At 43.3% G+C, this 144,179-nt stretch overlaps 1 protein-coding gene across 18 annotated transcripts; it reads left to right on the forward strand.

Annotated features, from left to right (window-relative positions):
- Positions 1–15,115: 15,115 nt before the first annotated feature.
- PRR5 (proline rich 5) lies at positions 15,116–108,796 on the forward strand. Of its 18 annotated transcripts, none has more exons than XM_072876045.1 (12): positions 15,154–15,299; positions 15,767–15,849; positions 38,798–38,935; positions 54,606–54,719; positions 65,371–65,451; positions 72,018–72,066; positions 72,744–72,801; positions 77,189–77,280; positions 79,505–79,645; positions 97,140–97,283; positions 104,651–104,789; positions 107,647–108,796. In XM_072876045.1, the coding sequence occupies exons 4-12, from the start codon at positions 54,616–54,618 to the stop codon at positions 108,195–108,197; spliced, it is 1,359 nt and encodes a 452-aa protein (XP_072732146.1). In that variant the 5' UTR covers positions 15,154–15,299; positions 15,767–15,849; positions 38,798–38,935; positions 54,606–54,615; the 3' UTR covers positions 108,198–108,796. The 18 variants fall into 18 exon arrangements, with proteins under 18 accessions (XP_072732257.1, XP_072732267.1, XP_072732146.1 ...); XM_072876052.1 differs by having other exon boundaries at positions 15,767–15,785; XM_072876085.1 differs by lacking the exon at positions 97,140–97,283 and having other exon boundaries at positions 54,454–54,719.
- Positions 108,797–144,179: the final 35,383 nt, after the last annotated feature.

Below are 144,179 nucleotides of genomic sequence, written 5' to 3' on the forward strand. Positions count from 1 at the left end.
GGAGAAAAGGAGGCTGAGGGGAGACCTTATCGCTCTCTACAGCTACCTGAAAGGAGGTTGTAGTGAGGTGGGGGTCGGTCTCTTCTCCCAGGTAACAAGTGATAGGACAAGAGGAAATGGCCTCAAGTTGTGCCAGGGGAGGTTTAGGTTGGATATTAGGAAAAATGTTTTCACTGAAAGGGTTGTCAAGCATTGGAACAGGCTGCCCAGGGAAGTGGTTGAGTCCCCATCCCTGGAAGTATTTAAAAGATGTTTGGATGAGGTGCTTAGGGACATGGTATAGTGGTGGTCTTGGTAGTGTTAGGTTAACGGTTGGACTTCGTGATCTTAAAGGTCTTTTCCAACCTATATGATTCTGTGAAACCTCAGTGCTTTGAATCATCCCTTCCCCCCCACCAGGAAAGGCAGCCTCTGTTATTCACTACGCACACAGGCAGCATGAGCATTACTCCAAATATGAAAGGAGCTCAAGCTAAATGCCTGAAGAAGCTGGTGTGAATTTTCCCTTCTGGATACATCTGCATGGCATGGTGCAGTGCTGTCTAAAGATATTCTTATTTCCATGCGGAGTCCCACTGAAGTCAGTAGTTCTGTATTTACAGACTGTTTGGAGCATCAGGTCCTCAGCTTTGGTTGTTAAAATGTATAGATACTTCACTGTAGCCTAGGCTGAAGCAAGATTGATATTCCTGATATGTGCATAATGATGCAGCTAGAATTCATTCTTCTGAATTCTTCTACATTTACACTTTTCTCTGTTTGACAGTATGACCTAAAACAAACACACTGAAGTGACTGCAGAGCATGAAAATATTACAGAAGTATATCAAATAATACATTTCTATCATAAAGCTTTAACACATTATGTGGTGTGTATTTGGAAAAAAAAGGTATTGTGATTTAAGGCCTATTCCATTTAAGTTGCTGGGGGAAAGAAGAAAGGAATTGAGAATGCAGAATTAAAATTGGCTTTTCTGGAGCTCTTCTGAGCTGGAATGCGTATCAGCAATATGATACTTGTAGCACAGAATTGCTATCATCTTCCTTATTGAAGGAGAGGACCTTCATCCAAAATCTCTCTCATGAATGTCACAGAAGTCGCATTTACTATTCTGGTATATTGTCATGAATGTGTCCTAGATGCAAAAATAATATTTGATCTCTCCACTTTCTCTGCAGATTCACTGTAGTGGGAGTAGGATCAGGCATTCGTTAGATATTTTGTTCTGCACTCTATCTGTCTGCACCTCCCTCTCTTGCGCTCTCTTTACTCTTTCTGAGCAATTTTCTCTCTTCCTGCAGGGGTGATTGAAATGATCCTTTGAAGCAACCAGCTTTGACATTTGGAAAAAAAAAATTCAAAAATGAAAGAATGCTCTAATTAAGCAAAACATCAGTTAAAGCTCAAGCAAAAATACAAGATTCTGATCGGTTCTTTCATGTACGCTTGAAAACCGCATTGCGTTAGCAGAGGGGCTCATTAGAGGGTGCTTACAGAAAGTCCAGATTATCAAGCAGTGACACCCGTGAGTGATATCCCAGATTGTATGTAGGAAAATTAAATATTCACCACCCTTCACGTAACACATGTTGTGACCTACTGCCCAAGCAGTTCAGGAAAAGAGAAAACTTTTGTTTACACTAGGGCTATTAAACACTGTTCCAGAAGTGAAAAGCAGCTCAAAAGGGTGTGTATATTCTCCACTGTTGGTTTCACTGCAAACTGAGCCCTCTGGGTCCAGGCACTCGCACACGTGTGTGCTTAATCATACCTGTGTGATGTATCAAAAATATGGCAAGATTTTTTAAGAAAAAGATCTTTTCAAGACCATGGTCTTCTGTTCTTCCATGGTGTTGTCCCCATCTTAGGTGTTCGGTAGGTTGAGGAAGTTCTGAAATTACAAGCTTCACCTTGAATCCCCATGTCTTCTTATGGCCACCTGATATAAAAAGCTGAATTTGAATGTTGAGAGCCAAGGCTGGCATTTCTACACACAAAATGCCCACAGCTCACTGTTTCAGCTGTAATGCCATTGCTGGTAAGATGGCAATTATTTTTACTGTGAAAATGACACACACGATGTAATGAGGAGATGTTCTGAGTTTAACCTCAGAGAGGCTCTCTGTGAGGCTGGGCTGGGGAGGATGCCACGGGCCAGCAGGTTCAGCCCCACGGTGCCTCAGCCAGTTCGCAGAATCCACTTCATAACAGTAGTAAGATACAGCTTAAAAATGAATAATTGTGGCATGCCCACACACCGCCTTTTGAAAAGCTGTTTAAGTGGAATGATGTAAATCGTTCGCATTGTTTTACTCACTTTCCTTTTCTTTTTTGCTGAGCGAGGAATATTTTTCTGCAGTAAGGTTGTGCACTGCTGAGTTTTTTCTGAAGCTTTCTCAACTCATTTAGTGTTGTTGGGCAAAAATGCGAGAGGACCAAGATGGGTGGAACTCTCAAAAGCCCCTGGTTTCAGCCTCCCTGAGTTTCACGTGTGCCCAATTCCTGGCACGGATGGTTTTCATTTAGTCATAGGGATTTTTGCTCTGGGCCTGCAGACAGCTACATGCATCCTTAAAAGCACTCCCACCAGCCCTCCCGTTGGAAAGCTGCACAACCACAGGAGGCAAAATGAATGAAACGGGCACAGAGGCAGGAGGAAGGTCACAGCACTTTGGCAGGGCTGGGTGTTGGTTGCCTGTGTTAATAATGTGCTAGTACAGGAGAAATAAATTTTGAGAACCGATAAATAAAATAAATAAAAACCGATAAATAAATTTTGAGAACCGATTGCACGTGGGGGTGGTACTGTGGTATGAAGACTTTTCCCTGCAAGAATCCACAGCCTTTATCTTGCAGTGGCCACTTGTTGCCAAACACTGTCCTAGGGGACTGGGCACTTTAGTTTGGCTGCTTCAGGTGGTTCTCTCCAGATTTTGCTGGCCTTGTCTGGCTTTACAGCATGGGTATAATGCTCTGTCCCAAAGGACTGCAGAAGGAGCCTACTGAGGTAGCTTAGAGGGACACCCAGGCGTTAGGGGGGCAGTCCACGCGTGCACGCGAACAGGTTCTTGTGTCTTGTTGCTCTTTCAAGGGCACCTTGCAGAAGTCTCACTGCTGGGGCTGAGCAAGAACCTCTTCCCTCGGGCAACAAGAACTGTTTACAAACACGGTTTACTGATGGACAGGGGTGGCTTTCTGGGGACAACAGACTGGAGAATTCCTGATTACTCTGGTCAGTCTCAGTTTCAACGTGAGACAGCATGGCACATGTGTATGTGGAACAGCTTCTACCCACTTTGCAGTTATCATGGTGGTGCTCCAGACATCTTCATAGTGTAGTTAAGAGTTGGGAAAGATGTGGCTGCCTGGGTGGGAATTATTTCCTCATGCACAAGTACATTATGGGTTAAAAAAATAAAGTGCTTTTTGGAAAAAATGGGCTCTGAAATACTAAAATATTGAACTGTTGGCAGAACAAGGAAGAGCTTGTTCTTTACTCCTTCAGTCATCAGGCTTTTGTTGACAATTATTTTGGCATGCATAACACACACACACTATGATTGCCCATACATTTATGCAACCTCCTGAAAAAAATGAGGATTGTGCTGGTGTTTGATTCTGCAGCCTTCTCTGATGCCCAACGTGACAGAAAATAAGATCTAATAGAGTAAGTCTTGTGTTCCTTTACTTTTAAATACATGTATCTTAGTTTTGTATCACTCTCAGAACACTTACTGGCAGCAGATATGGCGATACCATTTTAAAGATGACTCCTTTGATAGCTTCAATCAGATCTGACAAGGAGTCTGTTCCCAACAGATATCTGTTGGGGCTTTTTGGCTAAAGCATCTTCCCAATCTTTTGACAAATTCAGTGTCTCAACACTGTGAATCTCACACCCACCACCTCCAAAATACTGTCAGAGCAAGTGGCTTTCTTTAGAAATGTCCTCTTTCCAAGTTTCGCACACTGAAAGTTCCTCTTCAGATTTACTAAAGTCTAGCTTGTGGGAGGATCTGATGACATCTCTTTTTATCTTCATCTGCAGCATACCAGTTGTTCCTGCCCTGCAGACTTGATGGCTGATCCCTCACCGCACGCACCCCTCTAGCCTGCCTGTGAGTACTAATGGGGCTGGAAAGCAAGTCACTCGGTGCTGGTCCTGTGAGCAGGACCTTGTACTGGGGCACCTGCGTCTCTACCACAAGCAAAGGCTGGAAGTCAAGTCATGTCACCGGATCACCTAGCACAGTTCAGAGAGTAACAAACATTAATTGCCATCTGCTGACTAACAGTTACGGCTACCCGTGACCCACAGTATCTCTTTTGCTTGTTCTCGCTTCGTAGATTATCTCCCTGTAAGAAGAGAGTAGCTGGGCGAAGAGGCCTCTGGAAGGAGAACAGGTGCTCCTTCCTTTGGGGAGCAATTGAATCTGCCCAAGGGAGAGAGGTATCTGGATTACGGGGTGGATCAGAGGAAGCAGCAGCAAGGCTTTAGCAAGGCAGCAATTTGCAGCACAGCGAGGAAGCGAGAGATGACTAAGAGAAGCAGCGAGCATGCTTCAAGCTCTGTGCTGATGTAAGAGAAAACTTCTTAGAGAGTTGAGGGGACTCTGCAGATAGTTGCAACCCACCAAAAAAACTCCAAAATATAGCTTGAGAGCAATGGCTTGCCTTTCTAGGATGCAATGGGCAGGGGGAGATTTGTTTATAAGTCTTTTAAACTACTCCTCTGTCTTACCTAGTCACTTGGCATCTTCTGAACTAAAAAGTCAACGAATCAGGTTTTTGGTCTAATAAAGACTGGCTTTTTCTAAATTTGAAAACCTTCTAGGCTGTCTTTGAGGAGCTCCCTGTGAAAGAAAAGGTTTTGACAGATTCATTATCAACGCTTTGGCTAGTCTGGGATCCCATCACACAATCTAGGGGTTTTCATAAAATTAGTTAGCAATCTGACCTGATTTGAATTGAATCATCATAGTAGTAAATGACACTTTGTTCTCATGTTACCAGACTTAACAGAAAATCCTGAGACTGAATCATCAGATCACGATGAAGATAAGGTGCTTTTCCATCCTCTCTGCCTGGTCTCTGCAGATCTTCTCTGAGGTACGTGGTTGGGCTGCCTCTGCCTGGGTGGAGGAACTTCATCTTTGCAGAGCGGTGGACACTTCAATTCTCTCCTTCATCAGGGTATTGTACATCTCTAACACTGAGAAACTGCCTCCCCAAAATGCATCTTCAAGTTTTGCTATGTTTTGGGGTGGGTTATGCTTTCCTGTGCCCTGGGGAGTAGAGGGCACTGGCAGGGGCCTGGACTAGTGGTCAGATGAAGTGTGTGATGGAAAGAATAACACTTCCTTGTGTGGCTTTTTTTTCTGCCTGTCTCTGTTCAGCTGGCACCCCTTGGGGCAGAAACTGTCTTGCACTTCGTGACTGTACAATGCATATTGATGGTCTTGCTCTGGGTTGAGGCTGCTGGAAGACGCTCTGAAGAGGAAAAAGGAGCATTTCTTGTCTCTGACCTTGGCAGACCAGGTGTACTGCTGTTCTGCTGCCCCAGGTAGGCCAGGTGGATGCATTAGCCATATTTCCTCTCTCAGATGCTTGCCAGCAAATCAAACCCCATGAGGCAGGAGTGCATGTGCAACCTCTCCAAAGGCTGGTTCAGTAGCTCTGTTCTCCCTTTCCTTCTTCACAGCTCCGTAAAGACTGAACCTGCCCTGAGCCTCGGCAGAAGCACATCCTGCCCTGCTTCTTTGAGTCAGCAGAGCTACAAGATTTGCCTCTGGTGCTCCATACCCTCCACCCCCCTCTCTGGGCTTAGACTTATCACTGGCCTTAACCTTTGGCAAAGGCAGAGGAAAACTTCTTGGGGAGAAGGAGGAAGCTCTTTTCTGCCCAGTATTCACAAACATGCTGGTGTGTATTAAGTCCATACTGTCCATGTGAGAAAGAAGCACAGTGAAAGGAAAATAGGTACCTCCCACAGAAAAAAAAAAAGCGTCATCAGTGCGCAGCTGAACTTGAAAAATGTTATACAATATCACTCTGAAACTCTTCAGTGGGTTTGTAGCTGGTCTAACCAGTCTTTTACATCATGGAATCTTCCCCTACATATTATTCATTAAACAAAGGTATTTATTAGAGCAGAAACTGCAGCATGTGGCATAGATAACATCTCTAGTGCCGGGGAAAAAAGCTCTAACCACTCTTTGGAACACACCTTGCTTTTGTGTGAATGGCAGGTAATGTTCCTTCAGTGGCTGGGACAACACGTTCCTGAGGAGTACACAGAGGATTTCCACTGTCGGAGCAGTTAGGAGCCAGCAAACACCCAAATGCTGCTGCTTCCCCCCTTGTTCATCCATTGCTGTTGCTCTTACTTGGCTTTTCTACCTTTTTTTTCCACGTGTTCCATGCAGTAGCCTTCCAGCTGCTTCTGAGGGGCAGCCTTTTAAATCAGTGCCTTTCACTTTTTAAAATTTTTTTTGTGAGCTCCTAAATGTCTCTAATTTTAAGGGGTCCACCCAAAGGTACAAACAAAAAAGCCGTCCTGCTGGCAAGTGGGCTTACATTTGGCACGTAGGAGGCTGTAAAGTCACTTGGAAGGCTTTACAATTGCACAGCTAAAAAGAGATTGAAAACCCCAGTTTAGATGAAAGCAGAAAGGATTATTATACTTGTACCTGTGTATGTTTTGTCTGCCTGATAATGGCCTTATCAAAGCAAAGGCATTCTCCAAAGGACGTGAGTTACATAGGCAGTGTTTGCCATTCTGGTGGCACACAAGCCTTTCTTCCAGTTATTTGCACAGTTTGTTCATCTTTCGATATTGATAAATGTCTTCTCTTTTAAATTTCCTTTGAATTGTCTCTCTTCAAGGTATCAACAAGAAAAACTCCTTAATGACTGTACATTGCTCCATGAACAAGGGTATTTCTTGGTACAGCTCTCTTCCACAGAGCTGTTCTTTGGAAATGTCATGAGGTTTTGACCAAGGAGCTGAGTTTCTCATGATAGAAAAGATGCCCCTTAAGCAGGAACGCTACATACCTATGCATGTACCTATCCACATGGATATAACACTCGACCTTTTGAAAATACAAAACTTGCAGACTTTGGATCTTGACTGAGTAGCAAACTACCTACTGACATTTTGTTTTGTACAACTCCCAAAGTCTTCAGCCATTCCCAACAAGAGAGAATGCTCAAGAATAGACTGAGAAAATTCCAGCTACCTCTATTGCTCCTCTCTCCCAAAGTGAGCTGTATAAAGGTGTCTGTAATGATGCCCCGCTTCCTTATGTAGCTAGTAGAGGCCAGCAGTCTAAACTCAAGAAACTCCTAACCCACAAATACATAAGACTTGAGTTAACTTGTATTTGCTGTTGGAGAAAGGTCAGCTATGGGTGCTGCTGCAAACAAGTGTTAGCCAAAGTATAAATGAAATGGAGTGGATCTAAACAGTCCTGAGCAGCCAGTCATTATGCAAGCAAGGTATCTGGATACATCAAAAGAGATCAAATGTTTTTTTTTTTATTTGGAAGCAGCAGTGGCTGTGCAAAGACAAATAGGATATGCTGTTGGAGTCTGACAGAAATTTCAGATCTTTTTATGGTAATGGTAATGTTTTTGAAAGAACTGTTGCCACAGTGGGTATAAGGGAGCAAATATGCATGAATTATAATTTTATTACTTTTAGTCTAGCATCAGATTCATAATGTTATTTATTAAAGTCATTTTGGTGTATGGATTTTAAAGAAGATATTATTACTCCCTACAGCATTACTAGTGCGCTGCTATTAATATTTAAAATCTGTTACATAGGACTACTGTGAGTTTGATCTTCAGGGTATTAAAAACAGTACTTAAAAAAGAAAACAGACTCTTTTGAGGAAGAGCCTCAGCAGTGTAATAATAAACATTGTTTAAAAAAAATGAGAAAATATAAAGTGAAAAATATTAAAATGAAAATATTTTTGTAAGAACGTGAAATCATTGTAAATAATACACGTGAGTTCTTTAGCCAAACATTTTTCCTTGAAGTCTCTGTGTCATTTCACCCTCGCTTCTGAGGGTCTCATTGTCCTGAGAAATTTAATCGTGATAGTTATGCACTATCTCTTCTTCAACAAAAGACCCTTAGCACTTAAACTTGTAATGATATTATGAGGTATAGGAATCACTTTTGCAATCAGGGAAATGCAGCCAGCACCAGCATGGAGTGTGGCGACCGCTTAGTAGCAAGGCAAATGCACTACATGGCGTCATGGTCGTGGAAGGAATTGTTGAATTGGATCCACTGGTGAATAAACACTGGTCCCAATTTATTTATCACCTGAAATCTTAGTAAGGATGGCCAGAGAACTCCTATAACCTAGTTCCCTGGACCAGAGTGAGTTACTGATTCAGAAGGGCAAGAACATGACATCAAGAAACCACTTGCATCATTCCCTGCAGTACCTGCAGCAGTGCAGAAACAGTTTTTTACTTCCTGCAACGCTTTTCAAGATTAAAAGTATTTCTTTTTCTTTATTATTAGAGCTGTTCTGCTTTGAGGAAGTCATCAGATACTCCACATGGCTGGGAGAGTCCCAGTACCTGCTGACCAGTGAGAGGCAGGGGCAATCTAGACCGATGTGGAGCACAAGGAAGGTTTGAGAAATGGAGGGACGGAGGGGACAGCAGTGTCTGCAGTCCTCTTACACAGCAAGGGAGAGCGAGTCTCTCCACAGCCCTTGCCAATAGGGGTGGGAATAGGGTGAGAGGGCAGCAATAGCTTCTTTGATAGATTGCTTTTGCTGGTGGATCTCATGTGCTAGGGATGGAAGCACTGCCATGATTCATGTCATCACTATGCAGTTCCCTGATGTCCAACAGGAAGGTCTCTGGGCAAGAGCCTGTTTCTTCGCCCAGTTCACACTGAACAATTCACACCAAATTAAATAGTTCCAAAGACAAGACAGAGACAGGTCCTCCCTCGAGCAGCCAAAGTCACAGTTGTAGTTTCGCTGCTACAGGAGCTGTGGGAGACCCGCCTGCAAATTCAATATTTGAATTAAAGTAGGAACTTGGGTCCCTGGCATCCTGGGCAAGCCTTTTCAGTCCTCAGGTGCATCACATATTCTCATGGCAGCCTCACTGATTTGAATCAAAAGTTTCAGCCTGGATTTGAGAGACTGTTCCTAATGAAAGCTTCATTTGAAAATTACCCAATCTTGGTTAGTTTACAAGATGAGATAAAAACAGGAGGAAGGATAGTGATTCTCTCACCTCTGTGGTTCATAACCATCTTGTCTCTGGGAGGGTGGGTTTGGGACTATGGGCTCCTGACAGACTTCACCTGAGTGTGCTTAAGCAATGCTAAGTGGAAAAAGAGCAGAGATCCCAGCAGGCATCTCTGCAGAGTACTGCGGTACTGCTACCAGTAACTGTGCTCAGGGCTGACATTGTACTGAATTGTGTCATCAAAGATGCTGGGTTTTGAAATGTCAGCTAAGCCACAATTCCTTTTCCTTCTCTGCTGACTGTCAAGTTGAAACCTCTGGTTTATTTCATATATCCTCCAATGCTGGCTAAAACAACTCGAAAATTAAAAAAAATCGTGTTCTGGTGTTCAACCTGTTTGTGTATGCTGAATGCTTGGTGGCAGCCATCTACTGCTGTACTTACATTTAACTTAGCAGAACACTTGGAGATATCTTGAGGTTGGGAAGTTCCTGGACCACCAGGAAGCAGTATGAGATGGGATATAGGATGTTTAAGACATATCAGTGATACATTGCTGATTTGCTACATGCCCTTCAGCAACTCATACCTGCTTTTATTTGTCTTTTGGTGTAAGTACTCTTACAAGTATTTTGGTATTTTACCTATTGCAGCGATTTTGCAAAGTAACTGTCAGTGTCTCAACTGGATGCTTTGAGAGAGCTAATTAATTAATGTTAGTGAAGCATTTGGTATTCTTGGATAAAAGACACTACAGAAAGACAAATTATTATCCCTTATGTTGTAAATCAGATTCCCCTCCATTCCTAAATGCTCACTTTATCTAAGGCTGATAGCAAAAACCAACAAGCTCATAAAAAAAGGTAAGATACAGTTGCCTGAGGGCTCATAAAAAAAGGTAAGATACAGTTGCCTGAGGGCATCCTTAATCAAAGATCTTTCCTTTTCAGATGAAAAAGACATCTACAGTGAACAATTTCACTAGCCAAGAAACAATAAAGAAAAGGCTTCCCATGCTAAGTTAAATAGGTGGTAATTACTTTGTGGCTAGAGAAGGGGTGTGGGAAGATGAAGGCTGAGACATGCATCCCACTTCTGAGCTACTTAAGCTATGAAGGAAGCCAAAGTCCTATGGCTCCATTAAGAATCAGAAGTTAGAGGTCTTTATCCCAGCTATCCCATAGCTGAGAGTTTTTTAATCATCTACTTGTGCCTTGGTTGCCTAGGTAGGTTTCCTTTTCCACTGTCTGCAACTGTACCTTTGTACTATAACCCCTATTTAAAATGTCGTGGTTATGGTTAATCTTCACTTCCCCTGAGCTTCCCATCCTCAGCTCTTCTGACAACACTCCCTTGTGTAATTTGAGGAGATGCAACAGCAGGGACATGTAAAACAAGTGCGCACACAAACCCCATAACTGTGTGCAATAAAGTAAATCCGGCCTCGTATTAATTTTAACCAGCTGGTGAAAACTGAGCTTTCTCTGTGCGCTCACTTCATTGTTTAGAAAAATGACTGGTTGGCGAGGTATTGTTCTCACAGATGGAGGGAAATTTCTGCCTCCAGTAATATCTGTGGAATGAAGTTGCCTGGAGTGGGCATGCTACAGCTTAACTGAGGACACTCTCTGGCAGTCATGCTCTTCAACAGTGTGAGCTGGTAGTTTTCCACAGCCTTTACCCGGTATCAGGACATCAACCTTTTTCCATTAACTCATCCTTTCTGCAGCTCTGTGGTTTCCTGTGCTTGTTCTAGTGTGAATTTCCTTCCATCCACAACTTTGTTGTGCAGCTTTTACTTGAGGAGGCAAGAGGTTTGCCCTTGTTTTGATAATTGTGAACTGCTGAGAGCACCAAAAAAAAGTGCTAACAGGTAATGCCCTACATTTCCAAAAGCCCTACATATTCTTTCTGTTGCCATAGCTGAGACATCTAAAAAACGTGCCACCTCAGCGTATCTAGGCACCAGGAAATGCTGGCTTAAAATTAACTGTACCAATCTCCTGTCTCTTTGGCAGACTGAGAATATGAGCACTAGCATCTCCAACAATGCATGGATGACCGCGTTTCTTGCAGAGCTGTCTCTGAGCTTGGCAGCCCAGCTCAGCGCGGCTTATGCAGGCTGCTCTTGCTGCTCGTCTCAGCCTTTGCTGCTGCTGCTCAGCCTGCCCTGGTGATTAACATTGCTGGTGGGGGTCACACTGCTCCTTGCAAATATTCCAGTTGATTTTTGCCATCTGAGCAAGTCTCCTCGGTGACATCGCCTGTGGGAGGGAAACAGAGCTCATAAACCTGGTGATCTAACTTAAAAGCTGCTGCTCTCTAACCACATCTCAGTCTATTTGTGTGTGATGCTGCTGCTCCCTTCAGTCACCTAGTACAGGAAAACAAAGCGAGATAGAAGTTAGATGAGGTCCTGTCAGTAAGATAGCCCCCAAGACCTGGCCCCTCCTGCAAGGCATACTTACCTTGCTGCTTAGCACAGACCCTCTGCTAGACAAGCTCCCTCAGGTAGAGACACCTCCTACTCCGGCCGTGCAGACTTCTGCCTCCCTCAAGAGCCGACCAAGAGCGTACTTGCATGTGCAAGGCAGCAGTTTGGGCTTTTGCAGTGCGAGGGTGCCCTGCCAGCGCTCGCACGTGGCCTGCTAGCAAAGCCATCTTTGCGAGGAGGTGAAGAGCAGTGAGGGGATCCTCCTCCATCACCACCCCAGCCAGCTGGCTCCACGCACCTCCTGTTTTGCTGGAAGCACATTTTTGGACAGGAATCTAAAAGTGGCTCTGGGAAGGCAGGAACTGAAACACAGAGAATGGGGCTGAGCCACCTGTTGATTTGGCTTCCGCTGCCTTCCTGGGCATGCTTTGGTTGATCATTTCTAGTTTTATACAAATACTGAAGAGGGCTTGCCTTCTCTCTGCCTGTGTCCTTTAAGACAGGGAAAATAAATGACAACTGGTTCCTATGTACAGATAACCCCACACCAGACTGTTTTGCTGCCCTGGGCACCTGGGCTGACTACAGTTATAACACTCCTAGTCTGCTTCTTGATGCACTTATATTGGTATTGAACTGATGGGGAGCAATAAAATCAGTTGACACTTTCTCTGAACTGTTGCTGTCTCCATGTTAGAACTGTTCCCAGTGTAGCTATGCTGTAGTAAACTCTGCCCATCATCTCTTGTACTTATACTAGTAAAAAGTGTAAGTATACAGAGTAGACCTTAGTAGGAAGTTGTTGCTAGTGATGTGGGGTTTTTTTCTGAAGCATCTGGATGCATTTGGCTGTTAGCAAAGGATTTGAGCATATTCTGACTGATGTTATTCCATCTGGCACTGAGATTAATTTGAATCCTTTGGTATTTTTTCCTGTTGTGAAAACCAAGCATAACTAAATGTTTCTCACACCAAGATACCACATCAGGGTGGTATTCCACCTACCCGGAGTAATCACAAATTAATACTGCAAAATGAAGCTCTGATCCGGTAAGAGGTTCCTAACAGAAGGAATTTTGTGCCCATGCTAGTTTTGATGGAAGTCAGCTGGGCTGCAGAGGGGTGCAGAGAGGTTGCTCATTCGGCAGTAGCTATGATCCTGGTAGTCATTATTAAAATCAATTGTAAGTACCAAATATCTCATTTTTGTGCTTGCTAGGGAGTATGTAGTTTTTAAAGCAAAGCTATTGGAGAACTTCCAGAGAGAATGTAACCTGTACATTTTTGCTTTGTTAAATAAACAAATGAATGTATTTGAGGCTTCTGATGACAAATTCAGATACCAGTTGCTACCAAAAAAGCATCGTTTGATAGTGATTCTGTAACACTTATGGATCAAAGACCCAACTCAGATTCCTTTGCATGTTAATTAATTGTGTTTTAATCATTCGGTTTAGATTTTCTAAAACGGAGCCAACTTAAAAGAAAACACACTGATGAAAATGTCTCTTCCAAGAGCTTTAATTTGTTCTAGAGACCTACTGTTTGAAAAAATGCCAGATCTGGAGAAGAAACTGCTCCCTGATCCTCAGATTAACTCTTCTTTGCATTCAGGGACAAGGGCAATCAGGGACATTCCTTTCATTCCTCCACCACAGGTTTAGAAGGGCAAAGTTGTCTTCCCCGGATTGCTGGGTCAGTTAAGCTGATGAGAAATCATGGCTTTCTTCTATGCAAGGAGTATAGTTTTATAGGTTACATGGCTCTTGGATTAATTAGTCATGAACTTGATTGTTTCACTGTTTAATTGCAAAAGACACCATGAATTCTGCAGGTATAAATACCCCATGACAACTCATGCACTGCTGCCGTTGTCTTTGCAGTCAGAAAATAGGCAGCGGTGTACTTTATTAATTGCTTTTAAAGTGTAATAATTTGCCCCGAACATTGCAAAGGAGGACTCCTTTGTACGATCCTTACTTCTTCTCTATTAGATTCCTTCATCTAGCGTTACCATTCAAAGTAGTTGTAGTCTGAACACACACTGGATCAAATCAATATAAGTAAGTCAATAGTCAAATCAATCAATGGTAAGTCACTGATGTCCAGCTTCCACTGAAATGAGAAGAAAGTGAAGCATGAGCAGCCCCACCTGAGATGAGGAGACCACGTATTTTGAAGCCTACGGTGCTGTGACATGCTGTTGTGGCGTTGGCACCCAACCGCAGCCATCCTTCGACTCTGCTTCTTGGCATCGTCATTCCCGCAGGCGGGACAGCTGAAGCAGGTAGGAAACCAAAGCAGCGTGCCTGCCAGATACCCCAAATGAGCTCCGATTTGATGTGGCTGAAACTTGTGGTGGAATCGATTTGTATAAAACTTCCTTTGGTTTTAATCCCTGCAGGGTGTACTTTAAATCCCATAACTCAGATCAAAACTACCAACTACAGACCAGGCAAAACCGCAAGTTTTGATTGATACACAGCCATAAAGCAAACTTCAGACAGCCGGCGGTACGCTGTCCCCGCGCAGGATTTCATGCTCCAGCGAAACCCTCGGCCGGGACCTCTGCACACGCGAGTTCTTGTGCCCATGCCGGGCACAAGGCGCGATGTGGCCCCGTGGGCTTCCAGCTCCTCCGGCACCGGCGCGCCTGGAGCAGCGTCGGCTCTCCTCGCGAAATGACACCTTCGCTTGACACCCGTGGCCGGGCTCGCTTGTACTCCTGCCTCCATCTGCAGCTTTCTCGTAGGAATTAAGCGGTTGATTTGCTGCCTGCGTACTACTCCCTTTCCTTCCCCTGCAGCAGCCGCAATCCAGCAGCTCGCCGGAGCAGAGAGGGGGCTCATCAGCCGGGCTTCGCCTCGGCGGGTGTTCCGCAAAACAACTCGGAGGCTGCACGGAGCTCAGCGCTGAGCTACCCCGAGCCGCCCGCCGCTCAGCTATCCATCAGCCGGCGCCGGCACCCGCCGTTACCCGCCGCCAAGCCCCGCTCCCGGGCGGCGGGGCCCGGGGGGACCCTGCCCACCGAGCAGCAGCGGGCGCGGAGGGAAGGGGTGCCGATAAATACACTGGGGCCCCGCCGGGGTCCGGCTTGGCGAGAGGCCGCGGGGGCCGAGCCCGACCCGGCGCCGAGGGACCCCGCCGCGGAAGGGGCTTCCGTCTGTCCGTCCGTCCGTCCGTCCGTCCATCCCCGGGCGGGGAGGGGGCTGCGGAGCCGGGCCGGGGACAGAGACACAGAGGCGGAGCCGCAGCGGGGACGAGGGCTCGGGGCTCCCCGCCGATCCGCGGCCGGGGTGGGGCTTGGTGGATTTGGGGTTTTTGAGGTTTTGTTTTCCTCTCGACTCCCCCCCCCCCGGCGGCGAGGCGCGCGCCGCGCCCCCCCGCCCCCGCCCCGGCTCCCTCCGCCCCCCCCCGCCCCGCCCCGCCCCGCCCCGCCCCCGCCCTGCCGGCGCGGCTCCCTCGGCCGCGCATTGTGCATCGCGCCGCGGCCCGGGCGGCGTCGCCGGCACCGGCCGCTCTCCGCTGCGGGGCCGCCGGACCTCCCCCCCCCCCACACACCCCACGGACCGGGCCGGGCCGGGCCGGGCCTCCGGGTCCTTCCCCCGGCGGCGCCGGTTGGGGTCGCGCACGGTGAGTGGGGGGCGGCGGAGCCGGCACCTCCGGCGGCGCGGTCTGGGGGGGACCGGGCGCTGCCGCCGCCGGGTCTGTGCCCAGCCCGGAAAATTGGGGAAGGGAAAGTGGGTCTGTCCTCGTCCCGCCGCCCCGCGGGGGACACGGCGCCTGCGGGGGGGTGCGGCGTGTCCGCTGGCAGCTGGCGGCTTGGGGAGCAGCTCCGGGGCCCCTCTTGCCACCCAGGGGCCGTGCGGCCGTGGGAGGTCGGGGGTCTCTAGTGAGATAGCCCAGCCTGCGGAGGAGCGGTCTCCGTGGCCTGAGGGGGACTCCCGGCTTTGTTTATTCCTGTGAAGTGCGATAAAATACAGCCCTCGTAGCCGTTTAGTTGATTTCTGCTCATTCTAGACCTCGGGCTCGCAGTTTTTGCACACTACGTGAATGTTAAATTAGTATTTGTGCAGACACTCATCTCCTTTCTTTTACAGTCTGAAATAGCTCTCTCAGGTAACTGGAGTTGACTCTAAATGTGATTCCTGTGGGTTGACTGCTGTAAGCCTTATTCACGCAAGTAAGATCTATATGCATGAGAGATTTTTTTTTTCAGAATGATTTTGCATGTTTCCACCCTGAAGTGTATAATCTCTGATAGCTTTTGCAGAAGATGGGCTTGTCCCTTTCAATTTTTGTGTGTGTGCAGTCGCTGTTAATTTTGGCAGCTGAAAAGTGATCGTTGGTAAAGGTCCGGTGTCTTCGTTTTCTTCAAGAATACATTAAGTTGGATGTATGCCGATGTTTTAATATTGTAGAAGCAACAAGAGAGACAGCCTTAGAAAAAGAATCGAGGAAATGATTTAGCTTTTCTAATGTTCATCATTTCCAGCCAGCATACTTTTAAGCATTTCGTTTTAAATTGCAGGAGACAATCTGTTTTTGCATTTACGAGCATGTTGATTAATAATGGAAAGATAGGTCTAAACCTAAATTTTGGTGCTTCATTGAAAATAAATGCTTTTCATTTCTTCCGTCTCACATACCTATTTGCTTTTAGGAAAGAGTAATAGTAGGTGGTGATTAGGCAGCTTTCTTATAGTTCGAATAAAAGGAATAGTTCAGTATAGGCCGCCTATAGAATCATGGGCACGCTTGGCATTTGGTGCGTAGCTGGATGTGGAGCTGTGGTGCTGCCTAGCAAAACTCTTCTTTGTTCAAAACTTCTCCTGTAGCCAAAGAATAGCATATCTAAAACTTAGTTCTGGGAGTCAGATGAATAAATACTGCATGTAACTCTAGTTTTTCTATGGTAGTCTATTAATATGTGACTTACTATGAAGCATGTATTCGTATTTATAATATACACCATTGATTGAATGACTTAATGCTTCATCTTTCTTTTTCTTATTAGTAGTCTAATTAGGGGAAGACTCTGGAAGGAGTATGGAATTAAGACATTTTCCCAGTGGATATGCAGTAAAAAAGACACTGCAAAGCAGACGGTGTAAGAGGAATTTCCAGAAGTACTCATCATCCAAGACAGAGCCAGATTTTGAACACTTCTAGGCTTGTGTTTAGGCTCCAGAGTAAATTTCTAGATTTTCAGTTTGTTCTTGTTAGTTCTCAGACTTTTGTATCCAAAGTTCTTTGGGGGACCGTGAGGGAAATGTATCTGTGCAAGCCAAGTTCTGAGTCGTTCAACACTTAAGAAAATCAAGTCCTGACCACTTCAAAAAATCTGATCCCTGGGTTACAGTCATACCTTCCCCCATTTCCATTCTAGAGGCGTTTCCTTTTAATTTTTATGGCACATAGAATTATAGTTGTAAAATGTAGCCACAATAAAGCAAGCCAGTAAAATTACTTCAATTTTTTTTTTTAATGTACAAGCCAGGGGGGATTAATGAACAGCTCCGTAAATACACATGATAAAATGCAAGATCGGTAATAGACCTGTAAGTGACACTTAATCTTTGAACAAAAATAATAGGTAATGGCTAAAAATAGTATTTCCCGTCTCAACAATAGAGTTAAATATTGTAATGGATATTAACTGCAACAAGGTAGATTGGTCCAGGGCTGGAGGCTCTGACCATTCGTACCGGCTGACCTTCTGGTCTCCTTCTTTGTTTTCCTTTAAAGTATCGCTCTTGCGTGTGTGTTATAAACCACAAAAGCAAATCAAAAAGCTGTTCTTTAAAGGGAAAATGAGAGCTTTTTTGCCGCACAATAGTGGCACTATAATTTCTGGAATGTATTCTGATCTCGCGTAGCTCATCGCAAACTGCTGAGCTATGTTGAGGTTGTGCCTAGATTTACACAAGTGGTTGGTCCCACACATGGGCAAGATTGTCCTTGCGCCAGAAAGAAAGTGCTTAGGTCAGGTTCTGACCAGTGTTTGAAGTGTTTCAACATCACTGCTAGAAAAATGCCTTTGTATTAAGGTCAATGAAAAATTTGCCTTTCCAATAGCCCCGGCTGCAGCCTCTCAAGGAACTGTTGAATTATGATAGCTGGTAATTATCTGCCCACATCTGTGGCCTGGGACTCATTGACACTGAGCACAAAGAAGAGAAGAAAATGACAAATGCTTGTCCAGAAGCACGTCCTCTCAGTGGCATTTGCTTTCCCCCTGGTTTCTTAGGATAAGACTGGCGAGTTTGGGGTGTGGAGAAAACAGTGATTAATTAGCTAGTGCATATCTCACCCTTGGAAGATGGAAAATACTGTATGGGGATGATTTGAGTTAAGTACTGTTATTCTCTGCTATTAAAGAAATTGCTTTCTTGCTCTACATCTCAAGTTGGAGTCGCAGGTAATTTTAAAGCATTGTTTAAACTGTGGTTTAGGTCTGTTGAAGCAGAAAGGCCAGGGAAAGTCTTTCAACAGGAAAAATAATAGGTAAAGATTTTGTTGTTTAAGCCTTTTTCTTAGTAGCTGCAAAAGCTGCGTATATGGCACGGAGGAAAAGGGAGTGAAATGGAGCCAAGCGTGGAGCTGTGGTGTGAGGTAAAATTCTGATATTGTTCTCTCATGCCAGCCCACAAATACATTTGCATTTAAAATTTCTAGGCAAGCCACACTGTAGGACCGGTGCAGAATGCTAAATGAAACCTGACAGCTAACTTGGAAAACACCACATAACGATGTCGGGCATTCCCTCGCTCGGACAATTGAGTTGAAGATTGTTTCTTGTAATGATTATGGATCCGAAACAAAGACAGGTGCAGGAAAAAAAAGGGGACATCAGTTTTATTCTGAGCTATTTTCACTTGAAAGATACTTACTTTCTGTCACATTACCCTGTGACTGCTGGAAGACTCAGAGGAACTGTAGACCCCAAGTCCCTTTCTGCCCATCAGATAGCCACAATATACACCTTTGTGTTGCTCGGGCTGAAATTCTTTCTGCTTGGGAGGCTGAGGAGTGGTTCAGGATGCAGTTGTGATCTGAAAGATATTGGGTATCACCAGGGAGGTACCCTTTATGCCACTTGTGCGAGTAGACAAAGCAGCAGCTCTTTCGGGGAACTCGGTGATGCATCTCCTGTACAAGAATAAAACGTATTTCTGCTCAGTGGTGGTGTGATGTAGATGCCAGGACGATGACAACTGAGGAAGGAACATGAAAGGCATCAGAGCTCGGTGGGTTTTACCTTTTCACGTGTAAAACGTGCGTGTCTGCAGTTATTGGCCATGAACGGGCCCTCTGCAGACAGACTGACGGCGCGGAACAATTTGAGGAGACTAAGGGATGGAAACAGGAATATAAAAGGAATGATAGGTTAACGTGTGTATAGGGTGTGAAAGAGCACACGCAAAGTCACAGGGCTGGAAGAAATCAAGGGCCTGTGGTCAGGGATGGCTCCTGCAGTGAAGCAGTAATACAAGGCAGCTCGGTTGTCTGTGATGTTCCAGTTATGAACGGAAGAATAACAGGCTTTACGTGTGCAGTGTGGATGCATCTGCCTCCCTGGCTTAAATATAGAACACCTGCCCTTTGAAAGTTTGAGAGGAAAGGGAAAGAGCTGATGAGGAGAGCAAAGGGACTGATTTCTGAGGAATGATTAAAAATGCTTACTATAGATAGATTATCTGAGAAGCAAAGATGCCAGCAATTTCAGGTGTGCGTGCTCAAGAGATAATCACTTAGCCTTTGCAAGAGGGTGCAACTAGACTTAGTGGGCTGCAAAAGAAGTAACTTAAACATCGAGAAAAGCTTTGTGATGGGATGAAACTAAATAATCTTCCATGAAAAATGCTGGCAGCGTTGTTGGTTGGGGTTTTTTAAAGCTCATAGAGAGCCCTGGAAAATGTTCTGCAGGGCTGGCAGCTCAGGGTCACATCTCTCCTGGCTGAACTGTGCCTGGGGATTAGGATGGAGGTTTTAGAAATGAGGCTCTTTAATTAGCAGGCCAACTCCAAGCAGAGGAGTCAACTTCTCAGCTCCCCTGTGTGGTCTGCTGGAAGGGACAGTCATTCTCTGCTAGCTTGGATTATATCCCTGTAGGGAGGGAGATGGACTGGATGAATTAATAGATCTTATTCTGTCTTTAGCTTATAGGAGCCCGTGATCCAGGAAATATATGAACGCTTATCTTGCTGGCGGCTGAAATGCATGCCGTTATTCTGTAAAAACAAATGCTATAGCATCTCATATGCCTTTCTGGTCACATGGCGAGGGAGGATGGGAGGAGGGATGTGATGGAAAACACTTTCATGTGGTGAGCACAGCAGGCCAGGCTAGAAATATTGCTCGGTTTACACTGACTCTGTTATTTTGTGTCCTTGGATCTATGTTGAATTCTCCTCTTGAGGAAAAGCTAGAAAGCAACAGGCTCAAAAGCTAGAAAGCAACAGGCTCGGGGTGTTTTCCTGCTTTAAGTTCCAACTGTTATCAGCAAAAAAAAAATCGGTATTCTTGGACAGTAGTTACCTCTTCCTTTGCTGGGTCCTGTAATAGACACAACATTGCGTACTTGCCGAAATGTGAAGAGCAATTTCAAAGGGGTGTGCAGCTCTGCTGAAGTCGTAGGCAATGCACAAAGAGATTAGAGGGGCTGAAGGACATGATCCAAAACGCACTGCAGTCAGGGGAGAGACTGCTGCTTTGGATCAGCTCCAGCAGTTCTTCAGTCCAAGATCTCATGTTTGCTTATGTTTGGATTTAATCAGTTTCTTTGGGATTAAGGTATTTTTTAGAATGTGGTTCCAAGAATATAAAGAGGTTGCAATTTTGAACTTCATTGGTTTTATGGCATTACTGTATACTAGTGATTATTGTCTTGTTCCTCTCTTCAGATATGAGGTGGGTCAGTTCATGAAAAGTCTGATTAAAGAGACCACTGAATAGTATGGTATATGATAGTACAATGATGGAACTCCCACGGGTGGTTTGATGTCTTAATATGTAATCTTTCCTCCACTGGATTTCTCGTTGTATCTCGGAATAAACCAGCGTTTATATAAATTAGACATGCTTTTACTGCAGAACAGGTGGAGTTATAAGTGCTCCAAGATGGTATGTTTTTACTAGATAAGGAGGAATATTTTTATTCTGATTCATAGTGGCTGCTTTAAATATTGGAGACAGTTTGACTGTCATCAGCATGAATGGTTTATTGGAGGGCAGGCAGGGAAAACATTGACAAACATTTACAACACTGGCTTAAGGATGACCCTCCTTTAATTAACTGTAACTTGAGTCCCAAAATTTCCTCATCTGATAACTTGGTACCAGGTTTTTACTTCCTGCATTGTCCATTTGAAGTGGAAAGTCAGGAGAAAAGAAACTATGAAATTTTGTTGTCTAGATTGCAGAGGAAATCAGAACGCTGAGAGAAGTTAAGCATTCTTCCAGAAAGTGCATTAACCCAGCTTGGATGTGCTCATCCAGCCCCTCTGTAAGCCAGTACCGCTGGTTTTCTTTTCACCACTATATTAATTTTGCTTTCTGTAAAATACTCTTCCAGGGCTCTCTCTGGGAAGAATGCAGGCCACTTCTCCTCCTTCAATTAACTACTTGTATCCTGATCTAGAGAAATACCAGCAAACTGGTTGAATGTGGTGATTTTCATTGATTCCAATGAGTAAATCAATTTCACATCCAATTGTCCCTGTAAGAGGAACATCCACTGCTGTGTGCATTAGTTCATAGGTATGACTTGAGTTTATAGTATCAATTACTTTTTTTAAGTACAGGCACAGAGAGTCTTGATTCACTCCTGGCTGCTCCACTGGTGGTTACCACGACTTTGTGGTCATGGTTTTGCTTGTTTGCTTTGCTGTTTTTTGTGGTGGTTTTTGTTGTTGTTTGGTTTGGTGGTTGTTTTTTTTTAATTTCTTTTAATTTTTGCTCTGGAGGACTAGGCAAAGGCCGCTGTCAGCAGGTTATCAGACTAAACAGATGATTGGGTTGGCTTGGCGTAACAAAACCTCTACTCCTAAATAAAGCATTGTTCTTGGTATAAATTATCCTGTAGTGTATCCTATCAGTGAGGTCTGAATCAGTCCAATTTAAAATGCCAGGAAAAAGACATTCTTGTGGTAATTCTGGCATCCCTGAAGATAGAAAGTATTGGAAAATTTGAGAGGGAGCTTGTTCCCATAAAATATCCAAGACAGTTTTGTATGACTGAGAAGCAGCTTGGAAAGTTCACATAAGAAGCCAGATGTTGGCCCAAATTTGTGAGATTTGCTTGCATGGATCAAATTTGGCATTACGGCATGCTTCCCAAATTAATTCTGTAATGTTTAATTCCAGCATGAGTCGATTTTCCATTTTATTCTGCATGACTTCTGTTCATTTATCATTATTAAACAATTTCCTGGGGATGCTCAGGCTTAAGTATGTGTTTGTATGACTACCAGAATTGCCTGTGGTTATATAGACAGGACAGAAAACCTTAATGGAGGTTAGAAGATAAATTTTTCCCATCTACAGCACTGTTAATACCTTGCTACAGTGATCAAGGATTTCTTAAAGTTTACCAGAAGATTTAATTTGAAGAATGGTTCCAGCCAGGAACAAGATGCAAGGTTTATGCTTAGCATACTCATGTACAGTAAATTCCTCTTTCTTTTGCTGTTTTTAGGATCAAGTTTTTTACATTGATAATACACCACAGGCATCATCCCTTTTTACTCTTTTGCTGGGAAAAGAGTATCCAAAAGAATATTTATTAGCTGATTTAAATTCAATTAACTTCATTTCCCTTTTGTGGAGTTTTTAGCAATGTTTAATGAGAGATGCAACTGAATTGCAGAACTGATACCTCCCCCTGAATACATTGAGGTCTTTCTTAAATTCTTGTGAAGGTTTATCGATCATTCAGATTTTAATCCTGGCCCTCATAATTATTTTTTAGCATATGGGAAGTCCTGTAGATGCTAATTCTGGTGGCCTTAGTCATGCTTATTTAACAAATAGTTCCAGTCCCCCATTTATCTGCCTTAGTATCTATTGTTTATTGGTGATTTTTTTTTTTCCCTGCCTTTAAATCCTTAGGTTGGGGAACTAAGACCACTCTGTGCTAGGCAGAAAGCAAACACAAAACAAAGTGCAGTCTCAGCCCTGTACATTAACACTTTATTTTTATGACTAAATGAGGGAGGTTCTTCTTAACTGATCTGCACTCAGACCTCTCCAGACTCTCAGTTGCCACTTTGCAGCATTTTGATATCGTAGAAAGCAGATCTCCAGCTTAGGGAAAACAAAAACTGAGCACCACTGTTGCAAAAACAAGCCTTGTGCTTGTTGGAAGCTGTAAAAATTTAAGTTTATGAAGCCTATCATCCGTGTGCTTAGGCAAAAATGTGATGCTCTTTCCTCTCTTCTTTGCCTTGCTTTTCCTCTCGTTCAAGCAAATGGGCTGATGAATGCTTAGGCAAAATGTGCCCCTCCTATTGTCTGTCTCGTTTGCTTGCATTCTTTCAACAGCTTCTCTATTCAGTGTTAAACAACAGGAGAAGAAAACCATTACTAAAAATGAAGATACTCTATTATCACATTATCTTGTGAAGAAGGATGTTCTGCTTCCCCCACAAATGGTCAAACTAGAGAGGTTCCTTGCAGGTCCTGAAATCTGTGATGACAAGAAGAACGATAAAAGCACACTGGAATTAAAAATCATTGCATTGCTGAGCACAAACTACTGTATGTGGAGCACTCTGTAACCTTTGAAGACTACAGTCTGGAGCATGATTTTGTAGGCAGCAGAGGTTCGGGGCAGAGCTTGGGGATGTCAGAGGGCAGTTAACTGAACTAGGCTCTTTTCTAAGCATTCCTTGTTTTTCCTTTAGTTTTCCATACAGGCGCTTATACATACACAGACGTATATAGATACACGTGCAGATGCATGATGTTTAACAGACCGAGCATAAAGGCTGACCCGCTGCTCTTAAAACAGAAGCCACTGCTCTGCACATTTTGCAATGTGTCGTGCCTAGTGCCCCGTGTAACCTTGTATGAGGCGTTACCTAGAATGCGACTCCTGGGAAGATACGCTGGGTAGCTACGTGATGCCTTTCTTGTATTGGTGCAGCTGGTGGAAAAAGCGTATGGGGCTCGCCATTCTTCTGATCCAGGAGAAGGCATGTCCAGACAGACTCCAGACGCCTTCTGTGTGGTGATCCCATCACCAGCAGGTGCTAGGAAGGATGGACGTGGTTTTACGCTGCTAGGACATACCCTTTTAAGGCTCCTTGCTTCATGCTTTCATAGGGAATGTGAGGAATGCTACGTAGCCATGAAGAATAATGAAACAGCTGATACATCCATTGGGATTCCTACTCTTTCAACCTGAGCTTTCCAAAGCTTGGTGAGATATATCTGGCAAAGTCCCGAAGAGCTCAGAATGGCTTTTTATCCACGAGTCCTACTGAGCAATATTTATTAACATGGAGCAGGATTCCCTGTGGTTTGATCTTTGGGTAGGACCCAACTCTCTACCACTGTATGATCCCATACAAAGTCTAGAGGCGTGTTGTGGTTTGGGATGGCCACAGTGATTAGGAGAACCCCTCCTGGAGGGGCATGGGGAGCTTAGGCAGCCATTGCTACTGATTTGGCTGGCCCCAGCACCTCTGTGCACACGTTCAGAGATCCCAGATATAAGCAAATAAAAGCCATTTGCTTAGGTTCCCCCCTGACTGCCTTTTCTTTTTTTAAAAAAAAAAATACAACTCCTGCATCTGCTGTGTTGCACAGTCTCCTGCCTGCCTCTACAAATGAGACAGTAATGGAGCAGATTTATTAAACTGATAGATTAAAGAACAGGAAGTAACAGTGGATTTAGTGGAATTTGAAGGCAGTTCTGACCTCTGAGGAACACAGCATGGCGTGCTGGAATAAAGCTGAAAGATGGTGCTGCCCTTGGTCAGGGTGCCCAAAGTCATGGGGAATTTGAGAGAGACTCACTTTGCTTATGTTTTAAAAACACTTTGTTGTTTTGCTTACTCCACAGCAAAGCCCCTATCTTCCTACCTTGGAAACAAAGTACAAAACCTTTAGCGTGCTAGTGATGCAGGTCCCTCTCAGACCAGATCTGAGTTTAGTTCTTAATTTGGTACATTTTTTGCTTACTGGGAGGAAGTCAAATGGGTTGTGGTGCTTTGGGTGGTGGCAGGAGGTGTCTGGGAATGGTGAGTCCGGCACTGTTGCAAACAAATCTCAGTGCTCGTGGCTTGCTTTGTAGCTGTCAAGCAGAGTGTGATGAGCCAGGGCTTATGCCGTTGTGTTACAGAGTTGGGCTCTGGGAGAGCGCTCGAGTAAGAAATCTAAGTGCAGGGTTTATGTGAACAAATGCAGAGAAGTCGAGTAATGCCAATGCCTTTAGAGTAATTAAAGGTATGGATTCATTTTGCATTGAGTTTTTAGGTATGAATCTGGTCTATAAGCAGCACCATGTGCCCTTTTCCTTGCAGCTTTCCCATGCAAACAGTACGATCTCATGCTGTAGCTGATGCCTGCAGCACTGACAGCCAAGTCTTGTGTGCTGTCCTATTTCCCATCCCTCCCTCTTCCCCACCCCTTCTGATTACTTTTCAGTTTCTTCTATTTAAGAACTGTAAATTACTACAGTAAAACTATTACTTTCTGGGGTTATGTTTATCTGTTGCTGATTTTACTGAACGGAGCTGTGCAACAGCCTAAAAGATAAGACCATGTGAGTTAGGATACAAGGTCATGTTGGGGGCTTTTAGTTTCTAGTAAGTGGAAGAGCAAATATTGCAAAGTTGAAGAAATACAGATTTACTGCAGCCTCTATGCACGGAATAACCTCAAGGGAGGATGCAGATTTGCCAGTTCTGCTGTACCTCAGTACACCTAAGTGAAAGGCAGTGCAGCTCCCTGGTACCTAAGTGGAAGATGGATGTTTGGCACAGCACTGCTTGATGCAGCTACGACCTTGTGCCTTGACCCAGCAAGGCTGTGCAGTGGGGGACAGTGGCAGCAGGGAACAAGGACAGAAGGGAAGTGACCTTCCAGTTTTCTCTCCTCCCTCCCAGGAAGACCTGGGCTATGTGAAGTCACCCTGAAGCTAAAGCAGTTTAAAAACGTGACCGAGCCAAGCCACCACCCTTGCCGGAGAGCAGAAATCTGGTCTTCATTTCAGTTAATTCTGGTTCAGCCACCAAAACCCCTTTGTATTTGTCCCTTAGGGTGATATTCCAGCTGTTTATCTTAAAGAGCCAGTCTGGCTAACGCCTTCTTGGGGGAAGAGCCTTCCTTTTATGGGGGATACCAAGCTTGGAGAGTCCTCTGGCTCCACAGAGGACATTTATGTTCAAATAGAAATAAGCAGAGCTTTTTCCTGAATCGAAAATCCCCATTTCTGCTGTGTTCGCCGGCTGACTGCTGCAGCGTCTTCTTTGCTGTGCTCTCGTGGCTCCCTGGCAGTGCTCTCTGCTGTTGCGTTGCATTGTATGTTTTCTGTTAACACAAAGGCATCTGTGTTAATCTCTCATTTTCCAGGCAATTTGGTGTTCTCTTCCAGCCTCTGGCCGCCTCCTTTTTCTCAGCTTTTTCCCAAGGTGGAAGGCAAATTTGGTAAAAATATGTGTAAGCGGGGATTGACCCAAGTTTTCAAGGCATTAAGACTACTGCAAAAGGAAACCAAATGGGCTTATGCCTGCCTTTATTTCTGTTTGATTTTTTTTTTTAATAATAGAAAGTCAGATTCAGCCCAGCCTCCATGACCATTAAGTCAGGCAAGGCAAGAGGGGCTCTTGCATTTCTTTCTTTAGCAAAACCTGTAGCCTTCTGGCCAAATCACACAACCTTAGAAAGGCAGCAAAGTATTTCAGCTCTTGAAGGCCTGCCTGCAGACTCCTCCATCATTGAAGAAAATGCACTTGTGGGGCTGTGGGGGAGGGAGTGTTCCCTTGTCTTTGATTTTGGTTTTCACTTTTGAGGGTTATTTTTGTTCATGTATTTTTTTTCACTTCCTTGAGCGTCACTATCATATCAGAAACTAACTTTTTAGAGTATCTTTCTTCTCCTGCCCTTCAGTTAACAGATGAGAGCTACCAAACATCATCCCATGAATATTTCAGCAAAACCAAGACATTCCTGGTCTATATATAAGGTAAACAAACGGAAGGAAGAAGCAGGATTTTATAGCAATCATATAATATCAATAGTAGGCTTTCAACTTCTTCCGAGGCTTCGGAATTAATTTGGAGGCAGGGAAGTAATTTTTAAATTACCTTTAAATAGAGTGCTGAGGAGTAAAAAAAGCTGCGTTGACTCTGCACAGGGAATGGAGCAGCAACAACCTGGACCATCTTTCCTTGGGGACTGCTGCGTTAATAGTCGTCTCGGCGAACTCTTCAGTATTCAGAGTCGGATACCGGCTCAGTGTGAAACAAATGGAGTCCGCCAGCCTTTTGTGGCATCTTGTAAAGCCTTTTTCTCCCTCATCATTTGAAAATGAAGGGAAATAGGGAGGAATTTTTGGGTTTGTTTTTGAGTCATCTGGCTTGCTGCTATGAGATTATGTGGAAACGCTTTCGCTACTCTTTAGTTACCCATGAATGATTGTGACTAGAACATATCCCAAGAGAACATATGCTTCTGTTTTCGCTTATGCTTAATTATCTTTTTTTGTGCTGCCTTCCCACAGCACCTACCTCAGTCAGATTTTGGTCTGTGAGTCTATGACCAAGGCTCCACAGTTCGAGAATAATGCAGAAAAACCCAACAAATAATAATTCAAAATCCTTAAATACAGCTACTTTATGCTATTTTGTAGATGCTTAGAAGCCTGATCGATAAAGCTTGGAGGAAAAATCATCCAACTTGTAGTTAATTTTTATTGAGGTGCGATTGCCCTTGAAGCTTGGAGAGAGTTTTCCCGAATAAAAAGTCTGAGAAGCGATGCTTAGGCTTGTGCAGTCTCTCAGGCAGCTTTCAGGTTTGGGGTTTGCTTCTTGGGGGTTTCCCCATCTTCCTTCTCTTTGCATCTGAACCCTTGGCAGCTTTCCAGCATTGTTCTACGACCTGCTGTGAACGAGTGGAGGAGCGGTGCTCTCGCCGCTAATTCAGCAGAGATGGAGTGATAGCATTTGGTAAAGGTTAGAGACGCCGGCTGAGGATAGGTTCAGAGTCACCCACCAGGCCACGTGCCTTAGCTTGTGGTTCCTCCCTGTTGTACGTGCCTGTTTCTTGCTCAGAGAAGGTAAGCGTTACCAAAGCTGGCCATCAGTCTTCAGGATCTCTCTTCTGATTCACTTTTTTTTTTGGCGTATTTTTTTCTTTTTTTTTTGTTGCATAAGTGGAGTAACTGATGCTCCAGTGTAAATAGTGTGGCCCTGGCAAAAGCCTCTCTCTCTCCCTTCATTATAAATGCTATACAGATATTGTGTCTCTGTATAATGCAGAACAGGGACAAACAAGGCTCCAGGGAAATTCATCATCAAAGCTCTTACCAACCAGTATTGTCCACCAGCACAGATTCAACAAGCTCCAGAGTATGCCTTGATATCCAGATCCTTCCTTCTCTTTGGTTATCACCTAACTTTTGCTATTGTAATTTCATAAGATTTCCCAAAGTTTGGTTTCACGTGTAGCAAGATCTTCTGGTTGGGTTGTGCTGCTGGATCCGAAATCTAAACCATGTTGCCCTTCAACTACTTGTGATAGTGGATCTCCAGTGTTTCCTCTGTTTTCTTGGAAGCTTGAAAAGTCTCCAACTATATCATCTTTTGTTGAAGAAGCAGTTTTGTTCAGGTTTTAAATGCCTCCTCCTACTTGCATAGGGTTGTTACCTGCTTGTAAAAGGGTTGTGGAAATAGTGTTAAAGTTTGTGGGTTTGCGTTCTCCTTGCACCAGCAGAAAATGGCATTGAGGCTTTTGCTGGATGACTCAGATGAAGCACAGCGAAGACGCTGCGCTGCCATCCACTTTGCAAACGGCTGTTTCCAGTTAAAATACGGAGAGGCCCCCTTTGCCCCCTCTGATGCCCCCTGCCCCTCTGCCAGCAGTTAGTCTTGCATGTGTCTGCTTAGGAGAACAGGCTGTGTGAGCACTCCCTAACCCACTTCAGGCAAAATCAGAAACCTCAGGTTAAATTGCAAATGGGAGATGCTTAAATGAGGATGGCTGCCTTAGGGCTGGTGTGGCTGCTCCCTCTCTGCCCCAGGCAGGAGGGATCCCTGGACTGGTGACTGCTTTAACGCTCCCACTTGCATCCGCAAAGGGATCTGTTTGCACAGTGTGACAGTATCTAAGCAGAAGCTTAGGCTGATTTAAATAAATCCATTTAATACTAGTGCAGCAATTGTGTTTTGGCAGAACTAGAGTGTTCCTGTGAGCCTGGATAACATGTTAGTTTGCAAAATGTTCACCTTTAAATTGCCCAGTATTGTTTTTCTAGCAGCTCTTTTCCTCTCCTCTGCCCAGTGAGAGGCTAACACTTGGGGCTTTCATTTATGAATGGGTTTTTTGTCCGCATGTCTTGGTACATCCTCCCAAAGCTCACAGTGTGCTGTGCAGGTAGCAGGCTGCCTGTGGTCTCTCAGCAGGCGGTAACTCTTCCTTTGCTGGAAACAAACTCATCCATCCGTTCACACGTGAAAATCTCAACAGTCATGGAAATTTGAGTAGGAATGAGGACATGACAATGAAAGTCTCTCAGGACAACCTGGGAAATTAAAATGGGGAAGAGAAAGACACCACCACCCAGACTGAAAAGGGTCTTATTTTAAAAAGTTTAAAGTTATGTGGAACTTCAGCCAAGTTGGGAACCAGTTGCGTAGTCCAGGGTTACTCCTTGGTTTTACCAAGTGGAGGAGAATGGGGAAGAAGTGTTAGGTTTTTCTCTTTCTTGGTGAATCAGGGTTCCTTTTTTTTCTTTCTTGTTTTTGTAATAAGTATGTTTCTTTTCAGCTCAGGTGACACCAGTTTAGCACTCAAGATGGTCTTGAGGCTTTCATGGTTGTATGCTCACAACAGTGGCAGGTTGGGACAAAGCAGTGCCGTGATGGATGACAAAGTGACGTTGTACTCTGGCTGTAGAGTGACTGAAGGGAGACTCTTAGTGATACTGCTTCTGTTGCAGTTATTTGATCATGATTGTAATTCAGCAACTTACTAGCAGAACCATTGTATTAGACTTTACATAGTACATGGAAATAGACACTTAAAATGCATATATACACGCATGTATATGTACACACATTCTAAGTTAATAAAAAATAAGAGGTCTGGGTAGAACTCCTTGGAGTGAGAACATAGCTAGAGCTAGCACCAGTGAGGCTGCTACAGCCTCCTTCAGTCACCCGATAAACGCCCAGTGTCAACTGGCATGGTCCAAGTCTTAATGAACAAGTATATATTAGATTTTTCTCCGATTAAACTGCCAGCCATCCTGCAGCAATGCTTCCAAATCATGTTCTCAGCTGATAGGCTGGGTTTTCTTCCTTGATTTCTTTGCAGCTGGTGAGCCAAACCAGCATCACACCTGCCTGCCGTTCATCCGCCGGCTTTGCTGGTGCCAGACCAGCTGTGCAGCAGCAGTTACCATCTGTCTGGGGTGAGGACAGATTGCTAGTACAGAAGCTCAGGAAGTAATTAGAAGGCGAATTTAATTTGTTCTTCAAGCATGTTGGGGTCCAAGTAGCTCTCCCTCCCCCTGCTGAAAGAATTGGGGAGGGGGGGGGAGAAAATTATAGGAGGGAGATACAGGGAGGGAAGAATCAAGCTGCGTCCTCGCCATCTGTCCGCTGCGACTCGCGCAGCTGCTCTGCCATTGACAGGTTGCTGTCTCTCCATCCAGCGCAGACAGCCAAATGACTTGCATCGTGAACACAAACCACTGAAGATTAATACTAGTAAATAGCCTGGTCAGAATAAACTGTAACTGGAGGCAGAGCCTTTAACTGCTTGGAAACCTGCAGTATCCTCTTCCTTCTTCTCTCGTTTCTCCCTTCTCTCCACCCAAGATTTTTGCAGAATTTGCGAGCCAAATATAATTTCAGTACGTGTGCTTTTTCTGGATCAAATGCTGTACCTCTGAATGCAGCATGATCAGTTTTGGAACATTAAAAGGTTATCTAGAAGCAAAGGGGAATGGCCAGTTAGAGCTACAGTGGGACTACTTCTGTCCTTAAAATTAATTAAGGATGTGCTTAAATGCTTTGTTATCTCAGGGCCTCCATCTGCTACCTGGGGTTGCACAGTTTCTGACAGTCCCAGCTCCAGGGGCATATGGAAGATGCCCTCCTCTCATTTGTGAAGAATGTGTATTTTGCATCTATTGCCGTGGAAATGGGGCAAACATGGACTTCAAGGTAACAAATACTAGAAACTAAACAAAAATACCAAGGTGTATTGTGCTTTTGTGAATGGCTTTAGATATCTTTCTTGATAGAGAAAGGTGTGTGAAGTCCGCCTCTTCTCCTGGAGGCTTGGGTGGGTGGGGGGGAATGTCTCATAATACCCTGGGTCCTGATCCAGTATCTGTTGACATCAATACAAAAATAACTTGTGTACCCAATATAAAAAAAATCGAGCACAACACTATTTTGGGTTTTCCTCTCCTGGTATTACTAATTATTATAGAGATTTTCCAGAGATTAGTCACTGGCAAGTGTCCCTTCCTGAGCCTGAAGGACCATTCGGGCAGGTGTTAATCCCCAAGAACAGCTCTGCGCTTTAGTCATTACTGAAAAATTGAATATTGTTTAGAGTCTCAATGTGCATCTCAGCTGTTCAGAGAGGTGATGATGGGGTGACGTTACAGCTCCCGAATGTTTGCACTGTAGGACTTTAAATTTGTAGTGGCAGGAGCACAAAATGATAGCTGAGTATTCAATTCAGGTGCTTTTTGTGATAGCCCTGTAATTGCTGCTACTTCTGTTTACCTCTTCTTTTTTGAAGTCAGTTTATTTCCCACAAAACCCTTCCCTCCGTACTGCCTCCAGCACACCAAGTCCTGACATTGCTGCACATCTAGCCTCTGGCTGGTTTTGGTGATGGAGGATTGATGGAGCCAAGAATCTGCTGATTTCTGTATGATAAATCCAAGCCCAACATTCACATCTCCCCAGACTGGCAACTGAGAGATTAGACCCAGTCTGTCTCCTCCCACCAGTACTTTACTCTCTGCTATCCAGGCATATCATCCTCACTAGAGAGGAGTCAAAAACTTCTTTTATATCCTTTTATTCTCAAGGGGTTCAGGCAGCAGTACCTGCTTTGAGAATGGCAGCAGATGCAGGCTGTGGAGCTCTAGTCTCATGTTACTAGGCTTCATTGGGAAGCTTTTGACTAAGCAGCTGCCGTCTCATGCGTAGTCAGAAGCTGAGTCTGAGAGTGGAGTAGAAATGTCAGAGGAAATTTAAGAAGTCGCTGCCTCCAGCTATTTGCTACCTTTCTTCAAAATCCTCAAGGGTGGTAGAGAAGAAAGTATCTCAGTATTGCATCTGGCAGCTTCACCAGAACCTCACCTTCTTTGGCAGCATAGCTGACACCATTGGATTTTGCACAGAAACGGTATAACACATCCCCTCTGCCACCTTTGCTTTGGTAGAGCAGGGGAAGAGGCAGAAGGGGTAGTAGTGTCATCCTTTCTTAAATTTCTCTTTCCAGACTTGGAAAACCGCTGTAATGAGCTTAGCATGAACTACCTACTTATCGTTCTTTTTTTTCTTTTTCTTTTCCCTTTTCACTCACATTATTAAATGCAAGTGGCAATTAACTTCTGCTTTCAGGATGCATGACTGTAGAGTACTACCCATGCAAGGACAGGACACTCTCTTTTCTTTTTTTCCCCCCCTTTTTTCCCCCCCTGCAGTCATAGTGATCCTGGAAATGGAGAGTTACGATGTTTCACATTCCTTTTGCCCAATCCATGCCACCCAACCAAAATTTTCTTTTGCAGCCAGTGCCTTGTGAGCATCTCTTTTCTTGTAAAACTCTGCTACATGTCCTGCATACGTGTCTAATCTGGTGCCAATGCTGGCATCGTCAGGCTTGGTTATCACGACTGTGGCCATCAGTAACCCCACCTCAGCTCAAAAAAATAGAGAAATGTGAGTGGCTTTTGCTCTGGTGTATGCCTGAAAGGTGCTGAGCCAGAAGCTTGATGATTTGAGCAGAGAAGGCTGCGTTAATGTTGGTGGGGCTTAGAACACGTTCAGGAAAGTTTACGGATTTGTGAAAAGACACAGATAAAGTTGTCAAGGGGGTTTGTGGGTCGTGACCTTGTCATTCCTTTTTGCTATGCAGACTTCAAATTCTTGCTGCATTGGAAGTCACTTTTGGTTCTGCTCTGCTGTCAGATGCCTCTGTCTTCCCCCTGCTTTGCTTCTTCCAAAGCTTGCTTATCGCTGGCAGTGCCAGGAGCGATGGATCAGCTGAGAAGGGTGTGATTTGTTTCTTTAAGCTGGGTATGAGTCTCAGTTGCCCAGGATCCATCAGTCTCTTAACTTCTCCATAGAGGGTTGCTGTTGTTCTTAATAGGAAGCTACTCTTCACAGTGGATGTTTTTCACGTAGGCTTCAGAAGCAGCTGCCTTAAATGTGGTCTGGTACCTCTGCAGACAGAGGCTGAGCACTGGGCTCGGAGATGGGCCACGGTGAGGATGGCTGCGGGCAGGACCTCCCCGCAGTGCAGGAATTGCTTATAAATAGGAAGACAAATTGAAATGTTCCCTTTCTGTTTTTTCACCTCCTGCCATTCTTGGGAAGAGGAAGAAGGCCAATAAGAAATGTTGGTATTTTAGTCAAAAGCAAAGGCAGCTGATGGGAAATGCCTCTTTTTTTTTTTTTTTCTTTTTTTTAAGAAATGTTGCTGCAGAGATAGTGGCAGGCTGCTGTGCAAAAAATCCTGCCTGGATTTGCTTGGTTTTCCAATCCAGGGGCAGAGCAATTGACAGTCCCTGTCCATGAGATTGCCTAAAGTGACTGAGCCAGTAAAGGAGACCCAGCAGGTGCTCAAATGAAATTCTTCCAAAATGCCCTCCTTTACACTCACTGCATCCTTTCCCAGTAAAACCCTTCAAATGCTTCTTCAAAAATTCATGAGTTTGAGTACTTTAATGGAAGCAAAGGAGAGACCTTTCCTTTTCATCCTGAAAGAGCCCATGGAAAGTTCAAAGGGAACTTTCAGTGTTTAGTTATGCTGCGTTCACTCATCAAAGAACTCTTCTCCCTGAGTTACGTGAAGCTTTAATGTTTTATTGAAATCACTGTGGGATGTTGACTTTCATGTGAGACCTGCAAAACCAAGGCACCCATATATCCACTATGAATTTAGCTTAAAATGATGCGTGTTATGAATAGGATTTTCCGGTCTTTTCCTACTGAAATTGTTGAATATTTTGCTATAATTTTCATTAAAGCAGAGCCAGAGCAGTGCAGAAAGATTTTTAAATCTCAGTCTGTGAAGACATTTATGAATTTGAGGAGCACTGTCATCGGGGTTTTTTTTTTTTTGTCTGGTTTGTTAAGTTGTAGTCACCCCTTGAAAAATGTGTTACTTTTCTATCTCCACAATTAAATTGACAGCCTGCTTGCAGTGTGAAAATGCTGGCAGTGATGCAGTTGCATTTGCAAGCTTTGCTTGTGAGATGTTTTCACTTAGCTGAATATGAATGAAACTTGGGGTGCTGTGAAATCCAGTTCACAAGGTGCTCTCTGCAAAACGGAGCATCACCACCTATGTCCGTGCAAGCACGCTCGCAGTAATCTGTGCCGCCACTTGTCTGTGCCATCAATTAGTCCTTACGTTTAAGATTCAGTCTATGGGAAATGAAGAATGAGAGAGGTTTTAAATATGAACTATTGGAGTTTTGAGTATGGAGAGAGGTTTTAAGTAGGAGTTTTGAGTGTGGAGAAAGTCATAATCTGAGATAAGAGGGAAGATCTTTTGGTGCTTTTAGACTACATTAATCCTGTAATTAGGCCCTTAAAGTTTCATTTTTGGTGTTGTTACATTCTAGCTTTGTCTTTGTCTCCATGGAGTTAAATTTGACACTATGCAGAGCTTTCTATAACTTTTTTCATCCGACGTCTTTTAAGAGTAACACCAAGGATTTTCAGGACAAATTACCGCCTTTAGGTTTCTATCTTCATAAGTGTATGTCCTCAGAGGTATAAAGGCAGATTAAGTGTCACTATTGCAGCAGACAAGAAACTCAGCACTACATGCAACAGAAACAGACTGTCAGCAAAAAAAATTCAGCTATAGAGAAGTCAGCATTAAAAACCATCTTATTTGTCTGAGGTACAATGTTGCCCCTGGGAAAGTCAACAGGGGCTTTCCTATCCATTTCTGTAGCCAGAATTCATCAGAATTCATCCTTTAGTTATAATTTGAATTTATAGTATGAGCTTTAATTCCATTAAAGTGAAATATTTTTTTTAAAGGAGGAAGATCAGGGAAGTAAAGCCCAGAAGACACATTGACATCTTTTTATTTCTAGCAAAAAAAAGAAAAAAATATTTTATACCTGCAAATCTTTCACAGATCTGAAAGAAGAGTGAACCAAGGTGCTTGGGAAGCCAGGTATAGCATAGGCTGAACCCCGTGGTCTTGCTTGTTGGGACCAGTTGTAAACAGGCTTGTTAAATGGCTGGGGAGGGGAAGGCCAAGAGCAGAAAAGGCCTTCTTGCTTCATAGACTGTAACTTGAGGAATAAAGCCAAGAGTACAGATGGTATGTTTTACATCGATGTCTTTTCACTTCATTCTTCCCATGCACTTTTTTCCACACTTCTGGTTGATGGAGCTGAGCTTGCAAAACTCTGAAAGTAGTGACCAAGCCTTTGCAGTTTCCAGCCTTCCTGGTCATTGCAGCCCCAAATTAAAATCTTCCAGTAGGAAAAGGTCTGTAACGGTGCTGCTGTGGGTTTTCACGCGACAGACCTTGATCACGTCAGCCTGCCAGGCTGATTGTAGTTTAATTGCAATCACCATTTCCAGCCAGTGTGTTGATTCTTGGCTGGCACCTTTGTCGACTGCAGTCACTGAAATGATAGAGCTTAATTGCTGGCCACTCACGGCTGAATTGAAAGACGTATGCAGTAATACCCAAAATTAGAGTCCGTGTGACTTGATTTCTCTGGCCGTAGCTGGCTGAGCAGTAGGTGTAAGGGGGGCAACTGTGTCAGCTCCACTGAAATACTGATGTCCAGCAGCTCTTGTTGTGAGTCCTGAGGAGGAACTGACAGTCCCTTCGCTGAGCAAGTTCATGCTGTATGAAAAATTAATTTCACCCACACTCACAACTAAGTTAAAATACAGTCACTTAGAAAAGGAGGGCAGTTATATTAATGTGTTATTTATAATGTGCCTGTGATGCATGATCCTGTGTTTTACCTTGTATTTTTGAATACTCACTAGTATTTGGACAACTAGCCTCTCTGCCCAAAGTAGCATTTTGGATTTGAGCAAATTCCAAAATAGCTGTTCTTTCAAGCAGCATCACCAGCCATGCTACACCTTTTCCTCCTCTGCCTCACACATGCAGAATATCCCTGGAAATTACACTGCCCTGTGGCTTAGAGCAGTTTGATCTGGATTTGTGGCAGCTTTGGGGTCCAAAAACCTCTAGAGTCGTGTTTCTTTCCATGCTGGTCAGGAGGTCTCTAAAGCTACAACGTTACGGTTATATCTGCGAAAGTATTTTGGGTCATTCAGCATGGTTCCCCTCAGAGACTTGTATTGCTGCTTTCCCTATAGCAAGGTGGAGGGACGGGTAAGTAATATGGCCCTGAGAAAACTGTAAAGCAGTTCTGAAATTCTGCCTCTGGGAAATGCCTGGTGTAAGGCATGGTATCAATACTTGATTAGAAAAGGCTATATGAATGCTTAATTTGCTTTACCTGCCAAAATAACATACTGATTGCTCAGCTGGTGTGAGGAATATGCTTAATTACAGTCTCCTGGAACTTCTGTACAACAGCATCATGGGTTGGTTTTTTTCAGGCATTCTCTTTTTCCCTTTCCCCTGAACCTATAAATAGTTTAAGGTGTACAGGATATTAGATGAAAGCAAGACAAATGTAATTCACAAGTTTAAAAAAATAATAATTTATACTTCATGCATGCATTGACAGAATAGCTGAGCTTTGATCATCAAAGTTAGGTCGATTTAAATGAAAAAGGCAGTGGAGTTTTATTCTGAAATAACCCCCTGAAATCCTGAAGAATAGCACTGTGATGTTGGTTTATTATCCCGGCTAATCAAATTATCACAGGTAATAGGCAAAATGGGGGATTTTTTTTTTTTTTAATCTGCTAGCATAGAAATGTCAAAGCAGGATCTCCAAGCAAAACACTGTTTTCATACCCATAAGCATCTAATCTTTTGAGAACCAAATAGCTATTATTACACTTTCTGTCCATAATATCTGTCTAAAATCAGTGGGATTTCTCATATTCTTTAAATTAGAAGATTAAGAATCTTCTTCAATTTGCCTTTTAAGCAAGGAGGGGAAAAAGGCCAAAATTCCTGACAAGACCTATTATTTTAGATGCGTACTTTTGATAGTAGCCACTTCCAGCTGAGAGCAGTTGGCCATAGCTTTTGGAAGACCTCAATGTCATGACCACTCCAGCAGTTTTGGCAGACACTCCTAATATAAACCCAGCTGTATCAGGAAAGCTCTACTCTGATACAGCTTGCTTTGCTGAGAGCAGTTTTTTGTATACTAGTACAACATATAGCTGTGTCCACAGGAGTTTTTGTTGGTATAGCGTGTTTGTAGCCAGTGTACTGTGCAGTGTACGATCTTGTGTTTTTGCTATACATCCCTCACTTCAAATTTGTTCATGTGCCATCTCCCAGATGCACGCGTGCCGCTGAAAAGCTTGCTTCCCCTACCTTGCCCCCAGGTACTAAAAATACCATTTCATGGCTCTGTAGCCTACAAGCTGCGGATAATTTCTCCCATTCTGCAGGCTGTCTGCTGAGCTGCTTATGTGTGCGCTCCTTAACGCATTGCAGTCAAAATGCACTGACTTTGCACAACACTGTTATTTAAACTAACACCTCTTGATTTTGACTAAAGTAAGTGGTAACAGAATGAAGCTCACACCCATGGAGCAGACAAAAGGTGGGAGTGTAAGGGGATTACTTGGTTCTCTCAAATGCAGGAAAGATTAACCAGAAAATACATATTTTTAAACACATGCAGCTATTTACATCCTTGCAAAGTGGGTATGAAATGCCACAAAACAAAAGCAAGAGCGGTTTGTACCCCGGATAAACTGAGTCAAAAAGATGATCTGTATATTCCTAGTTAGATTTAGCAGTGTGTTAGAGCTGGTACTAATGACTATACAAGTGCCAGGCATGAAAAACCCTACTCAGAATGTGGATGCAGATGTGTGTGAATACCGCGGAGTGTCTGTGTTTATGTATATATTTTTTTCCCTAATAGTGTTTTATACTTATTGATCAGGGATTTAAAAAAAAAAATCTTTGAATTGTGAAGATGTTTGTATTGGGGTTAGAAGTCACATAATGATAAATGCTGTGCTGCACCAAGATATCCACTCTGGGGTTGTTTACTGTGTTAATAGTCATCTCGGAGAGGCACTTCAAGACCAGCTCAGGACAGGGAGTGATATTACGACCATCATTTGAAGCCCTAAAGAAAGAATTTCCAGTATTTCTAAATGATGCATTTAAGACTTTTTCTGGGCCTTATAGGACAGCTGCTCTCCAAAGGTGATCACCGCAGATCATGCAGCATATTTCAAACCTTTTTCTGTCACCTCTTTAGTGCTGGAGCACAGAACTACTTACACTGTGTGTGCTCATGGAAACTCTCTTATCCTCTTTAGTGATAGGTGTAGCTCCTAGCATTGGTGTCAATGAGTTGCTCCCTGTGAAGAAAACAAAACAGAGAAGGGAGAAGTGCAGGAAGAAATGTTTATTTCTGTCAGCGATGAGATGGAACAGCACTTGTTTCACTTCTGCGTGTGTCATGTATGAGCTTATTAGTGCACTCTTGAGAAACAATTCCTAGAATAGCAATATGTGCAATACTGCTTTTTGTTCATCTTTTGTTGCAGAGCTGCCTTTTTTGCAAGGGGCTGACTTTTTTCAACCAAATTGTATCGCCTATCAAGAATTTCCATGTGACTCTTGGAAACCTGCTGCAGAGTCTTCCCTATTTGCTATTCAGTCCTGTTTTCTTCTCCCTTTAGCAGGTAAGCACGTGTTTCTGCAACACTATTTGCAACTGGAAAATGTTCCCGATTTCAGACACCTGGAGAGTTCATTTTGTTTGAGTCACTAGGGTTAACAGCTCTCTCCGAAAATTTCCCACAGAACTGACTGTATTTTTTGCCATAGAAAAATATCTGAATAATAATGCAGGACTTCGGGATTTTTAACATCAGCTTATGTCAGTCTACGTCCCTCTAGCTTTAGTGCAGCTTAAAAAATGGTATGCATGGACTTTCAGCTGTGAATCTATTTACAGCTGAATCAGGGTTGTGAGTAAGCAATACAGAAAATTGCTTGAATTTCTGCTCTCTGAGAGGAGCCTCTAAATAACTTTATGTCCTTGGGGGAAAAAAAGCCCTGAAGTAGAGAGCCAGAATGGGGGATGCAAAATCTCGGGTGTTATCTACCACAGCGACCTCGAGCTGAATGAGAGGGTTCAGATACTGTTCACCAAGATCATAGTCAGACAACCGTTGCAGAAACAGATTAAGCTGCCCCGGCTGACCGTGCACTGAAGCGTATGAGGAATTCTCAAATGACCTATATATGATTGATGTATACGTGGGTGTGGCAAGAAGCGGCACCGAACAGCTGAGTGGTAGTAATATCTTACACAGCTGCAGCTATTTCTGCAGAGGTGCTTGGCACAGCCCTCTAGAGTGCCTTAATATTCATTGCTAGAATTGGATCCGCATTTGAGATTCAAGGTTTTTAGGAAGGAGGAAATTTTACAGATTTCTTGAAATCACTTTCAGTAAACGCTAGTCATTAATGGAGAGTGTGTATGGGGGTGTGTGTGCATTTATGTGAAAGGAAAGTAAATGTGCTTAATCTGCCTTTGATGTTGTTCTGCTTTTAACATTATCATCGCATGTAGTAGCTCTTATTTTTTTCAAAGCAATTTAGAAATTTTCTCAGAAAACAATTGCCAGTTTCCTCCTCCAAAATAATTTTCTTTCTGAACATATTGAGAGACTTATTTTCTCTTAAAGAATTATTTACTTTATCACTAAGCTGCAGAATCTAACCTCTGCCATGGCTTCAACTTTTTTTTAATCAAAGAGGTCTTTTCTAAAGGGTTCGCTCTTGAAAAGTTCTGGTTTGATTTAGTTGGTGGTAATGCATGCTTTCTCCCCAGTTTGTATCCAGTGGTAAATGATGGGAATGCCTATTCCATGCCACTTCATTGCAGTGATAGCTGGATTTTGCTACAGCAGTTACTTGGTCTCATCTCAAACTGCAGGTGTAAATGGTCCCTTATAATCTGCAGCTCCCACTGGGGCCTTGCACCATAATCCAGTGCAAGGCTGTGACCTACAGCAGAATTTAGCTTGGCCTTCAAACTGGGCACAGATGTTTAAAAGTGAGATAAATAATTTTCACTTGTGCTGCACTTTTTTCCCCAAGGATTTCCAGGCTGTTGTTACCTACTGCTAGTCTGGATTCCCTCAGAAGTGAGTTAGCAGCACTAGTAGCAGCGAAGGGGGTATTTGACAACTATGCATTGTACAATGGGAACTTGATAGCCCCAGGTCATGAAGAGTATGGGTATGGGCATCACTCTTCTCCTTATAAGTGATTTCTCTGGAAAAGTTGAGGGAAGAATCTGACTGTAACTCAAGTCAGGAAATCCCTGCTACCTCTGTCCATGTTATTTCAAGCACACCCAGAAAATTTCTGCTCCTGAACTTTACAACCTTCTCTAAAACAAATACCCACATCTGCTGTTAACTAAGTTAGCAGTCTACCAACTAATCTGTTACCAAACATGAGTTCTGTCAGCAGCAACTCCAAATACTGCTGTTCAGAGGGTTCAGCCATTGCCAGCAGAACTAAAAGCTGCTCTAATGCTTCACTGAAATAGTTTGAGAAGTTCACTGTGAACACTCCATCTTTGTTTTGTTCATTGTTAAACTTTTTATTCTTGGTATTGTAAATACCTACCCCTCAGAGTAAACAGACAGACATGTGCATGCCTTCTGTTTTCAGTGGAGCATTTGCAAACTATCCCACTGTAAACTGTTTATACATTACTATGTAATCTGTAACCTTACTACGATGGACAGTCAGATCAGAGTTCCCACCACATGAGGAGGCATTATTAGACATTATGCCTTGAGCAACTTACCACCACCCTGACAGAGTGTTTGCTGACTGGAAGTAGCAATGCCTTATGAAAAAACACTGCCTGCCTGCTGCAAACCCAGCATTTTATAACCACTTGGGTTTTTTTCATAGCAAAAGCCGTAACTTCTCACTTGCTGGTGATATGATAGACTTTAAGTGATGCTTATGGTTTTAAGTGCAGCACTGTCTTCAAATTTTATTTTCCAACAGTGTGCATATTTTCACAGTTATATTTATTATTTGCTCTTCGTTGTTGTATGATGTAATTTAAAGGTCTTAGGAGTCTGGTCCTACAGTAACAGGGACGATAGAAAACACGTACTGAAGGTTTCAGGCCCCCGTTACTTTACACCTGCAGGCCATGGCCTTTTAAAACAGTTGTACATAGGTTTTACTTTCTGGATGTGTAGAGTCCCATATTATTCCATGGAAATGTCAAAGGTTTCAAATCCAGCACATACAGAAGCCTTGGCATGGCAAGAGCCTGATCAGAAACAGCAAAGTAACGTTTACTGTGCTCACAAGGAGACAGAAGTCAGTAGAATAGTGTTGAGATAATGAAGGAGGTTAGCAATGTTTGCTGTGTTACCGCTGATAAGCACTCAATCTCTTTTTGTAATTATTATGAAAAGTTCCTGGCAAAGTTGTAACTCTTTGTTTGCTCCCTTTTTTCTCCTCCTCCAATACAAAGAGGAGAACCTAACAGTATCTTTATTTATTGCTTAATTCTCCTTGTCCACTGTTGGAGTGGGTGTTACTCTCAGCTCAACTCTTCCCTAAAATCTTGGCTGATTCTCTTGCCAGAAGATGCTCTTAACCAGCAAATCCTATTTGCTTTTCTGGTGAGGCTGTTCCACGAAGGCTGCAAACTTTGCCCTGTTCTCTCAATCCCGCAATGCCTTTGGTCAGCAGTAGACTCTCCTAGAAATACTCCTAATTTAGTATCTCCCTACTTGAAATACCAACTGAGCTTGTAAACCAAAGACATCTCCCAAAGGTCTCTTCATCTAGGGTCAGAGCATGTACTTGAGGAAGTGAAGCATTCATTAGTGCGATGCCAGATTATTTACATTTGTATCATGATCCACCAGGCAGTAAGAGACTGGGGGTGACATTCATCTAATTTTAGGTATTTACAGTTTGGAATACCATATCCATATCTGAACTACTCACATTACGTTCTCTTTATAGTTGGTGGAGAGAACCCGCCTGTCCTGAGCATGACTTACCTGACCAGTTTTAAATATCCTTTATAGGATGCGATGTAGCGCACCCTGGGTGTGCTCCGTTTTCTCTAGCAACTACAGAATAAGGCCCAGATTTTTCCTGTACATCTTGCACATCCCGCTCCCAATGTCCATTACCCCATTTCCTAGTAGCTAGTGCTGAATGAGCGTAAAAAATGGAAAGGCCAAGTTCAAGTGACTGAAGTTTATCACAAGAGTGTCTTAATTGCACTTTCCAGTTCTGACCTCCCAGGTTACTACGCTGCTGTCACTGCAGTCACAAGTGTTTCCTCTCTCTTCACAGCTCTCACAGAGAATTTAATCAAAAGGAAGGAATTATTTCAAATGTTATTCCCAGTTTTCTTCCTGTTACTTACCTACATTCTCAGTAAAATACAGACACTAGTAAAGTGTAGATAAAAGCATAAATGTTCTATCTGTAGATCTACCTAACTGTATGTAAAATAACAATATCTTCCATAGAACAGCTGAAGTCTTATGTTGATTACATTGAATTCTGCTGTAAGTAAAGGAAGAATAAAATACTATCTTTCATTCCTCTTTCATTCCTCTTTTTTCCCCAACTCCACACAAATGCAACCCAAACAACTTTCATAGAGCTGAGCAAAGGAGGACGGGTCACCTCCTGGGAGGTCTGAATAATCTTCCAAAAGTTAAATAATGAGGATTACCAAAATAAGGCCTTAAAAAGTCATGTGCCTGGCACAAAAAATCATAACATGGGCTCAAAAATGGATTTTTTTAAAATTTATTTAGAACTTGTGTTCTGCGTTTGAACTGAAATGGGACTTCTAACTGTTTTAGCACCCAATGTTGATGACTAGATAGAATTTCTTGATAAAGGTGTAAGAAAAGTATGAAATGCAAGTGGGTCCTGGTCATATTTTCATTAAACCTCTTAACTAGAACTTAACAAATTATATAGTAATTTTGGATGCCTTTGGTTTTGGCTACAAAAGTTTAGTCCCTCTCATAGGAAAAGACAGTTATACAATATTAAGGATTCAGCCTTTAAAAATTAAGGCTCCTGTACTTTTTTTTTAACACTACTGGGTACCAACAATAGATTTGGAAAGCCTTTTGCCTTTTAAAAAAAAAATGCTTCAAAACATTTGAACCAAGAAGATTTTCTGTTGAAAGCATTACACTACAGTAAATAAACACTGAAACTTTCTATTTTATTCCAGCAGAGTAAGTTTAGATGCATTTATGTTTCATATGACACACTAAATTATTGTACTAAACAAACCAAGGAAACCCAAATGGAGTCAATGAACCAAAAACCTGGATTCAAAAAGCCATTTATCATTATGCCAGTCTGAGTCAAAAGTTCAATTCTGGATATTCTCCTTCCTCAGAGTGTTCAAATCTAGATCCAAAACTTCCTGTTGGAGCCAATCTCTAAAACAGATGACTAATAAAACTAACATCATGACACGCACATATATCCTTTTTAACATGCGGAGTATTAGCTGAGGGCCAGGATTGTTTTAGATTTATTTTATGTGTGAAGTGATTAAATTCTCCCTTCCCTGTCCTCCTCCCTTCTCCTAGTCTGGCCAAATCTTTGTGCTGGCTCCCACTGCTGCATAGCCAAATATTGCAGAAAGGAAAACAGTGGTTGGTTTGGTTTGGTTTTTTACCAAAAAGGTTAAAAGTTTTGTTTTACTTTTTTTCCTCTGTGTTCATTAATCAACTTAAACACACGGCTTAAAAACTGATGCAAGCAAATGGCATCAAAAGTGCCCTTGTACATTTTATAATTGTACACAGCTGTGATTACAGTCCCACAGAATATATTTTTTGCATTTTCTTTTGTTTTGGTACACTTCACTGGTGATTCACTTCCTAGAAGGGATTCACCCCTTTTAGGAGAGAGAGAATTCACTGGTTTCATGACCTTTTATTTCTGCAGTAGAAATGGGTGAACTCACTTGGAATAAATACGAACTAAGCCAAAACATTACACAGGACAAAATTAATTCCAAATCTGACCTTTCTGAGTCTTAGGGGGGAAAAAAAAAAAAACAAAAGGAAAAAAAAAAAGTTTGCTTCCCTCTGTCTTTTGACCGCTGCCCTACAATTTGCAAGCACCAAAATATCACAGCAGGGACTAAAGCTTTATGGATGTGTGTCCTGGTGAAAAGCAGATGAACGGCAAAACTGGAAGACTCGCGGTGCTATGGCCACTTTTCAGGTACACGCCAGGAGTGTGGTGGGGGAGCCCCTGCAGCCGCCTGGAAATGCCCAGATGCCCTGGCTGGTTTGAAGCTGCCGGTACGCCTTGCTGCACAAACCCACCTCACCACCACCGCTTGTGGTGGCTGTGGCTCAAAAGACCGGGAATGAGAAAAGCAGCGCTTAAAAATGTAATGCTGATTTGCCTCCTCTTCAGTGCCAGGCTGTGGAGAACAGAGCAAAAGTGTGAGACAAGGGAGTTTTTATTTGCTTGCCCTGGGACGTGAGTGTCCCGCGGGAAGCATCTCCCACCAGGGAGGGGTACAGGGACCCCTCAGGAGCTGGCCTCAGATTTTTGTCCCCCTCTAAACAGGGAGTGACAGGCCACTGCTCCTGGGAGCTGCCTTGAGGGAGCAGGGCATCAGGGGCAGGCCCTGCCTGTTGCGTTTGCTTTGCTGCCGCTGCCCCTTTCATACCATCTGGAAAACCAAAAGACGGGCCATCTTTTATAAAAAAGCCACACATGATGGAACAGCGGTCGGTTTATAAATGCTTGCGGGGGTTAAGCTGCTTCAGTCACGGGGCCGCCGGCCTAGCCGTCAGGCGGCAGGGCCTCGGCGGGCCGCCCTGGCTGCCATTTTGTGTCGCCTACCCCGAGGCCGGCGCGGCCGCCCGGCCGGCAGGGGGCGCGACGGCGACCGGCATTCCCCGCCCTGCCCTGCCGCCGGTGTCGGGGCGAGCGGGGCAGGGCCCGCGGGGGGCGATCGATCGCCTCTGGCGAGCAGTAATAAAGCCGCTTACTTGGCAGTGTCTCCTCAGGTCGGGCAGTGGTAACATGCATCTTGTCCGAAGGAGGCCATAACAAGTCGTGAGGGGCTCTGTCAAAAAGTTAAAATCTGGTTAAAAGCAACGTGCCTGGAAGCACGCCTTCACAGACGTTATGGTGCCTTTTTAATTGGTTTTCTGTGTGTTTTATGTGGCTGTTTTCAGGGCTTCCTCCCCACACACCCGGTGGGTGGGGGTGCTCAGTGCCACTGCAGCAGCCCCTGCGCCGCTGAGGGGGACACACAGGGCCGGCCTGTCTGCCCACCCTGGCGTCCTCATCACCTCAGGTCTTTGTCCCTTCAGGTATCATCAGGTTGAAACCTGGCATGTGGCTCAGATGGGCTTGAAATTAAAAAAAAAAAAAAAAAAGGCAGCCTGACACAAATGGGTTTCTGAGGTTTTAAGAGTCAGGGTGAGGAAAGGCTGCAGTTTCTCCATGAGGCCAAGCTTTGTCTGTCCTTCTGTGATCCTCCCTTCAGTGATCACTGTGTCTTACCATGAAAATGTCAAGTTGGTGAAGTTTGGTACCAACCTATTTATAAAGACCAAAGTATCTTAAAAGGACTGGAGACAGAGCTTTGAGCATGGAGCTGACTGCAGTCCAGGCTTGCCTGCTCATGAGAGATACTCAATTTATTTATTTTTTCCAATGATGTTCCCAAAATGAAGTGTGCTCTGCAGGAAGTGATTCAAGTAAGTGCTGGCTGCAAGCCTGGGACTACCTGGCCTTCTGTATGAAGGAGCTGTGCATCCTAGAAACATGGCCCAGGGCTTTCAGTACCAGGATCACAGCAGTCCAGCAGAGCATCTGGGAGCCTTGCTCGAGATAAGTCCTTCAACCTTTCTGTTTCACAGTGGGGGAGCTCAGTCTGCATGGGCTTTCAAACTGCTGGCCCTAGAGCCTGAAAAGACCCTGGATGGCTCACAGCTCCAGACGCCATGAAGCCTAAAACCTTTATGGTCCCAGCAGTTTTCTGAGGGGGGAAGAAAAAAAAAATAATAATTTTAGTTTTCCATACATTTAGAAAACTTGAACTATTTTGCAATGAAAAGTTAATATGGCCTGAGTTTGGATAATGGATCATTTGAAATGACTAAAGGAAGCCTGGTGAACAAGAAAGCTGGAGCAGCAGGACTCATCAGGAAAGAGAGACAGGAAAGATACCACAAAGCTGCTGAAGACACACAAACCTGAATGACACCTGTGTTCTTCCACTGCATCCTTCAGTAGCTTGAGGAGGCTTGTGTTTATGCTGACTTTAGGGAGGGAGGAGTAGCTTGACTAGTTATCTAGTTGTTGCTACCTTGTGGGGGAAAAAAAATGTTTTCTGGAAGGAAATGTAATGGGATTTGCCTTACCTCCTCGACAATGAGGCATTCCTTCCGGGTGATAACTCAAATGGCGGTCGTGTTGATGTCTGATTGAAGACTGAGCCTGGCTAATGAGCTGGAGTGAGAGTGAAAGGAGTTTTTCCAAACCTTGCCTAAAAAATTCCAGCAGTCTGCCTTTTGAGATAAGTTATTTCCCAGAGCATCCTGAGAGAACACTGATGTGATACATACTGGGAGATGATAGTGCTGGACCTACAGACCTGGTGAAATGAAGATTTAAAGGTACAACTGTAAAATAATTTGTGTGTTGAAGGCCTTTTTTACCCTTGTTGTTTCGACTGCCTGGTATCTCAGTCTGCAGGGACTGTCTTAGCATGTGTGTATGAAAAGATGGCAAAAGGTCCCCATTTTTAAGTTCCTAATGAATGCTCTACCATGCTGAACGCTACAGCGTCCAATTACACAGCTAGATGTTGCAATTTTGGATTATCTAAAGATAATTCAGAAAAATTATTCAGAAAATATCTGAATATTTTTCGATTCAGAAAAATATCCTTGTGATGTAAAGAGAGAATAATAAATTTTCTGGACGTATCCATTTGTATTGACGGCCAGGCTTTTGTGACTTTTACAGGACTACAAGATTTGTTTCAGAGAGCTATAGTACCATTTGAGTAACAGCAGCGTAGTACCACCAGAGTCAAATATCCCCCAAAATTTGCAGAGCTGTCTATTGCATTGCTCAGTACTGAAGTGACCTCCCTGACTTATGCACAGGAGGTGGCAGTAATCTCAAGGTATGGTTCATGTTTCCAGCCATGCTCACATTCTCATAGAGGGAGAATATCACAGAAGCGTTATCCTGGCTTTCAGAGTAAAGCCAGGATATTACCTGTAACTAACAGCTGGCCACCAGTGCAGTTTATTAGAAACTCAGCTAGTTACTGAAGTGGGTTCTTTATCTTGGTGACCTTCCAAGGCAATCAGAGCCTTCTTGGAAGACCTTGAATCAGAAATGTTTGGATATAAGAAAAATAGCACTGCACAGCACACAATTCTGATCTCCCAGGGTTCACAGATTTGGAAGGCGCTGTACCATATATAACTGTAGAAGACAGTACTGAGATACTGTAGCTGCTGCATCAAGGTCATGGTGTTCTGGGATCCAATTAAAATTATGCAAGATAGGCAATTTAGGAAAGAATTCACATAGAGCTCGGAGAGGAAAAAAAGTCATATGCGTTATGAGCTCAGTTACTTTATAAGATTAATTTTCCACTATCTCATGATCTTGTAATAAGAGCACAAAGTATTTTAAACGTTTGATTTGCTTATTGATCAGAACTCTGAGACCTTACTTTCTAAATCACAGATATAGGTTTGACTTCCATTTAGCAGCAAAGTTGTGGACTTGCCTTGGAGTATACGCTGGTTGCAATAGGTTGTGAATTTGGTGAGTGGGCAACAGCAAAACCTGGAACAGCCATGTCTGATGCTCGGAAACCCACCTCCTTCCCTGGCGGTGATGTGAATAGGAAAGGTGGTAATGCCTCAGGTCCTGTAATCCAGAGCAGTGATTCTCACCTCCTGCAACATAACCATCATGCTCACTCAGATCACTAAGCTGGTTTTAATTCCCAGAACCTATAAAGAGATAATGAGGAATGATACTGCGAGCTAGGGGAATTGCCATTTGATGGAAAGCTTGATATTTTGGCTGGGGGTGTAACAGGCCTATTCCTATCCTAATTCTCTCCTATTTCCTATCTCCTGAAGGACAAGGTTAAAAGATTTAGCTGTCTACTGTATTTTAAGAACTGCTTATATTGTTATGCTCTGTAAACCAAAAACTGCTGCTGGCAAAGGGGATGGGATTGCATGGATGCTCTGAGCAAAGTTTTCCTTACAGGTATTGCTAGATTCATGACCTGTGTTAGATTAGGCTGGGGCCCTATGCTGAGCTCAGGGCCCTGTTTTGCTAGCTGGAGTACAAACACCAAGTGAAAGGGTAAAAAACAGCTAAAGAGCTCACAGTCTAAACAGGCAAGACAAAGACTTGATTCCCTTAGAGCCAGCTGAAGAGTGGTTTGCAAACACTGTGTTAGTACCAGCTTTTTGGTCTCCTTTTTCTTTTTCCTTTCCCTTTCCTTTATATTTAAAAATTTTGCCTGAGGAAGAATTAGCTAACCAAGAAAGACAAAAAATGAGGAGGGAGCACAAGAGCAAAGGGTGATGGGGAAGCAGGAAGGGAGCAGGGTGGGGAGACTGAGAGGCTCAAACAGTCAGTGAACAGATAAGAAATGTCATCCAGCAGAAAACTGTGAAAAGAAACTAGACACGGATGGTTGCTGCAGTCCGGATGGTCGTTTGCTCAGAAGCAGGTCTCTTTCTGCTGAGAAAGTCTCCTAGGCACATTCATGCTGCTCTGCCTCACACCGAACAAAACTGGGAAGGTCCAAGAAATTAGCCCTGATCCTCTGCAAGTTGCAATGATTACAGGTGTCCGTGTTTGGTGCAAGCCAGTGTATCTACAGGGCAGGCAGTGGAAGTGCAGCAGCTGTGGCTGCCTGTGGGTTGGCTCTGAAGCTACATAGGACAGACTGCGCTTGCAGGTGTTACTGCAAAAATGGTGAGGGGGCAGAGCATCCCCTTCTAGCGGTAGTCAAAGGACTTTTCTTAGGTATCACCTTCTCCTTGCTTAGGAAGGAGATACTTCCTAAGTCTTGAGTATTTCTTCTTTTTCACAGCATAAAAGACAAAGAAGCCCCATGTGTGAGTCCTACATGCAGTTGAAGGAGCAGAAACCCCAGCTCTATCTAAAGGGGGCAACTGTGGTTATGTGGGCACTATTGGTCACGGGATGAAGAAGTACGGGAATACACAGGAGGTGTTTCAGAGGCTGGGGAGATGGCCCAGTAAGCCCAGGTCCCCTCCTATAAATCAGAGCTTGGCTGTGATGAGGGCAGAAATAAAGGACTAGCAAAAACAAGGCTGTCCTCTGATGAGGCTCAATAAGTGACAGGCAGAAACTGTCCTTGAAAGTGCCTTTATCTCCAGAGGTTGCAGAGAGTCAGTGGGATGGAGGGGGAAGGGTGCAAATGGTGCCCATTTGATTTCATACTTTCTTTATTCTCTTTATTCTTTGTTTTCTGACAATAAAAGCGCTTTATGTGGATATTGTAGCAAAGGAATTGATGAGTCATAAGGTTTGCAACTTCATTTCCCCCGCCACTCCTTTTATTTTTTTCCTGATAACTCACATCTCTCTCTTCCCTCCCGCCTTGCCCCTCCTCTGCTGGCGCAGCAGGACGTGCTGTGCCTTTAAGAAGTGTGGTTTTTCAGAAGACTAATTCCTGAGCTTTGGCATGTGTTGAGGCATGCCCTAAGTTTTGTGGTGTGGTTTATGAAAAACTAAAGTGCATTTGTCTAGGGAGGTTTTTAACTCCTTTCTGCCATAGATACACTTTACCTCTTTGTTCTTCGCTTGCAGAGCATACACCGTTCAGCATTTCCATAGGGATTTCTGCTCTCTTCTCCAAAAGAGGAGGGGAGATAAAGTGAAGTAGCGGGCTTTTTTTTTTTTTTTTCAGTTAAAATTTATATTTATTGAGTTGTTTTTTACATGGCAAAGCTCTGGTGAATAAAGCTGAGATAGCAAATTCTCTTGCTGATTATATCCTCCCACTGGCACCAATATTGCTGCAGTGTTAACCTGTCATTGCAGTAGCAGAACGGTGTAGCCGAAGACATGCTGACCCGTAGCAGTCACAGCATTGGCAGCTTTATTATGAATTTCATATATTGTGAATTTCTTAATGTTCCCGTTCATCAACATTACTATTTGCTTCCTTTCCCCTCTCATCATGGTCAAAAAGAAACTTGTAAGAAGACAACACAGTTGTACTGTAAAAATTAGCATAGCATTATGTAAATAAAATGGGGGGGGGGGGTGTTGTTTGTTTGTTTTTTAGCAAATCTCATTATTGTAAACCAAGTGTATGCTTAGGGGGGTCTGCCTGGAATTTTTTTAACTTCTTCTAGGGGCAGCAATGCAATCTTTAAACCACAGCTCCCAGCGAGAACGTTGCAGGCTTTACAGGCATACCAGTAGGTAACTACAGAGTTACCCTTGGTGATTATTTTAAAAGCCGTGTTTGCTACGGGGTCCTGGATCTGCATGCTAACGTTGTCTTGTAATAACAGCATAAAACCTCTTGGGCTGTCAGCCTATATTCATGTACCTGTATGTTGTTTTAGGCCTCAAAATAGCAAGCAAGTCCAGGTGAGCAGAATTCCCCTATGTCTCTGGCACCGTGGCGGCTCCGGGACTTGCCGTGCAGTCACCCGCAGGATGTGGGCCCCACAGATGAAAGAACGGTTTCTAGTAGAGACAGGCCTGTTTTTATGAGGAGAAATGTTGGAGGGGAAGGGAGGGAGCAGGAGCAGGAGCTAGGACTGGATGTGCCTTCCACACTGAGGTGGTTGTGTGGCTTTGATTAAATCACTTAACCTTTGAGCTGCAGGTTTCTTGTGAGTGAAATAGTGGTATTAGCACCGTGTACGGCATGCTGGGATTAAATGAATTAACGTAACAGTACTTTACAGTCTCGGCTCTGTAAATGTGCTGAGTGCAGTTGTTCTATTTAAGAAGCTTGTAGTGCTCGTTATTGAGCCTATGGGAGGGCCCCCACCAATCCCGTCCTCCCCTCCCTCCCAATTAGTCTGGTCAGTGCTCTTATCCCTCTCCATGACCAATAGCGAGCAATCTCTGCCGCTTCGCCTCTCGATCTTGAAGCAGTGCTGTATTGCGACAACTCTCTTCACAAGTGGCTACAGAGGAACGGCCGCAGTGCAAGCCCTGGCGAGGAGCTGCATCTTCTGCATTGCCCTCCGGCCGCCCGGGCCCAGGGAGTCCCTGGCTACCTAGTCTCTGCAGCATCCCCTCAGTAGCGTGCTGGAATGGGAGGTGGAGGTCCTGGGATCTCTTGACATCTCTGCCACCTGCTCATGGGGTGGCCTGGGCAAGTCACATCACCTTTCTCTTCTTCACTCTTAACGCTGAAGTGCGGATCGTGTCTTTTACCTTCATACCCAAGAGCTGCTCAGGGCTGAATTAATGAATGCCGTGAAGTCAAGGATGTCTGTGGACACACAGCACAATGTAAATGTGAAGTATTACTCTGTAATTATAGGTGGAGGTAACCCTTGTTGAAAATTATTTGTTTTATCATAAATCAACATTTGATCAGGTGGAATCGTAGGAAGGAGGAAGAAGTGTTGGGAAAGCCTGTCCTCTGTTCCCTCAATCCGAAATTTTTCAGGAAACTGGAATGCTGCCTCTCCCATGTGTTTTGTGCATGTGTCAACTCTGAATCTAGTACTGGTTACTGAGATTGATGGGGTGGCATAAAAATACTCTGACTTCTGTTGGTGTAATATTTCAACATACAGACGGAGAGAGATCCTTTTTTTTTCTTGTCTTGGGATTCAGCATTTTATGAGGAAGCAAAGTACTGCTTTTTGCAGCGTTGTCTGGCATATCCAAGGTTGACACAGCAGCTCCTTGGGTTCAGTCAATTAGCAAGTTGAGGATTTTAGGAAAAAACGCAGATGAAATGTTATTATGTAGCTTCTGACATACTGGCATCATCAGGGTACAGTTTATAAAGTCCCTGGTGCTGCCGAGGGATCAGAGAGTTAAAAATTCCAAGGGTTTAATCCAGTATAATAACATTTTGCAAGGCCTATCAAATTCACAGCAAGTGAGAAGCAGAAAAGCAACTGAGCTAGGTGGAAAATGAAATTAGATGGAATTATATTGCCACAGGTTTATCTAACTAGTTGTTTCACTTAACAGGGTAGATGCACATTTATCCGAGCCCTCAGCAGAAGCTCAGACCGAGTTGTGCTCCCCTGCTCTCCCAGGCTGTGTTTTCCACAGAAATGGAGTGCCCTTCATCCGATTTGAACAAAGCAGTGTTCTGCTGCATCTATTTTTGGTCACTGATTTGTATGCTGTAGAAGCCATCTCATTCCTTAGAATACAGCCATATACTGTTGTGTTTGTTTTCCTTTTGCTGCTGTGTACATAGTGGATTGTTGTTCGTTTGTTTGAAGGATTTAAACATCTGGAAGAGACTGGAGATAGCAATGTCTTTGTACATAGGTTAGATGTGGAGCTGCAGGTCCCTTCCAAAGTGAAATGTTGTATGCCATCTACTGTGATGCTCGTTTGCATACTTGAGGGTTTTGGTGTGGACAATCAATATAACACTAATCTAAGCAGCTGGATAAAACTACTGCTGCTAGAAGTAGCACTAGGTAAAAATGGATTTATTTCCGTAGGTAGTTCTCCAGCTGCTTCCCACAGAGGTAATACCAAATACAAATTTTGGAAGTAAATATTTAGATGCAATAAGCTTAGTTGAGTTTGGGTGAGTAGTGAGAGGAATCAGTTTTTACTAAAATATGTCAGTAAATGATGCACATAGGGCAGATCTCACTGTGAGAAATTCAGTTTTCCTGTAATGTAAGCTTTGCCATATTATTTGGACACAAATCCAATTATAGCCCAAATCTAGACAATAGGTTATCACAGATAAAAAGAGTAAGTAGAAAGCAGGGAAAGAAAGAAAGGATAAGTTCATCTGTAGTGCAGCCCCCTTTCCAGTGAGCGGAAGGTTACTCTGCAAGGAGCCCTCGTCGCTTTTACCAGACTATTTGCAGACCAGTGCCGTAGCAACAGAAGAGCAGTTCTTAGCTCTGGCTCAGTCTATGGCAAACAATTTCTCTTCTGAGAAAGCTAATCACTGTTTTGTTACGTTACTTCCTAGCAGATGAGCCAGGCACTCCTGAATTTAAAACAGAACTGCCAGTGAGTGACAGCGAGCTAAGCACAGGCTGGAGTCTTGTAGCAGCATATCCTTCAGCTCCAGTGCTGCAATGAGAGAGAGAAAGATTTTTCCTTTGAAGATAAGACACCTGGGGCTTTTGTAGAAACTAAGTATGCTCCAAGTTGTGCAGCTGTTATCTCGATTTAAAAAAAAAAAAGGGCAGAGAAAGACAAAGTGTCTGGCTCTTCTATGCACCACCAAAAATTCCTCAAAATGCTAAAACCCAAACTAGCACTTTTCATTCTGCAGTTGTGTTGCTTGTGAACACTTTCCATCTTGTGGCTTACGTGACACTTTCAGCCGAAGCAGCCTCCGAGGCGAGCCGTGAGGCTGTGCTGTGTGCGTACGGGAGAGAGGGAGTGCAGGAGTGTATGTATATGTATGAGCGAGGGAGCGAGAGCGCGTGTTTGCAGTGTCGTAACGTGGCAGGGCACAGGCAGTTATGAAACTTTCCAATAAAGTCTCAGTGCGTCAGTATTGGTTGCTTGGGGTTTTTTTCTCTGTCCGTTGCCCTCCAGTTTCATTTCCATTTATGAGTGCAGAGATAGAGAGGGAGAGGTTGAGAAATGCTAGCAGAGCCCCCCAAGCCACTGGAGGAGCCAAGCAGTTCCCACGACAGGTGGAGCACGCCGATGCAGTGCTGAGCGAGATTCCCGGGTTGCGGTGCCCGGGGACAGGGGGAGGGGAAGCCATCGTTCTCAGGGCAGTTGCTGATTGCAAGGGGCCCCTTCAAAGTGCTGCAGCAGCAGCCAGAAGTTCGACTTTTATTTTTTGAAAGGACTGGAGAAATTATTAACCACAGTTGATGACGTCAGAGTTGATCTGATTAAAGGTTTGTTTTCTTGCTGGCAGAGGTGTGCTCCGTAGAGACTGGTTCTCTCTTCTTTTTTTTTTAAGTTTCTTTTTTGAACAGCAAACGGAGGGAACTGCTCGCATTGCTGCTGCTGCCGCTGCTGCTGCTCCAGCTGCGTGTGTGTGTGTGTAAACAGGATGGTGTATCTGTAGCTGCCACGCGCAAACACACATTTGACCATGAGGACTCTTCGCAGGTTGAAGTTCATGAGTTCGCCCAGCCTCAGTGATCTGGGCAAGAGAGAGCAGGCAGCCTTGGATGAGCGGGGGACCCAGCAGCGACGGGCCTGCTCCAACGCTACCTGGAACAGGTAAGGTCTCGCACGATGTGCCGACTCCCCTGCAGCCTCTCCACGCTCCCGCGGCCGTGATTAACGTGCGGATAGCTGCTCCGTCAGCTTGCAGGAAGGGCTGCCTTGCTCCCAGCTCGGCAAGATTACAGTACGTCGGGTTTTCTGCATTGGTGTGCTACGCGTACTGGAGTACGCGTTCAAGTAAAAGACGGGAGCGGCTTTTTTCCCGTTGCTGTTAACCTTTCTCTGAAGGCTGATAGCAAAAGAGCCTTTCCTGCAGATGGCTCAGCCTGCTCTTCCTTGTGACGGACAAGGACTTACTTCAAAGGGTCCAGCTACAAATATGTCTTTGTGTCTATCTAGATATTCTCATTCGAGGTTGATTTGGTTTATTTTAGTTTAAAAAAACATTTACGTATACACAACTATTAAAATACATTATTTTTGTCTACATAACTATATATATTGCTGGTTGTTGATGCAGATATGACAAAATCTACTCAATTTACTCACATTAATACAAATATCTCTCTGTGTGTATGTATGTGCGCATGCAAGCACACACACTTTGGACAGGGAAAAATAAGCCCTGATTGTTTCTTTATTGTGTTTATACATCTGAATTTTATTACTGTTTGACAAAAAAACCGCCATGCAAACATTTTGTTGAGAATGTGTCACTTAGCACAGATATTCAGAAAGCATCTTAATGACCGTTTTGGTGACACCCTTAAAGATGAGTCTAAGTCATTAAGAATTATGTTACATCCTTTTTGAAAATGAAATGTCATCTCCTGGGTCACCGCTTGGAAAGCATCATTTGTAATGTTTTATAATTGTATGGCAGTACAGCTGTAGGAAGAAAAATACCAGTGAACTATAGACACATTTGCTAAAGGTATTTGAGTTCTGAGCAAAAAAAAAAAATTATAAAATATCACATCTTCTGTCCCTCTCACCACTCGATTTGTGGTTTCATGCCTGCATTATGAATTAGTTGTTTAATGCCAGCAGCGCACCAAGCACTGAAACTGTACCGGTCACAAAAGAGACTGAGTTTCTGCTCAAATGCCATGCTACTTATATGACCTGGAGTTGTCCCCAAGGTCCGGATGGTGGTGGTGATTAAAGGCTAGATTGGGCCACCTTGGCCTGTGCCAGTTGGGGTTTCACTTGGCCAGTAGCCCCATGGGAAGCCACAGGGAGTAAGATACTGCTTGGTATGAACCAGGGTGACAGAATACGGTCCCCAAAGCCTTTTTGTGATGGTGTGCTGACAGCTTTTATTGGCAGGGATTAGCATTTCCAGGTCTTGCTTGAGGGGAAGGAGCCGTGGAGGCAGATGCGAATGGGGAGCAGATCAGGCACCAGGCTTGCTGGGAGGGGAGAGCTCCAGGCTTAGGAGCTGCTAATATTCAAACCAGACAGTTTTTCTAAGTGAGCCGGAGCAAGAGTTTGTTGTTTTTAATTCGGACAGGACAGGTATAGCTCTGGCCAGAAGTGGTGCCTATCAGCAAGCTAGACTTCTGTGCTTTTCATCCAAACAATTAGACAACCGTCCCATCGCCTCTTCCTGGAATAGGTGTCCGCCAGTCATCCTGTCGCTGCTTTGTGTGAACTCAGGCCTAACTGTGCTTTCCTGCCACGGGTTGCCTTTTCCCTGTGCAGGGATCGCTGGGCCATCCCTGCCATTTGGTGGCATGTGCCTCCAAAACACCTTGGGAGCACTGGCAGAGCTGCTGTCATGCGGTGGCAGGCTGGTGCTACCTGCGGTGGCAAGTCAAGTGGGCATCGCATGCCTGAACTAACAGCTGCCTAAAGCTATGGCACATAATGTAGATTACAAGCCAGTTGCACTGCATGGGCAAAGGGAAGGCCCTTTATTTCTTATTTAATACTGCAAGGCTTTCTCCTAAGCGGAAGAGAGAGTGAGGGTAATTCTTCTTTGAGGCGCAAAAAGACTTGTATCCTCTCTGGAGCTTATCCTCAGGAAAGCAAGGGCTTAAATGATGTTGGATTAGTTGTATTAAGAAGTTATCCACTGTAGCTGCTGCCTATCATCAGTGCGTGCCCATCTTGGCATGTGTGACAGGGTCTGGTCTTGAGGGAGTCGATGTTCAGCTCTCCTCGAGAGACCGTACCATCAATATGGCAAACTGAGCATCTAAACTTTGACTCACCAGAAATCTCGGGTGGGTTTTTAAAATCTTGGGCTGTGGAAGGTTTTTTATTTTTCCCCTGCAAAATTAAAACACCCCAACAGAGGACTAGCATACCATACTTTGGTTTATGGGAATATTTGTTCTTCCAAATGAAAGGATTGCCTGTGCTCTTTCATTCTGTGCAGTATCAAGCATAAGAGCTTGCTGATCAAGGAAGTCGAGGTGCACCAGCAGAGCTCTTCCCTCTCACCAAGCCTGGCTGTTCTATATTTAAATGTCTGCTGGTTTCTTGCCTAATGTTAGCAGCTGTGCCTGGGTGTGGCATGTGTGTATCTGCTTTTGAAAGAGGCTTTGAACCAAGTTCATCAAAACTGATGTGGGGGAGGTAAAGCACAACCCCACGGCACGCTCTGCCCCACACGACACTGCTGATCCCGTGCTGAAAGTCAGCCCTTTGAGGTGGAGCAAGGATGCTGCCTTGGCCCCGCTGGGGACTGTGCGGAAATGCTGCCGAGCCGGAGTTTTGCTGGTGGGGTCTTCTGCAAGGTAGCAGCTCTCTCACCGTGGGTTTTTTCTGAGGAGGATATGTGGCTCCCCTTCAGCAGTCGGCTTGTGTGTGGCTGCAGTCTGGCTGCCCAGCGACATCCCCTCTGCCGCCTCTGCTCTGTTCAGACTGGTCTCAGCCCTCAGACTGTTTATACCAGACGATGCCTGCTGCTTTCTGGCACCGAGGGAGGGCAAACTGCAGGAGCTTCATCGCAGGGTTCAGTGTGCAGGGGCACGTAGCTCTCGGTGTGAGCAAGGAAGGTCTCTTCCACCCAAATAACTTTCCTTCACCTCCAAACTAAAACGCTGTAAAACTTCTTGACACTGTTAGATCAAAGCGAAATCGGTGCCGAGCTGCTGTCTGCTACTATGCAAATTAGACTTTATATCACAGATTTTTCTAAGCTTGCTTTCCCATGAACCCCAAAAGATCTGTACAGCAACACACCGGCAGTGCACGTTAACTAGCAACCAGCAGCAACATAGTGGAACAATACAGTTTCGTTACAGCTCACAGAATTTGCATTGGATTAAAATAGCTTAGATTTTTTCACTAGCATTGTCTTCAATTCCTTTTCTCCCCTCCTTTTCTGCTTCAGGCAAAAAATGAGGGCTGAATGCTGACTAAACCAATTGGACTGAGAATCCCAGGGTTTTTAATCTTGAGCTTGCAAGCCAGGGGGGCCCCTCTCAGGGCAAATAAAATTCATCGCGAGGTTTTCATTCTGACTGAGCTAGCACAGACTGCCTAATCAGGAGCTGATACTGTTTGAGTTGTGCTGTGGGAAAGCCTCTAGTCAAAGGCACTTAGATCCTCTTTGGTGTAAGAAGATGGGGAAAATTCATAGAAACGTGAAGGAGTAGGAGATAGCAAAGAAAAGGCGAAGAAAACACAGATGAGATGCCTGTGACATTAATGAGATCGGCAGTAGATCCAAGGAGACATATGGAATCAGAAAGAGTTTTATAGTTTGGGCTAATTTTTATAGGTTTGTAATAAGCACAATAACTTGCTGTGAAGTAATTTTTACAGTCGTGGGAACCATATTTCATCTTCTGATTAAAAATGAATGTTTTTTCAGATCACAGGGAGGCTTTTCTAGTGGAGAAAACATTCCAGACCAGCATATTTATCTACTACTTCTACTCGGAAATTTTATTTTTTCCAATATTTAGTGTTCGTTTAGAAATATTTTGAAATATTTCTGCCTGTCTGAGGATCACCTTCTTTTTCCTGACCCTTTATTTGGAGCCCTCTTTGGAGCATTTGGCCATGTGCATGCATGGGAGGCAGACAGAGCCGAGCTACAGGGTGGGGAGGAGGGATGGGGGGGTGAAGGGGACTTCCCAGCTGGTCAAGCCACCACCGCACCATGAAGTGCATGCCAGCCTTGGCTACAGTAATAGAAAGTGGTGATGGTGGAGGATTGCTGCTCCCCTAGCCCTCCAGACGTATTTATACTTGCTTGAATGCAGGTATAATTGGAAGCCAAAATCTCCTTAATCCTCCACTCTGTAGAGATATTAACTCTTGGTAACACTTCAGGGAAGTCCCTTCACCTGTCTGTCTCAACTTCTTCATATGTAAGAGTGCTTATAGTTGGTGAAGTTAGTGAACTAATGTCTCTAAAACTCTTTGAAGATGGAGTTTTGCAGACCAGCTTATTTTCACTTGTATGATCCAGTGTGTTACTGCAGCCTGTCCCTCTTTGCAGATTGCTTTACTTTGGGTAGAAATTTCAGAAACGTAAGTGGACTAGCAGCTGCAAGCTTATTTTGCAAGGGTCAAGGCCTCATGGATAGCCTGTGGAGTTGCAGCTGGACTGAAGCTGTGCTGAAAATGGGCTCTTCCCCATTGGATTAAGCTAATTCAGGAAAATGAGGTTTTATTGTGGAGCGAGAGTGTTTTCAAGGAGGTTTTGATGCAAGTATATCACGTTAATTATTGTTAATTAGCTATTCCCGTAACTGTCCAGAGGAAAAGAGCCCTAAGTCACTTAGTCACTTTTGAAAATGAAAATGTTGCCTTTAACTACCCGGTACTCACAGGGTGTGACTATTCACACAGCATTGTTTTCGCTCATGGACTTCACCTGGAGCATTTGCAAACACTAAATAAAAAATGCTGTGATATTTTCACCCATGCTGTTTGCGTGTGAAGGTAGTGACTGCTTTAGAGAACCAAAATTATCTGCGTGCTGTGCATGAATGAAAATGTGGGCCACTGCTTTGCCTGGAAATGCCAAGCTGGGAGGGCTATGGCGACGGTCGAAGCACACAGGATGTCAGGATTCAGACAGAGACTTGCGAGCCCAACTTTGCAGTTGTTCCTCAACTCTGTGGACAAACTGATTCTGACCTGGTAGAAACCAGTGTTTTAATCACAATAGTTTTCCCTTCTTGGCTTCTTAAAAACATCAATGAAAGAACAGGGGTGGTACTTCAGTGCTGGGGGGAGCCACCATCCCACCCACCAAAGGCAGTGGTATCTGGGTGGACAACTAGTGACTCAAGGGAAATGTATGTTTTGGTGGCATTGAGCTACTTAGGCAGTGGCTTTCTATTATGCAAAAATCAGAATAATAAAACCCACCCACTCTGTCTTGGCACTCACACTGTTAGGCTCATTGGGAGTGCCGTCAGCGAGCATCCAACTTTGTACCCTGGGGATTTCCTTCCCCCTGGGGGGGGACACCTTCCAGATCCCTTCGTGCTAAAGCCGACGGTGGGGAAGGTCTGTGCTGTGGGTGCTGAAGCTGTCATTCCCTACATTTCAGGTGGCCAAATAGCAAGTCCTGGAGCCGCTACCTCCTCTGGAAGATCAGGCAAATCTAGAATGAGTAGTCTGTCCAAAGAGGTGAAGTTTCTTGGGCTGCTGGGTTGATTTTTGTTGCTGTGAGTGCTGCCTTCATTGTAGGTAGTTTTCTTTTGGCATTCCGTGCCCACTGTGGGACAGATGAGTACAATACATTGCTGGAGCCACCTGAGATTTTGTCTTAATTCTAAAGGCACCCCCCCCCAAAAAAAAAAACAACAAAAAAAACCAAAAAAAAAAAACCCTGGTCTCTGCAGTTTTCCGATCCTGATTTCCCCTCCTACAGCCAGCCTGCTCTAGCCATGCTTCTCTCTTCCCTGCCCACCCACTGACCTGTGGGAAGCCTCCTCCCAAGGCTTCTTTCTGCCCCGCTGCTGGTCTCTCCAAATGTCTTCTTCTAGCTGTAGTCTTCAGACCAAGAGTTACCCATGGCATATGTTTTTATGGAAAGGTGCCATCACAATGTATCTTAGCACTGGGACTCGGGTTAAATAACACTGCCACAGCAGTTTACCCCAATTCATACCAGTTGAGGAGCTGGCTAATGAATTGGGGTTGTGCTTTCAAGAAATGACATAATCCTGTAACTCAGAGATTAGCCTTTTCTCGCGGTGTGAGCGTAGCTGTAGCTTGTTTCAAAGGTGCACTGCTCAGGTGCACAGAGCTTCCAGGTCCCCCTTGTTCCAGCAGAAGATACTGGTGGGGGAGTGTGAGAAATTGCTCGTTTCCTTAAGCAGGAGGAAGTGCAGTGTTGCAGGAGTAGGAGGTTACATCTGCGCTTCTGTGGATAATGTATCTGTTGGTACAATACAGCAAACCAGAAGCATGTATAACCCTGGATGTACATGATAGAGTCTGGTCTTGATTGGAGACTGGAACCTTATGAATAAGGGCAGTACTGAGCATGGGCAGTTCAGGAGCTGACCTTTTTTTTGGTCTCTTTTGGGCTCTTTTTTGTCTCCTCTGTGGTGCTGTGTTCTTGTGCATACATTTACACACACACAGCAACTACAGGGAAGGTATTTGGAGTAATATCAGTGCATAAGTGCACCCATTATTAACTTTCATGTTGTAAAAGAGTTACAGAAGGCAGTTTACAAGGGATTTCCAATTCAGGTTAACTATTAAAATATAAGTTTAATTACATACATTATTGACTTAAGCCCCAGTGGAGGCTGGTTGCAGGCACAAGTAAAGGTGTTCTACCCACCTCAAGCATCTTGCAGGACTTCTGTGTGTAAGCAGCAGCTCAGATTTTCTTTACTCCGAAAGGTTGTACTATTCTGACTAAACCCTTTTAAACAATCACTCATTATAGAAACCATAGCATTACTTTGATTTAAGCAAGGGTTGGGTTTGTTTTTTTCATTAGCTTAAGGTAACTAAAGATTTAAGCTAGCTTTTTATTATCTTGACACCAACTTATGCCACTGATAGCATCCTGGTTATTCCAGCTCCTCTTTGTTGCTTCTCGGGCAAGTGTGGAGGGCCAGATCACGGTGGCATTCCCACGCCGCGTGCAGCCTGGGACTGCATGCCTGCACCCTGCAGGCACCTGCTGCTGTCTTTGATAGGAAGGAAAGGTAGCTGGTCAACGCAGCAGGGCCAAGACTTGTTTTCCAGACAAGGCAGTTGTCCCTCACTACGAGGAAGATCCCAGGCAGATTAAAAGGTCACCACTAGGATGTTTTATGTAGGTGCAGTTCTACTACATGGGCAATAACTTAAATGTTCACAACCTGTGCCCCTAAGTTCTTGTTGAAAAAGCTTGTGCTCTCTTATTTCTTTGAGGAATAATAATGGACCTGTTAAGCTGGAAAGAGAAAACCTCCCCCTCGTTTAGAAAGGAGTGCCAGAGAGAAGGAGAGAGAGCATGCTGGCTTCTAGGAGAGATATTTAGTCATTCTTCTCTGCAGAAGGCTGGCAGGGAACATTACAAAGTTCATTTCCGAATCAGAAGAGCGTGTAAAGACTGCTTGTTTTATTCACTACATTAATCGTACTTCACATATTACTCATAATATTAAAATACCCAAGTTGCTTCACTGTATACCAGAGACATTTAGCTGCCAATTTTCAAATAATCGTAAATTGAGTGTGTCTGTTTGAGCCAGCCAAAATAAGCTGGGTTAGATCATGAGTGTATGTCTGTGCACGTGAGTGTAGGGGGGAAAGAGGGACCAATATGATGGGAGGGGGGAGTGCTTAACGCCTTGGAAACGTCCTCAAAGGAGCAAAAGAGAGAAAAGGATAATGGTTCCTATTTTGATCTGCTTGTGCGTTTCTCCACAGCGGATCATATCCTTCACCTGCCACTTCTAATTTCCTTTTTCCACAGATGAACAGGGCTAAGCTTTTCTAGCAGTGCATGTCTTTGCTGTTCAGCGTTGTTGTGTGCCTGCATTTCGAATCCCTCAGTGAACAGCAGCAGTTTTACCTTCCAGCCCAGTCCTCTGCTTCCAGCAAGCTTTGAAAGGGGTTGTCTTACCAGGGACCTGGGGAGGTTTAACATGGGCACCTGAGGTCCCCACACACACTCCACTGCCGGCTGGCATAGCGCCTGCAATGACATCCCCTTGCAGTGGGAGCAGCCGTATGTGGCTGGATCTGGCCTTGAGCCAACCAAGCTTGTCCGCCAGTGGGAATCAGGCTTTCTCCCACTGAAGACCTTATGAACAAATACCACCTTTAGCTCTCCTTCATAATACAGGGCAACCCCAAGTCCTGGTACCTCCAGGATGGGCAAATCTGGTCCTGGTTTTGCTTTCCAGAGTTCTGAAGCTGGTTGCTGCTCCATTGCACCAGACTCCAGCGCAGTGTGAGCAGGGGGAGGTCAGCTGCAAAGCTCTGAAAAATGATGTTGCAGAGTCACTGGTAAAACCAGATCCCCAGGAGGGATCTGCATGCTGTAGCTTCTGATCCTCGGAAGATCTTTTCAGTAGATATTCTAGGGGTGTGATTTAAGTTAGTGACCCCCAAATACAATTCCTGAGACCCTTCGTGGGTGGTTGTTACTATTCCTTGCTCCTGCTGAGTACAGGCTGGGAGGTGGTATGCAGAATGAGAGCCACCCAGGGAGACAGTGCAGAGCAGGAAAACTTCTGCCCTGTGGTTTTTTTCAATAAGCCTTAAGATATCATCTCCCCTTATCAGATGCAGCATTGAATAGGAAGAGAGGCACAAACCAAAATCTGGATTTTCCCTTTGCGATCAGGAGGATTGTGAGGGAAGAAGAAAAAAGCAGTGACAATGATGGCATGTAATACTGCTGTTGATAATTATACTCATTGCTTTTGTTGTGATTTTCATAAATATATCTTAAAACACCCTTTAGTGGTCAGTGTCATCATCTTTATTTTACACGTGGGGTAACTGAGGCAGACAGAATTGAAATAACTTGCAGTCACTGCCAGCGATGGGAATGGTCATTTCAGTAAAAGCAGTTGTATTAGAACCTGAGTAGCAGCAGTATGAGCAGTGGAGCTGATAAAGGTTGCTTTCTTGTATGTTAGTGTCAGAAAGCTAAAACATCTATTTGCATGTTGAATAAAGGCTGAGGTCACCCTGCAGTATGTTCTTGGTCACTAAAAGATGCTCCTTCTACCCCAGATGAAACCTAAAAGATCTTAATGTTTTGGGGACTTCCACTCCATAGTTAAAGGTGGTAGAAATTCTGAAGCAGTTCCAGGAGTGGAGGAGTGGGGATGATCTGACAGATGGAGGGACCATGTGAGTCTTCTTTCCTTTTGGAGTCAAATCTGTGAGGCTATAAAAGGTGGCACTGGGTTGGGGAAGGGGAAGGAGACTTCTTCTTCCTTCTACTAATGCTGGAACAGGTTTGGTCTCACCTTTCTCTGGCATTTCTTTACCTTTGTCCTCAGACTTAAGCTCAGTGATTTAGGCTGATGTGTCATCACGCTAATTGTGTCAGGTGTATTTCAGGAGCATTTCCTGGCTTCATCTTGAAGCACATACGCATTTCAGTAACCCTTTGAGGTGCAGTCTTGTTAAGTTCATGGGACCAGTAAGCATCCCTGCTAAGCACGTGGATTGCCAGGTACCTGTAGTACCTGGCAGGTTTTTGCCATTCAGCGTCCTAGAATTTATGGGGCTGGTGGCCATACACCCAGGGACAGATGGTATTGGGTATGTGACTTTCTGTTGAGCCAGAGAATTTTGTGGTCTCAATCCTGTCTTGATTTGCATCTGATTGCAGCAGAAAGTCACCACCTCTAAGTAACATCTGCTTGCAGAACAGTTACAAATGGCATTGAAAATTAAAAGGGAGTATTTTTGTAGGACAGGTGGTTTGCCTATGCCTACCACATCGCTGCCTCTCTTGCTGTCCACCTTAGAAACTCTAGACCTGTTGTTCATTCAGTGCAGCCTTGGTTTTCCTTTACCTGGAGCAAGAGCGTAAATCTTTGAGAAATGAGTAAGTGGTAATAGGAAACAGTCTTTGTAATCAATTGCCCCTTTTCTGTTGTTTTATTTTTGAAAATGAATGAGAGATTGGTTAAATTAACTTAAAATTCATAATTGTCCAGTGCTCGGGGGTTTTTTTGTTTTTTTTTTAAAGAACTAACCATCCTTGAGATTCCATTCTAGTAAAGGGGTGCTATATTTGTGGGTTAAACTCCAGGTAGTGTCCACCCTGGATAAATGCTGACTTGTTGATAAAGAAATCAAGTAGCCATAGCTCAGACAAACGTATGCCAACAATGCTGGGAATATCATCACTGATCTCATAGTGAAGCTGTTAATTGTCTCTCTGGTGAGCCGTAGAGACAAAAATATACTTAAAGATGCTTCAAAATACTTAATATATGAATATCTTAAAAGTTATACTTAATATACTTGAAGTACCTAAAATATATAAGCTGAAGTTTTCTGAAATTACTGATTTCAGATGTGGAACTGTTGAAGTTACCAAGTTGGAACAAATCAAAAAGAACTGATGTTCAAAGATGTCATCTATTTTCTAGGCAATAATTCCCTTCAAGGCATCTGGGATAGGGTACCAGAAGTCACCTATGACTTTTAAAAAGGTCCTGCAGTGTCTAGGCAGGGGTGTTAGGCTTATTGTGGAAGTGATACCCTTCTAGAATGTGATCAGTTGCTAATGACTCCTAATGTCCTCTTTCAGTATCCACAATGGAGTAATAGCAGTGTTCCAGCGTAAGGGTCTCCCGGACCATGAACTTTACAACCTCAATGAAGGAGTCAGGTAAGAGACTCTATGCAAGGTGTTATTAGCCAGCGTGCACAGTACTGTTTGCTAGCACTTGCACTTGAAAGCTTCTACAGCAGTGTTATGTTTTTGTTTTTTTCCCAGTGGTAGTTTCAGCCAGTACAGTCAATATGGCCTGAGTGAATAGCTGTTGCTGATGTGTGTCAACACCTCGCTCCGTAGCAAGAGCTGAGTTCCCCTTCTGCAGAGGAGGTATTTAGCTGTGAGGAGGATGGATTATTTCAGAGTCTGTCTTGATGTACTGGATTGAAACTAAGGAAGGGAAAACCTGGACCCCTCTAGTAATGCAGCCCTATGCCACTGCAATGATGCTGCCCTTTCCATAGGTGCCAGGCCTAGCTCTGAAGTGCTTCCCTTGCATCCATGGAGGATGTAAAGCCTCCAAGCGCTCAGTGCAACACGGCAAGGGAGGGTGTCCTGCCTGGTGGTCCCTTACATCTAGCTGCTCCTTCTGCACAGGCTGAATGTGGGTTAGATGTTATAAAGCTGTCTTGTCAGCACAATGACCTGAGTAACTCAGTTTAGGGTTCCTATTTCTTTCTCATACTGTGATGATACTGTTCACAACAGACTAAATATAGACCAGTGAGATGTATAATGGGAACTTTTTTCCTTAAAAAAAAGAAAAAAAGGTGAAAATCCTACCCTTCGAGTTACTTAAGTTACAGTTGCAAATAAAAGTTTACCAAGAGATAATCTGATATCTGGATTTACAGCACTTTACTTTTTACTACTTTTTCTAGCACTTACTATTACTTACTAAACCCTCTCTCACCGACAAGGGCGAGGTAGCAGATTTCCTTTTAGAAATTTGTCCCAATGCTTTGAAGAATAAACAGTGGAAAAGAAGCTGCACTTATAAAAGACAGACAGCTTATTACATTCCCTGGCTGTCTTCAGATAAGAGCCTCAGTAATTCCCTTTCCTTTACTGCTTATTCCTACTCTATCCAGGCACTGGAGTCTGACAAAATCCATAGAATATCCAGATACTCTGGGATTATCTGTCCCTGTCTGCTTCCCAGTCTGGGATAGCTGGCCCAGTCTTGTTCCTTAAATTGTGGGAATATCTTCAGAGAAGGCCAGGCGAATGACATTTGGCCTGTGAGCTCTCTTTTTCCCTCTCTCTCTGTCTTTTTGAAATTAAAAGAAACTTATTCTCCAGTTATTTCTTACTTCTCTGGGGAGAAAATGACATACAAAGAATAGCTTTTCTAGGATGGTTGTCAGTTAGCATGATCCATCAATCATTTTGAATTAGTTATGGGAATAATGGTTGATCATTATTACTGTAAGTGCAGTTACTATTCTTCAGCTTTGTCTGAATGACAAAAAATGGTAGTTCTGGGCTGAGATTTCCTGGCCCAATGCATTTGCCTCGGGGTGCTTGTCTGCTGGTGAGGGACAGAAGAGGAAAAATTATCTGCTGATGTGACAGAGACAAATATAATCTTGTATGAACCAACAAATAGAAGATAGATAGATAGATAGGTAGGTAGGTAGTTAGTTAGTTAGTGAATTGTGCCCAGATTTTACTTTCATTTACCTGGGTATAAACCCTGCACCATGATGATGCTTGCTGATATAGTTGTGTTGAATTTATTTTAACATCCCAGGCAGCCAAACAGGCAAGCTGACTACAAATAGACTGATTTTTCTTCCATTTTATGATGGGCTTTGTTGCCACATGATAGGCCCATTTCTTTTTGTTAGGGTAAGGATAATGCTGCTTTGTTGTTATGTCAGCTGATTGCTCGGTTTTGCTCTGCTTCCTGGAGAACAACCTTGGTGACTCATACGTGAGCTGATGGACAAAATGTTGTGAAATCTAGACCGAGCTAGAGAGCTGCTGTCGTCAGTGAGGCATCAGCAGTGTAACTCTCATGGGATGAGCAAGTGTTTGGTGAGATGCAGCGTGGCTTTCAAGACTGGTTCTTGTCTACTGCTGCTTTGAGGTTGTTCCCTCTTGCCTCCAACTTGGCCTGAACAGCCTTCTAATTTATTGCCAAAAGCTGTCCATCCTCTTGGTGACAGCTCTGAGTTTGTTTTTGTGAAGCTTCTTGCGTGTGTCCTGCTTGCTTCATTCATAGAAAAAAGCTACGATGAGAAAACTGCGAGCGGGCGAAGAGGATGCAACAGCCGAAAGATCTGTCTCTAGAGTAGAGCATGGTAGTGGTATTTTTTAAAATACACCTGTTCACATGTCCATCCATGGCCTCTTTCCAGAACCTACTGCACTCCTGCTGTGTGCTTCGTTTTACTGCTGACTACAGTCAATAACATTTTAGGGCCTCCTGACTATTTGCAACCGAAGGCCTTTTGCCTCACTTAAATTCAGCTCAAAACCTAACTAAGAAATTACTTATTTGACACATACCAAAAATATCTGGCTTACTACTGTTGTTATTTAATTCAAAATAACTTTCTTTGGGTTCATGTTATTATTGAATGCAAAAATATCTGAGTCGTAAACATGACCTCAGAAGTGGAACAAGTGTATATTTGCCTTACGATTGTTTTAGATGCATTTTCCCCACAAGTACATAAGTAAAAAGAAACAAATAGCCATTATTTCCACTGGGCAGAATTTGAGTGTGGAAGAATTCAGGTAAATGGCTAATATCAGTAACTTTTTTCAACAGTTACAGGACAGTAAAAAAAGTTATTTTATTTTACCACTTTAATTAGAGCAGATTCTGGGATACTTTTCATAATTAAACCTTGAATATCCAAGTTGACTCACAGACCAAGTGTAAATATTTGAACAGTTACGTTATGCCCGCAATATTTGCACACCATCGTCTTTACTCAGGAATGTCACGTATATTCAACTACTGTATGTCACATACGTGCAAACAAATACGTATAGCTTCCTTTTCTGAACACACATCTCAAGGCTTTGAACCCTGATTATGTATGCACTGATTATTTAAGAAAACATCAGTGGGTACAAATCTGTACAGTACCATTTACTTTTCTTCTTAGAAAGCGAACTTAAATATGGAGTTATGTAGCACTCAGAAGCCCTACTACTAATAAAATCAGCGTGTGACTTCAGTCTCTTTGGTATTGCTTTAACTCCTGAATAACTCTGCTAAAGCTAATGAACTATAGTAAGGTGGTGAGAAGATACTCCAGTAACTGGGAGTATCACCAGTGTATGTCATTACTTCTTCTGAGCCCTTACTAGGTGATTTAATAGGGGATCGATTCAAAAGTCAGGTAATAAAAATCTATATGCATATACTTACTGTTTAGTATTTCTCTTGATGTATGTGTGTGATATTAGTAATCATATAGTGTTTTTTCCTTTTTCATTTCATGCACCATGTGTAATTTCAAAGTGCTTATTTACACTACTTGTAAATCAAGGATGAAAAAGAAGGAAAGGGAAACGCAGTGGAAGCAGGATGTCCTGTATTAAAGCTAATACATATTTATAGCTGCCTCTTTTCTGAGTTTCAGGATACTGATTTGATGCAAACAACGCACATTTTAGTGGCATTTCCGCTTTCGTAGCAACAGTTCAAATCCAGTGAAGTCACTTGTTTCCATTTGCTTTGTTTAACTTTATTTAACGGATATTATACAGTGTTAGACTTTTCATTCCGAGTAATGTTGCAAGAGTTAATTTGAAAATGAACCAAAGAAGTGGCAGCAGGAGGATACAAAAAAGTCAGGAGCTATTTTAGCATATTCTATGTGAATTTATATTATCATCTTAATTTATGAAGTCATTAAAGAGGCAATGAAGACCTGATACCAATGATATACAAGCTTCATAAGAGTGCAAAATGACTGGCTTCAAAATCAGATGTGCTTGAAATGAGGTCTGCTATCTGACTGGGGATCTCTTTTAGGATTAATCAGATTTTTACCTGGATTCCACCATGATGTCCCCATATCTAGATAAGGTTATTCAGTAATCTGAATTATCCAGGGTCTGACAGGTGACAACCTAACTGATTTTTGTTAAAGGAAATTAAGCAAGGATGAAAAAAAATTGCAAGCAATGTCTTGGATCCAGTTTAGTTGTGGATCTCTTTTAAATGAATATGGGTACAGAGAACATCAAACACCCGTATTCTGATGTGGCCTGAAGGCCTCACTATTTCACGAGAAATTAATTAAGGAGCATGAAGTATCTGTATTATTAGGGATTCAAAGAGCAAGATGCATTAATTGTGCTGTCAGTTCTTCTTCCACCCTATAAACAGAGATGCTAATGTAGCCATAGTGCTGCTTGCTGTGATGCAGTCCAGTGCATATAATTAACTACAGGCTGGTTGTTTAGTTTATTCACAGCTGAAAAAATGGAAATGTGGTGGGATTTTGTTTTATCCGAGGGCTAGTTATTGGATAAGTAGAACATAATTTTGTATTTCCTGCCCTAAATGCCAGGAATTATCAGTAGAACCTAAAATATGAAAAGAGAAGTTATTTGCAAATCACCTGTTCAAGACAATGAAGAATCCAGGACTAGACTTCAAAGAGCTTCTAGTTTGAGGAGAGGGTAGAAAATTAAGCAAAACCTGTCAGCATAAAGTATCAGCATTTCTTGAAACAGTGGCACAAAGAGATATCTGGGAATAAATTCTCTCTCTCATACGAGAATTCAAAACTGCAACTTCCTTGTTACTTTAACCTAAAATGGTTTATCTATCCATGTTCAAAGTAAGAAAAACCTTTAGTGCCATTGCTTGTGATCCAGAAAAAATTCACACCACCTGGACAGTAAATTCCCACTTTGAGTGAGCACGGCACTATTTGGCTATAGCATCCTTGTATTCAGTGATGTACTCTTAAGGCCTTAAGACTTTAACAGTCTTTGGGGGAGGTGTTTTTAACCCTTGCCAAGGGCTTGTCAGTGGGTACCATCGAGGATGGAGTCTCAGGGCACTGCAAGGGTTGTCCTCTCCCATATGTTGCAACATCATGCCAAGGGGGCTAGCTGTACAATGGCCATTCATGGCAATGAGAGACGTATGGCTAAAGCCTGAACTGGCTTTGAAAATTTTTGTCCATAGTTTGTCTGAACTAATCAGGTTTCTAGCAGAAAAGGATTTTGATGCTTAGGAACATCTGAAAAAACCCTTCCTTTTGTTTATTTTCTATTTAATTTATGCCTAGAGTGTTTCCACAGGGTGCTGTGAAGTCAGTATGGACATGTGCTTAAGGATAAATAAATAAGATACTGTATTTTGGCCTCCTAAAGATTGACCTGCTCCTCCTTTCCCTGAACTTTCAAAAGATTTCAAGAGGCTGTGCTGAAGCATGTGGTATTAAAAACATCAGATCCAACTCCTGCAGACTTTTTCATGGAGCGTAGGGATATGTTTTTAAACCAGACATGTATTTGTTTAGTAGTTAAAGAATTTGATTAATTAGCTATTGGTTAGTTAAAGGCATAACCCAACGGGATAGTTAACATGCTACCGAATATATCATTTACGTAACTACCCTAACTGAAGTGGGTGTTTAGATTTTAAGTCAAATTTGACTTCATTTCTTCATGGGACCTGAGGTGGTCACACAGGGACAGGTTTTCAAAAGAGCTCCAGGCCAGATTTGCAAATGTTCAGAAAACCCAGCTGGGGCTACATTTTCATAAGGTCCGAGCTCTCATTTATGCATTCTAAATAGCAACCTGAGTGCAGAGAAGTACGCCTAGCATCCAACATGTGAGACGTAAATAACATACAGCTCTTTAGCAATGTAATGAGTTTTATCTGAATACAAACGTTGGGCTTGCAGATCAGGTTGAATTCAGTTTATGAATTAGGGTTGTTTGTGGGGATTTTTTTGAATATGAGTTTGGTTTGCTCTCTGAGATTGCTTTGTAGGTTTTAGTGTAGAGGAATCATGAAAGGCAGAGCTAAACTGTTAAATTCCTACCTGCTTTTTCACTGAAACCATATGAAACTTCAGCTGTCGTGGGTCTCCTGACTGGAAGATCATGACCCTTTCAATGGAAACTAGCCAAGTTTCATGCCTGCAACAAGACCCGCAGAATATCATCCTGCTTCAGGTTTCTCTCTAAACATTTTGTCATGGCTCTTTTTTCAACCTTACACAGGACAGGGATGATTTGGCTCTGAACATGTCGGCCAAGTCATTTAGCTCAGGCCAAAAAATGAGATGGGCAGAGAGATGGGCAGAGAGGGCCAGGAGTTCTCCAGCATCTGCAACGCCAGGCACCACTGAAGCCCTGGTACAGCAGGAGAACAACGTGAGCATTTTTAAAAGGGTTAGATGTAGGATGGAAAGCATCCTCTTTTCATCAAATCTCAATTTCCTTTCATACGTATTTGTGCAACTGAGCCCTCTAAAAGCACAGCAGATGATCTTTCAACACATAGACATGCTGGTCGAAGTCTTGGTATCGTTGACCCTGTTTGCTCTATTTCTAGTTAAGGCATTATTGACAGGCTCTGTGCTCAGATGAAAATATGTTGCTATTAGTGATTCCCCCTTTTCCATACAGTACACAGCTAGTACGATTTGCTGGTTACACAGATCCTCTTCTTATTCTTTTTAATACAGGCAATTATTGAAAACAGAACTGGGATCCTTTTTCACTGAATATCTACAGGTAGGCATGTGTTTTCTTTCATTTAAATCAGATTTCGTTATATGCTACTGAGCAAAATCATTTCACCCACTCTAAATGCTGATCTGGAGCCCCTTGAAACCATTCAGAGATGTCCACTGACTTCTCTGTGTTCTGTCATTTATGCACTAATCAGGTTTGGATTTTATATATATATAATTAGATAGTGAAAGCCCAAACCATGGAATAGATTTGTGCAGTCACTGTGTTTCTGTATGACATTGCTGTCTTTCAGTAGGCTTCAGACATTCTCTTTAAACTTAAATTTTAAGTTCCTGAGTAAACCAGTTAAGTTCATTGTAGTATAGTTAATAGGAAAGACATTAGTAGTAAGTACACACTGTCTATTGAAGCAGTATTCTTTCTGCTTCTCTAGGACAGAGTACATGCTTTGTGGGTCAGCCATTTGAAGTTTGAGAAGCACCTTGTACTACACAGAATACGTGCTGTATCCTGAAAGCAGTAGGTGATTATATCATCATTTGACGAGTGTCCCAAGTGATTTAAGCAAGATGGACACAGGAAGAGTCCTTTGATGATTGATCATTAAAATATAAGACCGCCTTTATTGTCAAAAGTTAAGAATGAACAAAATGTGAAATATGATGGCTGTAGGGAAGTACAGAATTGAGTAAAGGTAGTCTATATTTTATTTACAGAATCAGCTGCTCACAAAAGGCATGGTGATCCTAAGGGACAAGATCCGGTTTTATGAAGGTAACTTGGATTTTAGCATGGCTGTCTATGTCTGTCACAGGAGTTTTAGCAAATGCATTCTGGAGGCAGTGTGATGCTTTTCACTGTCTTCCCGGGACTATGGATTCGTTTGTATCAATTCATTCCTGCAGTCTGTTGTTGTGTCCTGCCTTGGTGTTCCCATTGGCTTTCATCAAGGAGAGGTGATTGCCTAGAGCAGCAGTGAGGGAGTAAGGGAAACATTACCTCCAGCATAGATACTTCCTTCTCCTTCAAATATAGCCTGCTCAATGTTAAGGAAAAGTGGAAAAATAGAGTGAGATATCTTAATAAACAAAAAACTAAGCACTAAGATCCCAGTTAGTTGAAGCATCTGGCTAAGTCCAAAATAATGCTGTAGGTTGTTTTAAGAGTTATTCTGGATTCATGCTTACATAAACGAGGTCAGACACTGTCTTTTTTTACAGTCAAGGCTCCATTTGTCTGTCTGCACCTTCTGGAGGTGTCACCTTATGGAAGTAAACATCAAGGATAACCTCCATCCAATGCGTCGTTTTACAGTCACCCTCATTTTGTGTCCTATGCTGTTGCGCGGCATTTAGATGTGCTGCTAAATATGCTGTTTTGTCCTAGATGTAGGCATACAAGTTGCACCAAGGGAGGTTTAGGTGGGATATTAGGAAAAATTTCTTCACTGAAAGGGTTGTCAAGCATTGGAACAGGCTGCCCAGGGAAGTGGTTGAGTCACCATCCCTGGACGTATTTAAAAGACATGTAGATGTGGCACTTAGGGACATGATTTGGTGGTGGACTTGGCACTGTGAGGTTTGTGGTTGGACTCGATGATCTTAAAGGTCTTTTCCAACCTAAATGATTCTATGATTCTATACGTCATCAGAGGGTGAAATGATTTTGGAATATCTTCAATAATTATTGCCCATGTAAATAATCTGAAGATCTTTAGGGAGTCTTGAGGCAATTTTAAAGAAATGGGTCTTTCCTTTTCCAAAGCTGCAGTCATAATACCAATTAGTCTAAATATACTGTTTAAGCAGTAGCCTGGAGACAACCATTTCCATTAGTTTCAGCTATCTATAAATCCTAAATGTGAACTTTCACTACTGACAGTACAGTTGATCAGATTAAGATGGTGCTATGGGACCCAGCTTTTCTGATGAAAAGACAATAGCCCGCAAAAAGAGAACAAATTTCACATTAAAAAAAAAAAAAAAAAAAAGTACCCAAACTCTTCTAAGCTGAACACAGAATTCCTCAGTTATATAAAATAACAGCTTGGAGAGCACAAGGGGAGCTGTAAGGATCTTGAGGCCTTCATAGCTGCTTTGTAATCACAAAGGACATTGGTTTTTAAGTATCAAATCAGCAAATTACAGGCAGAGACCTGCCAAAGCCCAACCCCTTTTTCTTCTGGTTTTACTAGCTTGAAAATCAAAAATACTATCTCTGATGTTTGAGATCAAAGCTGAGATGAAAAATTGAAATATGAGACCACCAAATGGCTTTCAAATGTAGGAGCATGTTTAGCAAATACAAAATTTCAGTAAGCTGTTAAGTTTATTTTGGTTTTGAAATTTTGTATCATTTTTCGGTTGCCCCTTAAAATGCGGTCAGAAATGCTGGTAAGGTGAGGATTAAATTGGTCATGTTTTTTCCAAGTCCTTTCTCAGAAATGTCAGCTCACTAAAACTGGCAAGTTACAGGAGGGTAGCTGTAATTTAGGAATCTTATTCAGAGGCAGAGGTCTTTCTGATAGACAGCTTTCTGTTAGCTTGCCTGGGGAGCCACTGATGGATGTGAGTTTCCAAGGCTGGAATTTGGGTTTCCTGGCAGCAGAGGCAGCAGCACCCCAGAGTCCATCCTCTAGTCAGTGACCCCATGGCTCCCAAAACACCCAAGACAAAGTTGAGAGCATGGAAATCTTGGGAGCAACCATTCTGAGCAGGGCTCCCTTCCTGGGTCTGCAGCAGTAGCTGTCCTGCCCTCAAATCTCAGGTTGTCCCGCATCCTATGGTTTGAGTTTCCCTATGCAGTTGGTGTTGAAGTTTTCAAAAGAGAATAAAGATCACTTTGGAGGGTTTTTGTCCTGCAGGAGGTTTTGAAAATTTTAGCTTTTGTTGAAACGATGATTTTTTATTCTTATATATCTTTCAGGAGTTTCAATTAACTTTTAGAAGCACTGTGAAAAGTACTACATGCATTTTTATGTCATAAAAAATTGACTATATTGCGCTTCATTAAAATGAGCATTTAGAGTAACCCAGCTTCCTGGAATCTGGGAAATGCTTATGGTAAATGTAGGGATCTTTGCCTGACAGTAAAACAAACATTCTTGAAAGGACACGGAAGTCACGTTCCTCCGTGTGAAATCATCAACAAACAGTAGGAATTATTCCACAGCCCCCAGTAAAAAGCCTGCCTGGTGAAAGACAGTTAACGCTGCAGCCTTTCTGAGCTGCTGTACAGAAACCCATCACTTCACAAAACAAGCTGCCCACAAGGTGAAAGGAGTGTGGGACAGTAAAGGTATGCTTATCCCAACAGGGTAATTTGACTTCATGCAATTCTAGCAGCAAGATTTGAAAAGGACCAATGTTCAGCACCCACATCTGGAGCCAGATTTGTAAGGGCTTAGTTTCCACTTAACCTCAACTTGTGGGCAACTAACGTATTTAACTCTTTTTAAAACTCTGCCCTCAAGGCATAGAGTGGTTGGGCTTCTCCTTCATGATCGGATTTATATCTTTGAAACACTTTAGTATTTCAGACACTAGTATATGGAGGCTATAATGCAATGGGGTTTTTAAATTATTATTATTATTATCATTATTACTACTACTACTACTACTACTGCTCCTACAGCTGCTAGGAATTGTGGACCTGGTTCCCTGCTGTGTTTCACTAGAACTAATGCAAGACAAATTTTTAAAAGATTGAAAGCAAGAACACCCTTTTCAGTCTTGTGCATGAGTGTGTAGGACAGAGAGAACTCCTGCCTGGTGGTGCAGAAACAAAGACCTTGATGTGGTTCACAAGCCAGCAGCTGCAGTATAGCACGGTGATCCACATTTGTCACTGAAAGCACTTAAAGTCATCAACCCAGGAATAATTCAGGAACTGCAGGTGAGCCAGAGCTAGTGCTATTTGTCATGTGCTTAAAAATGCAGGGAGATCAAGTATCCCGTAATAAAGATTGGCACTTGCTAACTTGGAGCATAGATGCTTTCATGCAGAGTTTCTTTGTGGTGTGTGTGTAATTCTGGGCAAAATGTTCCCTGGCTGAGGCCGTAAGTAATGCTGTAATACAAAAATTAAGAATAGTATGTGATTCTGACACCAATAGTAATATTAATTGATTGCTATTGAAGTTGCTTCCTGATAAGTCATATTGTCTTGTCTGAATGCCTCATAATCATTGATGTGTTTATCTCCATAATACTTGCTGGTGGAGGTGCGGTGGCATTGCTCTTCTTTCACAGTTGCATTAGGGGCACAGGGATGCTAAAGAGCTTGCCCAAGGTCACACAGGCCATTTTGGGGAACAGGGATTTGAAGCCAGCATCCACTTATAGAGCGAGACTTCCTCTCCTGTAGATCTCGGCTCCTGCATTTGCTCTGTGTTTTACAAAATGTTCTGCAAGGAACTACGTGTCCAACTTGGTTGTAGGACCTGGCCAGGGCTTGTCCGATCACTGGGGAGGCTTCCAGGTGGCTGCAGCTGGGGAGGGAATAGAGAGAGGGAGGTGGCCTTGCTGCGAGGACCACAGGGAGCTCACATCATACCAGGTTTTGACTGCATCCTTTGAAAGTTACCGTAAAAAGTAGAGCTGCAACACCGTTCTCTTTTTCCATAGATCTTGGGTGAGATTTTTGGTGTAAGTGGAGATACAGGGAAGCTAAGGGATCAGTTTGAGGGGGTGCTTTGTGGAGGATTCTCTACAGAGTACAGTTTGCTCTGCTGGCTTACAGCTTAGAGGGCAGAGGGGAGCATGGTGGGGGAGATTTCTCTACAGGAACGTTTCCACATTTAACCTTCTGTGTCCTCCTCCTACTGCTCTCCTCCACAGCCTTGTCCAGTAGGTATTACTGCAAGAAGAGGAGGAGGTAACCTGAGCTATTATTCTTTATTCTTCACAGGGTTTTTCTGAGTAAGCTTTAACCTCAAAGTCTCTGAGTTTACTAAGAACATTAGATGTGTCATCTGAAAAGACACAAATACTGAATGATCCGACAGTGAAAGGAATACTAATTCCATACTGCTAATAGTAGCTGTTACATGATTCATCTTTGTGTATAATAGCAGATCCACATTGTTTCCTGCATGTTTTAGTCTTTGCAGTTACCTGATTACAACCTAAACTGTTCACTAGTTTGTTTTGTGTTTTTGCAGGGCAGAAACTACTGGATACCTTAGCTGAAACCTGGGATTTTTTCTTCAGTGATGTCCTGCCCATGCTTCAGGCTATTTTCTATCCTGTGCAGGTGAAAAATTACTCTGTTACTATAGAATCTTGAAAAACTGGAAAAAGCAACTTTACCGGTTCATCAACAGATTGATGCAATCCTTAACTCTCTCTCCTTGGGCCAGCCTCTCAGTGCTGCTGTTCTGTATAGTCATGTCATGCAAAGAAGTTACTTATGCAAACAGCGGTTTGAAGTGCTTGGGTGAAAAAGATGAAGGGGAACTTTGAAAACAGGAGTGGAGTGCAGGGAGGATGGTTAGTCCTTCTGTCAACTCACACTAAAAGTCAAAACAGGTTACGAATGATAAACTGAAGTATGCACACATTGAAATAAGTGGAGCTGTGTTGGCTTAAATACATACATTTCCTTCTTTGCAATCTGAATACATCTCTGAAGTATCTCCACTTTTGAAAAGGACTTGTATTTCTGAGGTCAAATTCTATGCTACTATAAATGAACCGCAGTATCAGTGATGTTAGACCAGTTTATATGAGCACAGATTTTGACTCCAGTAATTTTAAATCCACAATAGGTACTTGAGCTGTTTTGGATGAGGCTTACTCTTCTAACTTAGTGATGGCCACAGAGTGTTGTTTATCATTTAAGTCTCAAGGAAATCTGTACCAGATAGGTGACCTTCTGGAGTTGCTCTTAGATGCCTACAGATTTTAGTGGGAGTTTGGTGCCTAAAGGTATCTGGGGAAACTTTGGAAACTTTCTCCCATTTTTCCAAGTGGACTTCTTGCCTAAAATGATTGTCCAAATGTTATTGATATTACTGTTTGCATTTGCAGTTAATTACAGGCATGAAATCTGAATTCAGTGGAAAAGCTGCAACTTTACACAGAATTCGATTCTGAAAGAGAAGAGCTCTAAAAACATACAGGGCTACTTTACCCATTGATTTGCATCTTAGCAGTAGAAACTTTAAAACAATAGACACAATATTATTAAAAACCTATTAGAACACGATGGGAGATTTTTCTAAGTGCCACATAATTTAAATCCAAGGCATTTGGGAACCTAGAGATACAGGTAGGCTCTCAACCTTTTTTTTCATGCTGACTTGACTAAATTAGAACTCACTCAGATGTTTTTGAAAATTGCACCAAATACCCCTTCTCACTGTTGTGTTCCTGAGGCCTTTGAAAATAATTTAGCAACACAAGTGTCCTCACTTTTCAGGTGGAAATAATTGCTTGAATTTTCAAAGGAGCCTGGAGGGGGTAAGAAGCCCAAGTCCCATGTAATTTAATATAGATCTAGGTGGCTTCTAGGTGCCCGATGTTCTAAAGATGCTTCTAAAAGCCCAGATGGTGCTTATGTGCTCTTGTAAATTCTATTCATTACCAACTGAAGCAGATTTGGCCTTCTTTAGTTCAGTACAAATAATTAACAAAGTGAAAAGGAATAGGTGGGGTGGGGTCAGGCTTTTTTATTCCAAACTAAGGTAAGTCAATACCAGCTGAATATCAGCCCTTCCCAGAGAGTTAATATTTGGCTAGCAGCGCCCAGAACTGCAGGCAAGAATATATATGTACAGCCATATATACCCAAGGAGAAAGCCCTGGTGCTGTCAATGGGAACAGTTTTATAACTCCTCATCAGGTATAAGGCAAGTGGTGTTAATCTTTGCAGGCAAAACTAGCATTGTATTCTTCAGATGAGATTTTTTTTTCAATGAGAAGTGGTGCTTGAACTGCAAAAAGATGTCTTTGAAAATGCAATATGAAACTTTGGCTCTGCTTCTACCTTATAGTGAAGTCTCCTAAACTGTAGAGAAAAGGAGGATCCATAGGTGGGCTGAATCAGGATTCCCACCATAATTTGAAGATGGTATCCAGCCAGTACTCAAAATCTTGAGAAATAATGGAAATTCAACCGTTTTTAACCCTGCTTTTTTTTCTTTTTTTTTTAAACATGTGATACATTTCATTACTGTTAAAATACAAAATATTCATAGATATTCTGTGTTCAAGTACGATCCGCCACACCCCACCCCAACCCCTCATCATCTTCATACACAGACTCAGTCATTGTCTGTAGTGTTCATTACTGCCAAATCAATTCACTGTGCAGATTTGTAGGCTCCTCTGTGTCCTTTGCTGCGTTTCCTCTGCCTTTCGTTCAGGTTTACCGTTCTTGTAATCCCTCAGAAGTGGAGGAAGGAATTTTGATGGAGGATTTTGAAAATCATTTTCACACTGCTCATAATCCATCTTGTTTTGTTTCTGTTTCTAAGGGGAAAGAGCCCTCAGTTCGGCAGCTGGCTCTTCTGCACTTTAGGAATATAATTACCCTCAACATTAAATTGGAAGATGCATTATCACGTTCCAGAGCCAGAGTTCCACCTTCTATTATTCAGATGCTGTTAATACTCCAGGTAAATTGGTTACTTTTCTCAGACTGTTTTCTTTATCTGTCATTCTGTACTGTATTGCTGAAGTCTTCTTAAGCAGTCTCTGATTTTGCTCATTCATTGAAAACTTCTTACCCAAAATGCCAGAGCATCTGTGCAATTAAATGTGGTCCTAATATCTAAAAGTAGAAACTGTAGAGGTTCAGATTTCATGCCTTAAGATCCAGAGGGTCTGAGAGTAAGGATTCATTTTGAAACTGTGGGCCTTGAAATACGAAGTTTTGCAAGCAGACCAGCGTATGTGGTAATAACCTGACTTCATGAAATGCTGCATGTTGCTGCATTAGCAGTTCTGGAGATGAAGCTTCACATCTGGAGTAGGCAACAAAGTGAATATGTAATTTATAGTTGAGTCATGGTCATATTTGGTCACTGGAACCAAATTTTATCAAAGCTGTTGATACAAAAACATAAGACCAGATAGATACTGCTATTTGCTTTCAGTGTTAGATTTTTTTTTTTTTGAGTAGTGGTGAGGAGAAACAAAAAGAGGAATTCCAGGCAAAAAGCAAGTTTAAGATTTTTTTTTTGCTTAATTAAAGAAAAGCATGAGCTTGTGTTGAGAAGGGGGATGAGGCAGAAGGGAGGGAGAGAGCCAGGAGTGGATTCTCAGGAGGTGAGGAAGTTGAGGTTTTCCTGCCTGATGATTTTTTTTTAATAAACAAATAGATTTACAGTAAATGAAAGGATACAGCCTCTCACAATTGAAATTATTTTTACTCTTCATCACCGTATGAATTAATCTGTGTCTGAAGTTGTTTTAAAAAGCAGAATAATCTAAAGGCCAGTAATGAAAATGGAGCAAGGAGTAAGATTCTCTCCACTGGGTCAAGAAATGGTATTTCAACCCTGCTATTGCAGTGTACATTTGTCGGAGTGTATAATGGTGTGTTTAACCTAGTTTTCTCAGAAAAAGATACTTATGAGATAGGACTGCCTGCTTGCCCCTTGTCTCCCTTCTCCCTAACCTCCAGCTTACCAAATGCTTCTTGAAACTGCTGTCTGATTGTGACACAATGACAGCGATACCGGAGATATTAAGATTCCTAGGAGTTTCATGGAAATTAGTATCTGGAGAGAGGAGAGGAGCCTCAGGGAAAACTGGAGCATGAGCTTAACTGCATAATGAGACTTCAAAGAATTCACGTAATTGAACTGTGAACCCAGTCTCTCCACAGAGACTCCACATGAGAAAGTACCATCACGAAAACCTTAATCACAGGAAGGTTGTGTGTCAGGCCTCATCCCTTCTTAGATGCAAGGTAAACTGTCCATTCTAAACCAGGCTTCATCAGTGTTGTTGCTAACAGATCTGCTAGCTTTTTTGTGGTTTCCTCTTTAGAGAGTCTTTGTTGGCTATGGGCAAGATCCGCTTCAAATGAATTCAGTGGTGAGCTGGGAACTGAATAACATCCTGATTTAGAAAGTTCATAGGAGGTGATGTGGAGTCATTTGCCAGGATTAGTGCTACAAGAAACAGTTTCTTTGCAAATCTGCTTTCTTCAACAACCAGAGGTGTTAACAAGGTGGATGCCTGTTGAAGGTAAAAGGCCAAATCCATTCTCATTCCAAAGCTGTTGATGGAAATCAGTAACAAAGTGAGAGGGAGTTTGCCCCGGGCATTTATTTCTGCATATGTTACCTATGGTTGTGTGGTGGGGATGGTGAAAGTCTTTTCTCGGCAATAGCTCTGCCAAACTTGTGGTTTAAAATCTAATGGAAATTACAGGAAGTCAGAAGAGGATCTGTGAATGAGCTATTTACGTGCTTAGAAGTGTTAGTCAATAATTAGATTTCAGAGCAAAGGCTTTTTCCCAAACTCAAATGTCACATTAAACACAAAGCAAATTTTATACATTTATGGCATAATAATGGAATTTCCTTGACTTAGGTTAACTCAACATGTGAATAGGGCTGGAAGAGAGATAACAATTCACCTGTCCAAAGAGCACATGCTGGGCTTGTGTGAGTGGATTTTCCAGGCTGAGAGATGATGTCTTGGTGTGGACATTGTCTAATCCCTATTTCTGTCTACTGTGGATATTTATTTTATAACAAACTTGGTGACCGTGGAGTGGACTCCCATGGCTAGAGGATGAGCCTAGTGATGTTGACCCTGGACCAAGTGTTGAACCTGGCACTAAGTTTCCCCGTTTCTGTCCTTGACAGCCTTGTGCAGCTGTGTTAAGTAATTGAGGAGTAGGTCATGTTCTTCAAGACAGCAGCTGTAATGTCAGCTGAAGGTCACAGGTTGACAAAGGCCCATGCTGACATGCACCAGTCTGTCCTGTTAGACTGGATTAAAGCAACAGAGATTTGGTAACTAATGCAGCGTGCATCTGGTATTGCTCATGTTATAGCTTGTCATGGTGTAGGGGAAGAGCTTTGTCAGTTTGTCAGGAGAAGATGCTTTCCTTATGGAGGGGAAGGGAAGTTTTTTAAAGAGGAAATGGAAGCAGCAGCAATCCTTAGACTTTATTCAGGAGGTAGGTGCTGATTCGGCAAAGCACACGTTTTACCTGAGCATGGGTTGGCTTCATTGGCTTCAGCATGTGAACGATTTCATTGACCTCTGTGAAGTTACTGACCTACTGCAAGTTGCACATATTCCTTGCTCAGCTGGCCACGCTCTGGAAAGGAGAATAAACCAGCCCCTGCCAAAGACCTCCTGAATAAAAGGGCCCAAAATTAAGTTGAGGCCCTTACTTCATTGTTTCAGTGGTTGATTTTCCTTCTTTGCATCAAATCTTTCATCCTGTCCATAGTAAACTATTTGCTGGAAGTATGCCTACCAGCCATGCATTTAATACCCTAGTATGTGATACAGCACCCACAGCAGTCCTCTGGCATACAGTGACATGATAGAGGATAGACATTGGGGCAGAAGGGATCACCAACCTGACACATACCTCACAATTTGCCCAGAGAGCCAGATACGTCCATTTCTTTGCATCTAAGACAGCAAAGATTAAAAAAAAAAGGGGGGAGGGGGAGAGCAGGCAGGAAAATCTCATACCTTCTCTATTGCAGTCCCTCTTTGAAGGAAAGAAGAACCTCCATTTCTGGGATAAAGCTGTTACAAGTATTGTAATAGCAGATTGTATATCTGAAGCTTTGTTGTAAGATACCCCTCATTTCAAGGATCAGAAATTATTCCTCGGGTTAATTATTAGACTTGGGTTCTCCAATCTAGTAGAGCCACTTCTGCATCTCACCAGTGCTATAACCTGGACTAATTACAAACCAGTAATCTATCGGGAAAGAAGCAGTCCCCCAGAACTGGGGGAAGGAGTGATATTCCCATGCTGTTGAAGCCAGTGGGAGCTTTACCACGATGTGGAAGAAGGGCTTTATACCACTCAAACTTTCTGTTGCCAGCATAGCTTGATGCAGTTACAAAGCACAAACTGAAACGTTAATCCGTTGTGGCCACTTATAGGCAACATAAGCTAAAGTGCCTCTAGGATGCTCCTGTTTAACTTAGAGCCTTCAAGAGCAGAGTCATGACTGAGGGAAGTAAAACAATAACTAAAACTGCTTTTGAGCACAGAGAGATGCACAGGAGCTCATGTAACTACACTGAGTTGTCAGGCTCGCCTCGATGACCTTTGTCTTTGGGTGGAATTAGGAAGCTGGAGGGAGAGGGATAAACAGAAGGAGACAGAAAAGAATTTTCTCCCTTATGCTCTGTGAATCAAAGAGAGCAAAACTACCACCAGAGGATAAACAATCTGACTTATTTCCCAAAACATGTTGCCAAAGAAGACTTTTGCCACTGAAACTGGAACATCTTATCTCCAGGTATCTCTTCTGAGGTCTGAGAAAGTTGGAAGAGAATAATTAAAGTGTGTTTATCTGCATCTTCCAGTTAACATCAGGATTATTTGAGTTCACAGAATCTCTCTGGGTGACCTGAGGTGTTTAAAAACCCTAGAAAAGCACAGTACAGTATCTCTCATGCTGAGGGATGAGGCCTCACTAAACATAAGCTCTGAAGAGAAAAATAAAACCTGTGGTTTCCTTTTTGGCTTCTCTGAGCTTCATTTGAACTCCCTTGCTCATTGTCTTTCTCTGTACAGGAAGACAAAATAAATACATAAAACTGCCCAGTGGGACCTATTTGTTATCTCTGGAAAGTTCCTAAATGTAGGTTCAGCTCCTTGTGCTTTAAAGGGGTGGAAAAGCACATTGCAAGAGCTGAAAGCAAGTGCAGAGTGCTGTTTTTCAGTCTCAGCAGCCACACAGCAAACCAAAGACAATGTAGTGGTTAAAAACAAAATACCCTTTGCTATCGGAAAGCTGCAGGGTCCTGCCTGTGGAACAACAGATTTGCTGTAACACTGCAATGTTTGTCAACTGGGGTCAATTCTTTATGGCCATAGGATTTCAAATTTGGTGGTTGCTTTTGAGAGGTTGTCTTACTATGTCTCTTAGACCTGAAGCATACGTTGAACAAAGTGGTGTGGGTGTGAGGTTTCAACATGCTTTTACTTTCTCTACCATTTTCTGAATTCCTGGTTTATAAGACACAAAAAATAGAAACCCATAAATAAATGTATTGTAGACCCTATTTAAATATAAATCAACATATCAAAAACCTGTGCTTTCCCTGGGTTGTGCATTAATGTGTTTTCTTCCTTCTTGGTGAAAGGGTGGCTTGTCTGTGTCATTTGCATCAGCCCCATAGGCACATAAGGAGTCAGGTAAATCTTACAGCTGGGACATTGCCTGACACAGAGGGAAGAGTCCTCCATTGCTTTGTATTGACACAGGTGAAACTGAGAATCTGGCCCTCAAGATTTACACCTCAGAGTATTTTGCAGAAGCAATGCTCACTTGTAAGCAATATCCTCTGTCTTATTCTGTCTTATTTATTGTCTCTATCAGCAAGTGCAGTTTGCAGCAATTAAATTGACGCAGGTTTGTTATCCTGGAATGAATTTGTATTGCCATGATTTTTAACGAGGCATAGCATTCATTTGTTGTAGGAAAAAGATCCTTTTGAAAGAAAATCTTGACCTTTTTGCTAGTGAGGAGTACTTGTCATATTTGATTTTGAATTTGTCCATATAGTTTTTATTATTGTGCTAGTTTTCTGGTGCTGGGAATCTTTTCTGCATGGAAGCAGCAAAACTGCTAGAATTATTTAATCTACATCTTGGGGTATTGCTTCAAGCAGGCTGGGATGTGCTGTGTCAATGAGTATGAGACAAGAAGCTGGGAACTGACTGGAGAGTTCAAAAAAGTGGCAGCAGCAGTAGCCTGAGTGCAACACAGGGGAACCAGAAAGATCTAAATGTACATTACAGCAGTGCTGACACTTCGGTTGGCCAGTGGTGACAGGTGGGAGTGCTAAATACACTATTTGTACTAACCGAAGTACTGCCTTCGCTTGCTTGCATGTCCATCAAGAGCAATTCCCCTGCCATAGCTGGGGACCTTGGTGTAAGTGGTAAGGACGTGAGTCAGTGACAGTCGTTATCCATTTTCAGTTTACAAGCTGTAGGCTTAGTTAAGGAGGGAAACCACATCAGAGGCATTTTCCCTGTATAAATGTTTTTAGCTCTGGTTCCACGTGGCACTTACTTCACAGCTCACCACAAGTATGTTTTCTCTGGGGGCAGAGATAGGGGGAGCAAGCATGGTTGCTCTTAACCATTCTGCAAGCCTGACTGACGGGGCTTTTTCAATAGCAACTCCAATGCAGCCAGCATTTCTGCACCACAGACCTTGAAAGATCTGCACTCATGTGGACCCCCTTTGTAACTAAGGCCAATAGAAGTTTACAGCCATATGAAAATAAGAGGTTTTGTTTTGAAATTGAGTACTCTCCAAAACTAGCTCTCACATGTTTGACAACACTGCGTGTTGCCACCTCTGTAAACTTAAGCTGCGGAAAAACAGGAAAGCAACATAAAATGTTGTAGTAGTTTTGCTTTGTTATATATGAACCTGTCTCATGAACACCATGGCATAGTAATTCAAATGTGCATCTTGTCCCTCCTCTTAACAGAAAGACAGTGTTCAAGGGAACATGACCACAACCTTGTCCATACCAATTAAACACAATTGTTTCAGAAGGCAATTTGCATTGTGCAAACTCCCTTTGGGCGTGTGCTCATAGTGCATTTTAAGAGTACCTCGCATTAAGTAAAATGCCACTTCTGTGAAGGACACTAGTTCGTTAACCAAAGGTATGGCTTCAGATGGAGTTGGTCAAACACCGCAGCAGTTGTCTAGGCTGCCCTGAGTTATGTTGTTACCGTCCATCAGGTGCTCAGCAGTTACTGCCAGTTTGCTGTCTTGCACTGTGGTAGGTGAGAAGTGCTTACACGTCCTCCTTCAAATTACCCAACACTTGCCTTGGGGCTAGAGTGGGTGTGCATGGAGTTACGGTGTAGCTGCCACCTACAGCACCTTCGACTGCCTTAGCCCACAATAATTTACTTGTGCAACCTAAGTGTGAGTTGTTTCAGCTCAAGGCAGTTAGATACATGTTTGACCTCAACTAAACCAGGTTGTCCTATGAAAATATATGTCTGTCTCCTGGAGTTTGCCTGCATTAATGAAACTGGCCTATTAAAACCAGTACATTGGTAGGTATTGGTAGGCAAATCCCTTAATCCTTAAGGAAATAGAGTTAAATCAGTAAAATTGTTCTTATCTTGAATTAGAATGTCCCTGCAGACCCTATAATTTTATCAAGTAAGAGGGAGAAGGTTTTAACTAATTGCATTAGTTCATACAAATGTCTTTTGTGGACCCATTTGGGCCAGTAGACTAAAACTGGCATAAAAGATAGCACAGAAATTTTGACTACTGAAAAACTCTGAGCAGGAAACGTTCCCACGGTGCAAGAATCCTTTGAGGCAGGGTGCTTTAATACTGTAATTCATGGATTGTCTACAGGGGGAACATAAGAAAGTTAATCTAAGCTACCTTTTAAAGAAGATTAATTAAACCTCATTAAAACTCTGTATGGACACTCATTCTGAGAATTAAAGGGGTAGGAAGGGAGGCAAGTTAAATTAATGACACTTCAATTCTACATCAGAGGCCTAAGTACAATTTATCTAAACCACTTTCTGTTCTTAATTTAGTGAATATAATTTCATTTTCCTGAGTGTCCCCAGGTAGACAAAGCCACCAGGGAATTGCGGCTGTTGAATTGCCCAGGGCAGTACAGGGGGGGTCCCCAAGAGCTGGCAGTCACTTCTTGGCTCTTATGGCTGACCACAGACCTGAGGGCTGTCCCCAGTGCCACTGGCACCGTGGGTGGTATCAACCAGCTATGGCAGTGGTGGCACCCGGCACAAAAGGGGAGGACCGTTTGCTTTCCATGACTGAGTTGTGTCCATGCAGGTAGTAAGGTCAGCCAATGCTGTGGTCAGGGTTGCTGGTGCAGCACCTCCTGTTCTGTTCTGTTCTGCTGGGATTCATCTGGCCCTGCTCACAAGAAGAATGGCAAAAGTCATGTTTCCAACAGAAGGACTGTGTGGGGGTTCTTTTGTAGTGTTGCATACGTGGGTTTCCCTGTGGTTTTTGGAGACGAGTCAACACCGGTTTCCAGTCAGATCTGTCCTGAGCTGTAGCTGGGTGTGGAGTGGCTTGGAGGGCCTGCGCAGATACCACCGTCCCTTTGCCTTCTCACTCCCTAAAGCTTTCCAGCTGAGCACAGGGCTAGCAGGAGTAGCTTTCCACCAGCAGATTTCAGAGGCAGCCCATGTGTCCATTCTGCTCCTTGAGCCTTTCCTGCGGGAGACAACGGGGCTGCACAGTGCTCGCTGGATCTTGAACACTGGTGCTTGCTGGTAGCACAGCTTCTTCTCCCATCATCTTGCTGGCAGCTTCGTCACCTTTTACCTTCCCATATGTTGCCTTCCCCCGCCCTGACCCCATCTTATTTTCCCACAGGGTGGAAGGGAGGAAGGCAGAGAGGGATGTAGCTGGCAGCGTGTTAGTCACATGGAGGACAGCTGGAAGCTTGTCCTTGCAGGCAGCTCTTTCTCTGATCTCAGTTTCCCCCTCCTGTCTTCAATTACGCCCATAAACTGGGTTGAGACCCAGTAGCAGCTGGTTGCAGGGTGCCAGGACACACAATGGGGGGAGCTGCGTGCGCCATGGGCCCATTAGGTGGTCATGACTTATCTCATCTCTCGTCTCATCTCTCAGCGATGCCTGAACTGCTGGGTCCTCTTGGAGGCAGTGGTGACCTGAGCGAGTTACGAGGACCCAGGCTGCAGCAGCTAGTGGAAATGCAGATGCTGTGAAGCTCCATTTGCCGTGTAGGCAGTGGGAGCTGGAGCTGGCTGTGGTCTCTGGCAGGCAGCCAGCTGCCCGTCTGGTTTAGGGACAGACGGGGCACGGCCAGTGCTCTTTGCCCTAGAAAGGGGTGTCCCCCAGCAGCAGGCATGGAGCAGTTTGCCACACCGATGTGAATGGCAACTTTGTGGAAAAGTACCCTATAATTAGAGAGGAGCAAAATGAATAGTCTCCTGTAATAATTGTTCGGAAGCAACTCTGGCAGCTGTTTGCTCTCTGTCAGGAGTGATTTCTCCTGGGAGTTTGGTGCTTGCCTGTTTCTCCATCTATGCCATAGAATTTTGTTATTATGGGAAGACGTGTTTCCATTGAAGCCAACATGGCGATTAAAACAAATTATATAAAATGTCCTAGCCTCCACCTTGCCCCAGAAGGTGCACTGAGAATGGAAAGAATTGTGAAGGATATGGAAGCTCCTGCTCTGCATTGCCATCCGAGCCCCATCCCCAAGCCTCTCCTCTCCCAGCCTGTGGTTGCTAGTGCCAGAGCCAGCACGCCGTGGGGACAGCATGTACCAGGCTGGTGGCATGGGGACTTGTGCAGAGAGTAACTGCTTTGTGGTGTATTTCTTCCAAAAATAAAAAAGCTGTGCGTTACAATCTGCAAAAGATAGGGAAGTGATTGAACGAGTCTCTCAGAGGCATCCTTTATCCCATGGTGAGTGGACAGGGTTAATTGTCTTCTATCAGTAATTTCACAGTCTTACCCTTAGCTCTGCTGCAGCTGCAGAAGAAACAACTATGTGGCACGGTGATATGCGACACGTACTGTGAAATTTATTAACTTGCCACTACCCAATTACTACAGGCAATTAAAAGGTAAACTGTTAATCACGTGACAGAGCAGGATTCAGATTACTTTATTTGATTTAAACCGTTATCTGTTGGGAGCCTTCTCCTGTTCCCAGTGAGCTGCCGCATGGTTGCAGCAAAACTTCTGTGGTGCAAGGTGATGATGTGACACGTTGTGCCTAGGAGTCAGGCGTGTGGACAGTTGTGCCGAGTGTCCCCTGTACATTATGGCTTTGCTGCGAGCAAACTGGCTGGCCGTGGCAGTGTGGTTTTGCTGAGAAGCAACCATCCATCAGAAAGAGGGTGGGATCTGCAGTGGGGCTAGCCAGGAGCGTGGGGACGGGAGGGGACTGCTCCTGACTCTTGTGCTCTTCAAAATGGATCCAGAGGCCTCTGGTTTGAAGTCATTAGGCAGGGGATTGCACTTTAGTGCTCTCTGATGGGAAGGCAAAGCAAAAAGCCACCCTGCTGCATTCAAGCAGACGCTGGCAAGAGGAAGAGCCATCATTTAGCCTGGCTGAAATCTGTCAGAAAGGTATTTTGCAAAATACAGCTGTTGTACTCAGAGTGGCTCTCTCATAAAACCAATCAAATTTCTTCTCAAGCAGCTAAGAGCTGTCAGCTGCTTCTACTACCAGCTGCTGTATATCTGCAAGCCTCCTTTCTTGCTAGTGTGGGTAGACAAGAGCCTTCATGCACTGGGCACTGTATAAACTCAATGAAAATATGGTCTCTGCACTAAAGATCATGCAGCTTGATGCAAGAGACGGTAGATGTATCTGGACAGACAAATGGGGAACAGGAGGAAACAAGGAGACAAACATACTAGAAGTGATTTTATGACAAATAATACATCCATTGGCCTTAGTGGTCTAGATGTCCTCTAGAGACTAAGGGCAATGTGGTCCTTCTTGTCCTCTTGTTGTAGGTTGCCTGTTGGGCTCCAAGAAAAAAATACATCCTTCATTCCTCCTGTATCACTCATGAGCCTTTCTTGTGGTTTCCTTGTTTAGTTGAAGAGAACAAAATCTTGGAAGAAGCAATGAGGTATTTCCATTGTTTTTCAAAATGTCTGAATCATATGAGGACAGATGTTTAGGCAGTATGAAGCTAATGCAGCTCTGCTAAAACCCGTGTATAGTAGAGGAGGAAGCAGGCAGTAGTTTTGTCTGAAAAGTTCTAAACTAAGGTTACATATGTAGTAGCGTTGTTAACATTTAAAACGGAAGCAAGAAGGCTTGCTCCGTGGAGGTGGCTGTGTGATATTTTGCAAATTAAGTTAAAGCACCAGTCAGCTTTGGAAAAAAAGAAAAAAAAAGATGACTTTCGTTTCAGTAGTAGGGTCATATCTACAAGAGGTAGGTCAGGGCGCCTGTTGGTTTCAACCACACAGGTTTCCATTACACGTAGATCTACCACGGTTGTTGCAAGAATTGCTGAATGCTGCTGAATTTTGCCAGAGTGTGGAGTTGCCAGTGTGCATGTCCCTGACAGGTGATGGGGACGAAGGAGGGATCAGCTCTTTAGAGCTGTTCATACATCACATCCCTGCTCCATGTATTGTTTGCATTTGGGGAGTACACTGCTCAGTGCTCTCTGTCTGTAAACTCAGATTTTGCATCCTTTTTATCCTCTACACATTAGGTTGCTGAGAGAGGGTTTCCGCTCTAGATCCAGTCAGTTACTTTCCAAGTATTTTGAACTGGCAAAGACTTTTTTTTTGAAATTGTTCTGTAGGAATGTGTTGCTTTCAGCAGAGCTTTTGCTGCAAGCCAGGAGGGCTCCCTCAGGCCCAGGCTGCTGGGCCCCTGGGCTCCAAAACTAATGTGTTCTGGGATTGATGGAAGCTCGACCTCCTTGTGCAAGAGAATAACCACGAAGTGTTCGCGCAGGAGTGCACTGCTCAGTTCCCAGTTGTACCGGTGAGTTGCTCCCTGCCTGCACAAGCATCAGGCTGAGGGCAAGCAGCTCTCCTGAGTGGCTGGTTGCCTGAGCAGGCAGCTGCCCATGGGTGGTGACTGAACCAGGGTAGATAGGTGATCTGGAGATGATCTGCTGCTTTGTGACTCACAGGGATGAGTTGTTGGTGGTGAAAATTGTGTCACTACCAGAAAGAGCAAAAATTAAAAAAAATCAAGAAGGCATAGCTGGCAACATTTGCTCAGTCAATTCAAGTGTATTTCAGAAAAGAAGAAAATTCTTGGAGTAGATTCAGTCACCTGCAAAGGATGAAGCAGCGTGGAGGATACTGAGGGATGAATGTTCATTAATGATTTAAAAGGGGAGTATGGCTGTGAAAGGCAGTATCAGAAATCCTCACAAGTAGGTAACAGCAGTCAAGGTAATGTTTGCAGCTCTTCAAAAGCATTTCTTGGATGTCTCTTCAAAAGAGCTTGGATGCACTGAGGGAGGGCTCTGCCATCCTTTTTTCTGTTTGAGTACCCACCTGAAAATAAATGCAAGATGGATTTTCTTGTAATAAATGTTAAATGAGAGAACACTCAGAGCCAAGACAAGGTAAAAGATTTGAACGCTCAGAGTTAAAAGTCATCAATTCCCCAGCAAGGTTAGATGAGCTTAATCTGTATAGATCAGCAAGAACTTCAGGAGGGAGCCTAAAAAGAAATGAGAAGCTTTATTCTCTTGGACATTAAACATTACATCTGATTATTTGGTAACTCACAGGGTGATCTCTGCATGGGGCTGCACATGTGCTTCCGTGCATGTGTGTGTTTGCCCGTGAGTGTAATGTGGCAGTGCCAAAGCATTTGTAAATGCAGATAAACTAACTCCAGCTCAAATTTATTCCATAAACAGCTCTTCAGACACACTCACCTATGCATAGATTCATTTGGTGGGTTGTTTCAAAATCACGTTAGCTTAGACTGAGATGATTGCAGCTCTTGTTTGTGCCCAGGGGAGTCACTTAGCTAGGAATCAGACAACCTCTAGCCCTAAAACTGCGAAAGGCAGAAATACGTACCATTATTTTTATTAGAAAACAGGCTGTTCGGCTTCTGCAGGATCCTAAGCACTGTATTTAAAGCCTCAGAGTAACTTCCTTACTTCTAATCATTTCATATCTTTTACTTATCTTCAGTCTTCATCTTCTGCTTTGTCTTTTGCAGTCTCATAAAATGTTTAATAACAGTTTAAAGAAAAATAATACATTGGATTTCTGTGGGTCAGGGGAGGACTAGCCTGTTCTTAGTGTTTGATCCTTTCTGGAAAGAAAAATCCTATTGGTATCTTTCTGCAGCCAAGACATTTGAAAAATTCACCAGCCTAACACAAACCATGTCTAGGCGTTTTGTCTTCCCTATCTTTTATCTGTGTCTCAGTGCCACCAATGAAAGGAAGAGAGAGGCAGAGCATCTTCTCATGCTGACATTGACATAACTTGGCACTTGCTGGAGATTAAAGTGAATATGACAAGATCTTTATTTCTGAGGCAGTCACAGGGTTCTGAAGTGCTGACTTCTGTCAGTATGGCAACAGCAAGCCTCTCTGCCTCTCCCTCCTGTGAATGCTGTTGCTATGAGAGAAGCAAGAGGCAGAGATGAGACAAGACATGATTTAACCCTTCAAATATTCTAGGCTTCACCAGTATGCCAGTGGCTTAGAATAAAATGAAGAGATGAAAAAATAACATGAGGCAACACTACCGATGGCTCATAATGATACAACCATGAATTGTGCAGCTGCATCTGTCCAACACATGCAAAAAGGATACCAGTGCCTAGGAATGGACATGTAATGCATAGGGCATGGCCTCCTGTGGTTGTAAACCACTATAAAATTATTAACCTAACAGGGCTTATTCTGACTTAAAGCAATTGAGAATTTGATGTACAAGTCCTACTTTTCACATTTCTTATCACCATGAGAGCTACCTGTTTATGAACACACATAGCACAGTCTTAGAAGTTCACTGAAAATGAGTCCATTATGAATTCCTAGCCACCTCCACCAGGCTGAGATATCCCTCAGAGTGGGGAAACTGCTTTCTTCCAGCTTGTTTCAGTCTGCAAAGGTGTGGCCTCCATTTCCCCCCAGCCCAGGCACATTTTCTTGTTCTGCCTTTGGACTGCTGCGGAGAAACTCCCATGGGGAAGAGGGCACACATAGTTTAAGTGCATCAGGTTCAGCTTAGTCAACACAGGCTTGGACAAAGCAAAATTTAGTCCCTGTTTGAAGCAGTTTTGATCCTGTTCTGAGTCTGTTTCCTGAAGGCTAAAAAAATGTCTGAGTTGTCTGCTTGGGGTGAAAGTGGCATGAATCATCAGGCAAACCCAGGAGGAAGTACCTGAAATTTTCTATCCTGGCAAACACAGACAAGTGGGCTAGAAGCGGGAGCAAGAAGGTTAAACTCCCAGTCCTTCCTTGACCCCTTTCTGCTCCCAGTTAGTTTGATGCAGGGCATTTCTTTTTACCCAGATGTCTCTTCAAAATGAATCAATTGATCTTGTATTCCCTCTAAGTGAGCTCCCAGAGTTTAACTCAACTTTTTTATGGGACTTGAAGCTCTCGGATGGAGAGTCTTCCAGAAACTCCAAGCCCCATTGAAGCTAGTAGAACATGAGCCAGCAATGTGCCCTTGCTGCAAAGACGGCTAATGGTATCCTGGGCTGCATTAGGCAAAGTATCGTCAGCCTGTCGAGGGAGGTGATCTTTCCTTTCTACTCGGCACTTGTGAGGCTACACCTGGAGTGTTGTGTCCAGTTCTGGGCTCCTCAGTACAAGAAAGACATGGCCATACTGGAGAGAGTCCAACAAAGGGCCATGAATATGATAAAGGGACAGGAGCATCTCTCATGTGAGGAAAGGCTGAGAGAGCTGGGACGGTTCAGCCTGGAGAAGAGAAGGGTCAGGGGGATCTTATCAATGTTTATAAATACCTGAAAGGGAATGTAAAGAAGATGGAGCCAAGCTCTTTTTGGTAGTGGTCAGTGACAGAACCAGAAGCAATGGGCACAAACTGAAACACAGGAAGGTCTGTCTGAACACAAGGAAACACTGTTTTACTGTGAGGGTGACTGAGCACTCGCACAGGTTGCCCAGAGAGGTGGTAGAGTCTCCCTCCTTGGAGACATTCAAAAGCCATCTGGACATGGTCCTGGGCAACAGACTGTAGGTGGTCCTGCTTGAGCAGGGCGGTTGGACCAGATGACTCCAGAAGTCCCTGCCACCCTCAGCCATACTGTGATTCTGTGAACATCAGGATTTCATCAATATAAGTGGAAAAATTAATCACTTTCTCCATGTCTTATGTTTTCACCCTGTTTTCACCCTTTCTGGCTTGGGCTAGACCGCCAGCTGACATCACTCAGTGTAGTTCCACTAACTTCAATTAATGTTCAGAGTTAAGTTGAATAATTGTTACCAACAGTCTGGTCCTTCTCTATTGGACAGCAGAAGGGTTCAGCATTGCACTCACTCACCTCATAAATAGGAAAGCTGCAACTACATGAGGAAAGCACTTAGTGAAAGTACCAAAGAAATCCATCCTCTCCCTTGTTCAGAGGATTCAGTAGTTAGGCTGGTTCTTTATTTCTGGAAACTAGTTACTCCATCAGTTATTGACCATCTTCATCTTGTTGGTTAAATAATTTCTAGCACAGATTGTTTATGCTTAAGGGCTACTGCAAAGTCCCATGCAGCAAGTTTTTACATCACTATTTGTCAGAAGCACTAACATATTCTACAAGAAAGCCTGCACTGAGCATGCCCTATTTCCTCTTTTTTTTTCATGCACTTCTCCTACTATCACTGTTAGCAAGAAAATGTTGAATTTAGTTAACTTTTGGTCTGACACTGCACGGCTGATTCTACACACTGTGTTACCCTTGGTGTCAAGATTGCAAAGGCTGAGAAGAATCCGTTATCACATTCGATACCTCCGTGAGTTTACTCACAAGTCTGCATTTACTCCATGTGTAAATGGAGGCCAGATGCTGCTCCACAAATGTAATTCCATTTGTGGAATTACAATACTGGGGGATTCACTCTGCAGGGCTGACTCCCAGAGAACAAGGTGGGCAGTTGGGGGTGAGGGAACCCATTGTATCCATCTACTTGAGCTTCCTGATTTTGTGTTGGAGCCCAGGCAGTTGCTGCAGGGAATATGAGAGCAGTATCTTTGAGTGTTTCAGTAGAGTGTTGTGCAAGTCAGCTGAAGATGGAAGAAATTTAAGCAGGAGCCTCGCATGATGATGCTCCACAGTGCAGTAAGAGCAGCAGCTGTGAACAGCTGTGCGCAGGAGGACAGCTTTGGCTGTTTGGGCAACAGTTGTTGCTCCAAGAGCCACTGTGGTCTCCTCCAAAGCATGAGGCTGGGTGGGCTTGGTCAATGAAAATGGCACAGTGCTTTAGAGAAAACAAAAATTCTACACATCTGGGGACCACTCCTGAAGCCTCTTCTCAACCAAGTAATCCAAAACGTAACTTTGCTGCCATAGGTTTGTGTGCGAGCATTACAAGATCAGTAAAAATTACATTATTAGGTATTATATGATACTAAGTATGTGCATGTGTCTATTCAAAGTAAGATGGAGGGATGCAGACCTCAATCCAGAATGTGACCCATAACATACCTGGGAGCACATGCTGTGCTGTCAGTGGTGCATATGGCAAGGACCAGTGGCCCATTTCTCCCCAATTCCTCCTCATAGTGATTTCATGCCTGCCTTGAGACCAGGTTGCTCTGTGTTGCTCAAGTTTTAGAAGGTTAGATATGATGCAATGAAAGGTGTTACATGCGCCCAAGTGGGATAACAAGTAACCATGGCCTGTAAGGGCACTGGTTTCCAAATCTCTTACAAGCAAGGCTGCTGCTATCTCTTTGAGTAAAATAAGAAGCAGATCTTGCCGTTTATGTGGTCACCAGGGTGTGCACTGCAGTCTGCATACCCTTATTGATTCTCCACCAGCAGTGCTGGCTACACCTGCTGCATAATGCGTGTTTTCACTACAGATACTATTCTGTGTCTGCCTTGCGGTATGTCTTGTGACTTTTAATTTCAGTTTTCCCTGGGAGTAGTTGGGCAACTATTATTACCCAGTATTTGTCAGACTATTACTACTGCATGTGTGTTTCTTTCAGTCATATTGATCTGACCTGTTGCCAGTTAAAGAAAGAAATGCATTTCTTAATGCGTTTTTCTTTCCTCCAAGGAATCTGCTGCTTTTAAGCAGAAAATAGTTACATTTCTTAGCTGTTTCCCTGTGTGGTTAAGACAGGGCAGTACACGAGGCCAGGACCTCACTTTGCGTTTGGGCTTGACCCTGTAAACACTTCCTGTGGCACGTTTCATTTCACGTAGCACCAGGTCAGGGCTGCTCCAGCAGTAGGTCATGGCTTTTTGTTGGTAGACCAGGGTGGAGGCCAGCTATTAAGGACGCCCCAGCAGACCCAGGCTGAGACACCTCAGCAGACCCAGGCTGAGAACGCCCCAGCAGACTGAGGTTCAGGGTGTATTATTTGCCCATGAGCTGAGCCATATATGGCTGCTTCCTGTCCCATGGGCAGAGGACTTCACTCTTCTGGGTCATCAAGTCACCAAGAGTAATGATTGCTGAAATGACTTCATTAAATTATCTAGAAGTCTGGCTTCTACTCCTTTCTTTCCTGAGTCCAGAAGTTGGTAAACCCCAAACTGGCTTACGGCTATTCCTGCTTGGTGTCCCCTGTGGTAGAGCTGCTCCCACGTCAAGCACCAAGATGTGCTGTGCCTCCCTCAGTGCCGTGTCCACTCCTGGCAGAGTGCTGGCCTTGGCTCCAGAAGGCCTGCTTGCTTTGCCCATCCTGACCTGGGGGAAGACAGATTTTGTTTTATTTATTTTATTTTTACTTCTATTTTATTCTATTTTACTTTTCATTTAAAAGCTTTCCATCAATTTGTTAATTGAAATAGGAGGCAGTCTTCTACACCAGTACTTACTCATGTAAACATGCTGATCAGCTGAAACATTAAAGCTAAAGTTGAGTGCTACATCATTTAATCAATGACCAATGTATACTTCAGCACATCTACAGTTGCAGGTGGGGGTGAAGTAGTTCCCACCATTATGTCCAGTTGTTAGGGTACAGTTAGACACTGGAGTTACCTTTTTCATGTATAATTTATTAGGTAAATAGTCCTGTAATACTCTGTGTAAAGAGGGAAGTGAAAAGCAACTGAGTGAGACCACCATTTCTGGATGTTACTAGTGGTGGGTGCTATTAGTCAGAACTAGAAACTGTAAAGGAGCTATGACCTTTTATAAGTACTCGGCAAAACACTAAAGTTACTGCTGGTCAGTTAAAAGCAGTTTGGTGTTTAATAGTGGTTTATTATTATTTTCAGACACAGATGAGTGAGGAGTTACCTAGGGCAACTCGGAGTTGTCCAGAACTGAAGCAGCCTGCAGTAAAGATGAATACAGGGAGGCTCATACAGCAGAGGAGCTCAGCAGATGACAAGGGGCCTGCCCAGGGCCTGAAAGAGGAGGTCAGGATGGATGTGGGATATTATGAAACAGCAGATGTCAAGGGGACAAAGCAGAGGGTTAAAACTAAAGGAGTCAGGCATGAGAGAGTGATAGCCACATGGAGATCCAGCTAAGACACTGAAGTACAATAACATGAGCCAAGCATCAAAAAAAAGCAGCCAGGAGAAGCAGGTAGCAAAAAGAACAGCCAGCAGCTAGGTTTATTTCTAGCCTCTTGGCATGCATGAGACATCACCTTCGGGTGGGCCTGATAGCCAGAGGACATGACAGCTTTAGCTGTAGCTCTTTTGTCTCCAGCTCCTGTGATTTATGTGCTTGGTTCTCTGATCTGGTGCCTTTCCTGCCATTAAGAGGGCGATGCATTGCAGGATTTTTAGAGTAAATCATTTTTCAGTCAATGTAACCCACCAATTCCCAAGATTTCAAGACAGTTGGATGAAGTGGTGAATATACCATTCTTCTGCTGCTGGCTGCTCTGCCCACCAGGAGTACTCGGGAACAAAATTTCATCTTTCTTCTCCTTAGTGCTGTGCTAGCAAGCACTTGTGAGCGGGCTGTAGTTCACAGAGCAATGGGGCAGAAACTGATGCAGCCTGCTCCGTGGCCCAGGAGCATTCTCTGCTCCTGGGGCTGTATTTCATTATTGATCTCCCTGGGCAGGCTATTAATAGTGGGGATTTGTCACCAGTTTTGCCACTGAAACAGCGAGGTTTTGCCACCTCTTTTCTCCCTAATACCAGGTAAAAAGGAGACATGCAGCTTCGCCTCCAGCTTTTGGGGTGAGAAGCGAGAGGCATAAGCAGCAAACAATGCACAAAACCAACTCCCTTTCTGCCACATGCCAGGGTTTCACGAGCCAGGTATTTTCCATAAGATGTCCTATATCTGCTCACAGGAGCATGGGAAGCCTAAAACTCTCTCTGCGTCCTAATTTAGCCAGGCTGTCTAATGAGACATACCAGACCATCAGCAGCCTAAATAGTTTTTCATGGCTGTGACTGTCTTTGGGGATTGCTTCATGTCTGGGTTTTTTACCAGAGCCTGAGGAAGTGAAGTAGCCAACACCAGGTGAACAGTGGTGGGAGGCAGATGATTAATTTGTGGGCTCCTTTGCAACTCACAGCCTGAATGGCTCCCCGCTGGGCTGGGCTTGGTGCAGCAGGGTTTATGGTCATTTCAGAGCATTCATTTGGAAGTGCTAATACTATCCAGTTATATTTTAGGTGTCTTTTTTTACTAAAAATTAAAGGATTTCAGTTATGGTGAGGAATAAAAAGACGGATCTGGAGCCTCAGGGAGTATGCAGCAACGACCGCCTACTTGCACAGGGGCAAAGGCTGCAGACAGGCTTGCATCTTACACTGAGCTGGATCGATGACAGGTCTAACCACATGCGTGCTATAGCACTGTTCTCTGCCTACGAGGAAAAGAGCAGGGTGGTAACAACGAATATAATAGGATGTAGAAATAAAGAGTTGTGATTGTGGTTATTCCATTGCCATGGTAAAATAAAGCAAGGACACTTGATACTTTTTTTGGTAAGAAAAATTGTGGCAAATGTTACTGAAAGAGAGATTAGGTTTCTGGCAACTTTGCAAGTCAAATAGCCTACACTTAGATACACTGTTTATAATGGCTTAATAGTACTTTTTGTTAAAACATACATTCATTAAAAAAATCTTCAAAGCAATCCATCTTTGTTGTACAAAAGGTTAAATCTATAAACCTTAGCCTTAGGAAGGTTTTAAGGTTGTGTTTGACGAGGACTGTTCAAGTCCTTAAATGCCTGCCTGGAGTGGTGTCCACTTTAGGACCACTTTGAGGCTTAGAGAAGTCCTATATATTGAAAAAGGAGGCTGTGGCCTTAAGTGGGGTTACTAAACCCCCCCGCTATCCTGAACGTATCTGTTTATTAGCAGTGCCAAAAGATGAATTTATTCTTTCCCCTGTGCTTTCAAATAAAGCCCTTGTGTCCTTTAAAAACTCAGTAAGAGTTTGTAGTTAACTTACTAAATTAACAGGGATGGAAACCTGAGCAGTCTGGTGTGTCCATTCTCACTGGAATGACTTATGGTTTTGACTCACTGGGTTTTGTTGCCAAACACAAGGAAAGTTTTGTTCCAGCAACATACCTGAGTGCAGCAACGGGGGGCACGCACGCAGCTGGTGATGCAGTTCAGCAGATGGGGCAGTAACTTCATAAAGTAGCTACCTCAATAACCTGTAGTCTTTAGGGTATATGGCCCTTCTGGGAGTGCTTACAGATCTACTAGGGTCCTTTTAATGCTTTCAAACTACTATATACAATTCTTTGTTTCCAAATGATTTAATTACAAGTTAATGAAGTAAGGGACTTGGATACTGTGTTACATGCAGAAATACATGTCTCCATTCTTGACACTGAGTATAGACGTTTCCCATTTGCAGTGGTATTCATGTATTCAGGACTCCAATCCCCATTATCCATTCCTTGAAAGCAGGGCAGACTTTTGTCATATATTACATTATAATCCTTCCAAAGATAATGAGGGGACTCTTGTTGCATTTCAGAACAGTGTGACCAAGATGAGGATTTGATCCAGCAGCTACACTCTTCCAGAAAAACTAACGTACTTGCAGCTATTTGATATTGAGCTATTTTGGCCCTCAATTGAGAAATAAATAGGTCAGGCAAGGCCTTTGAAAGGAATTTAATAGATACATCTCACACTTGCAGAGAAGCATGAAACTCTCCTGCTAAAATGAAATTGGGTTCATGAAAGGCCACAGTTATCTTTTAAAGTAAGTTTTTGCATGTCTGCAGAGCAAACACTGCATTAAAGATAAGGGTAGAGTCTCTGTTTTACTGATAATGCTCCAAGTTTTCTTTTTTCCTCCAAATTATGACATAGCTTCCTGCAAGCGAACAGCCAGCCTGCTAGATCTGACTTTTGCTTTATTGCTGTATAGTGACATACCAAACTAGTAAGGCATCAAGCAGTAAGTACAAGAACCATGAGTTGCCAAAATGACAGGAAAATACTTTTAAAAATTATTTTATTGGTGACTGTTAAGTCCCGCTATCAGTTGTTCAGAAACTATTGTGATGTGGTTAACAATCCCAAGTTGGCTTTACTCTAAAGCTAATTTTGCCTTTATAAGCACAATCGCTTACAAATTTGGGAAAGGGTCTAAAAAGGACCTGATGTGTCCTTAATTATATATAGATATCCATGTAAATAGATGTATAGATGTCTATACAGGTATATCTATCTATCTATCTTTATTTACATATAGATATAGGAAGCCTTTATAACCATACTTTGCTCCATCCTAAACTTCCACCAGAAGTGCCTTCCCACTGAATTAGAAGGTGTCACACAAACAAATTATTTCGCATGTGGCACAATGGATGGGGTGGAAACCTCCAGCGGAGAAAAGAGTTTAAATGCACCCTTGGAGCTGGCAGCTAAAGCAAAACAGAAGCTTCCCCTGGCCTGCTAAAGCTCATCTGCTTTAGGAGGTGTCCATGCTTCCCCCTGAAGCTCCTTGTCCCCCTCAGACCCATACAGTGCCAAATTACAGTACCCTCTGAAGTGAGGTTTGCATGCTGCTGTGGTAACAAGGATTGGGAGGTCTGTTACCATTTCAGACCCCTTGTCTAACCCAGCTATGCTGGATACTAATATCAGTGAGGCAGTAATGGCTGGGACTTGCAAGCCCCCCCGGGGCCATGGGATCTGCTGGCTGCTGCAGCCCCTGTTGCTGTGGCCTTGCTGTTCCCCGTGCCCCACTCCTGGCTGGCTCAGAGGCACCGGTGCCACAGCAAGCCCCCTCTCTGGCTGCCCTTCAGCTGCATCAAGTGCAGCACCAGCCATGCCTGGGGTTCAGTAAAGAAGCGAAATGGGAAGAATAGCAGAATTGGAAAGCCCTACTTCCTCAGATAGGGTTGTGGGGCACCCCTGCCCCTGTTACTACCTTTGATATATCTCAGCTAACCTGTTGTGGGCTGATGTATGAACCTGCAGCTACCTCCTTCCTGGGCCATGATCTTAAAAGCTCATGAAGAGGAGCAGGGGCTGCCTTACACCCCATGGCCCAACCTTTCACAGCCTATAGCCTGGACCCCAGGGTCAGGACACTTCCCAGACGTATCATGTCGACACAGCTGCAGCAAGGCTTTGGGTCAGGGGACATTTGGCTTCGTGAGCAGCACAGAGTGACTGCAGTGCGGTGCCGCTCTGCCCCTGGGCAGGGGCTGCAGCCAGGCAGAGGTGGCCCCACCTTGCTCTGAGCCTGCAGACACTCGGGCTGGGGTAATTCATAAGTAAGTGATGGTGTCATTCAGGTCATAGGGAAAGTTTGGGTTTGGAAAGCTGAGATAGTCCTTGCTTAATATTGGGATGCACTTGTATGTGGTTAAATAGAGGCCCAGAGGATGTTTGTCATTGAATAACACAGCAGAAAGAAATGCAGGAAAAACACTCTTTTACAAGTTCAGGACATGGTCTGCAGCCTGTTACACTCCTGCTCTCACAGAAACTCCACACCAAGAAAATGGTTTAAGAGAACTGCCCCATCGAGCACCTGCAGGAAGGCCTGGAACAATGGCTAACGCAGGAAGGATGTTGCAGGTGGATACGGCACGTTTGTGCCAAGGTGCAGAGCAGAAGAGAAGTCACCACGGCTCTAGCGGACGCCAGATGTTTTATGACTTTTCAGTATGTTTTGAAAAGCATCCCATGGATGATCACAGAACTGAGGAATAAGGCTAATGGCAGCCTGTGTTAATACTGGGTGGCTTTACACTGTAAAGGTGGTATTTTGTGGCCTCTTCACTTCAAGGATGGGAACTTAAAGAGGCTGAAGTGAAAAAGGGCAGTGGAGATTAGCACTGCTCTTGGGAGAGCAGGAATGAAGGTTGAAAGCAAGACTGAAGGAGCTGATGCAAGTGGTTAGGGAGTTGGGACTTTGAGAGAAAAGGGTGTTTCTTGGGAGCAGTGAGCCGATGGGCTCTCCAGGCACAGCAGCTGCAGGGCAGCGGCGGCAGGGACAAGGCAAATCCATGCCCCAGCACAGCTGCTCCGTGGCCCCGTGATGGAGGGGTGTTGCAGCAGGTGGAGCTTCAGAGTTCAGTCTCCATCCTCTCTGCTCGCCCCAGGAGCCTACCCCAACCCAAGAGAGCTGCTGGAAACCTCCTTGTATCCCTGCCAGAGCAGCACTCAATGCAGAATACAGCTTGGGCTTTTGAGGTGTTCATCAGGGAAGGAGTGTATAGCAGAACAGGTAATTCACAACCAAAAGGGAAACCAAAAGAACTTTTCAGGCATGCAGGCATATAAGGCCAATAGGAAATCAGTGTTAAGATGCCACTGGACAAGGACACTTTTATCACTTGTACAGTGTCGCAGTTCTGCTAGCGGTAAGAGTTATTTTGTGGGCAGCATGGTACTAGCGAATTACTGGGTTTCATTCTCCACAGCTGATACTTAGCTACCCTCTTTCACAAGTATCAAAAATACTTAAATGGCAGAAAAGTAAATAAAGCCTTACCACAAAGTCTGGGCATGAGCAATGCTAAATGTCACTGGCTTTTGCCACTAGTATTATATATCACATTTAGGAGACCGATTCCTGAGGTAATTGAAGTGGGAGACTGGAGCGGAGGGCCTAACGTGCTGGCCTTTGCCAGTGGGTTATGAGCTTGATGTGATCATGAATATGTAGTAAGGTAGCAGGCATGTTGTCTTTCTGAGGGCTGAAAAGATCTTGGCTAAATCCCAGCAAGACAGGAGGGGAAACCCTGGAGCAGATCTCAACATCATAAAAATTGAGACCCTTCCTCCTGTTATTTGAAACGTTTTCTCTGATATAGGCCAGCAACGACTTTGAAATATTAGGTGCACCTTCACTAAGTCTTCTGAATTATTCCTATGTTATTTTTGTCTGGTTTTAATTGGTTGACTATCTGTGGGCCCATTCTGCTGTTACTTTGGTGTTCGCAAGCTTTCAGATTCACTGCATATGCCCTTGTGTTCCTATTTGTATTTGTGACTCTCCCAAAGTTTTATAGGACATAGCACATCTCCAAAGATTGTTATTCATTATTTAAAACCTGCTGAATTGGAATCCAAATTCTGACCGTTCTCTGTTGGCCATTATTTATTTTCCATTCATAAACTTTTATCAAGTAACGCCAGATGGCATTCAGGCAGCGCAGCAGCCAAGAGGTGAAGTAAGCCATTCACAAACACGTCGCAGGCTGATAGTCACCCGTAGACACTGGTTGGTGAATCACACTGAGCAGCGAATACATCCTGAATATCAGGATCCTTTCACATGCTGAAGGAAGTGTTGCAGTTTTACTCATTTGATCTGCATATTGCTCTCTGGAGGTTTTCATCCCAACATGTTTCTTTTTACAATAATTCAGGGACATACTATGAAATCTGGAATTCTGCTAAATTCAAGCAAACTTCTTGCTGAGTACGACATTTAAGATCTTAATTCTGCAACAAGATATGTCAAACATATGGCAACATAGCAACACATTAAAATGTGAATTTACTTCGAGTTGCAAGAGGAATCCTACACATGAGCATACAGGGCTCTGCTCAGACAACGCAGGAGCACGCAGGCTGCAGCTGTAAGTGGAAGGAAGACGACAGCTCCACAGGGTTTTCCTGTCACCTCTGCAGCCTTATAAGCCCATTTGTGGGTGGAAGTGCAGAATTAACAGCTAAGGGCAAAAGATTTTGCCTATGGGTGAATCTTACCATGCTAGTTATAAAGTGACTTTTGCCTGGATAATGGCAAGTGCCAGGGAGGGAGTGAGGAAAGAGATACAAACCTCTTCACTATAAATATTTCTTGTTGAAAATATCCTGGAAGGTATATTTCTGAAAGTCTGTTTCACCTTTTTCTTAACCCTGTTGGTATTGCTTAGATGGCAGTGACACCCTGTGGTACCAGCCGCTGGTGCAGCACTCGGCAGTAGTTCGTTCAGGAAGTCAGTACAAGATTGCAATAACAAAAAGTCCAGGGATGTTTTTAATTCATCTTCACAGACTGCATCCTCCATCCTCCCTGACTGCCTTTGCACTAAGCAGGATGTACCTTTCTGGATTTAAACGTCCTGGAAGTAGCTACTGTCTCTTTCTGAGCATTTGTGCAGTGCCTGCATGGTGAGTCTCTCTGGTTGGACTCACATCTCTTGGCTTTACAGTAAGAGGAAACAGCTGTAGTAACAAACCAGTATTGCATCACGGTGTACCTTTGCTATATAACTTAGTGAAAATGCTTGCTGCCTCTTTGCTTGCCCTGGTGAGGAAGGAAAGCTTGTGGTTGGAGGGGACAGTGCTCATCTTGGGTATTTTCTCTCTTTCAGGGGGTTCATGAGTCGAAAGGTGTGACTGAAGATTATTTGAAACTGGAATCCCTGATCCAGAAAGTCGTTTCTCCTTACTTGGGCACATATGGTCTGTATTCCAGTGACGGACCCTTCACGCACTCTTCCTGTATCTTGGGTAAGAATAACAAGAGACTCGATTTGACACAGCACAGAGGGCTTCACCAAACCGTGGTTCACACAGGGCCAGGGTCCACACGAGAGCAGACTGCCAGTATTGATGCAACGCAGTCAGGCTCATTTTCTAAAGCCGTGCTCTTTGCAATGTGCAAAGTCACAGTGAAACTTGCCAGTGGCAGAAGATGAAAACAGATTATTATAACAGTGCTCATTAATAAATCTGCAAATCCAGAGTGTGTTTAGCATTTCCATTCTACCTTTTAATGAGAGAGCTTTAACACAGGATGCTTTATGGACGGTAAGAGGAAGAAGGAAGAAGCCATCTCTAGAGTGCTGAGTAGTGTCTGTTCATTAGTGCACAAAGATCATAAAAGGCTGTTTAAAGCAGTGAAGAGAGTAGGAATTTGTCTTAGAGAAGACTAAGCGATAAGTCTTCAAACATGTAAAAGCTTTCTGCAGGGTGGAAGGTAATAAGCTGTTCTCCATCCCACTGGAGATAAGAAAAATAGTGGACCACACATAGCAGGGGAATTTCAGATTACATGGAAGGAAAAATCTCTAATGGTACCTAAACCACCTCTGGAGGCTGTTGAATCTTCACTGCTAGAGGTGCTATATACATGTCACATCCAAAAAGGATGTGGGCATCCAAAAGGAGCAAGGTAGGTAAACGTGGTCCTGCCTGGTGACAGGCAGAGTGAGTGACCTTCTTGAGTCCCTTCCAGCTTATTTTCTATGATTCTTTGAGTTCTGAAGCATTCAGTGACTTCTGTGAAGGCAAGATTTGGCCTAGATGAAGGTCTTTTGAATGTCCCACGTAATAATTCAATCTGTTGTAAATGCAAGGGGGATACTACCAGCATAAATGAAAAAGGAAATGTGGTAGTACCTGAGTATTTTAATGTAAATACTGTGATGGCCTGCTTCAATAGAGAAAAGAGAGGGGAAAATAAGTTCAATTGTTTGTTTTCGATGCAGTCGATTTAATCTGTTTGCTTGTCAGAAATGGTCAATAAGGTAGTTGATTTTCCCCGGAAGCTGAATGGAAAAATGGTTTTATTGCAGTAGGCATTTAAGAAACAAATCAGATTTATGTGAATAAGCGGAGGCCAGTTATGTATGCAAAATGGTTCGGGATTACTCCTTTGTATTCGTTGCTTGCCGTTAAAAGGCCACAAGCATTTAAATGGAGCCCCAAACTGACATTTTCTGAATACAAGCTTCTGTATGTCAGGACAGAAAAAATGCACCCAAAGAGAATAAAACTCCAGTGAAGTGGGTTGTTAGGAAATAAATGTTGTATTATATGACTGCAGAAGACAGGAAGGTTTTGGTGGACTGCGCACTTCCCCTTGCTGTGGTCTGTGGCAGTACCCCTGAATAGATCTTACTGTAGTCAGTGAACCTGGATTCAAGGGAGCAGAGTGCATAAGTCTTTGCTGCTTTTAAACTAACACATCTAGTTCTGTCCATCTATTTTGGTAGTATGATTTAAAGCTGTGACATATTTTCCTTGGGACTGGTGAGGCCTCTGACCCCTTTTCTTCCCCATCTGGCCAGCACACCCAGCCTTCCTCTCCAGCCAAGCCTTGGTGTGACCAAAAAGCCAGAGTTCCTGTGGCAGGGCAGCCCCAGGGAACCTTTTCTGTTTGCCGGGTCAAACGCCTAACAAAGAAAAAGTCCAAAAGTGAACTTGGCTCGTTGATTTCACTGCTGACGCAGACACAACTGCAAAATACAATCTTAAGTACAGAAACTGGCTTTTTTAGTAGTACGGCATATGATTGGAATTTGTGTCCAGGTAAGCACATAGTTATACATAAGTATAGTTTTAGAAGAGAGTGATATTTGTAAAGGAAATGGCGTGGTTTGGAGGGGAACATATACAAGCATCTTAATTTAAAGCTGACAATGCAGTGGCTGTGGTTGACTTCCAGCATGTAACTCATTTCACTTCTCCAGCCGTGCCCCTTTCATGGGGATGCCGAAGTGAGAGTAGCAGGGAGAAAGCTTCAAAAGTGAGACCTATTATTCACACCACTTTTTTTTTATGCACAAGTGAGTCTGAACAATGAAGTTTGCAAAAAGTTTTCATGATGATCATTTTGGTCTAGCTGCCAGAGAGCACTCCAGCCCTAAACCACTAGTGGTGGATCTCCGTGCTGACTTGCTGCCACCTGCTGCTCATTCTTTGGAAAGAGCCCACTTGGTTAACAGCAGCATTCATACAATCACTGCCGGATTGAGTGCAGGTTTGTTTCCCAAAAAGGTTGCTGTGGGCACTGCCCTCCAGTTAACGTTTCCAAACCCTCTTGGTGCTCTCTCCTTGTGTCATCTCCAAATCATGCTTTGAATCTTAAGTTTTTCCAGAATTATTAATAAGACTGCCTGTCTTAATCCTTGTGCCCCAAATTTGAAGAGACCCGATTTTCCCAGGGTGGGTGGAAAAGTTAGATTGCAACTACTAGAAATTAGTGATGACCTTTATAGGCTGAACAAGAACAGAATTGCACTTTCTGTTCTTGTCTAAAGAAAGTATTTGCAATTGTATATCAGGTCTCCCACAATATTTACTGTTTTACTCCAGCTGCTGAAGTTGTATGAATATAAAGGCATCTCAGATATTATTTGTAAAGATATGTTTGGGGTCTTCAATGTGCTAAAGAAATCTAGGAAGTCTGAATCCTATGGATCTATAAAACCGTCAAAATGTATTATTTTTAAAAAGTTTTTGTCATTCAAGAAAAGCTCATGAATATTCAGGCCTTGACTTTTCTTTTGAACACTTGAAATTATTAGTACCACAAAAATGGGAGACTTTGTAGATATTACTCTGGATCTTTCTCTATTTACAGAGAAGCGGTTCTTCAGGCGTTCAAAATCGGGTGACATCCTTGCCAAGAACCCTGTGGTGCGATCGAAAAGCTACAACAATCCACTGCTGACACCAGTGGCCGAGTATGAAACCGAGGGCATGGCTGCCAATGGAACAGGCATCCGAAGGCACTCTGTTTCGGAAATGACCTCCTGCCTGGAGCTACAGGGGTATTCCAACCTCACCACCATCATGGACAACGGTTCCAAGAGCTCCATGACGGCCACGAAAAGCTCACTGTCAGGAGACCAGGAGAGGCCCAGCACCGGGTCAGTGCAATGCTCTAGCAAACTCAGCACAGTTGAGCAACAGAAAGGACTCTTCCACTCGATGGACGACCCACATAGGTCTTTTGAGCTGAACAGGGACCCTTCCTTGATTCCAGTTCCCTCTTCCAGTCCTGAGAACATAGTGGATCAGATTTTGGAGTCAATCGACTCTGATTCTGAAGGTATTTTTATTGATTTTGGCCGAGGCTGTTCCAATTCATCAGCATACAATGTGGATGTAAACAGACAGAGCATCATGTGAAGGACATTGGGAGACAAACCTTGGGTTTTAATATTATATTTGGAAGTTACTAACGCATTGAGTCAGACTATGGGCAAGCTATATATGTCTAGGGCAGAACTTCTGTTGTAGGTCATCACAGCTGTACTGAAGTACACAAACACAAGTTTACAGCAGGCGGGAATCTACTGCGAGGGGGAAGAAACTCCAACCACTTCTCCCTGTACCCCTCACTCTGCAGTCAGATTTTCCTATTGTCTTTATAAACTTAGGAGTTCACAAGCTGACAAGTGTCTGGTAAAATGCTATTAGTGCAGCTGGAAGTGTTCGTTCAGTAAAACAACCTAGCAAATAGCTGTGTTCACTTTTAATTTTCTCAAGAGATTTCCTGTAGACGGCAGGTTGTTCTCTGAACTGTAACACCTCAGCCAGAGTAAAAACATATCCTTTTAAAAAAAAAAAAAAAAACAAACCCAGAGTCTGTGGGCCTTCATGCCACAGAATACAGTGATAAAGAAGTCTCTTTTAATCTTTTTCTGTACATCTTGTATGCACTCCTTTGCCTAATGGTGAGTTAGAGTTCTTGAAGAAAGGCAAATAAACAGAAATGTGCTACCTGATGTCACACAATGCCTCTGTCTCATGTTCTGTTTCACAGCCAATACCTTGTGTCTGTGAGAGAGTTGTCTTGAAACTGGCTTTTAAGGCTCTGTTAATTTGCTCTGAACGTGGCACTTCCAAGAAATCTGTGCACTGTCGACTCCTGGAGCATCCGTTGTATGGAGAGATTCTAGCAGAATTCAACTTACTTGTTTCCTAAATAAATACAAATATGGCCTTTTGGTGGAAATTCTCATTATATATTTATATTCTTAAAGAAATACAATAATGCATATACTATCAATTATGTATTGGTATTTGGGGAGTGTGACCCTTGCAGCTCTTCTCATCCTGAGCACTCCCAACTCTTTGATTCTCCCTTGCAGTAACATGGTGTTGTAAGAGTGGTTGTCAGTGGTTTTACAGAGGATTGATGCACATGATACTAAGGTGAAGTAGAAATCCTGATGCCCAACAGATTTTTGATCAGATGGTTTTACAGTGAAGAAAGAGCTACTTCAGGTCAGGTCACTCCATTCTAGGCATCTCCTCTGGAGGAGAGAGTCAGTCGGTAACTCCTGAGCTGCTCAGCAGAGACTGGTTGTCAGTTCGGTCTGGCAGCGCCTGGTGCTTAGCTTAGATGCTCAAGGACTCTCCAGCTTTGCTTTGCACTTGCACTGCTGATCCCAACATTCGCCAAACTCTTCCCCAGGGTTTGATTACATTTCTAGGCTCAAGGCCTCACTACTTGATCTTTTGGAAAGTGTGAGCTCAATCTTTTGCTACTGCCCTGCTTCACTGCTGGAGATTTCAGCTTCCGGATAGATGTGCAGGCTCCCCGTAACAGAGATTTGAGAGCCTCAGAAGCCAGCTGGGGAAGGAGCCCTGTAAATGAGGCAGGGGTTTGGTGTCTGTTTTGCTTCTTTGTGTTTGGCATGTTCAGCTGTGCAGCCTCCCTTACAGGTAGGCAGTTAAGTTAGGTCATACTTAAAAGTTTGTTTTACACAGAGATAAATAATTGCTTCTATGTCCCAACAGTCTCAAACCTAACAGCCAGGGAACACACCTGAGTGGGACCATCCGATGTGGGGCAGAGTCAGTGCGGAGGTACTTAACACCAACTGGCAGAAATGCAGGTGCAGCAGAACATACCCTCGGCGAGAGCAACTCCCGTGCCAGGGGGCATCTTTGAGGTCCAATAAACAAAACGGCTTAGGATGTAGGCACCTAACTAGCCCTCTGGATGTGCAACTAAAAGTTGCAGATTATCAGGTCACCCATTTGGCCGCTTCCTGGCCATGGCGATGCCTGTATAATCACGCAGTTGTGCGCTGGGGCACACTCAGGAGTACTTCCCTCCTGATGGGGCTGAGTATGTTGGCAGCTCGCTCACATCTGAGGTTTATCAGGTTCCTACCAACTGGTTGGTGCTACCAATGGGTGTTTGCCCACCCTTTCCTAGCTGGGGGTCATGATGAGCCCGCAGTCTCAAGGCACGTTGGTTGCCACATTTGGCCCTGTGCAAGCCACAGGAGAGAGAGGAGGTCTCACTGAACTGGGATCCAATATACTACAGGATCAGTGATTTCCAGAAGCATCCTAAAGTGGTACAAGCCCCCATGCTGGCACCCCAGTCTCCCCCCTCATTCCTTCTGACAAACACTGTTCTGTTTCCTGAATTATTATTTAGGTTGGAGAAAAAGAGTATCCACAGCCTTGTTCTAAGGACAGAGTGCAGGGGAGGAGAAAACAGATTCAAACCCCTACAAGAAAATTTTAAAAATATAGTGGATCAAGGCCTCTGCACACCTTATTCCCTTAGGGAACATTAAATGTAATAAGAGTCATAAGCTTACTTAATTATTGGAGAATATTTAAGCAGTTTCAACTGAAGAGAAAGGGACTGCTAGGACCCTTCCGACCTGAGCTTTTGCATGGTTCGTGCCCTCCCCTATGATAGGAGACCTTGAATCCCCTGGTATGCTGGCAAGGAACTAATATCTCCCACCTGGTATGCATGGAGCTAGTGAATGAAAATCCTCCTCTAGCTGTTTTAGAAGGTTATTTAAAGATTGGGTTCAAGCCAGTGACCGCTTAAGAGGAGTATTCCTAAGAGCCACCTCAGAAAATCTCAAAGAGGAGCAGGACTTAGGAAATAGTCTTGTCTTCAGCATTTCCTCTTGGCCAAGGCAGGCAGCCTGGCGCCTGTTGTAAAAGCCTGTTCTTGGACACTTCGCCTCTCCACATGCGCTGCGTGGGGAACCAGCTATCCTGGAGCGGTGTAGCATTGCAGCCCAGCACTTCCTATCTAGCTTTTACATTTCTAACTCTTAAAGTGGACTCTTTAGGGTCAAAGCTGTAGCAGTAGAATGATCTAATGTAGGCTTTCATTAGCAGCATGTAGACCCCAGCAGATACAGACCAAGCCCTGTTCACCAGGACCACACTGGAGAATGGGAAAAGAAAAAGAGAAAAAAAGAGAGAAAGAGAGAAAAAGAAAAAAAGAAGAGCCCCACCCCGTCCCCCAGACTGTGATTACCACCTGTGATAAAGTTGGATGAGTATTTAAGGAAGTTGGGTTCAGGCCTGTTGGGATTCATTACTTGTTGTTAGGTGTTGGGATGTTCTGTGAGTGCTGCTGAGCTGAAGTAAAAGGCTTATATTTATCCTCTTTAGGATGAAGAGGCTTTCAGCTGGCTTCAGTTAAGCAAAGTTAACCTGATGATGCTGCAATGGAACAGGCTGATATCTGCTGTTGCTGTGGTTTAGAGCTTGCTGAACTAAACTTGCCTCTGCTAGCAAATATATTCACAGAAGTGTTTTGTCTGCTATGCTAAAGCTCTACTACTGGGGTAATGACTGAAGAAGGAGCAAAAGCATTCTGACTCTAAGAGTTCAAACTGCAGTTTCAGGGCTATTTTTTAATTAAAGAGAACATCATAAACTCAGCAGGTTTGCTATGAAGAGCCTGAAAATCTGAAGTCAGAGTTAAGTTCCCTGCTGCAATGGTGATAAGGTGGCATTTCCTTCAAGTTTATATTAAAATATGTAGGCAGATATGAATGTAAATTGAAAAACTGGGCGTGGTGGTCTAGCTAATTCCTGTGAAAGCTACCATCTCTGTTGTCCTCAGAGATGAAGTTTCTCACCAACTCATTCCTCAAGGAGCGGCATGACTGAGGGCACTACGTACTCTGTAGAAAGATGTAGGTGGAGCTGTGCTCTTGCTCTGTGCTTTGAGCCTTGGTGCAGGTCTGGTTTGTAGTTGCAGGATCATGTGTGTGAATGTGCAAGCTGCGGAGGGCCATGGAGTCAGACACAGCCCTGGGAGAACAGATCATGTGAGTGATGCTGAGCCAGGCATGTGTGGGCAATCAAAGCCCAGTGTGCCAGTGTTCAGTGACTTTAAATGCTGCACAGTTGTGAGACTACCCTAATTTGTGATCCTTCTACTAGTAATCCCAATGCAGACAAGTCAAGAATGTGGTCTTAGAGAAAAATCATGGAGTCATTGCAAAGGAAAAATGTGTATCAAGAGAATAGTGCAGGTTCTTGCCAAAAGATATTTATGAAGTGATGGCTTTCAGCTTTCAAATGCTGCTGCATGGCAGTGTCCCAGCACACCAGTGATACTCAAGCTTTGTCCCTAAGGGGGCATTTTCAGTATGACAGTTATTCCTCTCCACCCTTCCTTTGTTATGATAAACTGTGGCATTTTATATCCTAATCCAAAAATCAAAAGCTCTCTGCTCTTTCCCTGGTTGGGATGGGTTCCAAAACCCTATGAGGGATAATACAGAGCAACAGCTAGCACTTACAGCTCCTGTCATCCTGCACTGCAGGGTGAATGTTACACAAGCAAAAGGAACTGGGAGACTAACCTGAGCTCTGTGGAGAAGTAATACAGCTCCCTGGAGCACAACTGGAAATAGCAGAATAATTGGCTGCAAATAATGCTGCCCAAATAGAGGCCTCTTTTTTGTAGAAATGGGGAAAATGACTTTCCATTATTCAATTATCTCCTGGCAAGCTGGTTTTGATAGCACTTTTGACTAAAACAAATGTGCTTGCTGATACCATCTGAACCGCTAAGCTGTGGTGACAGAAGAGCTGTGGGCCACCTTCTTCTAGGGCCACCATACAGATGTGCGAGTACAGGAAAATATCGATCTCTCTCTAAAGTTCTGGATAGAGATGTATGGATTACCCCTTCATTAGGATAATATCCTGTAATAACATCTTGGAAATAAAGATGTCAGAAAGCCCTTAGTGTTATTTTTGAGCTCTGGTCTGCAGAGCTGTGACTGTCATTCCAGAACTTTTCTCAAAGTACCAAAATTTGGGGGTGGGGGGGAGCAGAAACCCATATATCAATAGAGCTGGCAGGGCTGCAAATAACATATGCAGCCATTTTAATAATAAATAAATCCTTGCCACCATGCCCTCCAGGAGAATAAAATGCTTGGTTTACAATTGAAGTCTTGTTTGCACCTTTCCACAAAGGAAAAAATACACTTCTAAAAGGGGAATAAATATATTTTTGCCTTGAAGAGCCTTCTAACATCCCTTTCTCTTCACGGGGTGTGGTAGCCACAGTGGCAGATTGCTGTGCTCAGTGGTTCGCAAGTTCCTACACTCCTCTTCCCATGCAAAGCGAGGAGACTGTGCCTGGGGCTCCAGCTGGGCACAGGGCAAAAGGTGCCAAGAAAGCAGCTTTGCCATTGTGTCCTCTAAAATCCAACTCAGGTTAGAGCTGCTCGAGGCAATTTATTTGTCTTAACTGGCAGCAGGCTTCAGAAAAACCACAGACCACCTGATGTTTGTTGGGCTGCTGCAGATCGGCCGCCAGCCCACCCTTCCCAGGAAGGTGACATGGAGAAGAGCTGCCAGGGAATAGCTGCTGGAGGCATCCAAGGTGGCTCCTGGTTCCTCCGTATGGCCTGGGGGACCTCAGGCTTCTGTCTATTTTCTGACATTACCAACGGATGAGGGATCTCTGAGGGACTGAGGTTACACCAAATGATTGAACTCCCCGAGCTATTGAGAGGAGTGCCAGAAAGTGGTTCAAATATTTCGTGTGGTCCCAGGATACTGCAAACAAGTGGACACAAACTCTCCCAGGTGCTCTGTGTTGGCCTTGTTGCTCCATCAAAACTGATGGTTAAACTCAACTGGTTTCATCAGACTCAGAATTAGGCTAATGCATCATCTCTCTGAAATCCCCTACCTGGCTTAAAGCTGCTGCTTACTCCTCTGTATCGCCCTCAGAAGCCACATTTTGGGGAGATCTGCAGAAAGGATTTAGCTTTGACCTACTATCTCAATGTCATAATTACACTGGTATTTTCATATTCTTCAGGCATGTAACTTGACTATTAATTAAATAATGAAAATAGCCTATTCTTTCACAAATGGTGCACCCCTCAGGTCTTGTAGTGCATAATTGGATTAGCAAATTGGCTGCTCAACTGCCTATAGCAGGATTGCCTACCTGAGAGAGGAACTGCCAGGATGCTCTGCCAAAGCCAGAGGAGAGGGAAGGGAAAACTGGGTGTGTGAACAGCCGTGGAACTGCTGGGCTAATAAACCTGCCACAAGTTCATTGTTAGTTAGTTGCCTTTGTAAAATGAGGTAGCTGGGGCTAAGTTTACATTTCTGTTACTGAGGGTCTGCATTCAGCATTTTCACCTTAAGATTGCTAACTTCCAAAACATATTTATTTCCTAATTATTTTAAGATTTTTTTTTTTCCTCTTGCAAAAGCAAATAGTCTTAGGCAGAATTTTATCTACATTTCAAAATGCATTCCCTTTATAAACCATAGCCCTCTGAACTCTGGGTTTGGAAATCAGGATTTAAAGGGAATTCTTGGGGCGCTGTTGTTGTCTTTACAATGAAGATTAGTCTTGGGATCAGATTGCTGGGCTGGAACTCGGAGACTGGGATGGCTTAATTCCATGTCCTCCACAGGCTTTTTGCATAGATTTAAGTCACTTAATAGCTCTATACCTCTTCAGAACATGGGAATAATGTTCTTATCTGTCTTTCTTACATTTTAAATTGTCAAGTGAATTGTCTGTTGCTGAAAGATTTCATGATAAAGCATGCACAAGAAGAGGAGAGGAGGCAGTGTACTGGAGAATGATTGAATGTAAATTAGCAATGCAACCCTAACTTTTGTGTATTTAACTTTGTTGCCATCATATTCTTTTAATGTAGCTGCACCACTTATTTAGGTCTATACATGCTAATTAATTCTTGTTTATGATCCATTCCCTGTCTATCTTCATGCCATGCTTGGCTTTCCTTCTCAACAGCAATCTTCACTGAGACATTTACGATGACACTAGGCTCCTTTTCTTTAGCTGATATTACCTCTTTAATACTCTGTGAGCTTTGAGCACTTCATGGGGGTTTTTTCTTTCAGTCTGTGTTACTTTGTTCATATCAGCATCAAGCTTCTTATTGCCCATTACTCTAAATAGTTTAGGTCCCTCTGAAATTCCTTATATTCTGTCCTGAATATACTCTGTAACCCCCAGGAGCATATATCTCTGCTTCACGCTTCATCTATCTTTTCCAATCAAAAAAACTGGAAGGCATTAGGCTTGCTTTCCAAAGAGAAAAATTTCTCTTCCCACTTGCAGTAGTTTTGTGGAAAATTGAGATCATAATGTTCTGTTCTGCATGATCACTTGAACTGTTTTTTCCCAGATGCAGATGTAAAGGTTGCTAGTTTATAAGTGTTTGGATCATACCCTCAGGCTTATGTTAAAATACAGGTATGGTACTTGTCCTTTCCAGTTCTCTACAATAATGACTGTCTTTCATAAATACTCCATTTGCTGTGAATTATTAAGCCACTTCATTCTTAAACCTCATGGGGATGCAATCATCTGGGATGGTAACACACTGCAGGAAGCTGGAGAAGTTGGTAACCTCTTGAGGTATCCACAAGCAATCTCTTTACACAGTAAGACAGAGTAGTAAAAGTAGAAATGGAAATGCTGCACCTAAAAATTGGCAGCAGAATGGCATGTGGGTGCTAGAGCAGACAAAAGGTGCAAACCATGTAATGGCAAAACTTAACTGACTGCAAATGCAGCTAAGGTCTCACCCCACTTCTGCACCAACAGCTTTGCAGTGCCCCTATTGTTAAACCTTGTTTAAGCCTCCCAGGGGAGGAGGGTGAACAGAAACTGTTCTGAAGAAAAAATTGTACAGAGCTCTGAGTGGAGAATTTTGTAAGGCTTGTGAGGGGAGGAATTTGTCAGCGTAAGGGTGGAAAATATTTTCAGTTTCACTGGTTCAATTTAAATCCCGATTTGTCATACAGATGTTCCAAATCTTTGTCAAAAGTGGCTTTTAAAATTATTTTTAATTGCTTTTTGTGTCATCCACTCCAGGAGTGAGGAGTGGTGGCAGTCGAGTACATTGTACCACTAGCAAACCAGACAGTACTCAAGTGGATAAAAGCTTTCCGAAGAAAACTCCAGATTTCTAGGGCACGTTGACTGAGAGGAGGAAGAAAGGGCTTTGTTGCACAAACGTTCCTGCAACTCCCCAGCTGCTGCTGTGCACAGCGAGGGGGAAGGCGATCAGCTGCACTCTCTGGAATATGATGAACATTGATGAGAAAAACAGGCTTGGGATCTTAGTTATTTCCTAAACTCACTTTTCCCTTCCTTGGGTCAAACACAAAGGACTCTGTTCATGCACAAAACAGCATTTGGGTGCCAAGATCCAAGGTGGCATTTGAAGTTTTACTCTGTCAGATGCAGATACATCCAAACACATCTGGGGCAGTGCTAGTCCCCCTGCCTCCTCTTTCTTCTGCTTCCTATAAACAAGTAATTACTGGTTATTGACAAACAGCTCTAATATTTTGAAATTGGCCTTGTGTGGGTCAAGCCCTGGAAGGTACTACAGGTGCATCCACAGTGTATGGATCCATCCAGATCCTTCCACTAAGCTCGTCCATGGAGCATCAGGGAGCCTTCTGCAACTGGAGACTGCAAGCATCCAGCACAGCTCGGGATCTGGCCCTGTCAGTCTGGAATTAGCAAATTATGAAGAAACAGAGGAAAATTGATGCCACACTTAGCAGGGAAAGAAACTGCACATTGATGCTTCCAGTTGGCATGTGCAGTCTGGAAGGATCACGCACATGGTTACTGTGCAGATTCAAGTGAATCCAACTTTCTGTCAGCAAGAATTGCTTAATGATTTGCTCACACTGAAGAACTAATTTAATATTCTACCTTTTGGTCTTCCAAAAGGTATTCCTTAAATGTCATGTGTGGGTGGGAGTTCTTGGCTGGTAACGCTGCAGTTTAAATGCTTCATTTTTAAATGCTCACAGCGGATGTATCAGTCTTGGTTCAGGTTGTAGGAGTATTCAAATATAGCACCAAGTCACTGCTAAACAGTCTCATACATACAAAGACAGGAATTTTTTTTCCTTACTCTTGAAACTGTCATATATTTCCTCTTACCGGTTAAGTGGAGTTCAGGGATTTATATGTGTGGTGGATGGGGTTTTTTTACTTGTTTGTTTTTTCCCAGAGGACGCTTTAAATCAAACCTGAAGTCCTGCTTTTCTGTTCTTGGCACATGCTGGGATTATCTCTCTGTCTTTTCTAATACAGATGACTATACTGTTCTTATTTCTTCTTTTGTATGGTAACCCTGCCAGCTAGCTCATTGGGACACTCAGTGACAAAAGCTGACCACTGGCTTCACGTAAGGAGATGCTTCCTCAGCGGTGTACCAGTGGCCAGGCTGCATTTTTAAGAAGGGAGAAAAACTGTAAACAGGACTGACTCAAGATGGCTATGCTGTTTGCTCTTTCCACTGGAATTTCTGTTTTCCTTCATTAATCTAGCCGCTGTTGGCTTTCTGACCAATCTTGTTGCCTTTACAAGCTACAAAGAAAGACACCACAATAATCTTGTTGGGGTTCAGGATCTGTTTCTTGGGCTCGTTTTTGCATGGCCAAGAAGCCTGTTGATCACAGAATCGTATCACAGAATTGTATAGGTTGGAAAAGACCTATAAGATCATGGAGTCCAACCGTAAATGATGAGGGAGGTGAAGATGGCAAGGAGATGCACCCAAAGCCGAGTGGCTCCTGGGAGGTACTCCTGTTGCAGCCTGGCTTGCAGAAGACAATTTCTCATCTCATATGGTCAAAAATTAACAGCTTCCTTCAGCAGCACCTCCTTTTCTCTCTTCTCCAGACTAAAGCATATGTAAAAACTACCCAGAGTAAGGAGTCTGCTCAGCATAACTGCTTCCCCTTCCAGCAGAGGCTTTTCAGGAGGGCTACGCAGTTCAAGGTTTGCTCAAGTCACTGCCACAAGCCGACATTTTCCCAGTGCAGCAGTCCAAAGGCAATTCTCGGACGGGCGATCCTTCCTCACAACTGGCTGGGGAGCAGTCAGTCTTCAGACTAAGATTTTCTACAGTCTCTTTCTGCAGGATTTCTATGGCCTCACCTCTGTGATTCCTTGGGTGAGCAGTGATATCAAGCCTACGCCTTTTCCTGTTGGGATGAAAGGATCCTGCACGTCCACTTCTTTGCCTCTCTCCATGTGCTCTCCAGGCCAAAATACCTAGCCTATAGCAGCAGATTAAATAAATCCACATTCCTGCCTCCAGATGCTGGCCCTCAGAAAATTAGCACATTTTAAATGTTAATTTATTACTGACAGTGGCAGTGCTAATGCCTTCTAGATGGTGGGCCCCTTCCTCGCTGGAGGGCTGTTGTGGGAAGCAGCGTGCTCCCTGGTCTGGCGTGCAGGTCCTCTTCTGGGACATGCTTTCCACTCCAGAGCAGTGCGGTGCTGGGCTTGGTGCCAGTATGCACAGCACCTGTGCTTAGCACCACAGGGAGACAGTACTCAGAAAAATGTTAGGGACGGTAGTACAGTTTTGTGAGGATGGGCCCTACTGCCCCTAAAGAGGAGCCACCCCATTTATTGATTCCAGCAGCTCAGTCCTGAGCTGCTCTTATCAAGGAACATGGATCTTCTGCGCATCTCTTAAGATCACTCATCGATAGACATCACTGCTTCTCTGCAGGCTCACTGGTATCGCAGCTCCCTTTAGGTGTTTCCTGGTTTTGCAGTGGATTAGAGTTTGTACAATATTACTGTGTTACTATCCAAACTGGCCACTGGATTGCACCATTGCTCCAAATAAACGCATCTGAAAGCAATGCAGCGTCTGAGAGCGGAGGAGCCAGCTCTGTATACAAAAGGCCTTTTGTGTTCTCACTTTCCAAAGTCCCTCTGAGAGAACAGCAGCAACATGCTGAGCTTGCTGCAAGAAAACCAGTCGCTGATCAACCTTGTGTCTTAATTTGTGGGCTGACAGGGACTGAGAAGCATGACAGCCTTAGCACCCTTTGATTTCCTCGGGCCCTGGTTCCTGTGGCATACTCAGCCATGCACAGTCTGGTGATGAGCTGGGCAAGAGCTGCTGCATGGTGTTCCAGAAGAACGCCCCTTCTGTGGTCTCACATCTCATGGTGAAGGTGAGAAGACTGAGCAACTTGGAGAACTAATTGCTCTTTTGAAAGACCCAGGTGAGAGGACAAAACAGCAGAGGGGCAGCACAGAAAGGCAGAGTCCAGGCTGCCCCACACAGCCGACACAGCAGGGCCATCTCCTGAGACATTGAGAGCTGGGATGTGGAAGGCCCTTTTAATGAACTGGAGTAAATAGTTCTTGCAATAGCTGTCTTGCTTCCACCCTGCACGTCACCTCTCTAACCCCAGGCATGCCTGGAGTTGCTGATGTCTTCCCTATACCCCAGCCCAGGAGCCAGCTGGCTGAGACATGGGCACTGCCGCAGGGCTGCTGAAGCTTAGTAACTAAAAGATCCATTTCTACAGAAAGATCAGATGACCATCCTACAGAGCTGGGCCAGGGTTCCCACAGGTAGCTCCTCTGCCTCAGGAAGAGGTCCCTCCACTCTTCAAGGCAGGGACCTCTACCATTGGTGTTCAGGTCCACCAATGGGTCTCCTCTGGGATCTTTGGGGGAGCTTCCCCAAACCTGACCTGCCACAGCTTGTGCTTATGTTGGAGGTCTCTGGTCATCCAGTCAGTTAGATCCTTCTTTGTCTTGCCTTGGTGCTATTGGCTTGTCATAAGGCTCCAGTGGACCATGACTCTGTTGTGACTTTCAATCAGCTGCCTTGCAGCTATAGTTTGTTTCATATCCCTCCCATCATCTTAAATCCACAGTTTAGGCATTTCTCTGGCACGTGCAAGGTGTCCAGGGAAGGCCCTGAGGACTCCTCCACAGGTCCCAAGCAGAGCAAATGGGCAGGTACACAGAGGCACGGAGGGGCTGGCACGGGGTTGAGAGCTGAGGGCCAGGGTGTCCCCAGCAAAGCAGTCTCTTGTTCCTTCCCATGCATGAGGTTTTCAGGACGTAAAATACCGTTAATAAGCTCACAGGCACCTTGCCTCTGAGAGGCAGCCTCCCCTGATCTCCCTGGGTTCAAATGGCATACTTTTCCTCTAAGTGGTGAAGGAAAAAGGTAGGTTTGGCTTTCAGCCATGAGGTGGTTGACTTCTCCATTTCACAGCATCTCTACTCAAAACACATAGTTCTGTATCTGCTAATTGTGTATGTGAGACCAGTGATCTTTATTGTGCTTTCTGCCTGGCACAGCATTTCAGCCAAGTGCTTAGTCCTCATTCTTAACGTGTGCCTGTGCCAGAGCTGTGCCCTCTGTGCTTCTGGATGTCTAGGCTGGGCTTTTCTTATCTTCCCATCTCATCTGCATACCCCACAGCTCAGCACAGCATATTACCTGTTTTCCTCTGGTGACACTGCTCCTTTCATGAGTATGAACTTGGTTGCTTGTGTCTGAAATCTGTGATATTAACTCCGTGAACCTTTTTGACAATGAGATCACCATCAAAGACTCTGTTATGCTGAGCAAAACTTTAACAATGAGGAAAACCTTAGCATTGATGAGCCACCTTGGTGGCTTTTCTGAGAGATGAGGAGGATATAAGGCTGCTTGCACAGAATCAGTACAGCTGTGGGAGTGGGAGAAGAGGCGGCACTGAAAACATGAGAAGCGCTTTGCTTTGCTTCAGGTAGTGCAGTGGGCCAACACAGCTAAGGGACACCCATTCCCAGAGCATGCGAGAAGGGGAGTGATTATCATCGCATCTGGTTGTTTAGCTCATGCATAGCTGGTCTTAAGACAAGGCAGACTTCAAACAAGCTCAGACTGAGATGCTTAACTCATGTCTAGCAAGACACATGCATTGCTTTATCACTGTGCCCCAAGACCTTGACTAAATTAAAAAAAACTTCACTCCAATGAAAGTCAGTGGGATACTTGTATGTACAGAGAATCCAAGAATGGTTATCTGTACAGTATATTCCAGCACTGTTATTTAAAGAAATAAGGGTAGAATGTGTATTTATTTCACTGAAAGCCAGATATGTTGTGCAAACATGACAGTTAAGCTTTGCAGTCATTGTCAAGTTGTAATTTAAGATGCCCTTGGGAAATGATAAGTTCAAAATGAATCTGTATCTTAAAAATATATCCTCAACATAGGTAGGAAGTAACCTAGCTTTGCAAGTTGCCAAATATCTGTGATTGTTTGAGACTATTTGATGTAACTGTTCAGTCATTTTCAGGGATGCTTTGGATGATTCAATTAGGCCTGCAAGAAGGTTTAACAGTTTGATGTTGATAAAAGCTCTATGCTGCTATTCCTGGCTATGATACAAAGAAAGTCTATGATACTTGTCTGATGAATGACTGAATTTAATATATATCTTAGAGCATGAGATAATAGGTTTTGTGCTTTTATTTATATGCCATTAGTGTGGTAATATATTAAAGTGCATAGTAGCTGTTTTGTTTTGCATACCTAGCTTAAAAAGCAAAACTACAGTTAACTGGATCAACATATTTTATATACTATGAAAGTGAATATTGTGCTCAGTTTTTTAAATCTTTAGGCATGAGGGAAAGGAAGGTATAGGTAAAGGCAAGAGTAGGTGTAGCTCTCCACTGCCATTTTACAGTATCTAGAGATAACCTGGGACAGCACTCTTGCAGCCTAGGCACACTGTAATATTAATTGTGTCCTTTGGGAGTTTCTATTATTCCTCTTAAGTAATCAGCAAAAATGATCCAGAAGTTTAAGGGCTTGTACAAGGCTATAAAAAGAACCTATCTAAATTCATGATTGAACAGATTGTTTCATAGGCCAGTGAACACAGAGTCCTCCAGGCTCAGGCATGAAGCAGAGAGCTGGGAGACACAAATGAGACCCTGAGAAGTGAAAACCTGAGGACACTTGTAAGGGAATTGCAAGGAGCTCCCATCAGTGGAGAGAGCCTAATTCCTAGAAAACCAGATCCTGATCCTCTACCCTTTCAGAAGTCCTTCCTTTTTCTGGCTGCGCTGGAGGCTCACATCAAGGTAGCACAAGGCAGCTGCATCAGACAGTGCCAGAAGATGCTTCTGCCAGCTCCACGCTTGCAGTGTTTGGGCACCTTGGCTGACAGAGCCTACGTTGAGCATTGCTTGCGCAGTTTCTGCTCTCAGTGCCAAGTGAAATGGTCGAAACCTGAAGTGGCACATTCATTTTGCAGACAGCCTTTTCAGGCTCTTTTCTGTCCTGTGCCACATGAGGACAGCTAGGAAGAGCACAAGATGAAGCCTTTCACAAATGGCTTTCACCAGGCTGGAGTGACAGTGTTCAACATTGTTCTCAGTTCAGGAAGTGACATCATACTTCTTCCCAATGAAGGCCTTCCTCTTCCAGGAGGACAGACTGACCTCTTGCAACGATATGTGAGAATGCCCCAAGATATCTCAGGGCAAGGTTTCCTCTCTCTTTGGAAGAGACAGAGGTGGCTTTGACTCCTCCTGGAGAAGGAGCATCAGAGTTGGGGCACGGGACTGCAGGTATTTGCTTGTCTGGGAGACTGAGCCCTTGGGAGCCCTTCTGGAAAAGGATGGAGTCCAGTTATTTTTGAGGACCCCCCAAGGAGAGGTAGTGATATCACCACTTGGAAAGATGTTCAGTGAAGAGGTGAGCAAGGCCAATGCTGAGGAGTCCTGCTGGGGGTCTGGGAGAAGAAGATGGGAAGCAGGATCTTGAGCCCTGCAACAAAATGCCTCCCCAACTCTGGCTATTGGCCAAGGCCCATGGCAAGGACCACTGCTGACAGAAGAGCTTTTCAGAGGTTGCTTTTCCTTGAAAGAGCAAAAGCAGTCCAGTTCACCCCACATCTGCCACCCAGCTGGGGCTCTTGCCTCAGTGCAGCTCAGGAGCCCTCTGCAATGTGGCCTTGGAGGTCATGCAACGGCCTCTGTCCTTGATTCTTTGAAGGACCACTCAGTCAGGCCTAGTTCAGCTCAACCCAAATGTCTCGTGTTGATCCAAATCTCTCTTCTGTGGGTGTACCCAAGCTGCAAAAAAGGGAATCAACCCTTGCCAAGCACATAATCAAATCACAGCTTCCCCTTGATCCCTGCTTGCTGCTTCCTTCACAGGCCTAACCAAGCTACAGAGAAGACAGTCCAACTGAGGCTCCAGATCATCTTTTGCCCAGCTTCTTTCAACTCTCCAGTGGTCATCCATCTCCTGTGCCAGGCTACCTAGAGAGCCTTGCTCAGTGTGGTCACAGACTGGGCAGTGCTGGCCGCAGAAGGGTGGCAACAGGGACAATGTCCTGGCAGGAAGAGAGATCTTTGCATACACCAAGCCAAAAAGCGGCAGGGGGTTCCTGCATGGGTGCAGGAACAAGTCAGGACATAAGAACTGATTGATTCACCAGCATGTCATCAGTTTGGGGCTGGTGGTTGTAAGAAAGAGCTCTTGAGCACTTCTTAGGCAGAAATAGGAGTCTCTGGTCAATAGGTTCCTCTTTGGGAAACAAGCCGCAAAGGTTGCTCTCAGAAGCAGATTCTTTAGCTCTGCAACAATACACCTACCCTATGTTACAGATAAGGCCTTGAGGAGGACCATTCCTGGGAGAAGCATTGCCAAAAAGGCTGATGGACAGTCCCTTTGGCTGGAATTTCCTACCATCTACATTTAAAAAGAAAGCAAAACAATGGTGCACTTCCTACACTTCCGAAAGAGATGATAGCTTTGTTTTAATTGAACTTCTGTTTCTTTCTTCCGGAGAATGAAATCCCTGGTTTGTTTTATGTGTCTTCAGACTGTGGTCTGGGAAATGCACCCAGTTCTTGGATAGAGGTGCTCTGAAGACAAAGTTAGTAGAACAAGGCTGGCTTCTATCTTGGGGATAGTTTGGTCCCTCCCCATGAAAACATTGTAACCCTTCACAGCCACTTCCTCATTCTCGTATCTGTCTTGCCTCAAGCCCAGCATTGCAACCAAGTCAGGCAGGAGGAATCCACCAGACGAGGAAGTTCACTGTGCCTGCACAGTCGCACTGAGTTGGGATTTTCTCAGTTACTAACAAAGTCACAGAGACAGACAGGGGACAACCTCCCACGTGAGCAAAAATAATTGTATATGAGAAGGTTATAAGGTCCTTTCCAAGCTAATGGTCATTTCTTGTTGCCCAATAACTTACTCTCTTCTTGTTTTGCATGAATTTGTTCTTTAAATTTTTATTGCATTTTTCCCATGTTTGCACGCACACATACACTAGAAAATTTCCTGTTGGGATCCTCACCCTCTACAATTGCCACTGTATGGCAGTTTAAGGCATTGCCACGTCCTGCTCTCCTCCTTACCTCTCTGCTGATCTCAGAACCCTCCAAGGTCTCTCCTGTTCTTCTTTTCGGGGCTGTAGTCAATACTATAAAGGAACAGATGCTTTTGTTGTAGTCAGTTCAGAGCTTGTTGTTTTAAATTAAATAGGCTCAGGCAACCGCGATGTGAATATATTCCCTATTAAAAGAGCACGGGCATGAGGAGAATGAGGGGGAAGGGGGGAAAAACAGACAGCTGTTCTAAAAACTTCCTAAAATAATCACAGCAGGATTTACCAGACTTGCTTTATCAGTTTTCAGCCCTCTGTGGTTCAACAGTGCAGCATATCCAGCTGTGAGGTTTGTAGGGCCAGCTGAAAACTGCCACAGCCACAGGATGCAAAGTGCTGAACTAACCTAAACTCACTCTACTGGTCACATTTGTTTTAAACGCAATTATAAACCAACTGGACAATGGCAAGGTGAGGCAGGGGCTGTTGGTCCTTTTACACCTAGCATAAACTCTGCGTCATGTGTGCTGGTAAACTTGATAGAAATGTGATCAATGCTTGACACAGACTGTGTTTTTGTGGTTAAGTGATCTGTCGTATGAAGGTCTGGCATTACGCTGCGTGGAATCGTGTGGTCCCACAAAAGCCCCTTTGCTTTGTACTTTCAAGGGAATTTGCAACAGGGTTTTTCTAGAAAGCACTTGGAAAAATACTTCTAATTACAAGCACTTGCTGTACACTGGACTAATTAACAGCATGAGTGATGTGATGGAATTTCTTTAACCTTGTGAACTGGAGAAAAGGGCTTGTACCAAACAATCCATGACCTTACAAGGAAAGCATAGCAGGAGCATCAAACTGCGCTCCTTTTGATAGACTTTGTGCAGCCAGACATCAGAAATGCAAAAAGGGACAGAATATCAAGTGGAAGTAAGGCACCCCGAAAGCCTTGGAGTAGGAGCATGCTGTGAACTCAAAGCTATGCACATAAGATCAGACTGTAAGTTGAGAGTTTCAAAGAGACCGAAAAAGAGCAGAGTGGCAGTATTGCTTATTTTTCATCTGGAGCAAGCAAGTAACTCTCAGGTGGGATTTTTCTAAGGTTTCTAATCCGCAGGGGTTTGGTCTCATCTCTCTACTTCCATTGAGCATTAATAGAGAGGAGACATGCATGGGTATAGCCAGCAGAATGTTTTATTTTCTCTTTACATATATGAAGACTGTTTTGAGGCAGGAACTGGTTAGTGTCTGATGATTGAATATGGGGGAGGAACAAGACGTGAAGCTTGATTTCTCATTTCTTTTGTTTTCAGAGCCTTCTGAAATGTTGTGTACTTTAAAGAAGGGCTTGGCTCTGTTTCCCTCTCTAGGAATCTGACTAACAAATGATTTGTGTTCTTGGCAGTACTGAGTCAAAGCTCTTCAAACTCATTATCTGGTTCTTAAGTCAGAAAAGGAAACTTATTTTTTTTTAAATTATAGTCTCAGTGTGTGCAATATCTGGCAGGGGCAGGGTAGTACCATGAAAGGCTTTGTGAAAACAAAACTGGATGTCGATTAGGAGAAGCATGCACATCTGTCTGCATTTTTTTCAACGCAGGAATACCAGCTGCAGACAGATGTGGATTCTGGGAAGAGTTTCTCCAACCATCTTTCCCCAAAGCATCCTCCTCTCATCCTGCCTAGAAACACCCTCTGAGGAAAAGCTTTGTCTGGACTAGAAAGTATTCTTCTTCAATAGCATCCAGCTTACTATTTTATAGGTGAAGTGTGGACCCCGATAAAGCTACTGCCAAAAGTGTGACCAAGGGAGAAGGTTCTCTGCAGAGAACCTTTGGTATTTGCCACTGCTCTTCTTTCCTCAGATGCTGGAGATCTGTTGGATTCAAAATAGCAAATCCTTCCACTAAAATGCACTTGTAATCCTTGCTAAGTGGCACTGAGGTGTGGGGATGTGCAAAGGGATCTAGAGACAGTGAAGTAACAGAGCAAATCACTGAGTTCTCCACCCTCCCACTGGGACTAGCTGCAAGAAGTGATACAGACATGAATGCTGCAGGCTGCAAACGTTCTCCCAGTTAAATAGAAGGCTTGAAATCAAGTTTCTTTAAAGAAAAAAGTTCCCCCTCATCCCACAAATCTGAGAGCCAATGAGCAAAGATGTCAGTACCTTGCTAATTAGTAACACCAAATAAAACTGTATGGCCTGGGCGTGTTCCTAACCCAACTCAAGAAAGTCAGTGGATTAATTCTACTTTCTTTCCCCCCCCGCCCCCCATTTTAAGTTAAGTCATATTTTAAGGTGTAACATTTTTGGAAGAGAGGAAGGACGAGGACGAGATAATTTTAGTTGTGTGGTTAGTCCTATGCAAACAAATGAGGTAAAACCATGGTGAAAGGGCACTAGCTAACACCAGTTAATAAATGAAGATCAAGGCCATAGAGACCATGGTACTTAGGAACTACTTATTTGAGGTATGAACCTAGTCTTCTACTCGTATTGGTTACATCCCACTTACACATAGTAAAGCCCCTTTAGTATTTTTTTTTTAAAGCAAACCATGGTGGGGCAGGAACTCATACAGTATCTCAAAAGCATGGAAGTCAGATGCTTATTCTCCACAGATGGTTTGGATGCTCAGTGGAAGAGAAGGAGCAATTCAGAGCCACAACCTTACTTAGGTGGCAGATCCTGCATCTCATTTCTAACTGCACGGGGATCCCACAGAGCCCACCACAATCTTGTGAGGTGCCTATTGCCCTCCTTCCTCTTGTTGCTCCACTGCAGAAAGCTTATCCTTCAAGAATGACCTTGAAAAACCTTAGACTGTTTCTGGCGACATCCCTGTCTTGTGAAAGTGCAGCTATTGACAGAGTAGGATGCTGACTGAGAGGAAGGGGAGAAGAATGCCAATACCCTGCACTTGGGGTCCAAATCATATCTCGTGTAGGCCCTTGTTGTTGAAAACAAGCAACAGTGCTGATGGGGTGTCATGGTTTAACCCCAGTCAGCAACTAAGCACCATGCAGCCGCTTTGCTCACCTTCCCCCCTCCCAGTGGTATGAGGGAGAGAATCTAAAAAGCACAAGTAAGAAAACTCGTGGGCTGCAATAAAACAGTTTAATAATTGAAATATAATAATAATAATAATATTGTAATGAAAAGGAAAATAACGAGAGAGAGAGGAACAAAACCCGGGGGAGAGGGAGGGAAAAAACCCCAAGTGATGCAACCACTCACTACTTGCTGACCGATGCCCAGCCAGTCCCCAAGCAGTGATCACTGCCCCCTGCCAGCTCCCCCCAGTTATACACTGAGCATGACACTGAGCATGGAATAGCCCTTTGGCCAGTTTGGCTCAACTGTCTTGGCTGTGCCCCCTCCCAGCTTCTTGTGCACCTGGCAGAGCATGGGAAGCTGAAAAGTCCTTGACCAGTGTGAACATTACTTACCAACAACTAAAACATCAGTGTGCTATCAACATTATTCTCATACTAAATCCAAAACACAGCACTATATTAGCTACTAGGAAGAAAATTAACTCTATCCCAGCCAAAACCAGGACATGGAGATAGACAAGGGGTGAACTGACTGAATCCCAGGATCATATTACCTGCATGTTCTTCCTCATCAGTAACAACTATGAAAAGGAAACCCAGCTTGATTCATGGATCCTAGTACTGTTTAACCTACTTCCCTGAAAGTCACAGACAGTGCTTTAAAACTGTCTTGAATAGAAATAAAAATGTATGTATGTCCCTTAAAGTATAAGACCGAGCCTGAGACTTTCTCAGCAGCTCCACACCAACAAGTCAGATAAGGCAACTGATTGTGCCTCAGATAGCTGAAAATGAGAATCTACTGATCCATTTGTCTAGTAGGATTGCCCTCAAGTCTACAAGCTATTTCTCACCCCTGCTGTACGCATGCTTTCTCTGACAAAGCTATCATGCTCTGATCACTTGCTTTTTAAATGAATTGGTCAAGCTGTCTGCATTACTCCAGCTTGGCACTGATTCTGCTGCCTGGAGTTAATCCACCCTTAACTGGAAACTTTGCACTAAGTCCTTCTTACATGGCATAAAAAGTGAAACTGCTAAGATAATGTGAAGGAAGCCAGGGGGGACCTAAAAAAACACAGAAGAGTAGTAGTTGTACACAGTCTTATTTTTGCAGTATATGGGAAATAAAGTAAATCAAGCAAAATAATTTCATTGGAAAGAGAGGGGCAAATTCAGGGCCACTTGCTGACTAGCTGTCCACAAAGGCCTGATGTAGTTAATTCCTTCTGAAGTGAACGGGGTGTCTTCAGTAATTCAAATGCAGCTCTTTGTATCTAAAGGACAGAAGACATGAAGGCTTCAGACTGCTTTCAGTGTGCCCTCGTAGATGAATTGGCCAGTATCCCATGTTTAGTATCCCCAAGTTATAGTCATGCCAGGTTACACCAGTGCCAAAGTAGACGGTGCTGAAAGGAAAGGGAGCTAAGCTATGCAGTGCTTCAGTTAGTCCCTTCTTCAACATGCAGCAGAATGCATTTAGCAATTTGTAATGCTGGTGGCTGTTGAGAAGTGGGAGAAAGGGTTGTTCCTACTGTTTTTTACCAAAGCTACCCAATTACAGACTAAATTGTCAGCACATTTGTACACCCAGGCATGGATTGACCAGGGCAGGGGACAGCTGGAAAGGACTTCTTCCATTTGCTCTCCCCTCACATTTTTTTTCTGCTCACCCACTTGTACTCTATCCTATGCTCCTGTACTATATCGTATGCTCCATGTAAAAAAGAGCAATCAGAAAGTACCCACTACCTGTATATATTCACCTGCCCTGGTCCAGACACCTTGTAGGCAGCAGTGTCATCTGCTAGCATGGACAAGGGAGCATTGGGTTGCAGGCAATAAGATGGAGTTATGTTTTGTTTTAACTTCTCAGTCCTTGAGATCATTACGATGGAAGTGATTCGGTAGCTTAAGAAGTTTAGGAACAACTGAGGCAAGTATTGCCATGGTGTCAAAATGTTGCACTCTGCTTCAAGTGGTTGATATGTAGCTGTAAATGCCACAGCCTCTTCCCAAATCCTGCTTCCACTTTGAGCCTCTTTGCAGTCACCTCTGCGTGGTGTCCTTGAGCAATAGCAGGATGTCCTTGAGAACCATCATTTCTTCTTGGCACTCCTCCATAAAGCCACACATCTCTCCTCCAAATCTTTCTACATGACCCACTTTATTGCAAAAATATCTCTAAGAAATCAGCAAGCCAAAATGAGCCATAATTACTGAGAGCAGATGTTTCCTAAAAAGCCACGGGAAGACCAAAACTGAAATCACCTTTGAGACAAGAGAGTTACACAGCAGCTAACTTCCAAGACCGTTTGATTTTATTTCCTTCCATTGTTCTTTTTGTAATTTCTTCCTTTTAGCCTCTTGTTCACAATCTAATTTGAGATTTTTTAGGGCAGAGTATGCCTGTGTATGAGGGCTACTGCATGTAGCGCGTTTCTGCTCAGAGCCTCTCCCTTAGAGAACCATTCTCTTCTACCCTTCTCTTGCAAGGATTCTTTTTCCCTCTTCCAAGCTTTCTAACAAGTTGCAATTGCCTCCACTCCCTTCTTAACTTTTTGGGTTTAGGTGTGTGTCGTGTCCCCCCCCCCGTACTAGAATTATTAGGGTTTCACCAGAAGCCTAGGTGCTAGAGGCATCACCTGATGCTTCAGAATGGAGAGGATAGGGCATTCAATAGCCACCATGTTAAGCAAAGAAGTGTTGTTACCCGTTTGAGTGTTATGCCTCATACTACACTTGGCCGAGTAATATCAAGCATCCATGCAGACCACACTCTCTGGAGAGCTTCCCCCTTGTTCTCGGGCTCTAGCTGCAGAGATGCAGCTTTGAGATGCACGCTGCCATGCGGCTCTGTGCTGACTCATTGACTTCCAGCTATAGAGCAATGCCACGGGATTTCTAACTGTTAAATGATGACGCCTGGTGCCTTGTGCCCTAAGCTCACCGGTGCTTGTCTCTGGGCATTCATCTCCACAAAATAAAAAGCACTCTATAAAGATAAAATAACACTGTCAAGGAGGGACAGTGTTGGAGACAGACTGCAGGGAGGGAGAGATATTATCAAAGCTTGATTCCCTCCTGTTATGTGCTACACGGCCCTTCCTCCTGCCCTTTAAATATTTGGCAGCCAAGTACCATGTGTTGGGATTATCCTTCTGTAAGGCCATCTCTTGTGTACGGACTTTTTTGAATCAGTAGAAGACACCATAAAAATGGCTTAGTGACTTTTGACAATGACTGGGAAGGGGGAATTATTTTCTGTCAGTATTACATTATGTGTCAAGTAACAACCACAAAGAACTTGCTGACAATTCATCACTTGGAGCATTTGTTTGTTATTTTTTTTCTCAGTGTGAATTCTGTCCTTTGGGAGGAAGAAGTGAACTAAAATTTCTATACAGAGAAGAGGAGCAGCGTGGCAATCTCGTTTCCATTGCCCCAACTGTATCAGTCTAACATGGAGCAAGAGACCTGGTTTAGCTTCAGTCTCCCTGCTGAGGTGGTTGCAGTAGCTGGTGGTTGTGGTTCTCTTGGTATAGATTACAGCCTTCTAGAACTGGACTAATACCAAACCAGATTATATTAAATCTGTTTTAATTATCCAGTTGATATCATGGTACTGATTCCTTACATAGTCCCTGAACCAAAGCTCTCGGATGCTATAGCTGACTTGACTTTTGGAGGTGAGGCAAGTGACTATTGTGTGTGGAAACAATACATTCATTTAGGAGCCAATAGAGCTTTCCTATCCAGAGCTACTAGGCTCCTCCAGATGGTCAGATGAATCATTAGCAATACAGAAAATGTGGCATTCATAGGCTAAGGTTAGCCTTTGATAAAGCATAAGCAGAAACAGAAATGGGGTCAAACAATAATTTTCATTAGAATTCTACTATGTTGCTCTGTTAAGAATAAAAAGTAAATTAACATGTTAAGTCAAAAGGAATTTTCAAAAAAATTTCTGGCAAACTATGGAATGAAGTCCCTGCCCTGACTCTAAATGGGCAGTGCATTATCTATGAGAAAAAATAATATTTCATGCATTTCCTCAATCATGAACCAGGGCACATAATGATGAAAGTTTCAAAAAACATTTGGTTTTCATCCTGTGCTGATTCTCTTGAAGCCAGCAAGATTTAAATGGCCACTGTGCAGAGGAAGAAAAATCCCATTCTTTGATGTTTGTGCAAAGAAGTACGTAAGAAGCCCAGGCCAGGGATTAAATTTGGAAAACTATAGCCCTTACTCCATTAAGTAATTCCACCTAAGTAGCACTAATAACACGCCAGCACTAACGTGAGCATACAAGAATCTGCTCAAAGGAGGAGGCTCCAGTGCTCCCTGTCTGCATGGACCCATTCCTGTTATTTTCTAAATGGCAGGCCTGGTTTTGATCTCTACATCGAAGCACAGCGATGTTTTTGGGTTGTGCGTTTTTTTGTAAAGAAATATTTATCTCTTCTAATATGCTGCTTCCCCTCCAGAAAACTTCTTAAGCTGTATCTCCCTTTCATCACCAAAGCAGGAAAGATGCTTCCATCTTCCATCTCTAGTTATACTCCTCTCACTTCATCTTTAAAAAAGAAAAAAAAATCCCCTTTTAGTAGCAGTGCTGTTCAGAACTTTGTTGGGCAATTCTTTGCCCTTGGTAATCTCTGTCTCCTGAAAGAAAATAGCTAAGCCCTCTAATTTGAAATGGATGTGATAAAATATCTGTGCTCAGCTTGTGGGAAGCACAAAGATAAATATATACTCTGCAATACTGGCCTACACCACCTAACAACTGCAGAATAGAGGATGTAAACCGCAAAGCAGGGAATCTCTCAAGATAGGAAACTAGCAAAGATTCTCTTAACAACTTTGATAATTATTTTGTGTTACCCAAGAGAGAGAGGGAAAGAAAAGAAAGAAAAGAAAGAAAAGAAAGAAAAGAAAGAAAAGAAAGAAAAGAAAGAAAAGAAAGAAAGAAAGAAAGAAAGAAAGAAAGAAAGAAAGAAAGAAAGAAAGAAAGAAGGAAGGAAACCAACCACACAAAATTGCTGGGGAATCTGAAAGCGCCGAGGGCAGCTGCACTAGTTCATATTGTAACAAAGGGGATGTTGCTGATTTCATTTTTCCACGTTGAAAGAATAATTTTAAAAATGTCAAGGCATGTGCAGACGTTCAACTTCTTTGGCCTAAATGATGTATTTCAGTAAGATCATAAATGCTCTTCTTCTGTATTTGCATTACTGTGGAGCTTCTCCTCTGGGGTACGTAACACTTGGCTGGGGGTAAGTGAAGAAAGTGCATATCTCCCTAATCACTATGAAGCACTAAGGGCATCTCAAAGATGCTACAGCACTGAAAAGAGTACCAAAAGGAACATCCTATGGTTGTTACCCATGCAGGTTTCTTTACCTTCAAGAGACACCATATTTGTGACTGTTTCTCTACCTCTGGACAGCTTTTCTGTAGGTTGGGGGTTTTTTTTCTGTTTGCTGTTGTTTATCCTATGTCCTGTACATAAGGGTTAGCTATACAAATAACACAGACCCAGCTCTTTTCTTAGGATCTTCTAATCAAAGCCTTGTAGACCAGAAGAAAAACTTTACTGGTTTGAAGCGTGCACTTTTTTTCTAACATTTATAATTCTGAATTTGGCTGTACTTTATTATTTTAGTTTATGCCAGACCAGGACAAACTGTGCAAAACTGTCGCTAACTCATATCAGCTGAACCAAAATAACCTTGGTTTCAACCAAAATAAGCACCTAGGCAGCCTTTTGCACAGGTCTGACTGAATCTGTTTAAAATCATACATCTTGGTAGACCTCATTTAAATGAGATACGTAAGAGTGAAAGGCCTGAGCCTAAGGTGGGCTCTGGATTTCATTGCAGTATCGGGGCCTGACTACAGACAGGAAAGCTAAAAATGCAACAGCAAAAAATGGGAAGAAAATTAAGACAGAAGGACCCAGGTTACATATTTATAAACTAGGTAGTTATTAATAGTTTAAGTTAAATTATTTTTTTGTTCCTACTAGAGCGTTTTCTATATATTCTTGTCTTTCAACTAAATGGTGCTTTCTTCCCACTCCCGCAAGTTTTTTTTCCTCCTCCGAAGCCACAGCGCCTGTGACCTTGTAGTCAGGAAATACCAGCTGAGCCTTTTTTAGCCTCAGTGTAAATAGCTGAATTCAGTGCTGTTAAATTTTTTCAGCTTTGTTTTACAAGATTTATAGACATCGAAATGTTACGGCATATTTAAACACTGAGATCAGTTCAATTGTCCTTATCTTTTTGTTTAATAAATACACAGTGTTAACTCTGCTTTGTCAGGTTGGGGTATGTGAATGCCCGTGCGTGAGAGGAAATTCAATGAGCTGCAGTGCTGAGAGCAGCAGATTATTTTTTGCTCTTCTGAAAGCAAATAGCTGTGATTACAGTTCATACACACACCCCCAAAAGAAAAAGTAGAGGCTCTTAATGCGTGTCAGACTCTGGATTTCCAGTTTGCTGCTTTGACACCTGACATGGACAGAACTGTGTGGTATTTTTAAATTCATATGTTGGACTTTGAGCAACATTCACAGGCACAGTGATGCTCTCTGCACGCTATTGGTTAGTGGCTCAATATAATAACTTTGCAGTCACCTAGTGGATCTTGCACAACCAGAGGTAGGTTTACTGAAGATAAAACTGTCTCAAAATGCTAAAGCAAAATTCTGTGTATTGAAATAGTCTCAGACCAGACATAATTTGATAATGTCATATGAATTGACAGGAAGAATCTTCAATTAATGTACAAGTTTTGGTTCTGAAATAGATAATAATGACTTGAAACAAACTGCATTTTTGAGGCATAAAAAAACCTATTAGAATTTTAGAATTCTAGATGGTGAGTTTTCGATCTTGAGATGTAAGGTGCAGTACAAATATTGTTATTACTTCTTTATTTGTTATTAATGTTACATGGTTTTATGGTGAATGTAGTTAGAAAATTGAGATCTGGTTGAATTCCAGGGCTTACTTGGAAGATCCGGACTACTCTGTAAACCCTTTATTCCCATTCCTGGAAATGCATGCATTAGCTTCCTAATTCAGTTTTGAATCAAGATTGCTTCCTCATATATTACCTTAACAGCTGATTGACGCTTTTGTTTTTACTGGCCCTATTGTAGCATGAGCTGCGTGTAGTCTATTTTATTTGATTACCCCAGAGGCCAAGATCTGCTTGACTTCTACTTTCATCTGGCTTTGTTTGGTATAAAGCAAAATTGAGCTCAGTCCAGCAAGATGCTGAGCCATCCCCCGCCAGTGAAGGCTATTTAATTTTGAGCAATGCTTTCTCCCTTGCAGTACTGAGGCCACCTGCCATGTGCTAAAATGAAACACAGTCTGGATGAGACGAGGGTAGGTACTTGTTTTCAGAGGTTGTTACTCCACCGTTAGGGTGAGACTTCAGCAGCATTACAGCAGTCCCTCTATCACTGTCTTCTGCAGCCGCTCTAAAAGAAGAGGGGTAAGCATGGCACGAGGGCTGCCACTCTCTCCATCCGGCAATGGGGAAAGCGTGTTCCCTTGCAGCACTTGGCAGCAATTTGGATCCAACAGTCTCTCCTTCAACCGTGTGGTGGTGGTGAAACACTAGAGGGAAGAGCCAGGCAGTGCCAGCAGTCAAAATAGGGAAAACAGGAGCCCACAGACAACTAACAGCTCTCGCTCAGTTTTCTCTCTTTCCATGCTACCTGGCTGTTGCTCAAACCCTATCTCCTATTCTCTTCATGCTTATTTCTCCAGAGTTCCCTTTCTTTTTTGCTTTGATTTCCATATACCACTTCACCTCCAGAGTAAACCCATGAGAGGAAAAAGTAATAATCGTAGAGCTGATGCTTGCCATCGCCTTGTCTGTTTAGCCCACGGGGTTATAAATGTGTTCTGCAGAGTACTTTGCAAGGCAAGGATCTGTCCCTGAGTGCTTGTTAGGCACTGCTATCCTAACGTTCATTAAAAACTTTATGCCAGCTGAGGATGTTATTATTAGCACTAATTGGTGTAACTCGGCTTACTTCACTTGACATGAGGGCAATCGACAGTCTCCAATGTTTAAGAATCACTCTATTTGTAACAACACTTCATGCAACATCTTTGTACAACCTCTCACATCTGCCAGAGGCGTTTGCAACATCATCAAAAAGCCTCCTCTAACTTTTGATCATGGTAATGATGCAGTATGAGTTTCAGCAAAGAAATTTGCTTTTCTTAAATAGGTTTCAGAATAACGCTGCCTTTCATGGTACTCACTTTCCTGTTTTTAAAGATTACTTTACAAAACAAATATCCCTGGAACAGCAATATGTGAACAGAGATTAATGTTTTACATCCTGGGACAACATAGTTTCAACTATGCCTGTGTCTTGCCAAAAAATAACAAAGCTAAATTAAATGGATAGTATGAAAATGATAGCACTCTTCTTCTCTTGCCAGATGCTCATTTCTAGCCCTGCATGCCCTCTCCTACAAGTTATGGAGTCCTCAGCAAAACGCATTTCATCTTAAACACAGAAAAAGAGATTCAGAGACATGGAGTCTTGTCCTTTTAAAGCATTAATGAGAGACCAAGTGTTAACATAAATGAACGGGACAAACTCAATATTTCACTAGAATCTATGTAACATATGAAGGATGGATGCACTTCAGCTTTAAATAATTACAGACCCCTTTCTGTTCATAGTTACTTAAATTGATTGAAAGATGGGTGAACTCAGTACAGGGGGTTTTGTTTAAATATAATTGATGATGAGCTACTTAAATAGGCTTTTGGTCTGTTCTTCAGCTTTCAGTGCTTTTCTCAAGGTGACCGATCATAATTTACAGCAATGGATAGCAGCAATTCCTAGAAAGCCGGCAGCACCATTGATTTTGACCTAAGCTTTCAACTGGCAAGCTACCGATTACCTCTATAAAGGTTTCAGCTGCTCTGTGTGGAAGCACACCCGGCACTGGCTCTTTGGCCATTTGAGATTGCAAAATAGCCAACGTATCAATTCTCTTCTATTGATAAAGCTCCTGGGCAGTAGCTGCTGTACCACTACTTCTAGATCGGGAGATTTTTGATCACCTCAGATTTAATGACTTCCCCAAGCAGAGGACTTAATGTGCATATACTATTTAGCAGTAATACCCAACTGGCAACAGACACAATAGATACTGATTGATGGGCTTACAGAGAAGTGTACGAAGTATACACTGTGCCCCAAAATGCCCATCTCTTTTTGGAAAAGATGGATCAAATGTAAAGTATCACAAGGAAAATATATCAAAGCATACTAGGCAAATCTTGAATGAAATTCTAATTTAAATTCACCATACAATGCTTGATTATCTGTATAGGCTTAGAGATTTTAGTGCAAAATGAAAGGTTTATTTGCACAAGTTTGGAGTCTTGCTTTTTGTTTTGGCCTTTTTTCTTGGGTACTGAGGGATTTATCTAGCTTACAACTTCTAAAGACACTGTATAAGGGGTTCTAAAACTACCGCTAATCGCATAAGCAGATTTGCAAAATCCTTTCTCTTCTGTGCAAAGATCTCCATCGGACGTACTATTCAACTACCGGGAAAGCTATTTGTTGTTATCTGCTATCACTGGAAACTCCAGCTATCTTTATTGCTAGAATCAACCTTAAAAAAAAAAAAAAACTTCTATCATACACTAAAATGCAGGCACACATACAGGATAAGGAATATTAGTATGACACACAGATGAGCCTTCCTTTAGGCCAAAAGGTATTTTTAAGTTACTTGATTGTAATTGTATTGGTTTGGAGATTTTTGGTAGGATGAGCTCAAAGATAGTACCTGGCCTGCACTGTTGGGAATACCTTCTAGTAGGATAGCCTAACTTATTGCTGCTTTTGCAATAACCCTGCTTTGCTGCTTGGTTTTTGCATGTTCCTTAGATTGTAAGTTCTTGTGGGCCTGGTTCCCTTCTGTTCTGCATTTGTGAAGATCCTAGCACAGTGAAGCCCAAGGCCTGAGTTCCTCCAATGCATATAAAGAAATAAAAGGCTATAGCCCAGAGGTTGAGTAATACCATCTATAGAATATGTAGAATTTCCCTTGTAGTTTTGGGACTCTCTGAACAAAGTTTCTGCGTAAGTACAGAGATTTGCAAAGAATTTCTAAGCACTATACACATTCCTTTTAATTTTTCCTGCTTTATTTCCAATGGCTTTTGGCTTTTTCATGTGCAGTGGTTGTTCATAGTAATAACCCCTAAGAGAAAAGGCAGTGTAATGCTTCTTAAAATACAACAGATGCTTGTAATATCATTGCCCTCTCTACAGGGACTTCTGTAAACTGATTCCTTGCTACACTCAGCATGTTAACATCCAGGAGCAGAATATTGTTTATGGAATTTATAATGGGACCAGGGATTCCAAAAATTGATCCACGGGGTCTTATAACTACAAGAGCTCCAAACTATATGTTACCAAGCTGCCTCGACTTTGCTGGTTTTCAAACACAACTCAGTTTGCATTTACAGCCTGTTCTGAATAATCTTCACTTGGTACATCCTTACAAAGAGACTGTCAAGGACAGTGATTATCTGCCAAGTATTGATGTGTTTGGGAATATTCAGCACAAGTTTTGGTGTGTTACTTAAATGAATGACTTCTTTTGACACCCTTGAAATATGCATCGTCACTCTGGCAACCTCTGTATCCTGGAAGGTGTGCAGCAATGAGACGTACAAATGAACAAGAGGCAGGCAGAACGGCACAGATGATGAATGAGAAAAATAAGTCATTAGGAAAGCCTGGGGTAAAACCAGAAGGGACAAAAAACCCAACTCTCGCACGGGGGTGAGGTGGGAAAATGGGGTTGGTTTAATTTTCTTCTGTCTTGGCAGATTTCTGGGAGCACATGCAAAGGCTTAGAGTGAAAATACGCATGAAAAATGCAGAAGTCTATGAAAAAACACAAACTCCTTGTTTCCAACATTCAGTTCTTTTATGGCATTATTTTGCCTTCTCTGACTCCCTGTCATTTTCCAGTGATTTCTCAAACCTCCCTATGAATAAAGTGTAACCCCCACACTGCTCTGCCAGGCTTTGTAGCTGCAATCATTTTTCTGGCTGAGAAGCCCCTTCCTTGCCATGAGCTCTTTGGTTACAGAAAATTCTTTTCAGCCATAGAAAACTTCACCAGGTGCCCACAATCTCTGTCACTGTATTCCTGCCGCCTCCTCACCCGGCTTGCAGGCACTGATGAGCATTAGCCATCAGCAGGCTTATTTCCAGTACATCGGCTCTAATATCCAGCTCTGCTCTAAGCCCCATCATTGTCTTTGCATACGGCCTCTACCTGTTTGAAGGCGTATATAACAAACATATTTCCCTCAAGAACTGAAGGGGAGGCTGGCTTGCATCCCCTCAGCTAGCATTTCCTGGTTTTCCTGATGAAAAATACTATTATTTCAGTAAGCAAAATGTACTCACATTTTTTTCTCTTGCGTTTGGGTTTTCCTTATTCTTTTTTCCACAGTGGTATCTTTAGATGATGGTTAAATGAATGAAATGAAATGCTTTTCATATTAATCTTTTATTAAAAACTCTGGTATTGGAAAGTGGGATATTTTTGTAATAGTGTGCAACTTGGAATTAATGTTTTCAAGAAAAATGCATAATGCTCATTTGTGTTGCAACGAATTATGATTTTAAAATTTACGTGTTATAAACTTTTACAGTCCTGTAATTTGGGAGAATTCAAATCCCAGTGCAAATCTGTGCAACTTTTTTGTTTTTTAACTCACCTGGCTTAAATCTGAACTTTCTCCTGTTGGTACAAGTGACTACCAATAGGGTTCTTGAATATGTGCAGGGACAATACATGAACCTGGTCTAAGCTTTTGTTTTACCATGTGGGGTTTTTTTGACAGCCCTAAATACTTTTGTGGAAATCCTGTTCTTTGATGAAAATGGTAGTGCATCGGCAGAACACCTTATTCCTATTTGCATCAGCATCCATTTCTATAGCTAGTTGTCCTGCAATAAGCATATCAATACAGCTAAAGCAGTACAATTTTTTAGTGTTGGTAAGATGTCACGTGTCATTTTCCTGGGATGCATTTTTGCCAATTAGGCATATAAAAAGTGTCAAACGCCATAAGCCCTTGAACTTAGCTGGGGCGTGTACTTGCTAATACAAAGAGCAGCAGTAGTACCACCATCTTCTATATGCACTTGTTAATTGGCTGCTTACGTCATCTGCATGCAAAGTCCTAACTCCATTCTTCACGTGTTCAGCTAAGACCAGAGTTCTTTAATCCCTCCAGACACCTTAAATCAACCTGCAACATACTGGGAGACTTCCTCCACTGCACCTCCTCATCCTACAAAACCACAGTGTCTAGCATAGCTTTTTCTTGGTCCTTTTTTTCTTCACTGATTATAGATATCATCCATGTTAGACTAGCTGCTTATCAGTCACGCTCTCAAGTTCCCCATTTTCTGAGTTGCACAGTTGCAAGATCATTAGACTGCCCAGCATTGCTTTGGCCAACTTGTGTTATTTAGCTTCAAGTACGTATATTCCATTGGCTTATGAATGCTTCTTGTTTTCTGAATCCCCTCTTTTTTTCAAATAAAAAATGAATATGTTTTAGGGCACTGCAGGTGGGATCCAAATTTGAGAATTTGTATGACAGCATCACTGGGTTTTGTAAATACTGCATTATTTTTCATGCGTACCAGAAAACCAGAACCACCAGTTGTTCCCAAATCTAAAACCTTCTCCAAATTACATTTGCAGAAATATGTTCCATGGCCAAAACGTCTGATAGGATAAAGGCATCATACAGATTTAGCGGAAATTTATTTGGGAAGTTATTGTATTCTTCCCTTCAGGATTACAGAGCCTGTGTTTAGGGACTGGTCTTGTGCTTAGCATGCCAAGTGTTTATGCAATTCGTCTTCCACGCTCGTGCTCTGATGTGTCCTCATGGGATGCTGGAAACTCGGAGGGGTGTTGGACAACAGCGGAGGAGTGTTGGACAGCCTGTGAGTCTGAGCTTTGTTCTTTTGTATTATCTTTGTTATCTAGACGTTGAGATTTAGGCAATTCTTTTAGAAATTTCTGACGAGTGGTTCACATTTTCTCGACAACAACCCCTTCAAACCCCTTTCTAAATGATGGTTTTGACCTCCGTAATTCCTGATAGCACTGAAAGTATTTACCTTTCTGCACCTCAACTTGTCCCTTTTCGGGCTGAGGCTGCATAGGTAGGAAAACTAGTGCCATATGTGTAAGCATGTTCAGCAAAAAATGCTAATATGCCCACACCACTGGATAGTGATTTGTCTTTTTGGTTTCTTTTTGGTGAGGCCCTGGGGAATTTGCATAAATCGAGAGACAGGTAGGCATAAAACGGTGATGAATGGCTCCCGTGGCTTGAACTCTAAGCAGCAGCTCCAGCTTGAGTGATGAACCAAGGGTATTAAAACAATACTTATACAACAGTAAGATATGTCTTCTCAGGGTGCTTCTTCAGCACTGACAATTATCTCTGTTAATGATGCATTTGCAGTGGAGCTTACTGGACTTCTTGGACCCAGCTCAGCCCAACAGCAGCACCACCAGCATCAGTGGAACTCTGCCCATCTAAATGAAGCTGGAGATTTTTGCACTGTGATTTAAAGCATGTGCTGCTTGGACGAAGGAGAATTGCAGTTGTACACTGGCTTTTAAAAATATTTTTACTCTTGAAAGAAGCCTGATTGACAAAGAATATGAGCCATTGAATTATAACGCGTCAGATTTTACTAAGAACACTCTAAATATGCAAATTTATGGGAGGGGAAGCAATATTCTTACTCCTATTTAGGATGGGTTTGATAGACAGAAATAATTCTCTTGTCACTTGTTAGAGAGAAGAATTATTAATTTTGCCTTGTCTGTAGAAAGGCAAAAGCCAGCAATCATGTTTCAAAGTAGGTTGCATAAATTGGTTGACTTTCAATGCCTCTTTCCCCATCACATCTTAGGAAGAAGAAAAGATTTCTTAATGGTGCCAGGTTCCATTAGAAGAGTAGTGCAACATAGTTTTATTGACGCATACCATGTCTTAGGAAAATAACAGGCAAACTCCCTGACCATTCAATTACCATATAAATAAGAATGTGCATATCTCCCCTCATATCAGCATCTTGCTTTTTTTGTTGTTGATGAAAATATATTAATGGGTAAAAGCAGCTTTTCATTTGAATAATGACTTAATGCTTCTGTGAATTTCAGATGGTGGATTAAGCCCTTTCTTTAAAAGTTTGCAATTTCCCTATAGTTCACCAGCTGCCTTTGCTCAAGGGAAAAAAAAAAAAGGCAAATGGGAGACTTCAAACCTCAGCACCTGCTAGGGTGCTGCTGCAGTTTATAAATCTGTTTAGGGAAATGAAGCATGCAAGTCCTCTGCTGCCTTTTGTTGAGAAGACTATCATTGATGGGAGAGAGGAAAAAGCCCACTGGTGTGTCTTTTATGGTGTAGCCCAGTTTTCTTTTTTGTGCCTTGCCAGGTGGAGGTGATCCTTTGCAGGTACACACTTCAGGTTTACAAGATCACCAAGGAAAGAAGCAGCACTACCTTCTTTTGACTTGACCATAGGAGAGGCACCGGATCTGAGTCAAAATTAATTACGTGCAGGGCACTAATGTTAGCTGTCCAAGCAGGTCATTATTTATGGGGAAACAGTACTAGCGGTGGTAGTTGCTTGTGATGCCTCCTTCATTCTGCACTGCAGGCCATTCCCGCTGCCAGAAGTTTCATTGTCTCTCTTCATTTTTCAGCGGTAGGAGGATGGAAAACCCATTTGCTTGATAGTCAGTGGATCCCAAACAGCAACTGCCCCATTTTCACTTACTCTTTCCCATACTTTGGACACCAGGCATCAAGCTCGCTTTGATCCAGCTAAAGAATCAGCAACGCTCCAGTCAAAATGACAGAAAGGGTGGGCAGTAGCACTTCAACCAACCATGAGACATGTGTCTGGTAGTATATAAAGATGTGGTTCAACAGCCAGCCTCTAGGCCCTTCTCAATTTCTGAAGGAAAGCTCCAAGTTCAAACAGGTATTGCGGTTCAAATCACTTTCCTATTTTAGGAAGAAAAATAAAGGCAATACCATGCTCTCCACACCTCATTTCTGAAATAATTTAAACTTGAACACTGACTGCTTAATAGGAGTTTTGAGAATGTCAGGGAAGGTGAGAGAGTGGTTTGAGGCTCTGCCGTGTATCATGGAGCATCCCAATCTGTAGTTATGTGCTGCGATATACAGAACTACAGGCCTCTGCAAGTGGTGGTTACTAGACTAAACTCGCTGTTAAAATTGCAGACAGTTCTGAATAAGCTGTTAAAAAAAAAGCTTCCATTAGATGGAAGGCTCTTCTTTCTGCTTTCTCTTCATCTCTTCCCCCTACTCACTGAGTCTCGGACCTGAAAGCCACTGTGCTTTGATTGTACCCCCATGTCACTTGGAAAAGCACTTACATTGCATTGGCAATTCACTCTGCAAGGGCCGTCTTCTATGTCTGATTTTCAAAAGGTGTACTTAGCACATCTGTCTGAAAAATCCAACTGTTAATTATTAGCTCCAAATGATATATATGTTCAGGCTGAAAGCAGAAAAAGCATCAGGCTTTTCACAATAGTGATTTGTTTCTCCCAAGTGAATTCCTCAAAGTATCTATATCTTTCTATCCCCTTCACTGTAGAATAAGAATCTATGTCCATTTGTCTTGCTAGAGAGGAAAATAATCTATGTTGTACTATACACTTGGAATGGTGCAGATAAAGGAATGTGTAAATAGATACCTTTGCTTGTATTTGCTGCCAGGAGCCTTTGTGTTTCTCTCCTAAGGTTCAATATTGCAATAGTTGTGCTGTAACAAAAGGACCTGTTTCATTAGTGTAGAAGAGGCTCTCCTGGTAGTGGAGTAAGATTTAGCTTAACCATGCTCATCAAATAGAAAAAAAATTAAGTAGGGTTCAAGTAAGCATGACACTGATATAGAAAAAAAATCATATTAAAAAAACGCAGTTTAAGTTCTCTTTACAAACCTTCTGTATTTTTGGGCCATTAATAGTACACTTGGATTTCTAATTTCATACATCTGTTTTGAAAAGCAAAACACAATATCCCATAATAGTGTACAGAGAAGTTTCAGCATAATAGATAGAAGTCAACAAAAGCCATATGGAACATGAATAGGATTGCCTTGCTTTGTTGCCCATTATCATCTTGGTCTAGTTCCATATGGTGATTGAGCTCTGTTTACATGACTTTGATGTGTAGGCATCTATGTTATTGGAGCTGTTAACCAATTAATAAAAATCTACTGCCATATGTGCTGATTCTACAGTTCGCTGTTTTATTTGCATTGGAAACTGATTTGGGAAGAACTCTGTTCTCATTTCTGTTCTGATGATAATAATGTTCTTTTATACAGAGATGGCACTCACAGTCGCGCTTCTAAGTTGTGCTTATCAAGAGGAAGCTCTTGATGTGAACTGATGCAAAGCTTTGGTAGAAATTCAGATCCAAGCAGTTCATGACCTGAAACAAGCCAGTTC

Source organism: Ciconia boyciana, chromosome 1 (assembly GCF_034638445.1).
Source record: "Ciconia boyciana chromosome 1, ASM3463844v1, whole genome shotgun sequence".
Lineage (NCBI taxonomy): Eukaryota > Metazoa > Chordata > Aves > Ciconiiformes > Ciconiidae > Ciconia > Ciconia boyciana.

What these genes read in the sequence shown, in the direction of transcription:
- PRR5 (XM_072876156.1), top strand. Translation starts at nt 54,616, where the DNA reads ATGAGTTCGCCCAGCCTCAGTGATCTGGGCAAGAGAGAGCAGGCAGCC. An exon ending in TTTTCACTGAATATCTACAG is followed by an intron (nt 72,067 to 72,743) that starts GTAGGCATGTGT and finishes TTTTATTTACAG; the next exon opens with AATCAGCTGCTCACAAAAGG. An exon ending in CTATTTTCTATCCTGTGCAG is followed by an intron (nt 77,281 to 79,504) that starts GTGAAAAATTAC and finishes TCTGTTTCTAAG; the next exon opens with GGGAAAGAGCCCTCAGTTCG.